This window comes from Henckelia pumila, chromosome 3, assembly GCF_033568475.1.
Source record: "Henckelia pumila isolate YLH828 chromosome 3, ASM3356847v2, whole genome shotgun sequence".
Taxonomy (NCBI): Eukaryota; Viridiplantae; Streptophyta; class Magnoliopsida; order Lamiales; family Gesneriaceae; genus Henckelia; species Henckelia pumila.
Genome location: NC_133122.1, coordinates 42,150,114 through 42,266,093, shown reverse-complemented (window position 1 = coordinate 42,266,093; position 115,980 = coordinate 42,150,114). Strand labels below are relative to the sequence as shown.

General features: G+C 36.2%; 11 protein-coding genes, 1 non-coding gene and 1 pseudogene across 16 annotated transcripts; 4 read left to right on the top strand and 9 right to left on the bottom strand.

The window, feature by feature from the left end:
- Positions 1 to 11,308: 11,308 nt before the first annotated feature.
- Positions 11,309 to 14,211, bottom strand: LOC140892938 (beta-ureidopropionase). The gene is made up of 6 exons (XM_073302002.1): positions 13,953 to 14,211; positions 13,505 to 13,612; positions 12,866 to 13,054; positions 12,558 to 12,785; positions 12,250 to 12,474; positions 11,309 to 11,810 (listed from the first exon to the last, which is right to left on the bottom strand). Exons 1-6 carry the CDS (start codon positions 14,079 to 14,081, stop codon positions 11,445 to 11,447), a joined length of 1,245 nt encoding a protein of 414 aa, XP_073158103.1. The 5' UTR covers positions 14,082 to 14,211; the 3' UTR covers positions 11,309 to 11,444.
- Positions 14,212 to 14,696: 485 nt separating this feature from the next.
- On the bottom strand, positions 14,697 to 16,792 carry LOC140892936 (pentatricopeptide repeat-containing protein At5g04780, mitochondrial). The gene is made up of 2 exons (XM_073301998.1): positions 14,905 to 16,792; positions 14,697 to 14,820 (listed from the first exon to the last, which is right to left on the bottom strand). Exon 1 carries the CDS (start codon positions 16,785 to 16,787, stop codon positions 14,916 to 14,918), a length of 1,872 nt encoding a protein of 623 aa, XP_073158099.1. The 5' UTR covers positions 16,788 to 16,792; the 3' UTR covers positions 14,697 to 14,820; positions 14,905 to 14,915.
- A 1,500-nt stretch (positions 16,793 to 18,292) lies between these two features.
- On the top strand, positions 18,293 to 25,698 carry LOC140892937 (probable protein S-acyltransferase 23). Of its 3 annotated transcripts, none has more exons than XM_073301999.1 (13): positions 18,296 to 18,618; positions 18,881 to 19,021; positions 19,643 to 19,755; positions 20,010 to 20,089; positions 21,188 to 21,351; positions 21,960 to 22,098; positions 22,175 to 22,274; positions 23,029 to 23,104; positions 23,191 to 23,268; positions 23,387 to 23,485; positions 24,133 to 24,211; positions 24,619 to 24,767; positions 25,343 to 25,698. In XM_073301999.1, the coding sequence occupies exons 1-13, from the start codon at positions 18,373 to 18,375 to the stop codon at positions 25,529 to 25,531; spliced, it is 1,653 nt and encodes a 550-aa protein (XP_073158100.1). In that variant the 5' UTR covers positions 18,296 to 18,372; the 3' UTR covers positions 25,532 to 25,698. The 3 variants fall into 3 exon arrangements, 2 of the variants coding, with proteins under 2 accessions (XP_073158100.1, XP_073158101.1); XM_073302000.1 differs by having other exon boundaries at positions 18,299 to 18,618; positions 23,029 to 23,083; XR_012152947.1 differs by lacking the exon at positions 24,133 to 24,211 and having other exon boundaries at positions 18,293 to 18,618; positions 25,343 to 25,478.
- Positions 25,699 to 26,648: 950 nt separating this feature from the next.
- Positions 26,649 to 28,790, bottom strand: LOC140891656 (COP9 signalosome complex subunit 8). Its single transcript, XM_073300254.1, has 5 exons — positions 28,610 to 28,790; positions 28,410 to 28,489; positions 28,114 to 28,295; positions 27,737 to 27,844; positions 26,649 to 27,020 (listed from the first exon to the last, which is right to left on the bottom strand). The coding sequence occupies exons 1-5, from the start codon at positions 28,691 to 28,693 to the stop codon at positions 26,881 to 26,883; spliced, it is 594 nt and encodes a 197-aa protein (XP_073156355.1). The 5' UTR covers positions 28,694 to 28,790; the 3' UTR covers positions 26,649 to 26,880.
- A 761-nt stretch (positions 28,791 to 29,551) lies between these two features.
- LOC140890529 (zinc finger CCCH domain-containing protein 49-like) lies at positions 29,552 to 33,082 on the top strand. The gene is made up of 4 exons (XM_073298380.1): positions 29,552 to 29,762; positions 30,509 to 30,778; positions 31,222 to 31,445; positions 32,124 to 33,082. Exons 1-4 carry the CDS (start codon positions 29,658 to 29,660, stop codon positions 32,950 to 32,952), a joined length of 1,428 nt encoding a protein of 475 aa, XP_073154481.1. The 5' UTR covers positions 29,552 to 29,657; the 3' UTR covers positions 32,953 to 33,082.
- A 949-nt stretch (positions 33,083 to 34,031) lies between these two features.
- Positions 34,032 to 40,079, top strand: LOC140887172 (coatomer subunit delta-2-like). Of its 2 annotated transcripts, none has more exons than XM_073294248.1 (12): positions 34,032 to 34,111; positions 34,470 to 34,540; positions 34,634 to 34,673; positions 35,852 to 36,075; positions 36,336 to 36,578; positions 36,673 to 36,844; positions 37,747 to 38,051; positions 38,185 to 38,377; positions 38,476 to 38,629; positions 39,138 to 39,200; positions 39,292 to 39,385; positions 39,759 to 40,079. In XM_073294248.1, exons 2-12 carry the CDS (start codon positions 34,538 to 34,540, stop codon positions 39,846 to 39,848), a joined length of 1,581 nt encoding a protein of 526 aa, XP_073150349.1. In that variant the 5' UTR covers positions 34,032 to 34,111; positions 34,470 to 34,537; the 3' UTR covers positions 39,849 to 40,079. The 2 variants fall into 2 exon arrangements, with proteins under 2 accessions (XP_073150349.1, XP_073150350.1); XM_073294249.1 differs by having other exon boundaries at positions 34,076 to 34,111; positions 34,465 to 34,540.
- Positions 40,080 to 40,561: 482 nt separating this feature from the next.
- LOC140892956 (probable LRR receptor-like serine/threonine-protein kinase At1g67720) lies at positions 40,562 to 44,047 on the bottom strand. Of its 2 annotated transcripts, none has more exons than XM_073302021.1 (9): positions 43,834 to 44,047; positions 43,165 to 43,711; positions 42,183 to 42,706; positions 41,746 to 41,881; positions 41,456 to 41,527; positions 41,318 to 41,386; positions 41,148 to 41,219; positions 40,984 to 41,058; positions 40,562 to 40,854 (listed from the first exon to the last, which is right to left on the bottom strand). In XM_073302021.1, the coding sequence occupies exons 1-9, from the start codon at positions 43,976 to 43,978 to the stop codon at positions 40,848 to 40,850; spliced, it is 1,647 nt and encodes a 548-aa protein (XP_073158122.1). In that variant the 5' UTR covers positions 43,979 to 44,047; the 3' UTR covers positions 40,562 to 40,847. The 2 variants fall into 2 exon arrangements, with proteins under 2 accessions (XP_073158122.1, XP_073158123.1); XM_073302022.1 differs by having other exon boundaries at positions 42,243 to 42,706; positions 43,834 to 44,043.
- A 1,070-nt stretch (positions 44,048 to 45,117) lies between these two features.
- LOC140887744 (protein CYPRO4-like) lies at positions 45,118 to 48,693 on the bottom strand. Its single transcript, XM_073295187.1, has 2 exons — positions 46,788 to 48,693; positions 45,118 to 45,647 (listed from the first exon to the last, which is right to left on the bottom strand). Exons 1-2 carry the CDS (start codon positions 48,435 to 48,437, stop codon positions 45,366 to 45,368), a joined length of 1,932 nt encoding a protein of 643 aa, XP_073151288.1. The 5' UTR covers positions 48,438 to 48,693; the 3' UTR covers positions 45,118 to 45,365.
- A 9,385-nt stretch (positions 48,694 to 58,078) lies between these two features.
- Positions 58,079 to 59,025, bottom strand: LOC140892342 (ethylene-responsive transcription factor ERF109-like). Its single transcript, XM_073301194.1, has one exon. It carries the CDS (start codon positions 58,954 to 58,956, stop codon positions 58,336 to 58,338), a length of 621 nt encoding a protein of 206 aa, XP_073157295.1. The 5' UTR covers positions 58,957 to 59,025; the 3' UTR covers positions 58,079 to 58,335.
- A 7,006-nt stretch (positions 59,026 to 66,031) lies between these two features.
- Positions 66,032 to 68,491, bottom strand: LOC140888566 (uncharacterized). The gene has a single exon (XM_073296256.1). The coding sequence runs from the start codon at positions 68,489 to 68,491 to the stop codon at positions 66,032 to 66,034; it is 2,460 nt and encodes an 819-aa protein (XP_073152357.1).
- A 1,346-nt stretch (positions 68,492 to 69,837) lies between these two features.
- On the bottom strand, positions 69,838 to 73,784 carry LOC140892488 (cold-regulated protein 27-like). Its single transcript, XM_073301405.1, has 5 exons — positions 73,519 to 73,784; positions 72,258 to 72,437; positions 71,874 to 72,168; positions 70,357 to 70,446; positions 69,838 to 70,258 (listed from the first exon to the last, which is right to left on the bottom strand). Exons 1-5 carry the CDS (start codon positions 73,660 to 73,662, stop codon positions 70,233 to 70,235), a joined length of 735 nt encoding a protein of 244 aa, XP_073157506.1. The 5' UTR covers positions 73,663 to 73,784; the 3' UTR covers positions 69,838 to 70,232.
- A 6,824-nt stretch (positions 73,785 to 80,608) lies between these two features.
- Positions 80,609 to 94,315, bottom strand: LOC140888565 (uncharacterized; annotated as a pseudogene).
- Positions 94,316 to 96,975: 2,660 nt separating this feature from the next.
- On the top strand, positions 96,976 to 97,086 carry LOC140894200 (small nucleolar RNA R71). The gene has a single exon (XR_012153746.1). It is a non-coding gene; the product is annotated as a small nucleolar RNA R71 (small nucleolar RNA).
- The last annotated feature ends 18,894 nt before the right edge of the window (positions 97,087 to 115,980 follow it).

Below are 115,980 nucleotides of genomic sequence, written 5' to 3'. Positions count from 1 at the left end.
CTCGTCCACGACCAAAATCTGGTCTATGACTTTGATTTTGATTTTGATTTTTTATTACGACATTTGCTTCAGGAAATGTCGTTGATCCTGTGGGTCGGGATTGATGATTTTTTATTAACAATTCGTTGTTCTTTTCTGCCACAAGAAGACATGCAATGAATTCAGAATATCTCATAAAACCACGCACTCTATACTGTTGCTGTAGAGTTATATTTGATGCGTGAAAAGTGAAAAATGTTTTTTCAAGCATTTTCATCTTTGTGACTTCAAGTCCACAGAATTTTAATTGCGAGACTATTCGATACATCGCAGAATTATAATCATTGAATTTTTTAAAGTCTTGGAATCTCAACGTTTTCCATTCATCACGAGCGGTCGGGAGTATCACTTCCCTTATATGCTCAAATCTTTCTTTTAACCCTTTCCATAAAATCATTGGATTTTTTTCTGTGAGATACTCACATTTCAACCCTTCATCAAGATGTCGGCGTAAGAAAATCATTGCCTTTGCTTTATCTTGTGAGGTTGATATATTAATTTTTTTTGATGGTATCACTTAGACCCAATGTCTCAAGATGCATCTCAACATCAAGAGTCCATGGCATATAATTTTTTTCAGTGATATCGAGTGCAACGAATTCAAGCTTTGCCAAGTTTGACATGGTGGTACTAGAAAAATAACAATGCATTTTATTAGTTAATTTCCATTAATATGACAATACAAAATAATGAAAAAATAAAAATTACAAGTGCGTATACAAATAGATAAAAAGTATGTGGTGGAAAATCGCTGGTGAGTACAAGACTCGTGAGCATGATGATCATAATCGTTATGAAAAATAGCCTTATAAATGCCATCATCTCCATCTTCGAAAAATCGAGTAAAAATATTTTGAGAGAAAGAGTGAATTTTGGTGTGATTGAAAATAAGTTTGAGTGAACATATTTATAGGCCAAAAACTAGCCGTTTGTGACCGTTGAGGGTAAAGAAAAAATCGAGTATATGTTGAATAAAAATTCGTGATAATGATGCAATGCATATAATGATAATCATAATTAAATAATTATGTATATCATATCACATTATTATAAGGTTAGTGTCGTAGACAGCCTTTTATATAATATTATGAAATTATACCAATATAGTTAGTATAAAGTCAGGTATAGTATATCATATCACATTATTATAAGATCGGTGTCATAGACAACCTTTTATATAATAACATGAAATTATACAAATATGATTATATAGTTTAAGAACCTTAGAGGCTTTTATACTTGTCGTATCCTTTACCGGGAGTGTGGGATGTCGTCATAACATCCTCTCAGGATTTATAACAAGTTTTGAAAAAAACTTATTTTTTTTTCATAACATGATATTATATATTAATATATACACAATAAAAATATATAAACAGTAAAATAAAAATTCTTACTTGTTGAATATTTTTGACTTCTTCTTGTATTTTGGAGCGTCGGAAATTATAGAGAATCTTCGAGTGATCGTGCTGATAACGTGTTGTGAAAAAGTAAAAATTTACGATAAAAAATAAATACTCCAAAACTCAAAATATATCAAACTCTACACTTTATAATATTTTTCTCTCAACTCAATTGTATTTTTCATCACAAATGAAGACCTATTTATAGATCCACATTTGAGATTAGTCCAAAAATAAATACATCATCATCTACATCATCACACACTAATTTTCCATATTTTATAACTCAATATTCAACATTCAATATTCAATATTCAATATTCAACATAATAATAATAATAATAATAATAATAATAATAATAATAATAATAATAATATATTTTTCAACATCCACTGATATGTTTTCTTTTTCAATTTTAATATTTTAACCACACTCCAAACATGACATCAGACATATTAGGAATATCAGGCATTAAGTCAATAATTTTCACCAATACATATCATTTCCCAGTGTCATATATATATATATATATATATATATATATATATATATATATATATATATTACTACTATAAAATTATGAATGGTTGGCAAAGTTTTTGCATTGTGTATTTACCACATTGCCCAAAAACTATGAATTATATGTATTAATTGCATGGGCAGTGTGTGAAAAAAATGGGGTAAAAATTAGGGTCAAATTTGGGATGTTCAATTTGTGAATAATCAATGTGTTGCTTATTCATTAAATTGGTGCATTTATTTTTTGAATCATTCAATACAACATTTTAATTGATTTTATCATATTCTCATAAAATAAGAGAAGAAAATTATTTTAATTGAATACAATATTTTAATTTATTTTAATCATATTCCTAAAGTTATTCAAAACAAAATATACATGGGAAGAAAATTATATATATAAAATATTTCTACCATCTATTTTTTTTATAAATCATTTAAGTTGTGTATTTATTTTTTGACTCATTAAATATTTTAGCATTTTAATTGATTTTAATCATATTTCTAAAGTCATTTTAAAGAAAACACGAGAAGATAGATATAAAATATTTCTTCCATTTATTTTTTTATAAATCATTTACGTTGTGTATTTATTTTTTGACTCATTAAATATTTCAATATTTTAATTGATTTTCATCATATTCCTAAAGTTATTCTTAAGAAAACATGAGAAGAAAATTATAGATATAAAATATTTCTATCATCTATTTTTTATAAATAATTTAATTTGTGTATTTATATTTTTACTCATTAAATATTGCAGCATTTTAATTCATTTTCATCATATTTTTAAAGTCATTCTAAGGAAAACACGAGAAAAAAATTATAGATATAAAATATTTATACACCTAGTATTGAATTTTTAAAATGAATCATTCTTATTTTAATAGTTACTAGGTGATGTGCACATAGAGTTTGCATGTGTGCAAGACAATAAATTAATATCATGTAATAATGTCATTAAATTATAATATAATTAGTTAGTTATCACAATGTCGAATTTTTTATTAGAATATTTATTAGATTTCTAGCTAAAACTAAAAATTAAATTAAATTAAGCATAAAATTTTACCTCTATCATAAAAAATGATGGATTTAAGAAGAGGGTTGCGGTTAAATTAATGGGTTGAAAACTATCTCGTAGTAATGTCTTGAGCACAAAATTTTTCCTCTATCATAAATTAATATCATGTAGCGATGTCTTGAAATTATAGTATAATTGGTTAGTTTTCACAATGTCGGCATATTTCCCATAAAAATATGAATAAAAGGGCAAAATTTTACTGAAAAGACCCGCAACTGCTACTAATTTTTTTTTCCTTGCATGCAAGATCCGTAACATAAAAACTTAAATAATATACTCTCATAAATCCATGCATACGCAAAACTCATGCATACGCAAAATATTTCAAAACCAATAAAATGTGAAAGAGAAAATATTAAAACATGTGCGAAAATAACTTCTTTAAATCTCAAAAACCACTGAACATAAACTGAGCATCGGTCACGGGTGTACTAGCTGCACTGGATACTCATACGCCTTCATTTCCAGTAGGGACCTCCTCCTCCTCCTCCTCATCATACTCATAATCACCTGCACCATCTAAATCTAGTGAGCCTAGAGACTCAGCATGCTTTATCCAGTAATAACAAATATGAAACCACATGCAAGCATATATCGTATAAAATATCGTGAATATATCATATATGTGCATGATCTTAAAATAATGCATCATCAGTCATACATACATCATAACTAATCATACATAGCATAATTGAGCATGTCATAATCATAAAAACTAAGTATGGTTATATTCATGAATGTGACTAATAACTGTGCCGACTGAACAGTCTAAAAGAACCAACGTACATGGCGGTGAATAATCACCTCTATACCGGTAGTAAACTACCTCTGTGCCAGTGGTAAAACCACTTCTATGCCAGTATTAGAACTACCTCTGTGCCGATGGTAAACCACCTCTGTGCCGCCACATCACTTCAATTTTCATAAAAATATTTTTCATGCTCAATTCTCAATCATAAACACATCATAAAAATATTTCATGTATGCATGTACTTAAAATTTATCATTATTTCTTTATTTCATGAAAATTTGCCCGTAAATATATATTTAATTATTTTTCATAAAATTCATACTTATATATATATATATATATCTAAAAAAATACATGCACGAATTAAATATATATTTACGGACCATTTATTTCCATAGACTTGTTCGAGCTGCTGACTCCCTTAACTTAAGCCCATAAATTGCTAGAATGGCCCGTTATCAATTTAGACTGACTTATAAGTTTAAAAATTGATTCATCAACTTAAGCTAGCTCATTAATAACTTAATTTAGCTCATAAATTCTTAATATGGCCCGAATCATAACTTAGCCAAATTATGCATTAAAGCTAACCAAGTACATGATCTAATAATTAGCCACTTAAACAACTAATTAAATTATTCAAACTCAAAAATAAAATAACCCGACCATAAGGACCCTAACTCAGACTCCAACCCAAGGCTCAGCAGTCTTGAAAGAGTACATAGCAGAAATACATCATAACTTGAGTCATATGCATGTTTTAATGAGTTTGTTCTAAACCACATACCATGCACTCCAACTAGGGGTGGGCATAATTCGGTTAAAACCGAAAAAACCGACCGAACCGAAAAATTCGGTTTATTTGGTTCGGTTTTTTCGGTTTTTCGGCCGGTTTCGGTTTTAAAATGTATGAAAACCGATTTTTCGGTTCGGTTTTCGATTTTATGCCCCGAAAAAACCAAAAAAATCGAACCGGCCAAATTTTAATCACTTCTATGTTTTTTTCTTACAAGATGTAAGCCTATTTTAATTAAATATGATTTTTATAAAACTTAATAGTCGCTTTATTGTTTTAATTGAAGTCCATATTGTTAATTCTAATGGAATAATTTATGTTTTATTGTTATTAGTTTTCTATTATGTATTACATGCATCAAGTGAGATATCATTTTAGTTCTTAAATTTTTTTTAGTATTAACCTTTTTATATTTTGGTTTTAATATTAGTTTTAAATCCATAATTATTTTAAACAATTCATAATTTTCTTTGTCCCTAACTAATATATGCAGTCCTGCAAAATAAATTTAATTCATTACTCAAACCGTATAAAACCGACCGAAAAAACCGGACCGTATCACAAAATAAAACGGACCGAACCGTAATAAAATGGTTCGGTTTCGGACCAAAGATTTTGAAAATCGAAACCGAAAAAACCGAACCGTAATAGAGTAAAACCGAACCAAACCGGCCGATGCCCACCCCTGACTCCAACATACCTTTAATGCATAAAACCTTATACATATGATTTAAATGGTGAGCAAGAATGGATAGAACATGCCTTTGCGTTTCTAACGCACGAAAACTTAACCGGTTTCTTAGATCTTGACTCGGGAATCTCATAATTCTGGAAAGCTCAAATCTCTAACTGTTGATTTACGTCTCTTAATATCCTCAACTAGCTTTCAATCTGCGAAAAAATCACATAATGGTCAAAAGTCAACCTTAGTCAACTATGGTCAAAATTTGACCAAAAATTCGCAAACTTTATTGCGTTCTCACCGCTTCACGGCTTTGAATCTCGACTCAAAACTTGGATATTTGGATCTATTACGTCGAGACGATAAAAAAATGGTTAACTTGTCGGAGGTCGCCGGAAAATGAGAAAGACGGCGGCGCCGATCCAAACGTGCTCCAAAAATTATGAAATTTTATAGGATTGTAGAGCTCGACGAGGCGATTCCAACGCATTAGGCCACGACCGGAATTGATCATCGAGGCAGCCGGGATCTGAGAAAAACGTGGCAACTCCAGCGAACTTTAACATCTTCGATTAGCTTGATTTCTTCACCAAAAATACTACAATAAGCTTGGGAAATGTTCTACACATCACCTACTATCATTTAGCAATTCAAAAACTAACAAAAACAAGCTCGAATCGTGAAAATCTCGGCGAAGAAGACGATGAATACTACCTTCGCCAAACTTGTCTGTTCTTCGTCGATTTTCGGGCGATCCAACCGTTGTATTTTCAATTTCTTTATACCAATAGATTCGTATTGATCTTTCCTACAATCTTACCGTTCGGATCTTTGATCGGAGCAACGATGAATGGCCGTAAAAATAAAAAACGTGGACTGCTATAGTGAAACCGAATTCTGTGCATAACCCGTCTGTTCTAACTCAATTTCCTGACGATCCAACCGTCCGATCGTCGATTTATTTACACCAATAGCTTTGTCTTGATGTTTGCTACAAAGTGACCCATCGGATCTTTGATCGGTGCTCTGGTGTACGGTCGGCAATGGAAAACGTGAGACTGCTACAGTGAATCCGAAAATTGGGAAAAATCTATAATCTGTGTTTTCCTTTATGACGTTCCGTGTTTTTTTTTATATTTATATTAATCCAATATTTTCGGGTCTCGGACTAATTTATTTGATACTCAACTGGTAAAATTAGTTTCTAATCTGATGTTTTTCTGATATACACATCCAACATCAATTAAAACCATTTTTGAAATTATTAACTTTGACCACTCAATTGGACTCGTAATTTCTCAAATTAATTATTGAGTCAAACTTAGACTATGACCAGTCAACTTTGTCAAATACTTTTCTAAATTAAATTATCTGGCATAAATAATTATTTTTATTTCAATATCTCAATAATTATTTCCAAATGCCAATATTACAGATATCAAAAAATAGTCAAACTCATTGACTGATTGTCAAGTGTATTTTATGAATACACGCTATAACTCATTTGACAGTAATAATTATTTTATCCACTCAATAATTCTTTTAATTGTCAATTAATTCGTTACTAAATTTTCGTGGCGTTACATTTACAATTGTGAAATAACAATTTTGCCCTTTTTATTCTCCAATTTATGTAAGACCATATAAAATACATAGGGATATTATAAGAGTAAAATTCAAATTTTAGTTAGGGTATAAAAATAAATATATATTTATATTATATATAACATAAATAAATACATTAATGACTTTAATTGAATTGCAATTAGTGGATCTTAATTGCATATTAACTAAATATTTTCACATTGTCTGCACTCGTTTAATTTAAAAACAAACATCTGAATTTGAAGAACCTGAAAATCCATAACAATTTCATCTTTTAAATAGTTTATAAAATTAAAACGGATTTGTCACCTATGTATTTGCACTCAAATTTTATTTATATTATTACTATAATATTTCAAAAAAAATAGCGACGTTAAACCAAAAGACCTAAGTTTTAAAGTTTAGAACTTTTCAAAAATAAAAAAATTATTTCATTTATCTATGAGGACTATTAAATAAATTATAAAAGCTTATTTTAATATATCAATATGATTTTATTTTGAATGAAATAATTGAAAATTGAATTTTATTTGGTTATTTCTTTAGGATTTAAAATAGCGACGGGAAACCAAGAGACGCAATTTTAAAATTTAAACCTTTTCAAAAATAAAAAATATATTATTTCATATACTATGAGAACTTTTAAATAAATGATAAAAATTATTTTAATAGTGTTATAGAATTTTATTTTGAATTAAATAGAATTAGAATTTTATTTGGTTACTTTTTTAGGATTTATTTTTTGATAAATTTATTTTTAAACTTTAACAATTCATTACAAAAAAAATTATTGAAAATAGTTAAAAAAAACAGATGAAATAATAAAAATTAAAATTTAAATAATTTAGTAATTTCATGATTATATTTTTGTATAACATCAATTTTTATTTTATTTGTGAATGAAAGGAAAAAAATTTCTATGGGGAAAATTTTTCAAATTGCGAAATAACAAATTTGTTATTTTTATTCTGTTGTTTTGTTTATTGGATTGAAATTAGTTTGAGATATAATTAAATATAAAAATGAGATATTGGTTGGAACATAAAAGGAAGAAAAAAATCTGGTTTATGCCTTTATGATTTGCTAATAACTATATTGATTAATAACAACGGGCAGCAAGAGACATAATTTTAAAGTTTAGATATTTTTAAAAATAAAATAAAAAAATTATTTCATATATTTATGAGGACTATTAAATAAATGATAAAAAATTTATTTTAATAGTGTTATATAATTTTATTTTGAATTAAATAATTAGAATTAAAATTTGAATTTTATTTGGTTATTTCTTTAAGATTTATTAATTTTTTGAAAATTTTATATTTATACTTTAGCAATTCTTTAAAAAAAATTATTGAAACAGAGTTAAAACACGAATGAACTAATAAAAAATTAGAATGTAAATAATTAAGTAATTTCATGATTACCATCAATTTTTATTGAATTGTGATTGGAAGGTAAAAATTTTCAAATTGTGAAATAAAAAACTTTGTCGTTTTTATTCTATATAATATTTTACTGGATAGAAAATATTTTGGGATATAAATGTAAAAAAAAATATATATTGGTTGGGGCATAAAAATGAAGAAAAAAAATGTGGTTTATACCTTTAAATGATGAATTACTGTTACTGTATATTTTCATTTGAGATTATGCATGATTCCAATATAACAAAAATGAAATTAATCATGGTACAAACATTTATATATTATGATGATTTATGAGACCTATTGTTCAAATTATAAAAAAAAAATTTGAAATCATGTTTAAGTTATATTTCATTATTTTTATCACAAAAAAATTAATAATGATACGTTAATTATGAAAACTTATTAATGATTATTTTATTATTTCAATTGATTTTAGTAATTAATAATTCAAATTTATTATTTAATTATGAGAATTTAAAAATCCCACTAAATATAATTATAAAAAAACAATAAATAAATATATTATATAAATAAAATATCACCACGTGCGTGCTGTTTACTAGTACCTATAAAATTATGGATAGAAAAACATGTTTTCTAATTGTGTATTGACACATTTAACCTCCTAGAAATATTTCTACAATTAGTTTGGCCCACTAAATTATTGACTCACATCTTTCTCAACTAACCAAATTATTTACTTTTATTTTGATCAAATTATTTACTTCTTTCAAATTAATTTTTTTTTTAAAAAATCTTACCTCCTTTATTTTGATTTTATTTCTTTATTATGAAGTGTGACTCATTCAAATTTTATAGTGCTCGAATTCATATATCATTATTAATTATTCATTATTGAACTTATAATGTTTAATGGTTATTTCAATTAAAAATTGACCCAACATCTTACAGCACTCTAATTCATATTTTATTATTGCTATAATCCATGTTTCATTTTTAATTATTTGTTATTGACTGCATTACATTTATTTAAAAAAATTCTTACATCATTTATTCATTATTGAACTTATAATATGTTAATGGTTATTCACTTAAAAATTGACCCTAATTTTATAGTGCTCTAATCCATAGTTCATTATTAATTATTTATTATTGAGTGCATTACATTTTTTTTAAAAAAATTACATCCTTTATTCTGGTTTAATTTATTTAACATCAACCATCTCAATTATTGTTATGAATTCACTATTCGTAAAATATATCAATATAGTTATAATCAAAAAATGAGTTGATATATATTTATTCTATGTGTCACATGTTTATTTCAATCAATGTTACAATTAGCTTTTTATTTTTTGTTGTTGTGTTATACTTATGATTAATAATTAACTATGTGATTTTTGTGTGTTAACATATGAGTTTTTACATTATATTTTTTGTTAATAATTTATTAAGTTAATTCAATGGATGATGAAATAGACCAATAAGTAACATTATTTATTTAATTCATAATTTAAATTGGAGTAAAAGAAAATTATTAAATTAGAGTAGTAGGTTGAGTTATATATATATATATATATATATATATATATATGCATTATATATATTTATATATTATAGTAACGTGCATATATATATATATATATATATATATATATATATAGAGTTTCTTTCAAGTGCCCATCTATCATGCCCACTACCATGCCCACCAATGATGTGTCACTATTCTATTGGACTACATTTTTATCACATCCAATAGAATAATGACACATCATTGGTGGGCATGGTGATGGGCATAACAGGTGGGCACTTGAAAGAATATAGTAACGTGCATATGCTCACTTTTTATTTAAAATTGTTCTAATGGAGAAATAATAACTATTGATAAAATGACAAAATTAATATAATAAAAAAACTCAAAACTAATGAAATATTTTAAATGCTTTATTCTATTTTTGCATTTTATAATTTATTATATCATATTGAGTGATATAATTGTCCTAACTTAATTATATAAAATATATAGTTAATTTAATTTATAATTTATTAAAAAAATTCGTATAATGAAATGTAATTAGAACGAGAGTTCTTTTATGGTGCCCAACACTATATGCCCACTTCATGCCCACCATGTACAACTCAACTCATCTATTGTACCGGTCAACTCATTGCACATGGTGGAAATGAAGTTGACATATAGTGTTGGGCACCATAAAAAAACTCATTAGAAGGATATCATCTAATTATAAACTATAATCATTATCTAAATTTGTATAATTTGGAAATCAAGAAAAAATATCTAATACCTGGTTAAATTTTTTTTTATTAATATTCTAATTTGTTGGCAATAAATCATTTATGATACTCCCTTCGTCTCAATTATAGTGTCCATATTTTTTTTTGTTTGTCACAAATATATAGTCATATACTATATTTAGTAATGTTTTTTTACACTTCTTTAGTAATATACCCCTATTAACTACACCTTGAAAATTGTGCAATTATTTTTTAATACATTAAATAGGGATAAAATAAGAAGTTTATATAAAATTTACTTTCCCAATAAATTTTTTTTAATTCGTGTGAAAACTAAAACAAGACAATATATATGGGACGGATGGAATAATATATTAAAAATTAAATTAATAAAAAAAGATAATCTAATATCTAATAGTTTCTATCTAAATAACATTAAGAATCAATAATAATGAACAATTAAAAATAAATTATTTCTCTTACATATAAATGTACCAACAAAATTAACAAGATCGTAAATAATTAACTTAATGCTATATATTCAACTTTTTTGATAGACATATTTTATTAGTACTTAGTTATGAACATAATAGTTTGATACATATTAATGTTCACATTAGTCGTAATTAATTCAGATTGCCGCAGGCTCACATTCAACAAGCTTCGGACAAGGGGAAACCACTGTGTCCACCGATGGACCATGTCCATTTGTGATGGTTGAGTTGTTATATATGTTGTTGAAGAAACTAGATAAGATTATTAGATTAATAATCCATAACTTCAAACGACCCTTATATGTTAAAAATCAAGATAAAAACAGCATTCATGTTCAACCTCAAAGATAATAATTACAACCACACAGGAAATTGATCCCGTAAAGATGAGGATTCGGCATTTGCAGCTCGCGTCCTTCTACTCTATGAAATTTTCTTATTTAACAGAGGATCAGGAATGATCTGAGGTTCGAAGTCAGGCTTCATATATCGATCGAGCAGATCTGCATATAGTTCATATCGAGCAGTCATACGGAATCCCCACTTGTCTTTGAGTTGCCTGCAAAGGTTAAGATCCACCTCTGATATCAGTAACCCATCTCTGTGACGGGATAGAGATGGGGTGCACGAGGCATCGGGTGCTGAAACGTAGCTGGAGCCATAGAAATGGCCAAAATCTGAATGTTGTGGCTTTCCATCTCCTGAAGTGAATGGATTTGGAAAGACCTCGGTCCCAACACGGTTGATTGAACAAACGAAGTAGCTATTCGCTATAGCTGCATTACGAGCCTGAAAATTCAAGTTAGTAACTCGTGATGAAAACAAGCTTGATCATACCACAGGTGCTGCATGGATCATTTTGTCTCCAGCAGAACTTGTTCGAAGAGGATATTTACAAAACAAGGAGGTTCAGAGAGACATTAGCAAAGATATCATTCATATAACAATATGTTTGGTTGATGATTACATACAACCATACAAATTTAATTAAAAATAAAATCACGTTGAGAGATGCGAAAATGCAATATAAATATATTTTTGATAATTTGTACTGGAGAATGTATGTATGTATGTCGACTTTATTTTCAGGGATGGAAAACATGGTTTTAAAAACAACCAAGCATAACGTGGATTGTTTTTCATGCAAAACTCGTCAATAGAGGTAAGAAGATAATGATGATTCACTTGAAAAAAAAAAAACAAGACAAGAGACATAATGAAGGGGTACCTCAACAGGCCACATTGGTTCACTCAGTTCGCCAACAGTCGCCGAAGGGTTAAAAACGATCTCAGCACCATTCAAGCCGAAAGCTAGCCAGTTCAGAGGATGATGTCTTCCATAACATATGTTAACTGCAATCTTTCCAAAAGCAGTCTCAAATACAGGATGGCCGGTATTTCCTTCCATATAATATGTGCTTTCATTGAAGTCCCCAACTCTAGGTATGTGATTCTGCAAATGTCATACAATTACACATGGAAACATGGCAAACATCAGACAAAACCCTATGAAAACTCAGTTGACGCTCATGTTACCTTCCTATGCTTTCCAATTATGTTTCCATGATTTCCAATTATTACAGCCGTATTCCATATCGTCTCCCCATGTTTCACATCCCTCTCAAGAATGGGACTTATTATGACCATGTTGTACTTCCGTGCGAATTCCACAAGAAATTGTGTTGAATCTCCATCGACAGGCTCTGCAAATTCACACCATTTCTTCTCACGAGTGCAAAATGCAAATGGCATCATCCAAGCCTCCTGAATATGAACAACATTTAGCTAAAAAGTTTTGATAAAACTCTAACAGCGACAATTTATTCAATAAAAGGGACAACTACCTGTAAACATAATATATTGACCCCTGAAGAGCCAGCAGCTTCGATAATTGGCGTCAATTTTCGAAAGATGGCCTTTTTCTGTTCCAAAAGAGGTGCCGTAGTCGGAAGAGTTACAGAGTTCTGAATGAGACCCACCTTCACATTGCAAGGTTGTCTCAGAGATTCCTTTTCGGCGCGAAACGAGTAGGCCTACACGGAAAAATGACAGAAGTGAAAATCATTCTCCAACATAGACAATAAAGATTAGCAAGCAAATGATTTCCTCAATACTTTCTTAAAGGAACAGGAACTCTAACAAAGGCCAACAATCTAAAGAAGAAACACATATCTTGCATTCTTGTTAGCTCTGCCAAATTTCGATCTAGATATACTACGTAAATTTTAGAATTAGTACATTTCACTTATCAATTGGTGTGCTTCACAATAATCCCTTGAGTAAGATACCGTTTTCACACTACATTGTTTGTTTCATAAATGCTCTCGACATGAAAATCCACGTAAATGCATAAAAATCAGCAGGTCTTATGACCAACAGCAAAACCAGTTCTTGGAGACAGATGTAAATCAAATTTCACTAACAATTTTGAAATAGCAACCAACTCCAATAAGGAAGACTTGGTAACCATCAACTTCATTTACCTGAAGATCAAAATCATGTTTTAAAGAAAGAGACTTGGCTGGTTCGGCAATAGCAATAGTATCAAGGGCTCTTCCACAGTTGAGCCCAAGTAATAAGCGGCTGACTTCCTGATACTCACCGAAGATGACAATAGTGAGGTTTACGGCCAATAATCAGTATAAAATATCAGTCCCGCAAACACAAAAATTTCAAATAAAAATTTAAATCTGAAGATGAGCCCATTTATTGATGTTCATTGTAAGTACAAACAAAAAATGGCATAAGTCGAATTCCCTATAATTTCTAGGCCTTTAATTAAACATCGTCGGTCTCAGTTCTAAGTTCTAACATCATGTGCATGATCAGGTACAAGAAACTGAACCACCATTAAAGATTACAAATTTATGGATTAACGATCGAAGAACCTAAAAATAGGCGCTTTAAACGACAAGCGGGCTAGAGCTTAACCTGGAAAAGTTGGGGAGAGAGGGAAGATTGGAGTAGTTGGTGAAGGGAATCGAACCCACAAATGGAACCATCCTTGGGGATCTCAGAGTTTCCATTTCCTGCAACAATTTCTTCTTCCTTCCTCTCCATGTTTCAGTTCAAACAGAATGGATGTGAAGGGGAAATTTTGGTGTGAGTCAGTGAAGAAACAGATTTTGCTAACAAATACAATTAAACAGAATGGATTTGTTACACCCCCAATAACCGAGGATTCGGTGGAACGAATACTTTATTATTTTTTTAGATGCATCCATGCGTAGATAATTATTTATTTATACATATTGAAATAAATAGTATTATTTTGTTTTGAGATAATAAAATATTATTTAGTTTGAGACAAGGGTAAATTGCTAATAAACAAATCCCAGAACTATAAGACACTGTTTTTTGCACGGTAGTATAATATAAAGACGTTCTATATTATCTATGCAATGCTCGGTTAGTTCGATGATATCCTGGGCAGGTAGTGCCCTGAGAGTAGCGTGGCGAATCATGATTGGTCAAAATTAATGGGTTCCACATGAGATCCATTGATTTTGACCAATCATGGGGTTACACATCACCCGCAGGATACTACCCTACGAGTGGCATGAACAAAACCGTAATGCTCAGCATCACTGATGATTGGAAAAGATGTTCAGGAAAATACTAGAAGTGAATTATTCTACATATGCCATTTCAGACCTTGATATTTATTAATTATTAAAGAACTGAAACAATTAAAAAAAATGATTTTGCCCCCTCTTTGCTTCAATTGGGGTGCAAAACTTGAGAAGTCTCCTTCGTTGATCATACAAAGAGATAGCCTTCAGTGCTTCAATATTCCATGCTGCCATAATCGAGTCAACGAAACATAAACCTAACACTCGTGCGAAGAAGCATGAGAAAGAAATGCGTGACAAGATTTTTATACCAAATGTGCTGCTACCAAAAATCTCCACATGAGCAATATCCATCTCTACAATGATGAAACCTATTGTTGTCCCTGACAATAATCTCCCGATTCGTGATACTGGAGGCAACCTTCATAAACTCGTGACAATCCCCACAGATCCTAAGGTTCTTCATGATTCTTATAGGTGCGTTTGGGGGTAAGCACATTAGCCCAAAAATAAAGGCTAGCTTCTCGCTGTGGTGTTTCAGTAGTTCCCGTTTGCAGTCATCTTGGACGTCATGCAGTTCATGTTCGACGCGACCTTTGAAACCCCGTTTCTCCACATCTTCAAGAAAACTATCCAGCCTAGAATGAATCTCCGAAATTCTTGGATGGGTTCTCTCCCCTGCCATGAATGAGTGAACTTTGTCCTTGATTTCAATCCAACTCTTACCTCTCTCCTTCTTAGCTTCACTACTATTCAGAAGCTTCCTTGCAGATGCAACGTCCTGCCATTTCCCATTTGCAGCATATATGTTGGAGAGAATTACATGATTCCCTGCGTTATTTGGTTCTATCTGAAACAATTTCTTTGCAGCAATCTCCGCAATCTCAACAGCCCGGTAAACCCGACAAGACGCTAAAAGAGAGCCCCACATAGAGGCCGTTGCCTCATGCGGCATCTTTTCGATTAAATCCTTAGCTTCTTGAAGATGTCCCGTCCTACCTAGGATATCAACCATACACGAGAAGTGAAACACATTAGGTGTCAAGTTATGCTCTTTTTTCAGCATGTCAAAATATTTACGCCCCTTGTCATCCAAACCCACATGCGCACAGGCAGATAACATAGAGACATATGTTACATCATTCGGGCACAAAAGCATCTGCTGCATTTTCTCAAATAATATCATAGCCTCTAAAGATCTAGCATGTCGAGCAAAACCCGAAATCATTGTATTCCATAGCACAACATTTTTCTCCTCTGTGTTAACAAACACAAGGTGAGACTCTTTAATGCTTCCACATTTAGCATATACATCTACAAGAGCAGATGAAATATATACATTTGTGCAAAAACCGGATTTACAAGCTACCGTGTGTACTTGCCTCCCTTCTATTAATGCAGTCAAGGCAGCACAAGCACTGAGAACCGATGAAATGATGAACACATTGAGTTCTACGTCGGACCTTTGCGCACTTTGAAACAAACTAAAAGCCTCTTCATAAAGCTCGTTGTGCACAAACCCAGCCATCATTGAACTCCATGTCACATCATTTTTTTCAGGCATCGATTCAAATAACTGAAAAGCATCACCAACTAATTGGCACTTGGCATAAACATCTAGCAAAGCAGTGCTCACAAATGTGTTCGATAACATGGACAACTTCACTGAAAGGGCATGCAATTCTTTACTTTCAAACACTAAAAAGTTGGCCGCACAGGCACACAGAACACTTGACAAAGCAAACTCACTGAACTCATTACTTTCTCTCAACATCCTCAAGAAAAGTTTCAGAGCCTCTTCTCCATTCCCATTTTGAGTATACGACCCGATAATAGTGTTCCAAGAAACCACACTTTTGTTACGCATTTCATCGAACACTTTCCGTGAGTAATCCACATCGCCGCACTTTGAGTACATATTAACGAGCATGTTCGAGGTCCAGGTGTCTGCTTGCAAGCCAAATTGAACAACCTGAGCATGGCAAGCTTTGCCTTGAAGAATTGTTCTCCGTTTTGCACATCTTTGAATAAAGTTTTGCTGAATATCCACGAAGTCGGATTTTGTGCATATCCCAACATGGCACTCGTCTTGGAGTGAAGGACCAAGTTTCGAAGAGGCGAAAGATGATATGTATACGTGAAATTTAAGATTAAATCTTGAGCAAGGTTTGTTGATCAAACATAAGGCGTTCATAAGAAAGATACAACTCACATGAAATAACGAACAAATAAGATCAATGATTGAATCTTTGAACCTTTATAAATTATTGTGCGATCTAATTAAATCATTTTATTTATATTTTCAATTATATATAAATATATATTTTTTGACGTGGGAATGAGCAAGCGCTATTTTCAGTGCGCACTGGGTAAACCTCAACTAACGCAATAGCCTGCAAACTACGTTAGTCAGGTAAACCACATTAGACAAGTCATGTGTGACAGACTAGTTCAAAAAAGTATTGCTAAGGGGAATCGAACTCCTGAACTTTGGCTACGAGTTCATCTACTCCACCAACTTAAATACCTTTTATGGACAATTATATTTATTTTCTTTCTCGATTTGATCTATATTTATTATAATAACACTAATATTTGAGAGTTGGAGATTTATATTACAAAAGTATTCAATGATATATATTATCTATGAGTTTTTATGATTTTAAATGTATATATTTTCAATATATATATATATATATATATATATATATTACTAGAAATATAATTATTTTACTACCATCCTCTCCACTAAAACAAATAACAGCCTCTACATTTTATTGATTAATCAAATGTGAATGTAGATTTCTTGAAACACCTCCCTTTCAAATTATATTATATTATTTTCCTACAATAATAATAAAATTTTATCATAATTAAATAACATACGTTTTCAAAAGTTTTTCATTTTTTTAAATACAACTTTAAATGTATCTCATGTCGAGCAAATATAATAAAATTATTGATTAAACAGGGCATAAATGAATCGAGTCTTTTCGCGAGTTTTTTTGGGATGACTCGAAAAATATTTTATTCGTATTTGAATTTATCATTTCGAGCCAAATTTAAACATGTACAAACTTTTTCGAACTCCAATTATATTGTTTGATAGTTCGCGAGCCGGCCGCGGGTCTTGATATTTTATTAATCTAATATAAATATATTAAATAAATATATTTTGAGTTTTTCAACTATTTATTTTCAAGCAAATCATTTGTATAGTCGCAAACATGTTTGAATATTTTTTGTCGAACTCAAACCTCGATTCTGATTCGAACGAAAAGTTTTAAAATTTTCGAGCTTCGAATTAAGTTCAATATCAAATATATTTAGTCCGAACCTTAAATTTTTTTACCATAGTGTATTGGATTCGTTTCCATATATACCTTCAAAGATACGAAATTTGTGCTAAACTCTTAGTACATACATGAGGCGCAATCGTTCAAACGACACGAACTAAATTGAGTCAAAATACTATACCACTCGAGCTCGGTTTAAATTAAAATTAATATACTCGAGTTCAATTGAGTAATCTATTTTAAACTCGAACTCGACTCGTAATATATATAGTTTCACGAGCTCGAAATACTCGAAAATTTGAATTCTAGCGTATAAAATAATGAGATAAAGATCCGACTCGAACTCGGATTCGGAATGCATGGACAAAAACATCCATGATTTTTTTTAAATATATTTCTAAGTAGTAATATACAATATATTTTTAGCAGTCCCGTAGCTCGATCGCTCTATATGATGCAACCTATGTTTTCTACTTATTGCTGATGGCTACATCGGAAATCGAAGTCGTAGCCGTCGGCGACGAACAAAAACCCTCCGACGGAAACCCTAACCAAGAAGTCATCATCATCGACGTTTTCTCAGCTTCAGCTTACGGAGACTTCATCAAGCTCCGGAAATTCGTCGAGAACGACGGACTTTCGGTCTCCCAACCCGACGGGAACGGCTACTATCCCCTGCAGTGGGCTGCTCTCAACAATTTTGCGGATACTGTTCAGTACATAATCGAGGTAATATGTTTATATTTTCAGCTATTCTTGTTTGATTATCCCTGATTTGCTCTTATCTGTCTGTGGTCGTTTATAAAAAGTATTCATAGATGTTATGAGTCCGATGTTATAGAGCTTAAGTTTTCATATTATAATCGAATGCGTGGAAAAGTAATAACTGATTTGACGGGCATCGGGCCTGTTGGAAGGCAACGGCATTATTTGCAAAGTTATTATTGGGATGGTCCTTAGCCCCTAATTTTCGTTAGTTCATTTATTTTAGCATGGTGGAAATGTGAACGCCAAGGATAACACTGAGCAGACAGCATTGCATTGGGCCGCTGCTCGCGGTTCGATTGCTGCAGCTGATGTGTTGATGCAGAATGGGGCACGTGTCGAGGCTGCCGATATTAATGGTTACCGGGTAATTTCTCTATGGTACCTTGTTGAAGTTTTCATCTCTCTCTCTCTCTCTCTCTCTCTCTCTCAGAAGGATTGATATTTATATGCCAATTTCTTTTACTTATTCCTGTATTAATGTTACTGAAAAAAACATGGACAAGCTGCCGACGATTGTGTGGAGAATCGGATTATTTTTGTTTCCTGTTTTTATATTACCTATTGTGTATTAACGATTCATGGTTGTGAGCTGTTTCATTACATTAAGTGAATTAGAAGAGATGAAACTAATAATACAAACTCGTGTATCTTGCCGATTATGTCACCTAGCAAGGAAAGTTTGTAGCAACAATTTAATGATTAGGAAATGTTATTGGCTTGAGCATTATGATGGAACCGTGCATTTATATGGTGTATTGTTTATGGTGTGGTTGTCATCTCACAGCAAGCAGGGTTTTAATCCCGCATCCAAGTGTTGTCATGCGTGCTTCGGAGCTTTTTGGTTTTATAACGGTCTATCTTGACTAGAATTATAAAATATTGTGGTTACACATTAAAAAATTCCACGATATAGATTATTGATGTTATTATCATTGTTAATGCTGAACAGAATTTGGTAATATACTTAAAAAGATTTTGATTGCAGGCAGTGCATGTTGCTGCTCAATATGGGCAGACAACATTCCTAAATCACATTGTTGCCAAGTATCATGCTGATTTTGATGTTCCTGATAATGATGGAAGAAGCCCTCTTCACTGGTATGGTAAATAGACTGGCAGTAAATACACTTAACCATACTCGTTCTTGAGTTTATGCTGACTCCTTTTAATTTCTTACGTTTGTAAAATTTGACAATGTATCTTGGAAGGCACATCTCATACTTAAAATTTGATATTAATTCACTCGTGGTATTCCTTTGCATAAATGCTGTTGATTATATGTTGTGAAACGTTGATTGTACTTCTCTTGACTGCAGTTTGACTTTTTTTTTTTTTTCTCTTCTTCTGACTAGGGCTGCATACAAGGGATATGCTGATACTATTAGATTGCTTCTATTTAGAGATGCTTTCCAAGGAAAACAAGATAAAGAAGGTACAAAGTATATGATATTTTGTAGCTATATAAAAGAGAAAGTGACAAGCCAAAAAGTGCGAATTTGAAAACACGTGAAATTTGTGATATGTTAAATATTATATGCTTGGTTAATGTTGGTCAACAAAAATCTTGGGCAGAATATTTGGTACTTATATGAGAGAGCCTCGCATGCCCCTTAGGTGTGGCCCTTTCAAAAAGCACATGTCTTTTGTGTTGCGTAAATTTGATGAAAATAAGATAATAAGGGAGTATATGGTGCACAAATTTGCTAGATGTATGAAGAGTGTAAATATTTTACTTTATTCTGTGAAATATGATAACTTTGAGCCACTAATTGAAGCTATCCTTGGTTGAAGCTCCCCATTTATCTCAAAGATAACTTACTTGAACAGGAGTTGGCACATGCATAAATCTTTTGAAAGACGAAAAGGTAGTGCGTTTATTGAATATTTTGTTGGGTCGAGTTATTCTCCCATCCTAGGTGACTGAAGTTTTCTTTTTCTTTAATCATGCCATTTTTTACTAATGAATATTGATTTATATTAGTACTCAATATATTGTAAATACATATTTGGTGCTATTTGATATTGTAATAAATCTAGTTCATATATGCATATCATAAAAAATCATGTCTGTTGAGCCTTATTTTAGTAAGGTGTGACTTGTGAGTCTCCCCTTTCACTTTGTGCCCAAGGCTCCACTCCATGTGCCTTTGATAACTATGAACCTGAGATAGATGTTATGGGTGATTGTGTATGTATTAAAACTGTTTGCATTTGGAACCTTAATCTCACCTCTGAGGACATTTCTTGTGCTTAAAACTTGTTCTTTTATGTGGATATGAATATTAAGGAAATCGAGGATAAATGAACCTTAAAAGTGAGTTTGGAACTATGCGTTTATTTTGGCATTATAATTTCCTTTTTTTGTTTTAATCATATGCATCTATGAAATCATAGTAGCACAATATCTTGCATATGTGGATGGATGTACACAGGTTTTGAAGGTAATATGGGGAGTCCTTCCTATCCAAAAAAATTCATTCTGATCTGGTTTTCAATTTTGTTAATGTCAATATTGTTTTATATTTACTAGGATGTACACCTCTGCACTGGGCAGCATTGAGAGGAAATGTTGAGGCATGCACTGTGCTTGTACATGCTGGCACTAAGGAGGAATTAATGGTGAAAGACAAAGCAGGAAACACCCCCCTGGAGCTTGCCTCTGACAAAAATCATCGGCAAATCGCAATTTTCCTTGTATGTAACTTCAATGGTAATTATTATTGATTTTTTTTTTGTATTGCATAAACATACCCCCAAAAGATAATACCTATGACTTGGGCTTTCCAAGAATCTGAATTCTCAACACCTTTTATATTTTTTTGTTGCGCAAACCATTTAATTATGTGTTATTGATGATAGATTAACTAACGCTATCGTTGCAACAAATAATTTTTTGGCTTATTCACTCCTGAGGGAAATTCATATTTGTGGTGCGTGGTATGACGAGAGGTAGCAGCTGTACCTTGGCATTTAGCTGAAAAATAGATTCTACTATCAAGATTTGTGGGTCTCGCTTTTTGAAAACTTTGTTGGTTCCACTTTGTGCATCTGCACCTAGACAATTTTCAGGTTCTATCATCGTTATAGGGCACATATGAGTGCTGCTTGGTGAACTTCTGCTTAAAATTAGGCTAAATACGTTGGTAATTTGATGGATTTTAACTACTAAGACCGTGTATACATGGAAAGATCCACGTTACCAATGGGAGTAAAAATATGATGTCACTTTTCATTATCCTTCTCTGGATATTTTCTCATGAGGTACCATTGTTTTGAGCTTAACATAAAACTTTCTGATGCAGTCAAATGTACGGAGTGCACTGAACAAGAATTGGAAAGACAGACTTTGTTCAGGAAAAGGAGGGGAAGTTGGTTACGCACCTGTTCTCTTTTCTGCAATAGTTGTTAATGTGATTCTATTTCTTACCTCAGTCCTTTTTGGTGAGTATCTGTAACTTAATTTCATTTTACTGTGTGGTTTAATTCTTTTGCTGACTTTTAAGTTCTCTTATGCTAGCGCCTAATCTTACAAAGGTTACTGCATTTGTTGCACTTTGGGGCTGGAGCGGGGTTTCTCTAGCAGTTGGTTCTTTATTTATGTTTGTCCGCTGCAGTAGGTAGAGCTTTTCCATAATTTTGAAGGATATATGTCTAAATTAACTGAACTTCTTGTCTTTTATTTGTCTTAGCCACATTTAGTGAGGTATGTGAATGAATTGATTTGTTAACTTTATAAATAATTATTGAAGTCTTTTTTTTTTGTAATTATTTGACGGTTAAAACAAACATTAGTAAATTGTAAATCATAAATCATAAATTTGGTACGTGCATTGTACGATTATAATTTAATGTTGCATCTTCTTAATAATTGCTGGATCAATTTGAAGATCTTAATATTATCAATCTTGTCCCAATTCATGTTTTTGGCATCTTGTGTCTGGCTTGATGATGTGGGTGATTGGGTGTTTCCCATTTGTAATTTTTCAACTATTGTACTGCAAGTGAAGGCCATAATTTTATGAATTTCATTTTATTTCAGCGCTGTTTAATTTTTATTATCATTATTGTTTTTATGTATTTCATCGTCAGTTTGTAGCTTGTTATTTTCTGATTGTCTTTTTCGAAGAAAGATGGCATTGCATGTATGGACAGATGTATCCTTGAGACTTTGAAAGGGAATAAAATTTTAATTTGACACTTGACACCAAATATTAGCAACACCCAATGGAATGTTAGACGGCGGCAAAAAATATTGAGAGGTTTTTCAAATTTACATCTTGTGCTTTCATTCATGATTGTCTGAGAAGGAGACTTGCCTTGGTCCTTTTGAATAAGTTAGCTTGTTGACGATTTTCTCTAATTTGTCTGCAGTAAAGATCCAGGTTATGTAAAAACAGGCAAGGCAACCCAGTCTAATGCATCAGAAGTACTTATCTCTTTTGTTGAAGTTGGTTTCGGTCTATTGTTTGCATTGGATTTCCCAACACTTGTAGCTTTTCAATCTGTTTGGAACTAATGAATTATCTCATGCAGGATCCTTTGATGAATATTGATCTGAATGACAGCTCTATTTGGGCAGGGAACTGGTCTCAGCTTTGCCCTACTTGCAAGGTTCATCCATGATGTTGCTTTGTCTGTTAATACCGATAGTTCAAAAGTAGTTGACATCTCTCTGATGCATTAAGTGTTGATGAATTCATTAATCCATGGTTTTTTCCTTTGCTTTTAGATAATAAGACCTGTTCGCTCAAAACATTGTCCTACGTGTAAGCGCTGCGTGGAGCAATTTGACCATCACTGTCCCTGGATCTCAAATTGTGTGGGGAAGGTACATATTGTTCCATGCATGGAAAGATGAATTTATTTTTTTGGCCTATAAAATGCACTGATATGTGAATATAATTTATTTTCCTGAACCACATTTTTGTTTTACACTGATATGAAGAGCAACTCTGAATCCCTGTCTTTGATACCAAATTCTTTATAACGTCTGAAAGTTCTGGACTTAAGCCAACAGTGATTCCCCAAAGTATGTGGTTATAAGGGACTCCATTGGACTGAAAGCCATGATCCTGAAGCCCAAGTATTAACTAATGGTTGGAAGGTATAGTAAAGTCCACTGACAACAGCTCAAGTAAACAACATTGTACAATAATAATGTCTTGCACTCCTGCGAACACTACAGAATGTTCATGGTTAGTGTGATACATCAAAAGGCTCTATCCTACTTGAAAGTATCCCTTTCTTATCCTATTTAATATTTGGTGAACTGACAATCAATCTCTCTGTCGAGACCTATTGCCAACATTGAGCATAGTCATATTGTGACAAATGGATAATAGCTGTGGACCGAAGCTAATATTACTCGTAATAATGTTGGACATGTGCAACTCTCTTAGTTTCCTATATCCCCCACCACCAAGGGGAGTTTGACTGATTTCTCATTTTCATCGAATTTCATTCTTGTCTTTGCAGAGGAATAAGCGGGACTTCTTCGTGTTTCTCTGCATGGGGTTTATGACATCATTGATTGGTGGAATGGTTGCTTTACAAAGTATGCTGGATGATTAACTTCGAGTTGCTTTAAGTTCTAAAGTAGTAAAATCTACAGTTGATAACAAAGTCCCTAGGGATTCAATTAAGTCTCATTTCAGTCTCCGGAGTTACATTTTTAAAATATGTTGTCACAGATTTTTGCCACACTTTAGTTATTTTATTAGATTAACTTAAAGGTATCGATCAACCCAAAAAGACTAGCAGGCACCTTGCTCACGGGCATTTTGCATGCCCACTATTGATTATTTGGAACAAATCAAGACTTGGCATAAAAGTAGGGATTGATGCTATACAATAAGATTATGCTAGAATAATAGGTCTCAAAAGTGGGGTTTTTTCAAGTGATTTACAATGGTCAAACTCTTGACATTTTCAGAAATGTGTATATCTGATTTCGAACTACAGGAATTTGGACATCAGTGCCACTCTTGCAAACTGGGGAAACGTGGATCAGGCCCGTGCTTTTAAATAATCCTGGCATGATTGCTTTCTTGGTCATGGATGCGATTATCTTAATTGCTGCTGCAACTTTACTGTCTTTTCAATCGATACAGGTGAAATTTGTCTTCTCATTGATTATTCCTTTTGATGTTCTTAAATTTGTGGATTTTATTCGTGTTGAATTTCACTTGGCGGTGGTTAAGTTGTTCGTGCCAGCTTCTAATTGTCGACTTTCCTATCGTCGTTGCATATAGTCTGGGAGATCGTAACAGCGAATATTGCTTTTACTGTTATACTATTACTTCTATATATTTTCTCTACAGTCGGTAAATTACCTTTGCAAGTGCTCCATATCGTTATAAATTTTAAATACCGTAATGCACAAATTGGTAGTAGGTCCTGCTTCCGTCGTTTGCGACATATTGCATTTTGCTGGCTGAAATTGGTTTGATGTTTGGGTGTTAAGACATAACATTTGAACCTTAGTAATCACCTGGTGGAAGCCAAAGATATCACATTGTTGCAAAATAGAAATGGAACATTAAAAGTTTTTGAAGTTTGTCTTTTCACAGTAGCCAGATCTTATATTTGTGTCTCCATGGTTCATTGGGTCCTAAAAGAAGGTGACTCCAACTAAGGCTTGGGTGAAAAGAAAGATGATATACCGCATTGATGTTTGATTTTACAGATTGCTCGGAATATCACCACCAATGAATTAGCCAACGCTATACGCTATGGTTATCTGCGTGGCCCAGATGGGCGGTTTCGCAACCCGTATAATCATGGTTGTTGGAAGAATTGCTCAGATTTTCTCATACATGGCTACACAAACGACGATGAGGTTGCTTGGCCTTCCCTACAGCGGGTTACTAGGTAATAATAGTACACATACTTCTTAATGATGTAGAAACCCTTGGTTTTGGGATATTAGAAGGTACGCAAAATACTTTTATGTACGATGACACAAGAGCTCAGACAAAACGTATTGTGTATTTAGTACAGCCACATTCACATAAATACCAGAATGCCGATACTCGTTAGATTTCTCGCTCTTACACTGTCCAAACGAAATAACTATTAAAATGATAATCGATTGAAACTTTAGAGAATGAAGATCAAAACATATGTAGGTTAAATGAGTAATTTTCACATTTTAATATTTTGAATACAAATTAAATGTTGATAAAGAAAATTTCAAAATCCAAATAAATAGATATGCAAAAGTAAAGGAGGTATTGCTCGGTGGAGGAAAAATAAAATACTTCATACATTTGGTTAAAACAAAAACGAAGCTACTTTTTCCTCATAAATAGGCATATCTGGTGGAGGAAAGGATTAAAAAAAAAAAAAATAGGGTGCACATCCCTCAATTTAATCCCGCATGAACCAATGGACTTTTGACTCATGTGGGATGAAGTTCTCTTCGAGGTCAACTCTTTTAAATAAAAGGCAAAGGACTGGGAATCTGGGATAAACATTGGAGTACTGCTACGGGTACAACAAAACTTGTATAACAATTTTTACATTATATACAAAAAATTTATTTATCAAATCTCATCATACATTAAATACAAAATATCACGATACAATACCAAAATATGATAATATAATTACTGTAAATATTGTTGTAAGATATATATTAGTTGTATCTTTAGCATTGTTCTAAAATATTTCTTTAAATTCTCTTTGCCAATAAGGATTACGGGTACAACAAAACTTGTATAACAATTTTTACATTATATACAAAAATTTTATTTATCAAATCTCATCATACATTAAATACAAAATATCACGATACAATACCAAAATATGATAATATAATTACCGTAAATATTGTCGTACGATATATATTGGTTGTATCTTTAGCATTATTCTAAAAATTCTCTTAAATTCTCTTTGCCAATAAGGATCCAAATCTAACATTTAAACTGCTGCACAATTTAGCATTTGAATTATACCATTAATGTGAGATATATGACTTTCCATAAAAGAGCAAACGCTCAATCCCACGATATGTCATACCGATTTTATAAATTACAGCCGATCTGTTTTTTGATGCAACTTTTTCCAAATTCTGTGACTACAAAAAACTCTAGACGTCGACAAACAACTCAAAGCCTGTCACCCCAACTTCTACGAATCATGTACTTTACCAGTTACAGCATGTAACCAAGAAGATTCAGAGAGCACACCGAATGTATTATGTTTGAATCAGATTATGCAAGATCAATGCTCAAGGTGGAATACATATTCCGTCAACTGCTGCAGTTTACTTGGATGCACTTTCTGCTCTGCTGCTACCACCTGCTTCTTCACGGTGAGCATTCTTGAGGTGGGATCCAGGGTCCAGCCTTGCTGAAGCGCGTCTGTAAGATTTTTATTAAGAAGTATTCCCAAAAATTAGAAGAAAAATGGTTTCCCCATATTAAGGGGGCATTGCTCGGAGTAACTGCAGCTGCTTAACATACCCGTAATGATGGTCATCATTGCTAGGAGTAGACAAGATGAAATATATTTGACAGGCAAAATGAGAAGTTGAGAAACAGCACAAAAAATGAGTATTGATTGGTAGACCACGTAAATGTCATCAAATTAATTCTTCTTTCAGGATGTAGATAAATTAGCCCACGGGGAAAGAAATATGAATCTGGGGATCAGTTCGTGGAGATAAACATTAACTTCTAACCCACACCCCAAAAGTTTATCGTTCATTGTCAGAGGTACGACAGTAAACTCGAATAAATTGGTAGCAAATCGGCTTTTTAATGAAAAAGCAAAGAGACCTCTTTCACAATGAACGGAGTGTTTCACAATTTAAAGATGGAAAACTAGAATTGTAATCTGTTGCAGAAGCCACCAGAGTGATAGAATTTCCAAATTGAACAATCACCCTTCAGGTAATTTAAAAGATATGTTTTAGAATCACTAATGCAAGAAGATACAACTTCAACAGAGTGACATCAATATTATCTGAAAACGATTCACAGTTCATGCAAACAGCAAAGTATGTCATAGCACAACCTATTAACCACAAATAAAATAAAAAAAAACCTATTAACCACATGAACATTCGGGAGCTTACAGTTAGTAGCATCATCTTCATTCATTCCAAGGATAAGAGCAGTGTCTTCGATGCTAATGGTTGAGTACCCAGAAAGCAGCAATTCGAACATCCTTTTGGTGTAAAGTTCTGCAGTTGATTCAAAATTCATGAAAATTCATACTTAAACCCGAGGAATAATAACCAATAATAACATGGAGATGACTTTTGAGAAAAAAAACATGCAAAATATATAAAGAAAGTGTTAGTTTTCATAAAACAAGCATGAAAAACAACAGACCTAGTAACCTCTGAATTCTGCAGAGGTCATAGAACAAGAAGCCACAAAACATAATTTGTTACACTTCACAAATAATTTACAATTGCAAATACATCAATCTACGGGCAATATAACTTGCCTGAGAAAGCTGCCACAATGCTCTGAGTGTCAGGACTCCAATTAAACTCCCGAATCGCTTCATGAACACCGACGAGATCCCTTGACCACAGCCTCTGCCCAATTTTCCAAACAGCCGAAACCTCTGGCTGGCTATCCCTTACTGCCAACGGTATCATCTTCCACAAAAATCTAGCACTGTTACTGCATCGAAGCCAGTAATACTGCAGTTAAGCACAGCTCAAACTCTAACCCTAGCACCCTAAACAGTTCAAAAACCGAAACGACAAATTAAGGCATGCCAGTGATTGAAATTACATGTCATCGACGTAAATGTGGCCCAGAAGATGAATGGCATAAGGCCAATCGTCCTCAAACGCAACGCCTTCGGAAGAAACCTGAACAAGTGAAGAATACCGGAGACGAAAAGAGAAATATTGTCAGGAAAATATCTTGATGAGAAGAGTGAATAGAAATTTTGGGCTGGTAAGGGGTAGAATCGGAGAGGCATAGTTAACCTGGAGCATGAGGGTGTCGCATATATCCGCGATCTGGTCGTAGGATTTGGAGGCCAAGGCACCTGACAGAGCCGTGAAAGCCATCGAATGCGGCGGCCTTGCGGCGGAGTCGATAATAGTCTTCCTCTTCCTCTTCGGCTCGGCTTCTTGGGAGACGGGACTTGTTTGTCGATTGGGCTGATGGGCCACCACTTTCTTGGGCTTTGAAGATTGGCCTTCATTTTCCTCTCAAAATAAATAATTGGCCTTCATTTTTTTAAAAAAAAAAATTGGTTAATTTCTGATTTATACCAAACAAAAACCAATAAACAAATACCAATATCGTTTACAGTTTGTTTGGATGACTAAAAAATAAAATTTGGAATTGGATTTGGATTTGAATTTGAAATTGAAATTCTATTTTGGTGTTTGAAAAAAAAGTTAAAATATATTTTGGAATTTGATAGTATAAAATTTGGATAAATGATATTTTATAAAAAAAATTATAAAAAAAAACTTAAAACTTATAAGTAAAGTATATAAATTTATTATTAAAATTAATTTTATTGTTTTATAAACTCAAATCGCGTCAAATCTGATCACTTTTGTCAAGATTTCATTTAACTAAGTTAAATCCTATGAAATCCCATCAAATATGAATGTTATTTTAAAATATCGTATTACCAAATACTAAAACGCTATTTTCAATTCTAAATTCCACCGAATCTCGTCTAATTCCACTCATCCAAATATAGTGTTAAATCACATTATACGGAACAATCAAAATGATATTTATAATTAAAGATCTCAACAAATTTCATAAAGTAGTTTCATATGATTTTAAGAAAGTTGACTCAAACATAGGGAAACAGTTCAAAAAAAAAATTTATATAAAAAATATAATTATATTAATTATATATTGTATAAACATATTCCAATTATTCAGTGCAGCATTACCGAATAATAGACATCTGTTGCACCCTACGCATCTCGTGTTGTACCACAATAGCTAGGGCTTTGTACGCGTTCTTATCTTCCATTGTTCCAATCATCACCAGAGTGGGGAAGAATGGCGCATAGACTGCTCAGAGACGCGGAAGCCGATGGATGGGAGCGGACTGATTTCCCTATTGTGTGTGAATCATGCCTCGGAGACAATCCATACGTTCGAATGGTATGTGTATTTGAGCTCTAGATTTTCTATTTTCCCTATTGTTTTTGGAAATCAAGTGATTTTCTACTCGTGGAAGAAAGTTCAGAAAAATTTACTTTGAATTAGTTCATTGGCTCAGTCTTTACGGGAATCGAATAGATTCGTTAGATATCTGAGAACTTAAAATGTTAGGGTTACGGATTTGGATCCCCCAACCCCTCTTGTTACTTAAATATTTGCTAAAAGAAGCTACCTTCATTGGCTCAGTTTTTACTGGAATACCATGGATATCGATCTGTATGCAAAGACAGATTTTACCATGCATAGTTACAGGTTAAATTTGGTCTTCAGTGGTGTTTAGGATCGGGCTTTGTCTCACTTGTTTTGGTGTATCCTGTTCTTTTTTTTCTGTATTGTTTCTTTCAACATTGTTCCTTAATTATAGATCTTCAGGAGATAAGTCACACAGGTGAATGAAAGGACTGCAAACAACATAGTCATGTTAAAGTATGATTTTTTTGTAAAATTGATACCGGTATTGGATTCTTGTTAATCTTCATTATATTTTGACAATATATGTAGTGTTGAGTGTTCCTTAAACTTCTGGAGTTATCTCGGCCTTTGTGCTGGTTCTTATGCCTTTCCTAATAGCTGGTCAATAAATTCTAGACAGGTTTAGACAAGATCAGACTATGGAAAATGTTTTTTTAATATAAATAAATAAAATGGGGCGCTTCTTAACTAACATTTTCTGTTAACATGGATAGACAAAAGCTGATTATGACAAGGAGTGCAAGATATGTTCTCGGCCATTCACAGTTTTTAGATGGAGGCCCGGTCGCGACGCAAGATACAAAAAGACGGAGATTTGCCAAACTTGCTGCAAGCTGAAAAATGTTTGCCAAGTATGCCTTCTAGATCTTGAATATGGGCTGCCAGTTCAAGTTAGAGATACTGCCCTCAGTATCGATTCAAATGATGCCATTCCAAAGAGCGACGTTAATAGGGAATATTTTGCAGAGGAGCATGACCGCAAGGTATGTTCCATTTGTCTGAGAACAGTCTTCGTGCCTTTTACTTGGAGTTGCTTCGAACGCCTAACTGCCAAAACTTTAAAGTTTAAACTAACAAGATAATTCATTTGCTATTGGATTGTGTGTTAGACCATTTGATTTCAATATAGATTCATCATATTATCGATAAATAAAAGTGTACTGCGAATATGGGAAGACTGCTGAATCAGAATATGTATTCTCAATACAAATAAGTTTCACCGTGGTGTATTCAAGCTAATGTAGGTTGCCAACTTATAAATAATAACTTTGGTGTTTGTTTATGAATTATGAACCATAGATCTGTAATCTATTTTGAGTTGAAGCCTACTTTTGAAGCACCCTGGTTGAGTCACCACTTGGTGTATCTTTCTTGCTCTTTTTTGAATGTTTCTCCTGCTCTGTGGACTAATATTTGCTATATGCAGGCAAGAGCTGGGATCGATTATGAATCTTCGTATGGGAAGGTGCGCGCTAGCGATACCATCTTGAAACTTCAGAGAACCACTCCATATTACAAGAGAAACAGAGCTCATGTTTGCAGTTTCTTTATTCGAGGTCAATGCACTAGAGGTCCTGAATGCCCTTATAGGCATGAGATGCCCGAAACTGGGGAGTTGTCACAACAAAACATCAAAGACCGTTACTATGGGTATGTAACACGGTTCCGGAATCAACTACTGTTCTGGAATCAATTATTCACTTGATTTTGCGTGTACAGTTGATAAGTGTGCATTTTATTTGAATGCTTAGAATGTATGACGATTCGCTTCGATCATGTTCTTTGAAGTTTTGTTTGTTTTTCTGCTTTTAATGTATGATTTAGATAATATACTATTACTTTTACAAAGTATCATGTATGCTGTGCATGGGTGCTTCTGAGAAAGTCAGATGCTTTGTAATCGATGAGTCAGCTTGCCACAAAATAGGGTCTCGTATTTTGTTTAGCTTATGGTTATTAGCTTCTCCCTCTCTCACAATGGGGGCAGATGTTTTTTGTTGTAACGTGGATTCATACACGTCTCCACTATCAGGAGATGTTTATGGCATTACACCACAAGGGTGTTGCACGTTTACAGCTCGTTAGTTCATCTTTTCCATTTTTTGGGCAGCTCCTCTTTCTCATTCTGGTGCAGTCATTAGTTCCAGCACATTATTCGCTTGCTGAATGAGAAGCATGTTCATTTTTTCTTCTCATCATGCGCTTGAATTTCTTGTTTTGTTCTGCAGACGTCTCTATTTTTTCTTAATTTCAATTCTTACTATCCTTTGCATTTATTCCATTCTTTTGCTATTCGCTTATTTTCCTTTCCATTGTATGCATGTGCAGAATTAACGATCCAGTGGCATTGAAGTTGCTTAGCAAGGCTGGAGAAATGCCTTCTCTGGAGCCTCCTGAAGATGAAAGCATCAGAACCCTGTATGTTGGTGGGCTTGATGCAAGAATTACCGAGCAGGATTTAAGAGACAATTTCTATGCCCATGGAGAAATTGAATCCATAAAGATGGTTATCCAACGTGCTTGTGCTTTTGTGACTTACACAACAAGAGAAGGTACAGAGAGGGCGGCTGAAGAACTTGCCAACAAGCTAGTTATTAAAGGCTTGAGGATGAAGCTGCTCTGGGGTAAACCACAAGCCCCAAAGCCTGAATCTGAAGGCTCTGACCAAGCAAGCCAGCAGGCAGCAGTAGCGCACAGTGGATTGTTGCCTAGGGCAGTGATATCACAGCAGCAAACTGTTCAGCCTACTGACATACAAAACCCGCCTCCAATGCCGTACTTCAACATTCCTCCGCTGCCTGAACAAGATCGAGCATATTATCCTTCAATGGATCCCCAGAGAATGGGTGCCCTCATTCCATCTCATGAGGGATCTTCAAGTGCGTCTGGCCCTGGTGGATCATACGAGAGTAAAAGTGGTTCGGATCAGATGCAGCATCAAGGTCAGCAATTTGGTTACTCGAGTGTGCGTCCCCCACATATGCAATTCTACCCACCATATCATCCACAATATGGGTATATGCCGCCTCCCGTGCTTCCACCTTGGCAGCAATACCCTCAGCCATATCCACCACCGCGGCCTCCTTTACCTCATCCCGATGGTGACCAAGTATCTTTTAATCCGAAAGCTCCGACTGGGGCTCCCCAACAATCATAAATCTGGCCAAATCGTTCATCTAAAAATGCTTTTGTATTTTGGTCGATTGTTCTGCTTTAATGTTTGGGATTGATTGCGAGTAATGAATTCAAATTTGCATTTTTGGTTGATGCTTTAACTTATTTTTCTATATCTTTGATTGTTACTCTTCACATGCATCAAGTTAGCTTTAATCTTAACTCCTGCACGGGCTCTCTCGCATTTCAATATCAAGGTACTCTATCCAAGGGTTCTGTTTGGATTCCAAAATTATGCAGTCATAAAGTTTTGCAGACTGGATTTTGTATCAAATAAATAATGTGAGGATTTATCAGTGCTTGTTAAGTATCCAAACGTTTAGTTGTAATATCGAATTTGTCATTGACCGACACATCTTGGAATACTTCAATTGAGGGGTGTGAATTTTATGATTTATCGAAGGCAATGTTAGAATTGGTCAATGCTCGTATACGCTGTGTACTTGTATTGCGCTTGGACGAAAGTATTTGATTTTGTACTTGTATTGCGCTTGGACGAAAGTATTTGATTTTGTACGATGTATTTCAAACTACCATTATTTTGAGTGTAATTGAAATGCATTAAAGTTATTATTGAAATTATAGAATTTGTATTTGATTTTGAATGTTGTATTTCAAATGAACATAATCTTGAATGTACCTAAAATATACCAAAATTATTATTCAAATTGCATAATTTTGATATTAAGTGTATTTAAAATTAACTTGAATTTTTTTCATTCAAACAAGTTGAAATCAATGAAGTTTATTTTGTGAAATCTATCCATTCAAAAACAAGTAAACAACCTTGCATTTGATGGAATTTATTTTAAAAATATTTTTTTTGATATTACGAAAATATCTACAAATTATGAGAGTAATAATGAAAGTGATGAATTTACGAACTATGATGTTTAATTTAAATGATATTTCTTACATATTTATTTATACCCAAAAAAAATGCACAAATAATTTAGTGTTTGGATTTATACAAAATTTGCGACCAACGATTATAATTAGATCGAATTATGGCCGTTGGATCTGTATCAGAAATAGCTCAACATTCCCAAATTATATAAGCCCGATCAATTCTCAACTTGATAGCTCCAAAGTTCTTCTGTAACCATTTCTCCGTTGCCTCGCTTGATCCGGTGATTTCACAGGTACAATAATAATTTCTTCTCAGTATATTTTAGAAGGGTGCTGCATGATTCGAATTCTGATCTGTTCTGAATAAGATTTTACCTGTATGGGCCTGTTTCTCGCTCAATTCGGGGATCCACGACCTTTGGTGGTGCTGAATTATCTAGAAGTATGTGATTTTTGCAGCATGAATTCACACTCGAACTAAATCTATCGATCTGCGGAAATAATGATTCTACATTACCGATTCAGATCTGGGTCTTTGGATGCAGTCACGTATCGTAGTGGGCATTAGTGTGTGAAGAAATTTATGGGAATGATATGTTTTGTTGAGATTGTTGTGAAATTGATTTTTTCCTTTCTTTTTTCCAAGTGTAGTTAGGTGACCCGCTTCTTCATTTTCTTTTTTCTACCTGGAGACTGTTGGTGGAAGTTGAAGGAACAAAATGGTAAATGTTCTCATCATTTTTTATTCATTTTTTGTTAGTTTTATTATCTTGGTTTTGTTTTATTTATGATTATCTTCGTTATATGTGATGCAGGTTGTGCTTGCCGCTAGCATTATTAGTAAATCTGGCAAAGGTAACCTTCTAAGCCTCGTGATCTCAAAGTTCAGTTCTTGGTTCTTTTATCAGTAACTTGGATGTGTATGGTGCTACTTTGATCATCGTACCTTCTGGTTTTAGAGGTTATTGTCTATTTTCTTAAAGCTTCATTTGGCCGTGTTTGACTTTGATATGATTGAAAATTGGTTGAACTCTCTGTCAAATTGGGTTAAATTTTCATCTAGAATTGGCAGGTCTTTGGAATCCTAAAGTTTATGTCGGTGTGTGAAGCTTTAAGTGGTGACTTCTTCATCTCAACTTCCTGATATTTTTTCGATGAGAAAAGTGTGGTCGTCTTCTTATTAAAGAGTTTCAATTAGTTATTTTTAATACGAACAAGCCATCTAGTGAGAAACTCTTCATAGGATGTGGCCTTTTTGATAAATCCCTAAAATATAACCTAGTTTTGCATTATACATCGTAATTGCAGACATTGCATGCATATGCATAGATGTACTGGGAACTTGTTTGTAATTGGACTATTTGAATAGATCATGATGGGATGACTCATGACTTCTCATTTTGGACCTTGCATCTATTCTTCATGTTACCAATCAATGTGAAGGTTTCTGGATTAGTGAAGACCTGTTATAAGATAAAAATTGGTCTCATGACTATATCAGAGTCAAAGGCTTGAAGCTGTAGTTATTTTAGACTCAAAGTTGACTGTGTCATTGGTTTCCAATCATTGAAATAGATGTTTGTCAAAAAGCTATTATTTATTGATTGAATTCAATTATATTTCTTACAATTTATGGCTTTGCTTATTGGTCCGTTTTTCTTTGGCCTCGTTGATATTTTATGCTCTTCGATGGAAATTTGACTTGGGTAAGTTTGTAACAAATTTGAAACTACTTTGAATTTGAGCTAAGTTATCCATTTCCCGTGTTGTTTGCTTAATGAAACTCTTTTTCTGTGGTAACCTTTTTTTGTCTGGGTTTTTCTTTGTGTTGAATTGTTCCCCTCTATTTCCTTCCCTTTTCACTCCTTAATTTTGAACTTTGGACCCGCTGTCCTTTTTACCCTTACCATTATAGATTAAGTATTTTTTTGGTGATTTTTTACGTTCAAATTCAGTTTTGTTCGCTAGTACAGTTTTTTGTATCTCTGCTACTGATGACCATTTTAAACTATTTGACTTTATGTCTCCCACAGCCCTTGTTTCAAGGCAGTTTGTTGATATGTCTCGGATACGAATTGAGGGATACCTTGCCGCCTTCCCCAAATTGGTTGGAACAGGAAAACAGCACACATACGTCGAGACTGAAAATGTCCGTTATGTTTACCAGCCGATAGAGTCCCTGTACTTGCTTCTTGTCACAAATAAGCAGAGCAACATTCTTGAAGATTTGGAGACATTGAGGCTACTTTCAAAGCTTGTATCCTTTTTAACAGCAAATGGGTAGTGTTAATCTAAAACTGTTATTGTTACCTTGCAACTGTTGTATTTTGCGCTCTCAGGCTAGGCATCCTTATTTCTTTCCATCAGAATGAAGCAGTAAAAATATTCTCTGTTCTTGTCCATGCATGCAGCTGAAATTGTTTTAGTTTTCCTTGTAGTCATCGTTAGTATTTTCCATGGAACAAGTTTCACTTGGTGCATTTAATATTGTGATATTATTTCCTTAATCACGTTTAGGTTCCTGAATATTCTTATACACTAGATGAAGAGGGCATTGGCAATACCGCTTTTGAGATTCTTTTTGCATTTGACGAGGTTATCTCTCTTGGGCACAGAGAAAATGTTACAGTTGCACAGGTCAAACAGTACTGTGAGATGGAAAGTCATGAAGAGAAATTGCACAAGCTGGTATTACAAAGCAAGATCAATGAGACTAAGGATGTCATGAAGCGCAAAGCTAGTGAAATTGACAAAAGCAAGGTAATTTGGTTGAGGCACAACTCATGATTCTTATCATCTATCAATAATATTGTGAATCACCTGTATACTGATGTACTGTGTTAACTTTGTTTAGATTGAGAAGAATAGGGGTGAGAAAGGAGGATTCATGTCTTCAGTGGGTTCTGGAAGGATTGACACTGGCTTTGGCAGCGACGCCAGCATATCTAGTACTAATGGTGGTTTTGGAAGTGGCTCTGTTTTTGGATTAAGCACAGACGTGGAACCCCAATCCTCTACTTCTAAAGGTTTATTTCTGCTCTACCTCGTGAAATTTTAAAAAACTGCGAAATAGTCTATCGTACTCTGTGAACATAAAAATTATGGTGATATATTCTTGTTGCTGAGGCATCTATTATAAATTATAATTTTACATTGCCTTCATTTTAGTTTGTTGAAATATACAATCAAACTCATAAATTAAACCACTTGTCCATTTTATCGTGTGGAGTTATTTTGTTTTCTGTGTGTTCCCCTGGGAATTGAAAAATGAAAGTGTAGAACAATGCAAGTTCGACTTCTGATGTTGCAGAAACTAAAAATGGGTGTCTGAGGTATGCAGTTGGTCATCTTCTGATATAGGAGACACAGAGGTATGAAGCAAGAGGATATGTTGTAGACAAGAATTTTTATCATCTTTGTGATCAACTCGGATATTTGAATTTGTGGGTGGCTTTTGTTGGGCGGTGCACTATAATTATTTATTTCCCCTTCATTTCAAATTTAATGCACGGATAATTGAAGTAAACCACCATGGTGAAGAATCACAAATGTTATCACGAATGTATGGGTTGATCATGTGGGTTATGATGGTTGCTATAGCAGTACAATAAGGCACCATGATAGCTATAGTTGCCTTTGAAAGTTACCTTTAACAGTTGGCATTTAATAAATCCGTCTACGACTAGTAAATTTTTGCTGGAGCAAAGCTAGATGCATAGTTTTAATGAGAACCATTATCATGAGTCTATGACTGAATGACTGATAATTGTTGGCTCTGTCGACAATTATTTGATATGATTACAAGTTGTTCTTGGTGTTCTATTTTTGTATGCTTAACCTGTTGTTGGTTGTGAGGTGATTTTTTGGTGATAGGTTTATTTGAGTAATAGCTGACTGAGATTGTTGGTTTTTTAACTATTATCATTAGGTCGTCCACAAGCATCTGCATCAGCTCCACCAAAAAGTCTTGGTATGAAGCTTGGGAAAACACAAAGGACCAACCAATTTTTGGAATCTCTCAAAGCTGAAGGTGAAGTGATTGTGGAAGATGTGAGACCAAGTGTTGGTCAAACCAAACCAGCTGCATTACCACCTAGTGATCCTGTTACATTAACTGTTGAAGAAAAGCTTAATGTAACTTTAAAGAAGGATGGTGGTATTGGAAGTTTTGATTTACAGGGTACCCTGTTACTCCAAATACTTAACCAAGAGGATGGACTCATCCAAGTTCAGGTTTCTAGTTTTGTCACTCCATTATTGCTCCTTATGCACGCAAGATGTTCTTGCTATTTTGTTTAGAAGGATTCTCAGTTTTGTGGTCATGTATCAAGTGTTTCATAAATATTTTTATTTCAAAAAATTTCAGATTGAAACTGGTGGCAATCCAGGAATTCATTTTAAAACACACCCCAATGTCAACAAAGAACTATTTTCGGGTGAAAATATACTAGGTCTCAAGGATCCAAACAGGCCATTTCCTGCTGGTCAAGGTGGTGATGGTGTTGGTCTGTTGAAGTGGAGAATGCAGAATGCAGATGAGTCTTTTGTGCCAGTATCAAGTGAGCTTTGCTGCTAACATACACCTGTTCTCAACACAACACACAAGATGTTTTTTTGTCATGCAATTTAGTTGTTCACTTTCAGACTTTCTTTGCAGTTAACTGCTGGCCCTCTCTTTCTGGAAATGATACCTATGTAAACTTGGAGTACGAAGTTCCTCCAATGTTTGACCTACAAAATGTTGTCATTTCAATTCCTCTGCCTGCTCTTCGAGAACCACCAAGAGTACAACAGGTTGATGGGGAGTGGAGGTGAGGATTTACTTTTATTCTTTTATTAAAATTATGACAAATATTGTCATCAAAGTGGATATTTGCAGGATTGGTTCGTTTCATTTGTTGAATTGTGTATAGTCTTTTTTGATTGGTGGTGGGAGGACATGGAAATATTACATCGAGTTCCAAGCATCTCCTATACTACTTCTGATGCTTTAATTTAGCATGTGCACTATGGTTTTGGGTCAATTTTTCAAAGTAAGATGCTCTCCAATTGCTGGCACTTCTACATCTTTCGTTGGAGGGAAAATGGGCATAAATTATAATGGGACGTGGTTCTAGTAATTTTTTAATGAGAGGTGAAAAGCAATTGGCTGGGCCTAGTGGGTGGGGTATTTGTGGAAATTTGTTGAGATGCATGAAAGTGAAATTATTGGGAATTGTGTAGTTAATAAAGAAAATAATTGTGTATCATACTTGTTTTCATAACCGTAATTCAAATTAATTAGTCGTTACAGCAGTGTCATGTTGATGCCCATTGCAGGTATGATTCCAGAAAGTCTATTTTAGAGTGGGCTATCGTGCTCATTGATAACTCGAATCGCAGGTTGGTTTACTGTCAAAATTGCTTTTCAGTTTCATGTGTACAACAATCTCGTAGCGTGCTTATTTGGTTTGATTGGTGGGCTTACTTGCAGTGGATCCATGGAATTTGTAATTCCTGCAGCAGGCACTGAGTTTTTCCCAATTTCCGTGCGTTTTACTTCTACAAGCACTTTCAGTGATCTCAAGGTTTCTTTCTACCCCATTTTTTATTATATCTTCTTGTTGTCGTTACAAAATTGGCAAATCTGTAACTGATGAAATTTTGAACAATCCATCATCTTACATTTTTATGTAATATTTCATCTGGGCTTGGGACTGATATTGTAAAATGAACTCCTTTCAGATGGAGTTCTCTTCATTTCTTGTATTTCGACTTATGTCGGTTTTAGCTATGATTTGGGAAACATATAGGTTTTTATGCATTTTGATTTTCACAGAGGGCTTTGAGCACAAATTAAATCTCTGAGTTTAAAATGATAGGAACTTCATTCAAATTGCACTTGGCACTTTTCTTGTCTCCATATTAATTCGAGATTTTAACTCTTTTCAATTTTGGCAGGTTGTCAACATTTTACCACTGAAGGGAGGGAATCCGCCAAAGTTTTCCCAGAGAACACTGCTTTCTACAGAAAATTACCAAATAGTCTGATCAATTTTCCTGGTAACAACTACAATAATTTTATGACTTCCATTTTTCTTCTCGGAAATCATTTTCCTTAATACTCAAGAGTAAACTTTACCCTACAGTGGCTTTGGATTGTACTGCAGCTTGGCATCTCATGCCATGTTATTTATTACTTTGTAAATTTCATGACTTGATGAGATAATATTGAAAATGTCGGTTCATGAGACCATATATTTAAGATTATAGTTTTTCTTCGATCCTTTTTTTTTTTTTTTAAATTCAATTTAACTTTGCTATAAAATCAAAGAATTTTGTTACAATGGTCACCACAGCCTCTACCGATGGAGTTACAACTCCAAACATGAAGTATGCCACATCAAAATCAATATGTACACCTTGGAGCATCAGATCTTTCTCTAACTCAAAACCATCGAATCCCAATATTACCCAATGGACGAACATGGTGGATAACTTGAAGCCGAGATTTGGAAGAATAAATATTTTTTTCAACTATATATAGGTTTATGACATAGTGACATAATTTTTTATTTAACTGAAGACAAATTGTTCAAATTTTTTATTAAATTTTATCTTTCAACATTATTCAAGATTTCAAGAGCTTTTCAAAAACTAAATTCAATTCAAAGAAATTACTTCTATTCAATTCAAAATTTAAAGAAATTTTAAATACTTTTCTAAATCAATACTTTCTGCTGCGTTCTAGTTCTAGTTCTGGTTTGCTGTGAAATGCCATTTAAAAAAAAAAAAGTTATATTTTCATCAGATGTAATTTCACCCAATCAAACTGGGGAAAAACCAAACAAAATAAAAGTATACAAAAGGTTGCAGTTTCTCTAAAAGAAACCATCAAATCTGATTTCCGAACTCGAGTCAAATTTAATCTCGGTATAATTGGCTGCAGTTCACAAATTTCTGATATTCTGTTTCCATGTTTGTTCATTTCTTTCTTCTTATGTTATGCATCATTCTTCTTGCACAGAAATATCAAGGCAGAAACATAGATCACCACCTGTTTATAAGAACAAGTCTCACATTTCCCACCTCAGAATTGGGTTAAAACTTCTTTTAAAGTAATCTTTCATTTACTTTTCCAGCAGCCAGTGTCTGCAAATTTGAGATCAACAATTTCTTGACTTACTGAATATTAATGGATCCATCTTTGTTATTCAGTCGCTCGGCGACGCTACCATTGAACCTGTTGTTCTGTAAGAATCTGTTGAAACAGAGCTAAATGAGAAATCTGATGAGCACATCTTAAACACACAAAATCACAGCAGAATATTTATAGGCATTAGCATTTACGCTTCACGAAGATTCGGTAATTCAGCCAATGAGTTTGGGGGTGACCCTTCAAACTGGTTGTTCTCCAAATGCCTTCTCAAAGATCAAAGCATAGATATTTGATTAATTTTTAAGAATTATAATGGATATGAATCATGATATATTATAAGGAAAAAAGTTTTGGAGCATACAGAATTTCCAAAGACTGCAGGCCTCTCAAATCAGGTAATGAACCTGAAAGGCTGTTGTCTCCAAGCAAACTGAAATTCGAACGATAAAAATCATGTCAACTCGAGTAACTGATGTACTAAGAATTCAAAATCACTTACAGAAGCCTGAGTGCTGTCAAATTGGATATACTTGCTGGCAGTGATCCAGACAATCCTAAGCCTGTCAGGTTCCTACATTCATATTCGAACCAGTGTTGAAAAACTTGCAGATTTGGGAACTATAAAGCCAGTGATAGATCCTAAACACGCGATAAACTTTGAACGATCTTAACAATCATACTGGGATACAATATAACATTGAATTTCAAAGATGTCAAATTTAGTCATATTGGAGGTTAAGATTTTGAATATGTTTTCAATGACTTGTGTATTTAGTAAAGAATACATACAAAGAGATAACTCGGATAATATCTCCTTCTGAGCATGAAACTCCAGTCCATGAATTTACTCTAGGCAAGCATGGATCCCCGGCCCAATCTTCTGGAGGATTTTTCAGAGCAACTCTCAAGTCTTCCATTGCCACCACTGTCAAAAAGAACATATTAAGGCAAGAAAAAAACATTCAAGAAGTAAGAAAATTTTGTCTTTGCCTCAAAAGATTTAATCTAGGGAGTGTATTCAAATCCCACCATAAAGTAAGGATTCGACATCCTTTGTTACGAGGGTAAAAACAATAAAACTAGTAGCTATAGAATTTCAAGTCTGTGTGTTGAAAATTATCCCCACAAGTTTAGTAGATTCCCATTGACTATTTCAAATTCCCGACTACCCAAATGCAACCTGAGGCTGCATTTGATTAGGACATCTAAAATAAAATATTTCCTACCTTTGATTTCGATTGTGTTCCAGTTGATTGGATGCTTAATTATTGAATGAAATAAATTACCATCTCTTGTCACAGTTTTTCCTCCAAGTGGGAAAATCTGAAGAACTTCACCAGCATTGATCAATGGCCCAACAGGAGTGCCATCTTTGGGAACAAGAGATATCTCAGTTTGCCCATTAAGCGGCCATTCAGTCCCAAAAACGTTCTCACCATTGTCTGTCACATTCAAATCTTGGAAGAATATTTGTCCATTCACATGAATATCAAAAACCCTCCAGCTAAACGGGCTCGGGGATCGGTTATCTTGGAAATAAAGTGCAATGTAGTAGTGTCCATTGGAGAGCGAATATGGTGGCCATCTCAATGTTAGAGTCTTGCCTCTACTGGTTGTTAGTGCTGACAAAAAGGCCTTCTGTGGTGGATTATTCCAAAATTTCGAAGGGTCTACGCTGGCTTGACTTGAGACATATGGATTGTCGTCGGTGAAAGGTTGCCAGTACCGGTTGAAACTGTCATCTGGATAACTGATTCGACGAGTGTATTGTTCAAAGATCAGTTTCAGATGCTAATATATATTCACTTCATACATCACTTTGGACAAGAACATTGGCCACAAAATGCAACAAAGTTAGAGATGTACTTTTATCCATTTTAGATAGTGTGGCAATGATTTGTTTTTGGATTTCAAATGTAAACAAGAGATTGACTATCTTCTTTCGTCCCATCAATAGCAACACGAATACGCAATTAGTACTATACTTCTAACACTCGTGAGTCAAAAACCAAAACAGAAACAAAATACACACTTCTACCTTAAAAGTTTAAAAATAGGTACTTGTTTTAGATTAATAGTGAGAACCTCCACAGGTGTTGATGAACTCAGGATTAAACTACACTAGAAACTTAAAAACTAGTGATGCGTTAAGGTCCGACAAAGATGATAGTCGAAGAATAGGAGCAACATGAAACAGAGTTTGCATACCTAAGTGTATCTCCTGTAGAGCCAAAAGAGCTTCTTGAAACAGTGGCTAACGCGTATTTCTCGTAGTTGGTCGAATTATAAACAGAATCATCAAGATTATATACTTCAAGAGATGAAATAAAAGGGCTGGAACCAACAGCAGTGTGCTCGTTTCTTGCAAGACAAACACTGAGAAACTTGTTCTGAGCCATGAAAATGGCCTCATAGAACGAGGTTCCCCCCACCGCGTAATCTTCTGTAGTATTCACAGTGCTCCACTTTGTACCATCAATGATCTGATCGAACACAGGTGGCTCGTCCCCTCCATCGAATCCTCCGTAGTAATATACAGTTTTCACAAGAAATTTTCCACCCTTGATCACAGGGAAGGTGTAGCAGTATTTTCTTGCTTTTGCATTGGGAAAATACCTGAGAGTTTGTAATCTTGGCAAAATTTCTGGTCTATCTAAGGTTGTTTTGTTTCCAACTGATATATATTCATCATCCGGGACGTATTCGATCTGTCCTTCTTCTACACCATGATTTGAGCCACAATTTAGGAGGTAACCTGCATGAATAATTTTTTTTTCAAAGAAAGAAGAAACAATATTACTTAAAAAACGAAAAGCAATGGAAAAAATATTAACTATATGTAATATTTGCATGATATGAGTCTATTGCCTTTGATACCTTTAGGTTGTGGCATGGCATGGATTGTGAGGGGGATGCTCACCAGCCATAGGAGAAAGATGGAGGTGGACATGGCGGAGTGGTGGCGGCGCAATGGGAGGATTGCGGAAGTTTCCGGTGAGAGTTTAAACGGAAGACGATGCATGGAAAATGGGATTTTGGCCTGAATATTGGTGAGAGAGTACCCATAAATTTAAGGGCTGTGCATGAACATAGATTGCTCTACCATTTGACTGAACCTCGTTGCTTTAAGTTCTTTTTTGGCCCTTCGATTTATAAAATTTATTCATAAAACATATTTGATTCACGAGTCTACTAACGAGCATAATTAAAAGTTTCATCCACATTCTATATATAGAATATCATAAAAATAAAAATTATTGGTAACCATTTTATTTTGGTTCTGTATTTAATGTGTTTTGGCCATTTAGATTTCAATTTTAGTTCTCATCTTATAATTGTTCTACAATGATAAACACTCATGCATGCTCGATGATCATTTGATGGATTTGAGATAATGCATATCAAACTCACTCTTTTTATCATGTTTATGTAATTTTAATAGCAATTGTAATGGATTTCAGATACACCTAAAATGATATTATTTTGCATGTCTTTCCAATAAATAGCTAGATATTTTAGATGTGTTAATCATAAATGCTTAATGATTATGATGTATACTATCTGATGAGGTTGGAATTAGGAAGGTTAAAGTAACGACGTCGGGCATGACTGACTCCCGTAGTGTGACGGGCAATGTGTACAAAGCCAGAGAATGAATTCATTCCCATATGGCTGACCAGTGAAATTCCGGTTTTATGTAGGCGAGTTGCAGCCTACAATCGGAACTGAGGATTGGTTTTTGGGATTAGCTCACCCTTGCGGGATCACGACTCTTACCACTCAAATGATAACGAAGTATTTCGTAGCGTTTTATAGCTCAAAAATGTCAAATCTCATGAAAATTGAACATTTCGTAGCGTTTCATGGTTCAAAAATGTCAAACGTAGCTTTTCGTCGTTCAAAAATGTCAAATCTAATCGACGTGAGTTCTTTGATTTGGATAAGATATTTATTAAAAAATTGACTCGTTCGACCATCTCATATGAGTTCTTATGACCAAAATGATGGTAATAACAAGAGTGCATATTATCGTTTCATGTTTACCACGAAAAAAAATCCGCCGCTATTCATTGAGAAATTATGAACAATATGTTTGAAACTCCGTTCTTTATTCATTTAAATTTGAAAGATTAAGGTCAGCAAAAAATAAAAAATGTAATATAACATAAGCAAAGTTCGTTTTTTTGAGTAGTGCTATGTCATTTATATCATACATATCAGTGCAACGGGCTCCTTGCAACTAAATGTACGAAAGACTGGACCTAAAGACGCTGAAACAAAACAAACACTTCACAACCACGCAGAAACCAAACTGAACTTATCAAGAAAAGAAGAAGAAAGAAACCAATTTCAATTTACAAACGAATGATATGGGCATTGCTAAATTAATGTAGTCATTTGGTATGGATTCATCGCTTGCCAGACAAGCTGAAGGACGTAATTTTCTGGGGCGTCGCAACTACCAGCGGAGCTTCCGGGGAGTTGCTGAATGAGAACTTATCGTGCATGAACCGACTTTCGATGATGGACTCATCCTTGGGCACAATTTTGTAGCAATAGCAGCTCTTTAGCCCTTGCTGATTCTGGTAGCAATGGTGTGCACTGTTCTTCACCTGCTGAAAGTTCCATATTACACTGAATTTCCCCACTGTTGCAACCAAATGTTTTTCTTGTTTCCCGCTTTCAGTAACCTGACAACATTAGAACGAGGTATTGAAGCAAAATGAGGGGACATTGGTGCATAATAAATTGATCTCAAAAAATCTGGAAAATCACAATTATCAAAACCAAAAATGAAAATTTAGTTTGAAAAAATAAACAGAAACCAAGAGAACCGAAAATTTCGGCCTGTTTCAAACAGGAACTGAAAATTTCAATTCAGTTTGCGGTTTGGAGCCTGGAGGTCCATCAGACCTCATATCTCCTTTCGATTTGAACAGAGGAACCTGAACAAAAACCGGAACTTTTCATTTCTAAAAAGTAACAGCACATTTTGGTTTGATTTATGAAAAGACTTCAAATTTCATTAATAAGATTCAATTTTTTTCTCAAAATAAAGAAAAATAGAAAAAATATAAAAGAAAAATAGGGGAAAAAGAAACTGTTGGTCTAAAAAGCAGCTTAAAACAAAATCAACGGCATATTTTGGTTTGATTTATGAATGAGTTTTAGTCCAGTTTCAGTTCGGAAATTTTTGAGCTCTAGACTGGTGGATTGTTTTTTTCAAAACCAAAAACAAGGAACACCCTTAGCAATCATCCACTCAAATAAAAAATCAAATTTCTATTTGCCTTCATCGCTCCAAAAAAAAAAAAAAAAGAAGCCTTCAAGATCCACAGCTAGACACATTCACAATCACATCCAAACCAGAGATCCATTCTGGAATTGATTGTGCATAACAATTTCTTGAAAAAAATGGATTTTCCAAGGCTTTTAAACTATCCCACAATGTGAGTTTGTGGTATTGCACTATGAGGCCTATTGGTGCAAAAGAGATTACTTACAACCTTAAAAAAAACAGAAGCCATGTCCAAACTCTAAATACAGCAAATAAATTATTCATAAAGATCAATGGCATGTGAGTGTATACGTTCCAACAAGAAATGTGCACATATAAGACAAACATTTTCAGTCAGAGGTCAAGTAGTATTGACATTGGATTTCGATACAAGACATTGAGTCATGGCGTGCATGGACAACATACACAAAATATTAATGCAATCTCATTCTCATGACATGTAACACAATTAGATAGATAAGCAAGTATTTATCCAATACTAAAAATTTCACCAAGTGTATCAATATAATTCTAGGAAGTATAAATAACTTACCCAAGAGAAATGTCCAGCATGGAACTTACTACCAGATCCAGCCAAATGGGCATCCACAGGGGTCAGCTTCAGCAACCTTGGAGCTGGAATTTTGTTCCCCATTCGGCCACTAAAACCAGTCTTAGTTTGACCGTCCTTGTCAGTGAATAAAGTGCATATCAAGATCAAATAAGTGTCAGTGGTTCCCAACACCCATTTACCATCATAAGTAACATCAACTGAAGTAATAGCAGAACCAAGCCCCGGAAAAGCAGTCTTTGCCTGCCTCATTGAAGTCCTTGAGTATAGTCTTATTTTCCCATCAAGCGAACCAACAACTATCGACCCATCCCCAGCAGTTGCGAAACATTGAAAATTTGTGCCTCTTGAAAACTGATGCCCTTGATTCCAATGCAATACAGGAGATTTCGAGTTTACGATATTTTGAACTATCCCCTTCTTGTCACGCATATCCCACTGACACAATCTATTATCATCCAGACCCAAGAAAGTTGACTCCGATGGGTCCAACTGAGACCCCTTTGCGTCACTTGTTATATCACTTATCGTAATATCAGTGCCATCCTTCTCAAACTTCCAATTCGTGACAATCTTTCCAGTCTCGATATCCAATTGGTGGAGCCCTGAGGAGTAAGATTTTCCTTCCTTCAGAGGACTCATTAGCATCATATTTGTTTCTCCCCTCATCAAGAGGGCCTTTTTAGGAGTCGTTCCAGAGTTCCCACCACCAGACCCTAACTTTTGGTCATCAAACTTCACATAGACCCCCTTCCCATGAATTCCATGGCTAAAGTTCTTCACAACTTGAACCCCTGAATCACCAACCAAGAAACTATTATCCAAGGCCCCTAAAGCCAAGCTCTGAATTCCTCCACCCGTGGCCGCTTCCTCGAACTCCTGTAACAAGTCATTGCCATCTCTCACCGAAAATTCCATTGGCCTCTTCTCCGGAGTCCTCCAGTCCCCATCATCTGCATCCTCCCACATAGAATCATCCGACTCCTCTGGCTTTAACCATCCAATGAAATCTTTCCCGTAAGTTTTCACTTTGTTTTCGTCTGTCGACCTCAAACCATAAACATTCTCAAACAAACAATCCTGAAATTTAGTCACGAAATTTCTGTAGTCCACATCCGTAAAAAACTTCAAGGCCCAAACTCCACCATCCACAAAATCAACCCGCCTCTGCTCCCCAATATATTTCATCTGCATATCAGTAGAAACTTTCACTCCAATTTTCTTTCCTATCTTCAAAACCCAAAATCCCCCACCTCCGCGTAATTCACCTTCATCATCATCCTCATCACTTTCAGCCGCACCCTCCAATTTCTTAACAAACTTAAATTGAGCAAGCTTTTCGGAAACAACCCATTTCGCGGTCGGTGTGTTTCCACCAATATGAAGGTAAAGCTTAACAGCATTTGCGCGATTTACAGGTTTTCTAGGTGAAAGAGATGCTTTTTCCGGATATTTCAGCTTTAAAGCCTGAAGCCTAGAATCAACATCATCTAAGATTTTCGCACTCACCTTTGGACTCCGATCATCCGCATCAACAAATTCTTCCGAATTTTGCTCCTTTTCCTCATCCTCCTCAGAATAGTCAGATGAATCAGAAAGCTCCAGTCCTTCACGACTATGTGAACCTCCCATGGCTCAATTTTTCAGACTTATCAAACAATCGACAATTACAAATCGTGTAGTTTGAACAACGGGGAGAAAAACACACACACAGATCAAAATCAATGATTTCCAAATATGAAAATGCAGCGTTTCCAATGAAGAATCTGATGAATGTTGGAAAAAAAAATTAAAAATTTCACGGAATTCGGAGGCGGTTAGGGCTTTATAGTAGAGAAAATTCTGGGAGTTACCGAAATGGAGTTGGCGTAGATCCAACGGAGACACATGTAAGTCAGCAGCTGCTTGCTTTCGAAGTAAGCAAAATCAATGTTTTTTTTTTTTTTTTTATGAAATCAGCCCAAAACAGTATTGGGCCTCCAAACAAAGGATCCACACAAAACTCAAAAGTATTCTTCCCAATATCGTTATTTTCCATCAAACGGGTCTATTTGAATTATGTATAGAGTAAAAATGAATGTTTTCGTACAAAAATTTCATGCAATATTTTATTTGGTTCATTTATGAAAAATATTATTTTTTATATTGAAGTATTTTTTTATTGTAATTATGAACGGTGTTGACCCATCTTACAAGACTAACTCTATTAATTTTTGCGTAAAAAATCATACTTTTCTTCACCAGTCGAGCCGAATAGGAAATCCGTTTCACCAAATTAACATGTGAGACGGTTTCAGAAGTTTTTTTATTCGCTTTTGAATTTCACATTTCATCTCGAGTCAAAAAATATATAAACTGCACGTTGGCAAATTTTTCATTCCATGGTAATGCTAATTAAGAATCTAAGGTTACGTTTGAATGAAATGATTTCAAATCTATGGATTTCGATTATTTTTCATTGTTAACAAATAATAGATCGGATTCTAAATATATGCACTACTTATTTACTCTATAGTTTTAAAGAGTAGAAATAATTTCAAATGACAGTAATATTGGGTGGAATTAAAATACATCCCAACTAACACGAACATACCATATAAACATGGAAATAGTGGATTTGAATGTTATGGTGTTACTTATCTACACAACAAAAATATATTTAAATATATTTAAAATTATTTCATCCAAACACAACCTAAAATTAAATAATTAAAATTAAAGAATAGCGTATATTTTAGCATATTTTAATCATTCTTCCACTTTCTCCTATGCCAATGAAATTTCTAATGGTAATAGAAATATTTTAACTATTGTGTGTTGTTTAGTTTTTAAAATTATTTTCAACGTATTGATTTAATTCGAATTTTTTTTTATAGAACTAAAAGAGTACGGAACATACATTATTGTTTATAACCCTTTTTTAAAATATAGATTCGGACAAAAAAAATTATTAGGACCGACCCTACATGTTATTAGGAGGCTGTATTTTTCAGTGTGTCCTTCCAAGCTATGATAGTTTAGTTGCTTATTTAATTTCTCAAGGTTTATGCGTACGTGTAAGCACTATGATATTGTTGTTCGAGCTGGCAAATATAAATATAAAACAAAAAACATGATTAAAATTTATGAACACGCCAAAGTCCAAACAACTATGCGCATAACTAATAAAATTTATTGATAGGAGTTCGATTCTTTCCGCCAATACTTTCTTGGACTAATCTGTCACACAGAACTTGCCTAGTATGGTTTACCTGACTAGCGTAGTTTGCAGGTTATTGCGTTAGTTCGAGAGTTTACTAAGAGTCCACCAAAAAGTAGCGGCTGCTGATTACCACGTCACAAAAATAAAAAAATAAAAAAATAAAATTTATTGATTTAAAAAAAAAATATTGTTATGAGATAATTAAAAGCTTAATAAAAATTAATAACATTTTTTACAGTTAAACTCATATTTAACTCGTTTAAACTTGTAAATTTTAAAATTTAGTCTCGACGGTCCATCTTGTTCTAAAAATTTTGAGCATGTAAAATCCCAAAGATAAGGGTCAAATTCGGTTTTTGATTATCCATTAAAAATCACAGGTTTTTTTCCCCAGAAAACGAATATAATTTTTCGTATGAATTTCTGGGATTGATCATTAAACGTTAGAGTTTGATTCAGATAAGAAAAATAATATTCGTTTTTAAGTTTGTTCCTCTTTTGAGCTAATGTTGGTGAATTAATTATTGGGGTCTTAAACCCCACGTTTTTATAAATAATAATCATAATAATGATGATAATGTTGAAAATATATTATATTATATTAGAATTGTTGAAAATTGAGTTGTATTATTTTGAAAATTAGTGTGTGATGATGTAGATGATGATGATTTAATTTTTGGACTAATCTCCCATTGAGATCTATAAATAGGTCTCTCCATTTGTGTAGAAAAATACAATTTGAGAGAATAAATTTAAAGTGTGGAGTTTGAGAATATTTTGAGTTTTTGAGTTTTATAAATTTTACTTTTCACAACACGTTATCAGCACAATCGCTCGAAAGTTCTCTATAATTTTCAACGCTCCAAAATACAAGAAGAAGTCAAAAATATTCAACAAGTAAGAATTTTTATTTTACTGTTTATATATTTTTATTGTGTATATATTAATATATAATATCATGTTATGAAAAAAAATATAAACTTGTTATAAATCCTGGGAGGATGTTCAGACGACATCCCACACTCCCGGTAAGGGATACGACAAGTATAAAAGACTCTAAGGTTCTTAAACAATATAATCATATTTGTATAATTTCATGTTATTATATAAAAGGTTGTCTATGACACCGATCTTATAATAATGTGATATGATATACTATACCTGACTTTATACTAACTATATTGGTATAATTTCATAATATTATATAAAAGGTTGTCTACGACACTGACCTTATAATAATGTGATATGATATACATAATTATTTAATTATGATTATCATTATATGCATTGCATCATTATCACGAATTTTTATTCAACATATACTCGATTTTTTTTTACCCTCAACGGTCACAAACGGCTAGTTTTTGGCCTATAAATATGTTCACTCTAACTTATTTTCAATCACACCAAAATTCACTATTTCTCTCAAAATATTTTTACTCGATTTTTCGAAGATGGAGATGATGACATTTATAAGGCTATTTTTCATAACGATTATGATCATCATGCTCACGAGTCTTGTACTCACCAGCGATTTTCCACCACATACTTTTTATCTATTTGTATATGCACTTGTAATTTTCATTTTCCCATTATTTTGTATTGTCATATTAATGGAAATTAACTAATAAAATGCATTGTAATTTTTCTAGTACCACCATGTCAAACTTGGCAAAGCTTGAATTCGTTGCACTCGATATCACTGGAAAAAATTATATGCCATGGACTCTTGATGTTGAGATGCATCTTGATTCATTGGGTCTAAGTGATACCATCAAAGAAATTAATATATCAACCTCACAAGATAAAGCAAAGACAATGATTTTCTTACGCCGACATCTTGATGAAGGGTTGAAATATGAATATCTCACAGAAAAAGATCCAATGATTTTATGGAAAGGGTTGAAAGAAAGATTTGAGCATATAAGGGAAGTAATACTCCCGACCGCCCGTGATGAATGGAATACGTTGAGATTCCAAGACTTTAAAAAAGTCAGTGATTATAATTCTGCGATGTATCGAATAGTCTCGCAATTAAAATTATGTGGACTTGAAGTCACAGAGATGGAAATGCTTGAGAAAACATTTTCCACTTTTCACGCATCAAATATAACTCTACAACAACAGTATAGAGTGCGTGGTTTTACGAGATATTCTGAACTCATTGCATGTCTTCTTGTGGCGGAAAAGAACAACGAATTGTTAATAAGAAATCATCAATCCCGACCCACTGGATCAACGACATTTCCTGAAGCAAATGTCGTAATGAAAAATGAAAATCAAAATCTGGCATAGACCAGATTTTGGTCGTGGACGAGGTCGAGGACGTGGGCGTGGACGTGGACGTAAAAATGATCGTGGTCGTGGTCGTGGTCGCGGCCGTGGATATGAAAATAATCGAGATAGTTACTTCAATAACTCATCTCAAAAGAACGTCACGAACCACCCACCAAAAAGGCAGCATGAAAATACGAGTGAAAATAAAAATCACTCAAAAAGAACTGAGAGTGTTTGTTATAGATGTGGCACTCCAGGACATTGGTCACATATTTGTCGAACCCCTGAGCACCTATGTAAGCTCTATAAAGAATCGACAAAGGGGAAAGGAAAAGAGACCAATTTTGTTGAAAATAGTGACCATTTAATTGGTTCAACTAGTTTCAATGCTGCAGATTTTTTGAATGATTTCGAAGACATTAATTAAAGATTGGTGGAACTAGATTGTAACAAATTTGTATTTTTCATGCATTTTTGTAGTATAAAGCATGTTATATTTTACATTTGTATTGTACTTAATTTTTCTTTGTTACATTTTTGTGAAGTTTGATATGGAAAATGCTATGAGCAAACATGGAAATAATATCATGAAAATTTGCATACCGGATAGTAGTACAACGCACACTATTCTGCGACATGAAAGATATTTCTTGGAACTAAAACCAACAAAAACAATGGTGAATACAATATCAGGTCCTGTAGACTTGATTGAAGGTTTTGGTAAAGCAAAATTTTTGTTACCTAATGGTACAAATTTTTTGATAAATGATGCTTTATATTCACCACGATCGAAAAGAAATTTGTTGAGTTTTAATAACATATATTCTCATGGGTATGATACTGAGACAATGACTGATGGAAATCAGAAATATATGTGTCTTACCACATATAAGTCAGGAAAGAAATTTGTAGTTGAGAAACTACCAATGCTCCCTACTAGATTGCATTATACACATACAAGTCCAATTGAATCAAATATGGTGATGGATAATTCATCAATATTAACAAATTGGCATGATCGATTGGGACATCCTGGTTCAACAATGATGCGAAGAATTATTGAAAATACACATGGTCATCCACTGAAAGACCAGAAGATCTTTCAGAATAATAAGTTTCAATGTAAAGTATGTTCACTTGGAAAACTTATTATAAGACCATCACCAGCTAAAATCCAAACTGAATCACCCATATTTCTTGAACGTATTCAGGGTGATATTTGTGGGCCAATTCATCCACCATGTGGACCATTTCGATACTTTATGGTATTGATCGATGCCTCTAGCAGATGGTCACATGTATGCTTATTGTCAACTCGAAATGTGGTATTTGCAAGATTGATGGCTCAAATAATAAAATTGTGAAATCAATTTCTCGATTATACAATCAATAAAATAAGACTTGATAATGCTGGAGAATTTACATCCCAGACTTTCAATGATTATTGTATGTCAATGGGAATCACTGTTGAACATCTTGTAGCTCATGTTCATACGCAGAATGGATTAGCTGAATCATTGATTAAACGTCTACAACTGATTGCTAGACCAATGATTATGAAAACAAAACTCCCTATTTCTATATGGGGACATGCAATTTTACATGCTGCGGCATTAATTCGCATCAGACCAAGTGCATATCATAAATTCTCTCCATTGCAACTTGCATTTGGTAAAGAACCAAATATCTCTCATCTAAGAATTTTTGGATGTATGGTGTATGTGCCTATTGCACCACCTCAACGATCAAAAATGGATCCTCAAAGAAAAATCGGTATTTATATCGGTTATGATAATTCATCAATCATTCGATATCTTGAGCCTCAGACAGGCGATGTGTTTACAGCACGCTTTGCTGATTGTCATTTTAATGAAGAAATATTCCCAGTGTTAGGGGGAGAAAAGAAACACATCAAAAAATAAATCACATGGTATGTACCATCATTGTTACATTTGGATCCAAGGACCAAACAATGTGAAAAAGATGTACAGCAAATTGCACATTTGCAAAGAATAGCAAATCAAATGCCAGATGCATTTGCAGACACAAAAGGGGTGACAAAATCATATATACATGCTGTAAATGCCCCAGCTCGAATTGAAATTCCAAAGAAACAGATTGAAGACACTCATGATGTCATTAAACGCCTGAAGCGTGGAGGGCCAGTCGGTTCCAAGGATAAAAATCCTCGGAAAAGAAAAGGCATAGAGAAGCACGATGATCATAAAATAGAAAATGGTGTTCCAGAAGAAACACCTGATGATGAAAATGTTCTGTCAGAACCACAAACTGACGAGAATCGTGAAATCTCTATCAATTATATTAATACTGGAAAAATATGGAACCGAAAAGACATAGAAGATATTGATGAGATATTTTCTTATAATGTGGCTTGTGACATCATAAATGAAAATGAGGATCATGAACCAAAATCTTTTGGTGAATGTAAAACTCGTCATGATTGGGCCATATGGAAAGATGTCATCCAGGTTGAATTGGATTCGCTGAATAAACGTAATGTTTTTGGACCTATAGTCCTCACACCTGAAAGTGTAAAACCTGTTGGATACAAATGAGTTTTTATTCGAAAGCGAAATGAGAAAAATGAAATAGTAAGATATAAAGCTAGACTTGTTGCACAAGGTTTTTCTCAAAGGCCTGAAATTGATTATGAAGAAACGTATTCTCCTGTTATGGATGCAATTACGTTTCGATATTTGATTAGTTTGGCAGTGTCTGAAAATTTGGAAATGTGTCTGATGGATGTTGTTACGGCTTACTTATACGGATCACTTGATAGTGATATATACATGAAGATCCCTGAAGGATTTAAGATGTCTGAGGCACAAAGTTCAAAACCCAGAGAATTTTATTTTGTAAAATTGCAAAGATCATTATATGGGTTGAAGCAATCCGGCCGAATGTGGTATAATCGGCTAAGTGAGCACTTGATGAAAAAAGGATATGTAAATGATCCAATATGCCCTTGTGTTTTCATCAAGAAAACAACATCCGGATGTGTAATTATTGCTGTATATGTTGATGATTTAAACATCATTGGAACGAATAAAGAAATTCAAGAGGTTATGATGTACTTGAAGGAAGAATTTGAAATGAAGGATCTTGAAATAACTAAGTACTGTCTGGGTTTGCAAATCGAACAAAAAGAATTTGGAATTTTTGTTCACCAGGAAAATTATACAGAAAAGATCTTTAAACGTTTTAATATGGATAAATCAAATCCATTAAGTACTCCAATAGTTGTAAGATCATTAAACATAGAAAAGGATCCATTCCGTCCATGTGAGGATGATGAAGTTATTCTTGGTCCAGAAGTACCATATCTAAGTGTCATTGGTGCCCTTATGTATCTTGCAAATTGCACTAGACCTGATATATCTTTTGCTGTAAATTTATTGGCAAGATTCAGTTCATATCCAACAAAGAGGCACTGTAACAGAATTAAACATATATTCCGTTATCTACGAGGAACGACAGATTTGGGACTTTTGTACTCAAAAGACACCAATCAAAGTATCATTGGTTATGCTGATGCTGGATATTTATCTGATCCACATAAGGCACGTTCCCAAACCGGATATGTATTTACTCATGGAGGCGCCGCAATTTCTTGGCGTTCACAGAAACAAACACTCGTAACAACTTCATCAAATCACGCCGAGATTATTGCATTACATGAAGCAAGTCGTGAGTGTGTGTGGTTAAAATCAATGACATAATATATCCAAACTTCTTGTGGATTATCAGTAGACAAGAAGCCTGTGACGTTGTATGAAGACAATGCTGCATGTATTTCTCAAATGAAAGAAGGATACATCAAAAGTGACAGAACCAAACATACCCCCCCAAAGTTCTTTACCTACACTCAAGAGCTTGAGAAGAATAAAGATATTGATATCTGTTACATTCAATCAAGTGAGAACTCATCAGATCTCTTCACAAAGGCACTTCCCATGACGATATTCAGAAATCATATATACAACATTGGGATGCGCAATCTACGGAATATGTGAAGAATCACTCATATTAACATGAGGAGGAGTTTACGTGGCTGCACTCTTTTTTCCTTGCTATGGTTTTTATCCCACTGAGTTTTTTCTAGTAAGGTTTTTAACGAGGCAACATAAAACACGTAATATAAAGACAATCATCATATGACGATCATCATCACAAGGGGGAGTGCTAAAAATATATTATATTATATTAGAATTGTTGAAAATTGAGTTGTATTATTTTGAAAATTAGTGTGTGATGATGTAGATGATGATGATTTAATTTTTGGACTAATCTCCCATTGAGATCTATAAATAGGTCTCTCCATTTGTGTAGAAAAACACAATTTGAGAAAATAAATTTAAAATGTGAAGTTTAAAAATATTTTGAGTTTTTAAGTTTTATAAATTTTACTCTTCACAACATATAATAATTTAAAAGAAAACAAAACAAAAGGGGGTGAGTCAAAAAACCAAGAGCCACATGTTGACTGAGCAGCGCGTGCAGGAATAAATTGGCCACCTCGTGGGAAATATTATCCTCGTACTCGTACGTCCATCCACGTGTAAAATGTGGATCTGAATTCAAAAACTTTCAGTGGCATTTTCCCATTACTTGTCTCTTTGTCACTAACCTCACTCTATGGCGGAAATGAATTACTTCTCAGCTTTCTCACAATTTTTTAGAAGTATTTATGTGTCATATATTGGAGATGTTCCGATGTTATGTTTTCGAATAGTAGGTCTATCGATTTTAACTGAAAAAATAGGTCTTTAATGCTAACGTATACGGGTACGAGTTTCTTAATTTTATTTTAATGCTAACGTATACAGGTACGGGTTTCCTAATTTTATTTGGGATGTGCAGTGTGCTAGACTTCATTCATAATATTTTTTTATCATAAAAATTTTTGTGAGACGATCTCACGGATCAATTTCGTAAGACGGATCCTTAACAGCTTGATTCATCCATGAAAAAAATAGTATTTTTATGTCAAAATTATTATTTTTTATTATAAATATTAATTGGATTGATCTGTGTCACGGACTCACGGATATTCGTCTTATAAGAGACCTACTTTTTTTTATTTGAATTGATCGAATTATGAACTATATCGATATTCTTATATAAAATCTTATAGGACGTTCCGGGCGTCAATCATTATCGGATAATGTAACGTGTCTATGACAACACGTACATATTTATCATTAATTACGCATGCTTTTATTATGTGGGTCGTACAGTTATCATTACTAATAAGGAAAAATGAAATTGTATTTTGTGTTGGAGGAGGACAAATTCGTATTTTTAAGCCTAACAACAAAAAGAAAATTTCTGTAAAGGGATATTGTTTTCTGTAAAGGGATTGTTTCATAGTTACTACCGACTTTTATCACCCAAAATTAAAATATTTGGTCAAAATACATAATATTAAATAGCTCATTTAGTTGAAATTGAGACTTACATTAATTCTCAAATCAACCATGCAAGTCGATAAATAAAAATAATAAATTGGTGATAATACCTCTAGGCTCCGAATCCAAGTACACATGCAACATGCACAATCTTGCTAGCTATCAAAAACAAAAAATCTTGCTAGCTATCATATCGATTATTAATGTATACTTGTTATATGTCTATGTTATATAATATTGTTTGATCATATATATTATTGTAGGACAAAAAAGTTTATGCAAGTATCATATATAATGAATAATAATTGAATATTAGCCCAAAATTGAATCAAAAAATTTCAAATGAGTAGTGCTCCTCCTACATAAAACCATGAAAATACTATATATATAAAGAAAGTTATAAATTGGATTACAAATTACATCTAAAATTATAAAATTATTCCTACACTTAATTTGAAAGAAATATTTTAAAAATATATGTAAAATAGTTTTGTAATTTTAATTAATGGAATTTGAAACCATGTAAGCCTCGTTATACATATAGCATGATCCATAAAACTTTCCCCAGTTGCCCGTTTACCGAGTTCGTTGAAAATTTCATAATTCCCAGAATTCCTTTTGGCTATAAATTATGATTATTACTACTCGTGGGCCAGAACTCCGAAATCCCCTCCATTCCATGCACTCTCGCCGCCGTGAAGTAGGCGGTAGAGGAGGAGGAGGCGGCGGCGTAGTCTGCAAAAGGGAAATTGAGCTTGGCTCTAAGGCCGCGGAACTGGATCGCCTTCCTATCGTAAGCTTTGGCTGCATCCTCCGCCGTATCAAATGTCCCGAGCCAGACACGCTTCGCCTGCACGGGGTCTCTTATCTCCGCCGCCCATTTCCCCCACGGCCGCTGCCTCACCCCTCTGTACCTATTCTTCTTCCTCTTCCTCTTCCCCGCCGGCTTGTCGGAACCGTTACAGCTCTCCGCCTCCATGAAAAGATTGCACCCCAGACACCCATCGATCCTGCAGACCCCACAAGTCTCCCCGTCGTCGGAAACAGACAAAGAAACCCCGGAAGATGTCGTGGCGGCGGCGCCTCCTCCTTCAAAATGCCACGATAAATCAGTGAGCTGATCGTGTTCGGCGGCGCCGCCAACGCCTGCTACGACATTCTTCAAAGCAGTCACCATGATGGAAGCTTCCTCCTCCCTGCTCAACCGCGCCACCACCGCCGTCGTGGGAAGGCCGCCGTTCATTTGACTGCTCACTTCACCTCGAACTCTCGTATGAACAGAGCTGACTATTTTAGTATTGTTTTTAAGGATATTATGTTTACACTCACTCGTATATATAACACAACCTCGTACACTGCGTTTACACGGGGAAAAATAAAAATAAAAAATTGAGCTGCCACGTGGAAACGGCACGTGGCAGTTGGCTGTGAAGTGGCGGGTGTGGTTGATGTCATCTGTGGCGGGCCCGGCCTGTTTGACGCGGGAGCTTTGACGGGCGAGTGGAGTCTAGAAGGAGAGAATATGACGTCATCTGATCCCAGCACAAAATTACCCATTTTGAATGGGCTGCTGGAGCTGGGCTGGAATTCTTCGCCCAATAGAGGGTGGCCCGAAATTGCCATCTCACTTGTTAAGTTGTTAGTTAGGAGTTAGGAACCTGGACCACCGTGGTTTTCTTGATAATGTGACAAATGTTGATGTCCGTACACTTTCAGATTTCCGTATTTTCTGTGCGTGAGAGTATGCGGTCACTCGGAATTAAGACAAAAAACTACAGAAGGTATCAAATGGAATATAACTTCAAAAAACAAAATTATATTAAAACGTAATACGTTTTCATTAGTCGAATTTGTCAAACACAATTGACTCGTCAAACAGTTTAATAGGAATTTTTGTATAGTGTATTATATGCTTATTGATGATGGTTTGTAAAACCAGGGCTCGGGCTATCAGGGTAGTGTTGTGGGCCTGACGTGGTGACCGGGCTAATGGAAGTAATATATGAGTTGCCATTCCTTAATCAAGATGATCTGCACACCAAGGAAGGGAATAAAAAGCACGTTAGTGGGGCGCCGGAGGAGTTTTTGGCGGGGCCACTCCGATGCTTAAGTTAGACTTAGAAATAGAGTGCGCTTTTTAGAGAAATGAGTATAGTGCTTTGGAAGTTTAGGTGAACATACCTCTACAAATATCTGTGACCAGGTATTTAAAGGTCTTGGAGTGAGAGTGTCACTCCGCAATTCCAGGGTAGTGGCCACGATCTGGATCGTGGGTGTGGTAATTGCCCATGTTTGCCTGTCACGTACGATGAACCCGAAAAGCTCGGGTTGATGATAATCGTGGGGATCATGCCCCTAAAACACGGGCTTTATATAAGTCCTGCAGACCTGGTTTTCCGGGCTCCTGAGGCTACTGGACTGCCTTAATACGGCCCTACCACTCCGGGGCATTCGTGGCCCTGCCCTCCTGGCTTACCGGGGCATCACTACTCATCCCAAAAATAGTCGGGCTAGAGTCTTACTCGCTGTCCTGACTTACAGTTCCGCCACCCTTGCTTTAATACAACCCTGTAATCCCTGACTCTTTATGTCCATGCTCCCCGGGGCATACGTGGCTCTGCTCCCCTGTCTTGCCGGGGCATCACTACTCATCCCAAAAATAGTCGGGCTAGAGTCTTACTCGCTGTCCTGACTTACAGTCCTGCCCCTGGCTGTTCAAAGCCTTGCTACCTCGGCCTTCTGGGGGTATCATCCAGTAATGTTCAAAAATTCTAGGGCTGACGTTAACCCTAGAATTTTGAAAAGACGGGCAGGTGTCAGAGGACGTTACCTGTCCTTTCGACTGCCCGCGTCATCATTACGCTGCCCGGTTCAACTTCCCAAGATCACCCTTACCCTTCGATCATCTTTTCATCTACGGCCAGCATTAAAGCTCTTCGCCTATAAAAACAAGGCCCCTTTCTTCACTTTTTCTTTACTTTCCCTATTCACGTATTCCCTCCCTGCTTCTAAGCTTCTCCGGCTCCGGCGACTCCGCGTAGCAAGCTTGCTTTCTTCTGTAAGTTTTCTGTCTATCTTACCTTAAAGTTTCCTTGTCCTTTGAACATGTCAAATTCCACATCTTCAACTTCTGGTGGCCACGTTCGTGGCTCCTCTGATATAGAATCGAGGCCTTACGCCACGATTCTCCCCCTCCTGTCACCTCCCATGTCCAATCCACAGTAGCTCCCTCCTCATCTCGTCCGAAGAAGGCTAAAATTGGGCCTTCTAAGGACAAGGATAAGGCTAAAATATCCGACTCTGGGCCTCTCCTTCCTTTGCCCAAACCAAACCCCGAAGGTCCCTGGTTCTCCCACTTTACCAGTACCCTCCGCCCAGAATCCATAGAGGAACTTAGGCTTATGGGTAACATTCCTCCTGCGTACTCTATTCTCATTCCGGGGCCCCTAGGCCGGGCTGACCAGCCGCCCGAGGGGTTCTATACCTTCTTCAGGGAACAGCTCAGGAATGGGCTTCGTTTCCCTATTCATCCCTTTTATTACAAAATTGCTTCTTTTTACAAGGTTCCCTTGAACCAATTTCATCCCAATTCCTTCCGCATGATGGCTGCCACTTACGTTCTTTTCAAAGCGAACAACTTAGCCATCACCCCTCTCATCTTTCACTACTATTATGCCTGCCGTTTCACGGAGATGGCTTTCTCTTTGAATGCCAGGCAAAATGCCTGGTTTCTAGATGATACCCCGTCCTCGTGGAAGGGATGGAAAGAAAGATTCTTTTATATTCAACTCCCTGGTGCCCGAACCAGACCTACCCAATTCTTGACGGCCCTTTCTCTTCAACCCGAGCTCCCTAAAAATTATAAGTTGGAGGAACCCTACCTCCGAACCCAAGAGCTAGTGGAAAACCAGAAGTTTCCTTCAGCCCCTCTCCTGGAGGAAAAAAGTTTGAATGATTACGGGCTGGGTGCCCGGGTAACTGATCCGGTTGATCGGATTATTGATGAATATGATGAGTCGGCCCCAGTCCCTGGTATGCTTTACTGTTACCATGTATTTGCTTCTCTTACATGCTGTTTCTAATGTACCGATTTTTATCATTTTTGCGCAGCATCCCCAGCCCCGCCTAAGAAGAAAAAATCTCGACTGATGAAGCAGGCCTTTGCTCAGAAACGGGCAGCCGAGAAGGCAGCTGCCCGGGAAAAGGAAGAAGCCAGGGCTGCAGAGGCAGCTAAAAAGACCCGAGCCCTTCAACTAGCGGAGGAACGCAGGGCTCAACAAGCCCTAGGTGAGGAGGCTACCACTGCAGTTGTCACCCCCGAGGTCGCCGCTCCTTCACCTTCTGCCGTACCCCTGCCAGTTCCATCTGTGGAGGCAGGGTGGACGAATGAGCAGGCTCCTTCTGCTGCCGGTCCCTCCTCTCCTTTGACGCGGAAGAGGAAAGCCGTAGAGGAGCCGAAAATGGTCATACTTAGTGACCCAGAAGAGGTGGCTCCTTCCTCTCCCTCTTTCCCTCCGTTAGCCCCCTTTTACCAGGCTGCCCAGGGATCTAGTCCCTTCGGTGCTAGGGAAAATATATTCCAAGCCGGGGCCTCTGGCCGGGGAGTGCGGATGCTGAAGGACCTCTTGACTTCTGCGGAGCAGCTCCACCTCTATAACCTAAACCCAAACGTGAAGTATTTCGAGGGCACCCACCGGGTTATATCCGTAAGTTTACTGCTCCGAGTCTCAAACGTGTTCTATTTTCTATTTCTAATACCTCTGCTTTCAGGGACTGCATATGCTGGTGGACAGCTATGAAGACGCGACCAAATTTGGTCGGATTGAGACTGATCGGGCACACGTAGAGGCTGAGAAGTCTCGGGCTGCCGCGGAGTTGATCAAAAAACTAGAACAAGACTTGATGATGGCACAACAAAGTCATGATCAATTGGCGTCTAGTCTCCGTTCAGCCCTGGAGGCGGCCGAGCAAAGTCTGCACGCTGCTCAGCTAGACTGTGCCCGCTCTAAAGCTGATCTAGGGCAGGCTCGAGATGCTCTAGCCACCACTATGGATGAGTTGAGGGTGGCTGAAAACCGAGCTGCAACGGCTCAAGATGAAGCGGCCAGTGCGAGGGATAAAGCGGAGAAAGCAGTGTCAGCTCTAGAAACTCGCCTGAAGTCAGAGGAAGAGCTCAAATCAACTTTCCTATCTTCTGCTGAGTTTCAAGAGGCAGTGGTGGATAGATCATACACCTTTTTCCAGGTCGGATTTTACAAATGCTGAGATCAATTCGAGGAAGCTGGCCTATGGTCTTCTGACAAGAGAGATTTTCCCGACTTGGATAAGACCATCGACTCCCTCCCCGCCACCCAAGGAGCTGAAAATGCGAAGGCTGCCCCGAGTCAGACAACTGCAGATGCCGGTCCCTCTAATAACCCCGCACTTTGAAATATTATTTGTAATTGGGCCGTAGGAGCCCCTCCTCTCATAATCTGTTGTCAATGTAACTCCTCTGTTCTTGTTATCCATTATTTAATGCCTGAGATATATAAATAAAAGAGTAGGTAATACCAAGGGCTTATATATGCCTTGGGCTTATGATGGGTGCCGGGGCCTGGAACCTCCCGGGCTTATATAATGCCAAGGACTTATATATGCCTTGGGATTATGATGGATGCCGGGGCCTGGAACCTCCCGGGCTTATATAATGCCAAGGGCTTATATATGCCTTGGGCTTATGATGGGTGCCGGGGCCTGGAACCTCCCGGGCATATATAATGCGAAGGGCTTATATATGCCTTGGGCTTATGATGGGTGCCGGGGCCTGGAACCTCCCGGGCTTATATAATGTCAAGGGCTTATATATGCCTTGGGCTTATGATGGGTTCCGGAGCCTGGAACCTCCCGGGCTTATATAATGCCAAGGGCTTATATATGCCTTGGGCTTATGATGGGTGCCGGGGCCTGGAACCTCCCGGGCTTATATAATGCCAAGGGCTTATATATGCCTTGGGCTTATGATGGGTGCCGGGGCCTGGAACCTCCCGGGCTTATATAATGGAAATCCTTCTTTCATGATAAAACTCCTTCATTAATAAAACATTGAATACAAATCATTACACAAAATACTTCTTCAAATGTAAAGCATTCCATGGTCGCTTGAAGGGGCGTCCCTGGCTATCTTGTAGGTACCAAGTATTAGCACCGACTTTTCTGATAAGCTTATATGGTCCCTCCCATCGGGCATCTAGCTTCCCTACTTCCCCTGCTGGATTAACTCTTTTCAACACAAATTCTCCTTCTTGAAATTCCCGAGGCCTGACCTTCTGATTATAGGCTCTCATCACCCGAGCTCTGTAGGCCTCCATTCTACGAGCCGCCTTCTCTCTTCGTTCGTCAATGAGATCCAATTCTTGTGCCCGGGCTCCTTCATCTGTGTCCTCATATGCTTTAATCTGAGCTGAAGGCTGTCTGATCTCTACTGGCAAAATAGCTTCCGACCCATATACCAGGCTAAAAGGTGATTCTTGTGTTGCAGTGTGTGGGGTGGTGCGGTAGGCCCATAATACACTCGGGATCTCTTCAACCCAATCTTTCCCCATTCCATGCAATCGCGCCTGTAAAGATCGAACAATAGTACGATTGGTTACCTCTGTTTGGCCATTACTTTGAGGATAGGCGACCGAGGTGAAAACCTGCTTAATGCCCATCTCGGCACACCAGTCTGCCAATTTTTGCCCCTGAAATTGCCTGCCATTATCCGAGACTAGCTTTCTCGGTAGCCCAAATCGACATACTATGCTTTTACATAAAAACTTCATCACCTCGGCCTCTGTTATTTTCGCAAAAGGCTCTGCCTCCACCCACTTGGAAAAATAATCAACAGCTACCAACAAGAACTTTTTCTGTGCCCGGGCTAGTGGAAAAGGTCCCACTATGTCCAGACCCCATTGATCAAAGGGGCAGGATGCCCATATCGGATTCAAGTTGCTTGCCGAGCTATGCTGTATATTTCCGAACCTCTGACATCCTTCACAAGATCGGGAAATCTTGGATGCGTCTGCCTGCATAGTGGGCCATCAGTATCCTGACAGCAACACCCTTCGGACCAGACTCATAGACCCTTCATGGTTTCCACAACATCCCTCGTGCACTTCCCGCAAGACATATTCGGTTTCTCCTTCCCCCAAACATTTGAGCAAAGGGCCCTGGTAGGAATGCCTATACAGGCTTCCTCCCAAGATAGCAAACCTGTCTGCCTGTCTTCGTATGATCCGGGCTCATCCTTTGTCCTTCGGGAGGTTCCCCTGAGTTAGGTACTTGACAATCGGGGCCTTTCATGTGTTTACTTGGAGGACCGGCTCCCAGGCTTCTATGGCAGCCACCGTTTCCCTTTGCATAAGGGATTCCCTACTATCACCTTCCCCCACGGCCGCTCTTTTAGCCAAGGCGTCTGCTTCCATATTTTCTTCCCGGGGTATCTGCTCTATACTCCAAGTGTTGAAACTGGCCCTGAGCTCTTCAATCATCTTACAATATTTTATCAATTTCTCCTCCCGAGTACAGAAGGTTTTGTTTACTTTTTGAACAACCAACTGAGAGTCAGAATAAATAATGATATGACTTACCCCGACATCCCGGGCTCGTTGCATCCCAGCTATCACAGCCTCGTATTCAGCTTCGTTGTTGGAGGCCTGGAAGTCTAGCTTCACGGCTATCTCAATCTTCTCTTGGGTAGGTGAGATCAGGATGATCCCCACACCACTGCCTCCAACACCACTTGCTCCATCTACAAAAACCCTCCATACTTCCTCTTGGCCAAAAACGGCCACCTCTGTCAAAAAATCAGATAAATCCTGGGCTTTGATGGCCTTACGTGGCTGGTACTAAATATCATATTCTCCTAATTCCACCGACCATTTCACGAGTCTCCCCGAGGCATCTGGATGAGTCATAATGCGCCCCAGGAGGCTATTAGTAAGAACAGTTACCGGGTGAGACAAGAAATAAGGTCTCAATTTCCGGGCCGTTATTACTAGAGGCAAGGCCATCTTCTCAATCTCCGTATATCTAACTTCCGCCCCCTTCAAAGCATGGCTGACGTAGTACATAGGCCTCTGATCTCCCTTTTCCTCTTTTATCAAGACAGTGCTGACCGCCTTTTCTGTAGTGGATAGATATATCCACAATCGTTCCCCTGGTTTCGGCTTAACCAAGATAGGCAAGCTAACCAGATGCTACTTCAACTCCTGAAAGGCCTGCTCGCATTGCTCAGTCCAGCCAAACCTCTGGGATTTACGCAATACTTGGAAAAAATGATAGCTGCGATGAGCTGATCAAGCTATAAACCGAGCCAGGGCTGTAATCCGACCGGTTAATCGCTGTACCTCCTTAATAGATGTTGGTGAAGGCATTTCCCGCAACAGCTTTACTTTTTTAGGGTTGACTTCTATCCCCCGTTCAGTGACCATGAACCCCAGAAACTTGCCACTTTTCACCCCAAACATACACTTGGCCGGGTTCAATTTGATCCCATATTGCCGAACTGTCGCAAAGGTTTCCTCCAAGTCGGGTAAGAAACTATCCCGGGTCCTGGACTTCACCAATATATCATCCACATATACCTCCACATTTCGACCCACCTGTTCCCGGAACACTCTGTCCATCATCCGCTGATACGTAGCTCCTGCATTTTTCAAACCAAATGGCATCACTACGTAGCAGAAAGTACCTCCCGAGGTGACAAAGCTGACTTTGTCTTGATCTTCCAGGGCTAAAGGAATTTTATGATAGCCCTGGTATGCATCCATGAAGCTCAGCAACTCACACCCGGATGTGGAGTCCACCAACTGGTCAATTCGGGGCAAAGGGTAGCAATCTTTGGGACAGGCTTTATTTAAATTCCGGAAATCCACACACATTCTCCACTTCCCCGTAGCCTTTGGTACTAGCACTACGTTGGACAACCAAGTAGGAAATTGTATTTCCTTGATGTGCCCGGCCCGCAGTAGCTCTTGAACCTGCTCCGCTATCACCTTATCCTTCTCGGCCCCAAAATGCCTCTTCTTTTGTAAGACAGGTCGGGAAACCGGGCTGATGTTTAGTTTGTGTTCTGCCACCCGAGATGAAACTCCCACCAAATCACCCTGAGCCCAGGCAAACACATCCTTATTCTGAATGAGGCAGCCTCTCAATGCTTCAATCAACCATGCGTCTAAATCCCGAGCTATTTTAACAGACTTCCCTGTTTGCCCGGGCTCTATCTCTACCTCTTCATACTCACTTTTAGATTCCTCCACAGAACAGACTTCTCTTCCCCCCAAGGCTCCTTCCTTTCCATTCTGTTTTGCCCTTTTGTAGTCTATCTTCACTGTCTCGGTATAGCATTTTCGAGAGGAAGGCTGATCTCCTCGAACTTCTCCGACCTTATCTCCCACTGGGAATTTGATCTTTTGATGGTAAGCTGAGGCTACGGCTTTGAAAGAGTTCATAGCCGGCCTACCCAAGATGACATTATAGAAAGAAGGTGCTTCCACTAATGTGAATCTTGTCATGACCGTCCCCTTCTCATCTCCTGATCCCAAGGTGATAGGCAGCAACATTTCCCCTTGGGGTTGGACAGTGTGCCCGGCAAAACCATACAAGGCGGTTTTTACCGGGCTCAACTCATACCCCTGCAAATCCATCTGCTCGAATGCTTCCTGAAAAAGGACATTCACTGAGCTTCCCGAGTCAACGAACACCCTTCGAACATCATAATTGGCGATCCGAGCTTGTATAAGCAAGGCGTCATTATGGGGTAAGTTTACTCCCTCCAGGTCTTGGGGTCCAAATGTGATGATTGGCCCCGCACCCTGCCTTCCTTCCTCCACTCCTAAACTTTCCCTCCGACTCCAGGCCTTCCTAGCCCGGTTGGAATATCCATCCGTAGATTCTCCCGATATCATGTTAATGATACCTTTGGCTGGCCCGTCCCCAGATGTTTTGTCTTTTTTTGCATGATCCATTTCTTGTTTCCCTTTTTCCCGAGAGCTGGTGGCATCCTGGGGAGGAATCGACGTCTGTGACCCCCGAAACCAAGGCACGCTTCGAGGCTTTTTTGGGACCGGCCTACCATCTCTAACATAAGGCAGTTGGTGTCTTTGCTGCAGAGTTCGGCACTCACTGGTGTCATGAGTGCACTCTTGATGAAGTGCACAGTACTTCCAGAGTTTCTCCTTAGAAACAGGGGCCTGCGTGTCCACCCTTTCTTCACACATATGGACAGCCTTATCTCGGGTCCCTCGATACGGAGCATACCGGGACAATCGCCCCATTGGATCATGGTTCTCTCTACTTCTTCCTTGTTCCCGGCCTCCCTCCCGCCGGGCCACCTCCTTTTTCTGCCTCTGAGCTTCCTCCATGTTAATGTATTTTTCAGCCCGAGCCAGCAAATCTTCGAAGGTCCAGGGTGCTTTTTTCACTAGTGATTTGAAAAATTCCCCTTCCCGAAGACCTTGAGTAAAAGCCGTGATCTTGGTCTCCTGGGCACAAGTCGGGACCTCCAAAGCAATTTTGTTAAACCTTTTGATATAGGTTCGTAAAGACTCCTCTCCTGACTGCTTTGCTTCAAAAAGGCTATAGGCAGTTTTCCTATACCTCTTGCTACTGCCGAAGTGCTGCAAAAATACTTGCTTGAATTCTGCAAATGATTGAACACTCTGGGGCTCCAACTTCTCAAACCATCTTTGGGCAGAATCCACCAAAGTGTTTAGGAAGACTTTGCATTTGATCTTATCTCCATAGCAATGTAACATGGCTACATTTTCAAATCGAGCCAGGTGCTACTCTGGGTCTGTGCTCCCATCGTATTCCCGGATTTTAGCCGACTTGTAATTCAGTGGCAAGGGTTCCTCTATCACCTCCTGTGAAAAAGGGCAACCCGGAATTTTGATAGGGCAAGCCATTTGGGAACCCCCCTCCTCCAACTTCTGTACCTTCCTCCTGAGCTCATGCAACTCATTTGCCATGGACGGCTGTATTGAGTGCATCCAAGAGCTTTCTTCTTCTTCTCCTTCTTGAACCTGGGCAGTAGGGTTTGGATTACCCTGATTCCCTTCTTCCTCCACTGTTATGTCCTTTGATTGCTGCTTTGCAGCTATCAATGACTTCCGTACCACATCTTGGACAAATTATTCTAACTGCTCCAAGGGAATGGTAATATTCCGTCCTGGCTGATGGTCTCCAGGTAATGTTTGATCATGAGAAGCCATATCTACGTCTATAGAACAAGCTTTCCCACAGACAGCGCCAATGATGATGGTTTGTAAAACCAGGGCCCGGGCTATCAGGGTAGTGTTGTGGGCCTGACGTGGTGACCGAGCTAATGGAAGTAATATATGAGTTGCCCTTCCTTAATCAAGATGATCTGCACACCAAGGAAGGGAATAAAAAGCACGTTAGTGGGGCGCCGGAGGAGTTTCCGGCGGGGCCACTCCGATGCTTAAGTTAGACTTAGAAATAGAGTGTGATTTTTAGAGAAATGAGTATAGTGCTTTGGAAGTTTAGGTGAACATACCTCTACAAATATCTGTGACCAGGTATTTAAAGGCCTTGGAGTGAGAGTGTCACTCCGCAATTCCAGGGTAGTGGCCACGATCTGGATCGTGGGTGTGGTAGTTGCCCATGTTTGCCTGTCACGTACGATGAACCCGAAAAGCTCGGGTTGATGATAATCGTGGGGATCATGCCCCTAAAACACGGGCTTTATATAAGTCTTGCAGACCTGGTTTTCCGGGCTCCTGAGGCTACTGGGCTGCCTTAATACGGCCCTACCACTCCGGGGCATTCGTGGCTCTGCCCTCCTGGCTTACCGGGGCATCACTTATGCTGATTTAAGTAAAAGTTATTAGATTTATGAAAAATATTATTTTTTATGTCCAAAATAATTTTCCCTGCAAAAATATCATTTTTGTTAATTGACTTATGAAAAAATAATATGTAATATATGTTGGCTTAAGTGAAAAATATTGTATTCATGAATAGTAAGTTTTCATATCCATCATTTTTTTTTAATTATGTTATGAATAAATAGTGTGCAATATATGCTTATATGCTGATTTGAATTTATATGTACATGTAATATGTACCTAGGCAAATATTCAACCTAATAACTCCACAAAACAACCCGTAAAAAGTGGCCAAAAAAAGCAAGATGGCCTCTTAATTACAAATCATTTACACATCTCAACAATTCAGACTAATACAAACCAAGGATAGGAAACAAATTTCCATTCCCTACATAGATATATATCATCTACACTTCCTCTATACATCAAACGAATGAATTAACGTGGCATCATTATCTTACCATAAGATCGAAAACACGGCCGCAATCTCTTAACATGTAAATTGACATTAAAAACCTTGGAAATGGCTTGAGTTCACGGCGTGACAATTTTTCCCGTTTCAGTTGTCTATCAGAAGCAAAGCCTCAGCCCGTGAGAATCGGATGAGAAAAAGGTGGTCTAAAACAGCCTGAGTCATCTGTTTTATCGTTTATGGAATTTCTTGTGTGTCACAATCTGAAAGAACCAAAAGATGGATCAGAAACATATCTAACAAAAATCAATTGATGAAAGGAAATAATCTCCAGAAATTTTGTGATCATAACTTAAACGACCTGCTACTGCTGTCCTCAATCTCTTCGACTGAGACTTGTTTTTGGGATTGTATGAATTGTCTTGATCCACAAAATTTTGCCCCATACCCTCTGCAGGAAAAAAGGATCATTGGAATAATTTAATGACCAAAATGGTATAGGGACACTTGCCAACTGAAATTTGTTTGCACTTCTATTATTCGCAGACATTAGCGATTCTGAAAAACCAGAAACATGTTACAAAACTAACGGCAAAACTTACCTGCTAGGATAGATTGATTACATATATATGCTTACCTGACTTTCACATGTCAGTGCTCATGAAAAACATTTAAAACACGCAAAGGTCACATAAGAAAATTGCAAAATGATGACATGATAAAAATATTTTTGGTTTAGAAAATCATTTTTGCAACTGAGGAAGACAGAAGAGAAAAAAGACTGTCAATCACCATGAATTTCAGTATTTTCATACGATGAAACGTCATGTAAATTGCAAAGAACCTCGTCTTTTGAATTTGATTCTTCAACTTTCAGGTTTTATATTCTTTTTCTCTACTTTCTGGTAAAACATACTCTGCACACGCAACCATCATCCTTCCTTTTTATCTTGACTTTTATTATTTCGCTTCAGGTTATACAAACTAAAATCCAATCAATTGAACCATTTTCTAAAATAGGATCAAAGCTAATCCTCAAATCCTCTCTAATTAGCTACGCGGACTGGCAAAACAAAATCAATCGAGTCAACTGGTAACCCAGCTTAGTGCAGCTTTATTGAATTAAAAAACCATCTTCCTTCCAATTATGAATTGGCTACACTAACAAACCAAACAAATATTAAATTTTTCTTGCATGTTTATTTCATCACAAGAAACAAGCTGAGAGTATTATATTTACTCTTTCTTGGGAAATGCCTATGGCAATCATAAAGACTTGTAACATGACGATCATACTCATTTCTTCATGTGCATTGCACTAGAAACAATATGAATGTTAAACTTCATACTTGTTCAGACTTAAAGCTCAACTGCATACATCAGAGATGCCAGATATTTTGAACTTAAAATTTGAGAAGTGCAGCAAACTTTCTGAAAAATGTATCATCCATGAGATAGCTATATTATAATTAATAATATATGAAAGTCATTAAGGAGCAATGGAGAAGAAGCTACACTAAAATTTTGGTTAGGATTTGCTGGCATGCATATTTCATGGCATCAACAACTCATAAGCAAGAAAATGGGTGTTCAGTTTCTTTGAATCTGAGTGTATAATGCTATATACTTCCACTTGGCGCAGGAAACGCCATTGGACATTCATACCAAAAGAAAAAAAGAAAAAGAAAAAGAAAAAGAAAAAGAAAAAGAAAAAGAAAAAGAAAAAGAAAAAGAAAAAGAAAAAGAAAAAAAGCCTCAGCACCCTCGTATAAGAAAATTCTAGTACCAGCAATTTGAATCTACAGCTTCCTTACCAAAAATAAGGGAAAAAAAAAAAAACTAGTTATCAGTATCACCAAAAGATTGAGTTGGAATCACCTTTCATTAAGTGAAATGTATCAGCCTTGTCCGATTTACAGGCAGAAAATTGTTTTGAACATGTTGCCAACTGAGGAGAGACCATCACTTTTCCATTTTTGTGTTTCTTCGTACAGTGAAGCTTTAGGAATTGATGCATATCAGCTGATATTGGCTGGCAATACCTTTGGAAGTGTTTGAAATTGTCTACGCAGGGACTCGAGAGAGAATTATGAGTATCAGAAGAAACATGGGAAAAAGACTTGTCTCTTTCATTACTAATCCTTGGACAATAACCATGCCTTGAAACAGTAAACTGGGAAAGGAAAATAAAACAAAAAAGTTAATGTGGTCATGTATGCAGTTTGTTTGAAAACGTAAATTGAGATCTTCAATGTGTTTAACCTGCTCAGCAAAAGTTTGGACATTGGCTGGTCGCTTTTGGCAAATATTTGTGTCTATTTGGCTCTTCTCAGAGTTCTGCACAATCAAATCCATTGAACGATGCAAATGTTTTACAAATGACACTTCCAAATGAGTAAGATATAAACTGTGCTTCTCGTTTGTCCACGGAGTGCAGTCATCCTGTGAAGAATCATGGAGAAAACCAGTAAAAATACTAACTTTAAGATTTTTAGGCTCCATGGAAATAATCCTTTCATTTTAATATGCTAGGAAGTCTGATACATGAAACTAATGTATGACTAAAAGTTAAAACACATACAGCTAATTAACTAGGTTGATGTCCAGGGTTTACTTTCATCTCTTTTACGTCTACCATGGCTTCATGAAAGCCTATGAGCATTAAAACTCCAAAACGAATTTTGAAGCCCCTTTTGCCCGAAACTCTAATCAAATAATTGAGCTACAGCTAGCAAAATAGAGGACAGTATTTTAAACGAGGGGTTGGATGTTATCCAAACCAGATGCAACCTAAAAATTTGCATTATGCCCAGTTAACATTTGCAAAAAAATGTATCAATAGCTAATGTAATACACAATGAAAATGAGACCACGCAACTAAGAAGGGCCAGTATCATCATTTTGACATTCAAGTGAATCTACTTAAATTCTATAAACAATTATCGACCTTCCTCTTTAAAGCTCCTGCTTCGTTTTACATCTGAGCCAATTTTCCTTATAGCAATTTAACCATCTTAAGAACAGGTTACAACTTACATTTGACGAACGCGTGTGTTCAAATGTGACAGTTCCAGTTAAAGGGATCGAAACAAAATTTTTCCCACTCCATAAGGCATAATTTAAGAGACAAAAGGTATTGAAAAAAACTAATAAATCTAAATCAAAACCTCAACATGAAAATTATCCGTTTGAAGAGCTGCTTTTCCTTTCATATAAGGCAACAAAAAATCACTTTTATCTGAAGTCGAGCCAGCCAAAATGAGCGCATGACATCAAAAACCGAAGCCTAATACAACCACATAAAAAAATAAAATAAAAAAGGACCAAGGAAGCAAAAGTGAGAAAAATAAAAATAAAAACCAGTCACAGGAATCTCAAAAGCAATTCCAATCAACCAAGCAAGAAGCGTGCATAAAATTCTTAAAAGATCAGACGAAAACTAGAGTCTAGAGGTCAAAAGGACGAAACAAAAAATATATACACAACAAAGAGTCACAAAACATAAAACTAATAGGAAAATTACCGTCACTGCATTCGCCGTGCGACGTAAAATATCTTTCCCATTCGCAGCAAAAGTGTCCAAGTTCGACCGAGATAACTCATGAACGCAACCAAAATCCCCCGCCGGCGGCGGCGGCGGCATCTTCGGCTGACAATTTCCTTCCATGAAGTCGAAATGGCGATTACAGGAATCAAACCGGATAAATCTGAAGAAAATGTATGGAGCAATTAGGCAAAAAAAACCCTTCGCAGCAGAGATTAAGGAAGGAGACCCCACATTAAGGCGCTTTTCACACGTGTCAGTTAAAGCTAGAATCTGACACGTCAGGCGGCGCTGATGTCAACCAGATATTTTTGTAGCCCGAAGCCCAGCTCGGGCCAAAAAGATAAGCCCGTGGGCCATGATGGCAAGTGTGTGTGTGTGTATCCATTCTGTAGACCTGTACCAAAAATTAAGGTTTTGTATTTTTTTTTACGGTTAAATTAATGTTTTGTATATTATATAATACTATCAACTAATGCGTGCTAAATAATTTATTTTTATAATAAAATTATATTTTAATTAAAATTTTCAATTAAAATAATTATATTATATAATAAATACAAAATTTGAGGTGAAAAGAAAAGAAGTAATTAAATTAAAAAGAAAAAAATAAATCATAATGGAGGGAAAAATTTGAAATAGTGGAGGGAATGGTTTTTTTTTTTTAATTTTTATTTTATTGGTATACTATACCAAGAGACCATAAGGTCTTCTTACTTAATATGTAGGTATGTAGGTATAGATAATATGTAATGATAACAAAAAAATTAAAAATAAATTGAAAATAGTGCGTTTACATATATTCATACGAAATTGATGGAGAACATTAGATTTAAAAATAATTTTATTTGCATGAAAATTATTTTAAAAAATAAAGCCTTTTAGAAGGATATTATTTTAAAAAAAATTCAATTGAATACAGTTTTTTTTTTTTTTTCAGATTAATTGGTCGGTGTTGTTTTTTTTACTAAAATCATAAATGCATTTGTTCAAGTTCAAAATGATATTTGGGGTGAAGAATTTAATGCGATAAAATAATTATATTTTATTGAATATGAAATCAGAGAAATTTCACCTTCTCCTTCAGATAATACTTAAGTTGAATATGTAAATATCTTTATATATCTATTATAAAATTTCACACTTCTTATGACATTGTTTTAAGAGTAAGATCTTATTTTCAATAACAAAAGCACCAGTTGAATATAAGATGGATAATTATCTTTATATCTATTGAAAAAAGTGTGAACTCCGGATTGATAAATATATTTAAATACACTTTTATAACATTGTTTTAAGAGTATGATCTCATTTTCAATGAAATGAATGCTTAAGGGGAAAAAAATTGTGCTTAGATTTTAGTCCCGTAACATTGTTTTTTTTATTAAAAAAATTGATTTTCAATCATAGTTTGTCAAAATACTGAGTTGACGTCGTACAAATAATAAATTTTTTAATATCAATACATAATTTATTTTTAATGTCACATCAATATTTTCTTATACCACATCAATTAGCAGTTTAGTACACATCATTTTGCAGCTCAGTGTGTGATCCACCCAGTTCACAATCCATCATTAGCAATATGATCTTTGAGATCCCCACACTATTCCCATGGCCAATTACATCAGGTGAAAGCCTCTAGCCATATCATGTTGGAGTTTTGCATTACTACGTGTAATTATCTCATTTGTCAATAAATAATATAAAATGAGAAGCTCAAGAATATTGAATTATTGAATTTTTAATTTCAAATCGCAACATATGACTATTTATGTGTAGTTATAGTCTCATAGTCATGGATATAGATATATGTAGTATAGTGTAGTTATAGTCTCATAGTCATGGATATAGATATATGTAGTATATGTCAGATGTGGTTTGATCCCGTGATATCTCATCAATCTCATATTGAGACGATATCTCGAGTTCAAACTAAAGTAAAACAATAATTCATACCTAAACAAACAAAAATACATGTGCTGCGTCTAATTATTATTATTCTGTTTTGAAATAAATGACAAATGATTCGCCATGTTTGGGCCCTCCCTTGTTTGATTTGATTCGTAATTAAAGTATAAGCAAAATATCTAGAGAACGAGATATTTTAGTGACAACTACTAATACAGCTAAGATAACACTATTTTTCCACTTAATTTTATTGTTTCCATGTTTAATTGTGTGTCTATTCATAAGGTCAAATGGATGTGGTATTCTGGATAATTCGACCGGCCCCACGCGTTGAATAATTTCCCAAGTTTATGTTTAATTTATTTTTATATTTTAACGTTTATAATAAACTAGGAAAAATATCTACGAATTTGAATCGATGAAATAAACGATCGTTTGATTTTCTTACGAATATTTTTTTAAGAAGTGTGTGTCACAAGATTTTTATAATGCATATTATTTGACTATTTTGTTTGCAAGCTAGTGTATTAATTGAAAATTTTACTTAATGAACATTGAATATCAAGACGAACAGAAATAATGGTGGGCGGGTTCCTTTTATGAATTTTGTACTTAGTTTCATGCTACACGAAAATATATATATATATATATATATATATATATATATATATATAATATAATAATAAATAATTTAATTACATAAGAATTTACTTACCATTATGTGACAATATGTCATCTATATTAAGCTCTATTTGGATAGATATTGTTGGACTTTTTAGGATAATTGGGCTTTCATTATGTGAATGAAAATTGGTTAAGCTATTGGGCTTTCATTATGTGAATGAAATTTTGGACAAGCAATTGGGCTTGCTATGTGGATGTGTAAGTGGGAAAAAAGTGAGTGTCCCACATTGGAAAAAGAACTTGGCATGGGTGTGCTTATATTGTGTTACACTTTGTAAAGGTGTAATAATTATTGGTCAAAAGGCTCTCTCTCGCGCGCGCTTGCGCAAAAGGGGGGTACAAATCAAGGGCCCAATTTGCATTGAAACAGGCTTGACTTGAGTGTGCAAGCGTACGAGCGCGACCTGGGTATGTCGAATGTCGGACCGATCAAGGCAAAATTTCCTACCAAGTGTTGGCCACCTTTTGCTATTTTATTTTTCGATTTTGACCTTCCACATGCCCTGAGAAGCTTCTGGATGAGACCCTTCAGCTGGATGTCCGTTGGTGCTTCAGCTGTCAGACTATTGGTGCTTCATCTTCCAGCCTTTGGCCTTCCATCTGCCCAGCCCGATGCCTATATATAGAGGCAAACTCTAGTCCTTCAAAAGCAATCTCACAAGCAAACAAATCTCATGAAATCCTCTCAGTTGCACTCTGCTTTCGCTGTTCCTCGGATCAGCTGCGTTCTGCTTTCGCTGTAGCTCTGTTCTTCTTCTTCTGTTTCGTCGTGATACTGTTCAGGTACATTCTCGGTTTGCCATTGTAGTTCCTTTGTGCTAGGTTTCTACAAGGTTTTCCCGTTGTATCCTGGGAGACAGACGTCCGTGTAATCCTCAAAGCACACACAGGAGGGGACGAATCTGTTTTAAGGAAACTGTACTAGTTACAGGCCTCGGTTTGCTTAACTGTTTCCTTACTCATTCTGTTTATACTTTACAGTAATTACATGCTCAATATACTACTGAATTGTTATACGATCTTACTTCGTTCTTAGTATATTGTTTCTGTTATATTCGCGTTTTGAGTTTACATATTTTGGATAACAAACTTAAAACAGATTTTTTGTACTCACTACGTGAATTGTTTCAGTAATAGCTTCTGCTTCAAGTGAGACTACTCTGGTTGCCCCTATTGTCACGGTTCCAAACCGTGTCGTTCCTCCTGTTGCCCCACGTGGTACTGCCGTTCCTGTTCATAACAGTCACGAAGAAAAGCCAGAGAAGTTCACTGGTGCAGACTTCAAGAGGTGGCAGCAGAAAATGCTCTTCTACTTGACGACGCTGAACCTCGCCAGATTCCTCTCGCTAGATGCTCCTAGGCTCAAGGAGGGTGAGGGAGATGTTGAATCCGTCAGTGCTTTGGAGGCATGAAATCATTTTGATTTCCTATGCCGAAATTACGTACTGAACGGATTGGCAGATTCGCTCTACAATGTGTACTGCAAAAAGAAAACGGCCAAAGAGCTATGGGAATCCCTTGACAAAAAGTACAAAACCGAGGATGTTGGGGCCAAGAAGTTTCTTGTAGGCTACTTTCTGGATTTTAAGATGGTGGATTCCAAGCCAGTTATCAGCCAAGTTCAAGAGATCCAAGTGATTCTTCACGAGATTCACTCTGAGGGGATGACGTTGAGCGAATCCTTCCAAGTGGCGGCCATTGTTGAGAATCTACCACCGGCATGGAAGGATTTCAAGAACTACTTGAAACATAAGCGAAAGGAGATGAATGTTGAAGAACTCATTGTTTGACTTCATGTCGAGGAAGACAACAAGAGCTCTAAAAGACGACTGTTTTCTCCGATTATTGCTAAAGAAAATGTTGTCGAGCATGGACAAAGCTCGAAAAAGAAACACTTCAATCCTTCGAACAAAAGGATGAAGATGGGACCAAAAGGAGGCATTACGAAGAAGAAGTTCTCCGAAAAATGCTTCAACTGTGATGGTACTGGTCACAAGGCCTCTGAGTGCAAGAAGCCAAAGAAAAACCGAGAGGTGAATATGGTGGAGAACATATCCCATGAGGTTTCAAACATGAACCTCTGTGCTGTCATTTCTAAAGTAAATATGGTTGGTTCAAACCCAAGGGAGTGGTGGATTGACACTGGTGCCACTCGCCATGTTTGCTCTGACAAAGAGATGTTTGCAAATCTTGAGGAATCCGAGAACGGGGAAATGTTGTTTATGGGAAATTCTGCAACTTCTGAAATCAAGGGACAATGAAAAGTGGTTTTGAAGATGACCTCTGGAAAAGAGCTGACTTTGAACAATGTGTTGTATGTGCCAGACATCCATAAGAACTTGGTATCCGGGTCGCTGCTTAACAAGCATGGTTTTCGCATTGTGTTTGAGTCAGATAAAGTTGTTTTGTCTAAAAGTAGAATGTTTGTAGGAAAAGGCTATGTAAGCAATGGTTTGTTCAAACTCAATGTAATGGCTATTAAGCCCGTGATCAATAAGATGAAATCTTATGCTTACTTGCTTGAGTCTTCCAATTTGTGGCATGGTAGACTAGGACATGTTAATTATGATACGATTCGTAGATTAATTAACTTGAAAAACATTTCTACATTCAAAATTGATACACAACACAAATGCGAAACTTGTGTTGAGGTAAAACTAACAAGATCATCTTTTCAAACAATTGAAAGGAAAAGTGAACCCCTTGATTTAATACACTCTGATCTATGTGATTTAAAAGGAGTACAAACACGTGGTGGAAACAAATACTTCATTACTTTTATAGACGATAGCACAAAATATTGTTATGTTTATCTTCTTAAAAGTAAAGATGAAGCTATTGAAAAGTTTGTCCACTACAAAAGTGAAGTTGAAAACCAACTTAGCAAGAAAATTAAGGTGCTAAGAAGTGATCGTGGAGGAGAGTATGAATCACCATTTGCTGAGTTTTGTGCTCAACATGGTATCAGACACGAAAGAACTGCACCTTACTCTCCTTAGCAAAATGGTGTCGCAGAGCGAAAAAATCGCACTTTGAAAGAAATGATGAATGCACTGTTACTGAGTTCTGGTTTATCACAAAACATGTGGGGGGAAGCTGTTCTAACAGCTAATTACCTTTTAAATAAGATACCCCGAAAGAAGCAAGATAAAAGTCCATATGAATTATGGAAAGGAAGAATACCTTCATACCAATATTTGCGAGTGTGGGGGTGTCTTGCCAAGGTAGTCGTACCTACTCCGAAAAAGGTAAAAATTTGACCAAAAACTGTTGATTGCATTTTCATAGGATATGCACACAACAGTAGCGCTTATAGATTCCTTGTGTATTGACCGCGTTAATCGGTGTGAATAAATTCAACTGACAAGCATACCAGGTCAAGTAATAATATAGTGGACAAAGGTCCAAGTGTCGAACCCACAGGGACTGCATAAAAATTATTGCCAAAATATATTTATTTTTACCTAATCTAGACTAATTAAAAGGATGATTTCAGATTTTTAACTAACAAATAAAATTGCAAATAAAATTAAATAAACTAAAACGGAGCTGAAAAATTTGGATTTAACTCAAATTTGGTAAAACTTCGATCAAGGACTCACGTAGGTACCAGACAATTCATGTAACAAGCAGTCGATCTAAGACATCAGACTTAATCTTAATTCACGAGAATTTTCCTAATTTGTTCGAATGACTATTTCTAGAACAATCAAACCTATTCAAATATTGATGAACTAATCTTTCGTAATTCTAATCAAACTTGAATGCATGAATAACTGGGAAAATTCAGTTTACACCCAAACCGCATAATGAAACCGAATTCTATTTTTAGTCAGTTTTACACTATGTTGACTATCAAAGTGATCGAATTCGAGACCTCCTCTGTCGACTTGGAATCGATTAACAAGCAAACAAATAACTAGCCAAGAAATTTGTAAGACAAATATAAATTCGATAATCAATAAAATCAAATCAAGTCTAAAAATCTCAAATAAACAAACGAGTTTTATACATAAATTATCTGGCCCAATCACGTGGCCTTGATCGAAAGAGAAAACTACTTAATAAATAAATTCATGATCAAACAAGGTTTTTAATCATGAAAAGTAAAAATAAAATAAAAGAAAGAATAAGAAATCTTCTCCCAAGCATGTAGCCTGTAGCCGCCTCTGAAAATCTGGAACTGGAACCCTTATTCTGATACTAAAAAATATATTTATAGGTCCCAAATATTAAAAAGATAAAATCCTTCCCGAGCAAGAATTTTCCAAAAATAAAACTCTGGTCCCGCGGCTCGCTCAAGCGAGCATAGGGTCTCGCTCGAGTGAGCACTCTCCTGCTCCGAAGATTTGAAATCACATCTCGCTCGCTCGAGCGAGCATCAACTCTCGCTCGAGCGGGATATTTTCTGCCCGAGAAAAACTCACGCACAGACTTCATGCGCGATTCCCTTCTTCCTCTTGCGCGTTAGCGCTCATTCATGCGCTAAACTCTCTTTCCTTAGCGCGATAGCGCCTCCACCATTTCTTGTTAGCGCCAAACACAAGGGCAAACGCGCTACACACTCACCATCAGCGCAACTTTCAACCTGCTCCAAGCGACAGTTTTGAAAAATTCATATCTTGATTTCTAGCCGTCGGATCAAGCTAAAATTTGGACATCAGCTTCAAAACATCTTGAACTTCATTCTGATTGGTGGAGATCGGATTTGGACCTTTCTAAAATTAAATATGAATTTTAGATCAAGACTGCTCCATAATTAACTCTTCAAAAATCCATTTTCCTACAAAATCAACCCGAGGAGTGAAATACACACACATGCACTTAAAACACATAAAAATACATAAAAACAATATGAATGCACAAAAAAATAGACATAAAAATATCACAAACTAATGCATACAAAATTCACTTATCAACACTCCCATACTTAAACTTTGCTCGCCCTCGAGCAAAACATGCAAAAATAATATGCAAACAAAAACATAAGTGAGGACGAATCATGAATGTGCACAGCCTCCGAGAAGTTCAAACACAAAACAAAATCACCTACATGCTCTCAACTTTTCATAATACACTTTCGGTTTAACGTGAACGTGTGTGTGTGAAATGTCATTCCAGTTTCATACAACTTAGACCGAATTCGTCTCAAATCTGTTTTGCGATCTATGACAATTTAGTGCAAGTTTCACTCTTCAAGTGTCCACTCCTTCCAACTACCTCTAGACATACCCACCTCTCTTGAGATAATGAATTACACACCTCCGGATTTTGCACCCGGTATTGCTTTAGCCCCAATAATTACCCGCTGACTTTGCTATAACTGGCTAGGATACGAAAAAGCATTCTATTTTTTCTTTCTAATCCCCTCGTCTATAGCCCGGATGGAGCATCAATCCCATTTAATCCGCATACTTAGCCTTAAATTTAATTTTTTATAGGATTTTAATCCTTTCAAGGCCCGGATGGAATTGTATACAAAAATTTTTTTTTCTAGGTGCGCCCAAGATCATAAGTGTAAACTAGAGCCTCATCAAAATTCATAGAACACAATCAAGATCCACAAACCACCTATTGCCGTGCAATGGTCAAACAAACAGAAACTTCATCAAATCTTTCGTTACACTCCACTGGTCTAACACAAGTGCTTATAAATATTCACGATTCAACCTACAGTTTCTCGTGTCAAGTCAAGAGCAAAATTTTTCAAAAATAAATTTTTTTTCAACATAAACTTCATCATCATTGGCTATTATGACTCATCCCACTCATGCAAGACAACACAAACAAACAAAAATAAATAATATGAAAACAAACATGAAACATGACAGATGCAAAACAAACACAGAAATGCAAAACTAGTCTATCCCCCCCCCCCCCCCCCCCCTCATACTTATCCAAAGCATTGCCCTCAATGCTCCAGAACAATGAACGGAATGCAAACAAACACACAATGCAATGAAAAACAAAAACACAAAGAAAACAAAAATAACACTCCACTGGTTTTCGATTCATTCTCTTCCTTCTTGACAGAATCCTTCGGGACGGTATCAGCATTATAGAATATCGGCAGGCACGACCAACGGGCATGGGAAAAAAAAAAAACTCAAATAAAAACAAAACAAAAACAAAATAAAAAACAAAAGCAAAAACACTGGGTTGCCTCCCAGTCAGCGCTAAATTTATAGTCTATAGCCCGACTATACTCCTCTCTTGAGTGGCGAAATTCAAGGTGGTTTATCCACCGTCTGTGAAAAACTCGAATCAGTCCTGCACTTGCATGCTACATCATTAAAAATTTTATGCATTGGACCAATTCCTGCAGACAACTGCACTTGCTGACATGCATCACCAACAACATCAAGCATATCAATCAAACGAATAGTAGAACAAGCTTTCAAAATTGGGCTCTCAGTAGCCGACTTAAGCATGGTAAAAACTACTTGTTCATCATTCAGCCTCAGTACCAACTCTTCTCTCTCAACATCAATTAAAGGGCATCCTAAAATCAACGGAACCTCTAACTCCTCCTCCATGTCAAGGATAACAAAGTCTACAGGATAAATTAAATTATCAATCTTGACTAGGACATTCTCTACAATCCCTCTCGGATATTTAATAGAACCATCAGCAAATTTGAGAGATATAGCAGCAGGTTCAATATTTTCTATTCCTAGTTTTCGAGCAATATAATATGACATTAAATTTATACTCGATCCTAGATCACACATCACATTATCAAAAGACAGACTTCCAATATGACAGGGTATAGAAAAACTCCCTGGATTCTGAAATTTTGGTGGAAGCTTCTTTTTTAGCACCGCCGAACACTCCTCATTCAGTGTGACTTGTGTTACGTCATTCAATTTCTTTTTGTTTTTCAGCAAGTCCTTCAGAAATCTTGCATAATTCGGCATCTCAGCCAAAACATTTGCAAAAGGTATGTTAATATGCAGTTTCTTGAAGATTTCAAGAAACTTTTTAAATTAAGAATCAAATAACAATTGCTTAGCTCTATGGGGGAAAGGTAAAGTAGATAAATCAACATTTTCATTAACTTCAAATTCTGAAATCTTACCTTTCTTACCTGTCGTGGAGGATTTTTCTGCACGCACCTCCTCTTTTTCTTCATCAATTTTCGGCCCTTCCATAGCCTTCTCTTCTTCCGGTTGCTTCTCAGACTGTTCAGATTGTGATCTCGTCACTACCATAATTGCATTCACGCCTTTGGGATTTGGTTCAGTGTTGATCGGTAAAGCTCCAGCAGGCCGGGTTGATAATTGGGTTGCGATCTGACTCATCTGAATTTCCAGCTTCTGCAGCATGCTCTCCTGATTCTGCAAGCGAGCCTCAGTACCCGCCACGTACTTCATCATGATCTCCTCAAAACTCGGCTTCTTCTCCTCTTGCTTAGGCTGCCAGTTTGGATTATAGTTTTTGTAGGAGTTGTACGTCTGCCTTCCTTGATTGCCCATAAAATTCACAGTCTCAAATTCAAATAACTGCTGGTCTTGTTGCATATTCCCTTGTGCTTGATTGACCGATGCTATTTTCATGAGTGCCACTTGGTGTGTCAACGCGTCAATCTTAGCATTCAGGGTCATTAAAGCATCGACCTCTAAAACTCCAGCCTTCATCTCTCTCTTTACATCTGGCCACCCAATGTTACTCTCTGCCATATTGCCAATGATCTCCCAGGCTTTAGCTGGCGTCTTCCTGAACAAACATCCATTAGCCGCAGCATCCAGCATAGATCGAACCGACTGATCGGCTCCATTGTAGAACGTCTGAGTCTGCTGGCTCTGAGTAAGATTATGTTAAGGACATATCCTTAACATATTTTTAAATCGAGTCCACGCCACATATAGAGATTCTCCCTCCTTCTGCTTGAAAGATATAATATCTGAGAACAACTTCGCCATCTTAGTAGGAGGGAAATACTTGTTCAGAAAAGTCTGAACAAGTTGGTTCCATGTAGTGATGGAACCCGCAGGTAAATCATCTAACCACTCAACAGCTTCGCCTTGAAGAGAGAATGGGAATAACCACAGTCGCAATGCATAAGATGTTACCCCATTAACTTTGAACGTGTCACATGTCGACAGAAAATGCTCCAGATGAGCGTAGGGGTCTTCCACAGACGTACCCCAAAATCTAGCTTGTAATTGGATCAGCTGAATTGTAGAGGGCTTCAGTTCAAAATTGTTCTCCTCAACAGCGGGGCGAACGATGCTAGATCCATAACCTTCATGTTAGAACCTAATGGGGGGGGGGGGGGATTTAGGTTCTATTGGCAACTTTAGCAATTTAAAGCAATTATGCAAGTACGCAAGCAGAAGACTTAAGCAATCAAATAATAAGTGCGGTAAATAAATGTGTAATGTAAATAAAGCAGTAAAAGGGATAAAAGATATTTATGGAAGTTCGACGATAAATCGTCTACGTCTCCCCTTCTTGGTTAAGTCGATTAACAAAGGATCCACTAGCACTTCGAACGTCTTGGCCTTGATGGCTCCAAGGATAGCCTTACAACTTGACACGATCACCGCGCCGATACAACTCAACACTCTTGGTCTTAAGGGCTCCAAGGATAGCCTCAACACTCGTAAAATATACTTGACTTCACACACAAGTGTTTACAAAACCGAGCAACCAACTCACAAACAAACAACCCTCGATTTTACAACCCCGTATACAACTCGATATGTGAATATATTTTAAACACTCAAAAGGGGCTACAAATTGCTCAACAAATGGCTTGGATAATGCTTGAGAGGATTGAGAGACTTGAAGATGTTGGGATGTGTTGAATGGCCTCGGAATGTCTCTTTTTATAGCTTAAAATTCGGCATCGATCGGAACTTCCGATCCCTGCATCGGAGCTTCCGAAATTTGAATTCTGAGACACGCGGGTGTACTGGATCGGAACGTCCGATCCACTTCGGAGCTTCCGATCGGCGCAATAAATGTGTTGTCGAGCAAAAGTCTTCCGAACAAGATTATCAGGCGGCCGTTCAAGATCGGAACGTCCGATCACGTTCGGTGATTCCGATCGGCTTCACTTCATTGCCTCCGATCTGCTTTCGAACAATATAATATTCTTAGAAAATGATCGGACCTTCCGATCATAGATCGGAGCTTCCGAACTTGTTCTTCGTAGCTTCCGTTCTTCATTCCGAACAATATAAAACTCCCTGAAATAGATCGAAGCTTCCGAACCTTGATCGGAGCTTCCGATCTACCCTTAGCTTTCGAAGACGCTTTTGATCATGATCGGAGGTTCCGATCTCCAATCGGAGCTTCCGATCCCGTAGCAGTATACTTCTTCGAATTTTGTTTCTGGTCTTGAGTATGAATTTAGTCTTAATTCATCTTGAAAATTTTAACTCTGTAATAAGCTCAATGTAAATATTAGTAGCATTTTAACCTAGTTTTGTTAATCATCAAAACATAGAGAAATAAAACTTGTTAATGCATTAAAAATATTAATCTCATAATTCAAGATTTATATGCGTTTAAGGCGCAACAATCTCCCCCTTTTTGATGATCACAAAACTTGGTTAAAAACAGGAGATAAAATATACGATAATCATAAACAATTTTTATAAGCAACAGAGTTTAACGGATAAACAAATTTTATCTCAATTAATATTTTAACCATTAATTCTCCCCCTTTGTGATAAGCAAAAAGTAATGAAATATAGAATTAAAAAAATACGCAACAATTTCATTACAATAATAATTTTTAATACAAAGCAAGAGAAAAAATACAAATAAAAATAAAATAAAAATCTAAGAGTCATCATCATGCTGCGGAGGAGGATAGCGAGCGGCGAAGTCATCAAATCGAGTCTCCAGAGAGGCAACTATAGCAGTCAACTCGGTAAAATGAGTGTGCATACTCGTCTCAATGCGATGAAGAGTCTCGAAGAGTCGGTCGCTAGGAAATTGGTTTATTGGTGTAGGAGGAACCTCAGGAGCTTGGAAAGGAAGATCACCAATGGTAGATGCAAAGGCCTCAAAACTGGAAGAGGATGGAATATCAGTGTTGGGCGGACCAGTCGGAAAACCTTTGGTTTGGATAGAGTGAGGAAGAGAGGAAAAGTCTCGATGAAAATCAGAAATAGGAGAAAATCTAGAAAAAGCTCGACTAGGATCATCAACCCATCGAGAATACACAGGATTCCAAGATAAATCCATCCTGATAATAGACTGATGGTTGATGATATGACTCGACTGGATTTCAAGAGAAGGGATCCCCTCAAAATCAATATCAAAACGACTCAAAATCCGGTTAATAAACCGGGCAAAAGGAAAGGAAACCTTTTTAGTCGTCGTTGCCGTGTGATGCATAGTCTGCATAACAAGGCGCGAAAGGTTAAAAGATCGAGAGGAGATGATATGAAAAAGGATATACAAATCCAGATATTTGCAAGTGGAGAGGTCTCCACTGCGGGGAACTATGGATGTGGTAATGAGTTTTTGAATGATTTGGAAATCATGACAAAGACTCTTGAGATGGATTCGATCGTCAGCACCAGTGGTTTGTCGACCGAGAATAGTACTAAGAAAGAGATTACGATCAAAATTTGGATCATTTTGTGGCCAAGTTTAGGAAAATTATTCACCGGGTCCATTCCTGGGAAGATCAAACCAGGAGGACAGATCAGCAGAAGAAAAGATGATATGTCTTCCTTGAACGATCGTGGCAATGGTGATATCACCATGCCCTAATTCGAGTTCAAGGTTTGCATAGAACTCGTGAATCAGTGGAGGAAAGATTCGGTCGGGGACAGATGGCTGAAAAAAGGATTCCCAATGTTGAGCATTGATTAAGTTTAACAGTAGGAGATGTGTAGTGACCCTTACCCGGATCACCTACTAAACAGAACTTATGCATGCAATTAACTTAATTAAACAGATATCAGAATAAAACTGCGGAAACCATAAACGTTATACAATCTCAAGTAAAGGAATCTGTAATTAATCCAAATAATATACAACCAAATCGAATAGCTGTATAAACCCAAACAACAGTAATAAATCCTAGACGAAGCTCCAGCTGGTCAACCACTGACTAGCCCCTCCTGGATCCACCCTCCTCATCCAATCGCAAACCTGCCCCATGAAATAGGGTGTCCAGAAACACAGAGTACGAGACGTGAGCATAAAACGCTCAAATACGAGAGTATGAGTATACATGCATGCAAAGTGAACTCCCTATAAACTCGAGGTCAAGGATCAGATAACAGAGATAGACCGGGCCCTGGTATGTAGCACGTTGTGCCGTTGTTTCAGGAGGTGGCTCCCATACCGAGATAACCGTGGATACGCCGGACCCAAATCGATGGAAGTCCATCCACTAACAGGATAGGGTACAACCCTACTAACAGACATCTCGAAAGAGATACAGCAAGATGCAAATGAATGCAGCATAATATCATGACATATAAATCATGCAGTCACATAATACATGCATACTCAGTCAGGATATCTCGAATAGTACTTTCGTACCTCAAATCAGTGCAAGCTCTACCAACTCTAGGTCCACGCCTATAGTCTGCTCTACACTGCCAAATGATACTACTATCATTAAAGTGCTCTAAAAGCCTTAACTAAGCTATTGCATACTCCTAAATATTTATAGGAAGCAAAAGCTATACCTTCGTCCGTCGTTAGCCCTTTGATGTCGATGCCTCCAGAACTTGGGCACAACTCCGCTACGACTACCGAACACCTCGCCGACCGCCGGGTCAAGCCTAGGAAGGCTAAAACAACTCGAATAGACTAGAAAGGAGAGGGAATACTCGGAATTGGCAATTGGAAATGAAGTCTCGGCCCTCTATTTATAGACAACGATCGGAACTTCCGATCCTTGATCGGAACGTCCGAACCTCGATTGGAACGTCCGATCCTGCCATCGGAGCTTCCGAAGATCCTGATCTGCCACGTGTCAAAATATCACTTGTTGATTTCGAATAGGGGTGATCGGAGCTTCCGATCCTGATCGGAGCTTCCGATCCAACCACACGTCATGGATGACGTAATATCATCGGTGCCTCCGATCGCTCATCGGAGCTTCCGATCGTGCCTTCTGCTACAACTTAAATTGTAATTCACCCAAGTGTAGGTTGTCTGTAAGTAATATACTCGTGAGTACGAGATCGATCCACGGAGAGGATGTTGTAAGTTTAATTTTAGTAATGATATATTATAGATGAAAATATTATTATAAAACTTTAAATACACAAATTATAAAATTGTCAAGGTTTCAAAGGTTCATTGTTGGTTTATTTAAGATTTCTTAATAAAAATAAATAAAAAAACTAAAATAAGAATAAACATAAAAGAACAATGAAATATTTAAACAAGTATATCATATAATATAGTTTCCACTATATTAATATCAGATTAAACGATATTTAATACATGGTACCCATAATATATATATAGATGAATAAATATAAACATAAAAAGAACAATTAAATATTTAAACAAGTATATCATATAATATAGTTCTCACTATATTAATATCAGCCGATATTTAATACATGGTACCCATAATATATATATAAATTCATAAATATAAATTGACATAAAAGTAAATGTTAGATCAAATCACAATATTTCATTTAGAACAACCGGCAGAGCCACGCTATCGTCTAAATAAAATATATGACTTTATGTTAGATGCGATAAAGTAAATGTTAGTTGCGGAAAAATAAATGTTATATGCGAGAAAGTAAATGTTAGTTGCGGAAAAGTAAATGTTAGTTGCGATAAAGTAAAAGTTAGATGCGAGAAAGTAAATGTTAGTTCAAATCACAATATATTATTTAGAACAACCGACAGTGTCACGCTATCGTCTAAATAATATATATGACTTTATTATAAATAGATACATATATTTATAGTATATAATTATTGTAGTATTTATTGTATCATATTTGACAACAAATCAAGGTAACCACATTCAAGGTACCAAGCATTTGATGTAAATAGATAACAACAAATCTTCCAAAATTATACATACAAATAAGGATCAATTAGAAAAACAAAATAGAAATAGAAAAAGAGAAGAATATACAAAATATAAACAATCTTACTTGACCAACAATGAAACCTTTTCACCTTGACATAAAAAGATTTAGCTTTCCATGAATATGAAACTCAAGAGTAAGGATAAAATAAATTTCATACTTGAACTTGATAAATATGCACACTCAAACTTATATTCTCACACACACAATATTTATTTTACAAATGAGGACTTCTCTACACTCTTGCACACTACAAAGCTTATACAACACATCTATTTATAGGCCAAATGAGAGCAAGGGTCCAAAACTCATTAAATATGGAATAGTAAAGTTGGTGGGTGCTTGTCTCCTTGAATGTCAATACATTGACCCAACTTTAATTGGCATGTTTGATGCCTTAGACTTCCGATTTTGCTTCTGCACAAAACATATAACACATAGCCCTTTGTCTGTAGATGTGTTTTGACAACTCATTCACCCCTTTTGGATAAAATATGAAATACTTATGATATTTTTACTCCAAGCTGGTCATAGTAAAAGTAAATCTGTCTCCATTTTGATATTTGATTATTTTGATCATCTTAATGAAGTTTTTGGAATTTCTTGTCTTCTACAAAGTTGAAGATGCCTCTTTTGTGATTCTACAGGTTTTGAGATTACTCCATTATGACCTCTGTAGCTTGAGTAATTTTATTTTTACCAAACCTGCGCAAATCGTAAAATACAACATTTTAGTAAAACATTTAAATATAAACACATAACACTAAAATAATACAACTTCATAATTTTAATTAAACTTAAATTTTAAAACACACTTTTTAACATATAAATAATTACAAATTTTAAGTTTCATCACCTTCGAAGCTTCCGATCCTTCCGATACCCAATTCATTTAATTAGCATTAATCTTTTAATTACTCAATTAGGGTACGGGCTACTACATTCTCCCCCACTTAAGATATAATCAACTATTTCTTAATAATCAATAAAAGCTTATAAGTTGTTTTCTCAATTCTCACCTCTCACTCACAAAATTTATGTGAGTAAATATTGCACTTTTACAAATTAATTCCCTCAATTATACATGTTATTATTCATTCAATCAATATCACTTTAATTATATACTCATAAAAGTTTTAGAAAATATGTTATTTGAAAACACACAATTATATATTATTTATAACTTATATCCCATCAATTACATATTTTCTATTAAATTGATAAAAAGAAGAATAAATAAAAATCTATACAAAAAGACTTCATTTTTTTAGTAGTTTGCAAATTAAATATATACGGAATATTAAAATCTAATCTATTGTGATAATATGATAAATAAAAACTAATGCGCGTCAGGAGTTTTTGACTCCTTACTCTGCCATTGAAAAAGAAAAAATATATATTATTATAGAAATATTTTTTTTAAAATTTAAATTTTTTTTTTTAAATAAACCCTCCCCCAAACCTGAATATGACATTTTTTTTAAAGAAAAATAAAGAGTACATGATGAAAGAGATATCACCTGTAATTTATTGAAGATAAGAAACAAACACAAACCATTTCGTGACATGTTGAATCAATGATCCAGTTTTCTTTTCTTACTAGTTGGTTGAGACCAATTGATCTTTGTTATAGCCGAATCAGGTTGATGAACAAAAGCTTGGAGATCATCAATTAATTGGTCTTCATTCGAAGCAGAGATGAGCATCCTTCGTGAATTTTCTGAAATAAAATTTTGTTCCACGGCTACATCAAGAAAAGTCAACAAACCATCATAATAGTTATTGATATTCAACAAGCCAACAGGTTTATTATGGATATTAAGTTGTGCCCAAGAAACAACATGAAAAATTTCTTCTAAAGTACCAAAACCACCAGGTAAGGCAATAAAAGCATCAGAATTTTCTATCATTTTAGTTATTCTCTCGTACATTGATGAAACTTTCAACTCTTCCCCAACCGTAACACCTGTAATATTTCCTTCAGCTAAAGCTGTAGGAATAATACCCAAAACCTGACTACCTCCAAGATGAGCTGCTGTTGAAATAGATCCCATTAACCCAATATTGCCTCCTCCGTAAACCAAGTGAATTTTTCTCTTTGCTAACTTTTTTCCAAGATTAATTGCTGCATCAACAAATATTTCATTCTTTCCAGTATTAAAACCACAAAAGACACAAATATTTTTCAATTTTTGTGAAGAAGATCCTGTCATGTTTTTTTTTTCTTTTCAAAAATATAGAGAGAGTTGAGTGATTTTATAAGGAAAACAAGGAATAAGACAGAAATAGGAATACAGATGTGAACAAAATGATGAAAATAGTAAAAAAAACAATAATATATAATAATAACATGCATGCGTATAAACAGTGATGTGATTGTGGCTCACAGTGTTCCTTCAATATTTATGAGTCGAGGGTTGACTTACCATCCAATTTTCTTATAAATTGGCAAATAGGATCTTTTTTAGTCAGATTTCCAAGACCATTACCATGACGCTGCGCTTGGAATAGTTTCCATAAACGGAGAAGTTGACCTTGAACATCTCCACTAGAATGCGTCTCAAGAGTCAATGAGATATCATCTAATGACTCTTTACTCAGCCCATTCTTAATGAAATCAATTTTATCTTCTCTATTTATGGAAACATATCCCAAAGATCTGCATTGTCTATTACAAGTCCATCTGGCACAATTATGACAAACATCTAACCTTTTAGCCCTTCTTTTCTTCGCATAGGTACTTTTACCTAGTCCAGACATATTTCGAACAAGTAAGAATTTTGGAACTTCACCACCTAATCGAACCTTGGCTTCAATTATAAGACGAATATCCTCCGGGATTCCTTTTTGCATAAGCATTCTCAATCTTTCACATCTGCCTTCATAAATCATTCTCAGAACTTTTTTAGAAACAGATGGAAAATATTTACCAAGTTTTTTGATAGCTTCATCCATAATATATATTTATATATATATATTCAATTATTTTGGGAAATTGAAATAAAACCGACTGAAAGTAGTCACGGAGTACCGTTATCCGCCACTTAACCGGGAAGTGAACTCAATTCTGCAAAAATAAAATAAAAATATAAGTAACAATTAAGTTGGATCATATAAAGGCATAAACTCTTCATTAAGAACTTCATTTTCTATAAACGGTTTAAGTCTTTGCCCATTAACTTTAAATACATTATTATTTTTAGGATTTTCAACATCAACAGCACCATGAGGATAGACAAATTTAACAATAAATGGTCCAGACCATCGCGATCTAAGTTTTCCTGGAAACAAATGCAAGCGAGAATTATAAAGTAAAACTTTTTGTCCGATTTCAAAAGATTTTCTCATAATATTTTTATCATAAAATGCTTTTGTTTTATATTTATAAATCTTTGCATTTTCATATGCATCATTTCTTAATTCTTCTAGTTCATTTAATTGCAATTTTCTTAATTTAGATGCATCATCTAAATTAGTATTAAACGCTTTAATTGCCCAATAAGCTTTATGTTCAATTTCAACAGGTAGATGACAATGCTTTCCAAAAACTAATCTATATGGTGACATCCCCAATGATGTTTTAAATGCAGTTCTATATGCCCATAATGCATCACTTAATCTTAAAGACCAATCTTTTCGATTTGGATTGACTGTTTTTTCCAAAATTTGTTTTATTTCTTTATTTGCAAGTTCAACCTGACCATTCGTTTGAGGGTAGGGTGATATGGAGTAGAAACTTTATGTGTAATACCATATTTTCTTAACAACGAAGAAAATGATTTATTTATAAAATGACTTCCCCCATCACTTATTATAGCTCTAGGTATTCCAAATCGACTAAAAATGTTTTCTTTCAAAAATTTTATCACAACTTTATGATCATTAGTTCTACATGCAATTGCTTCAATCCATTTTGAAACATAATCGACAGCCACTAAAATATAAGTGAATCCAAAAGATAATGGAAATGGACCCATAAAATCTATTCCCCAACTGTCAAATATTTCAATAATCATGATTGAATTTAAAGGCATCATGTTTCGTTTTGAAATTGAACCCATTTTCTGACAATTTTCACTAGATTTGCAAAATGAATGTGTATCTTTGAATAAAGAAGGCCAATAAAATCCATATTGAAAGATTTTTGCAGCTGTTTTCTTTGACAAAAAATGACCTCCACATGCCTCAGAATGACAAAATTTAATGACACTACTTACCTCATTGTCGGGTATGCATCGTCGAAAAATTTGATCAGGACAATACTTAAACAAATAAGGATCATCCCAATAAAATTTTTTGACCTCTTTCAAGAATTTATTTTTATCTTGTGAACTCCAATGAGAAGACATTTTATTTGTCACAAGAAAATTTACAATATTAGCAAACCAAGGCATAGTAGTAGCATAAAATAGTTGATCATCCGGAAAATTTTCATTTATTGGTATTTCATTTTGAGATGATTCAGAAATTATTCTTGATAAATGATCGGCTACTACATTTTCTTTTCCTTTTTTATCTTTTATTACAAGATCAAATTCTTGTAACAACAAAATCCATCTTATTAATCTCGGCTTAGCATCTTGTTTATTTGATAAATATTTTATGGCAGCATGATCAGTGTAAACAATAGTAGTAGAACCAATTAAATAGGATCGAAATTTATCTAATGCAAACACTACTGAAAGTAATTCTTTTTCAGTTGTTGAATAATTGATTTGAGCACTATTTAAGGTTCTACTTGCATAATAGATCACATAAGGTTTACCTTCTTTTCTTTGTCCTAACATGGCTCCTACAGCATAATCACTTGCATCACACATTAATTCAAATGGTAAAGACCAATCAGGAGGTTGTAAAATAGGTGATGTAGTTAAAAGATTAATTATCTTTTTAAAAGCAGTTTCACATTCTTGAGTCCATTCAAATTGTGCATCTTTTGTTAAAAGATTTGAAATTGGTTTCGATATTATGCTAAAATTTTTTATAAATCTTCTATAAAATCCCGCATGACCCAAAAATGATCGAATTTCTTTGATCGTGTTTGGTGATGGTAAATTAGCAATAACATCAACCTTAGCTTTATCAACTTCAATTCCTTTTTCAGATATGACATGCCCTAACACAATTCCGGATTTAACCATGTAGTGACATTTTTCCCAATTTAAAACAAGATTTTTTTCTTCACATCTTTTTAAAACTTCTTCCAAGTTTTTAAGACAGTTTTCAAATGAGTTTTCAAAAACAGTTATATCATCCATAAAAACTTCCACAAATTCTTCAATCATGTCACTAAAAATACTTAGCATGCATCTTTGAAAAGTAGCCGGGGCATTACATAAACCAAATGACATTCTTTTAAAAGCAAAAGTTCCGAACGGACAAGTGAAAGTAGTTTTTTTTTTATCTTCTAATGATATTGGTATTTGATAATACCCCGAATACCCATCAAGAAAACAATAATAAGGATTACCTGCCACTTTCTCTAAAATTTGATCTAAAAATGGTAACGGAAAGTGATCTTTTCTAGTTGCATCATTTAATTTTCTATAATCAATGCACATACGCCAACTAGATGGAATCCTAGCTTGTAATAATTCTCCCTTTTCATTTTTTATAACAGTGATGCCTGATTTTTTTGGTACTACTTGTGTTGGACTTACCCATTTACTATCCGAGATTGGATAAATAATTCCGGCATCTAATAGTTTTAAAACTTCATTTTTAACAACTTCTTTCATGTGTGGATTTAATCTTCTTTGTGGTTGTTGATATGTTTTAGCATTTTCTTCCAAGTGAATTCTATGTGTGCAGATTAAAGGATTTATACCTTTTATATCTTGCAAAGTCCATCCAATTGCATTTTTGTGTTTTTTAAGTAGTGTTATTAAATCTTCTTCTTGTTTTGGTAAGAGGGTAGAAGATATTACAATAGGATATGTTTGATTTTCACCAAGGAAAGCATATTTTAGTTCTATTGGTAAGGGTTTTAATTCAAGTTTTGGATGATTATTTTCTTTTACTTCTTCAAGTTCATTAATTTCTTCAAATAACTTTGATTTAAAAACATTTTTTGAATCAAAACTTTCCACTAAACAAACTTCAGATTGTTGATTTAAGTTTTCTTGGTGTATATTTTCTTCCACAATTGTTTCTATTGCATTATCATCTTCATCTTCATTAATACTTGGTTGTTTACATAAATTGAACACATTAAGTTCTAAAGTCATATTTCCAAAAGACAATTTCATTATTCCATTTCGACAATTAATTAAAGCATTTGAAGTTGCTAGAAATGGACGTTCCAATATTACTGGAATTTCGTTATGTACTTCTATTGGTTGTGTATCCAAGACAATAAAATCCACGGGATATATGAATTTATCAACTTGAACTAATACATCTTCTACAATACCTCTAGGTATTTTGATTGACCTATCGGCTAGTAAAAGAGTAACAGATGTAGGTTTTAAATCTCCCAACTTAAGCTTTTCATAAACTGAATAAGGAATTAAATTCACACTTGCTCCCAAATCTAACAAAGCTTTTTTAATTTTATTTTTTCCAATAATACATGAAATTGTTGGACAACCGGGATCTTTATATTTCAAGGTAGAATTATTTTGAATAATAGAGCTTACTTGCTCCGTTAAGAATGCTTTCTTCTTTACATGCAATTGTCTTTTCACAGTACATAAATCTTTTAAAAACTTTGCATAAGAAGGCACTTGTTTAATAGCATCTAATAATGGAATATTTATTTTTACTTGTTTAAAAACTTCATAAATATCTGAATCATTTTTTTTGTTTTTTATTATTTACTAATGCATGAGGAAAAGGAACATGTTTATTTATTTTATCATCAATTTTCTTATTTTTAGGACTCAAAGCATCATCTTTCTCGAAAGTATCAAGATTTTCATCTTTACTCTTTGAGTTTGACTGATCTTTGTTTTCATCACTATATGGATCATTAACTATTTTACCACTTCTAAGAGTAATAACAGATTTTATTTGATCAATTTTTTCTTGATTTTGATTTTTAGGATTAGGTTGTGGTTGAGATGAAAATTTTCCTTTTTCATGAATATTAAGTGCAGATGCAAATTTTGCAAGAGTTTCTTTCAAATCATTCATAGATTGAATGTTTTGAATATTGATAGACTCTTGCTTTTGAATGTATGCATGAATTTCATCTTCAAAATGTTTTCTTGGAGGTGGGATATAAGGAGCATAACCTTGATGACTTTGGTTATTGTGAAAAGGTTTTTGTGAAGGTTGTGCATTATTATCGTTCCTCCAACTAAAATTAGGATGATTTCTCCAACAAGGATTATATGTTTGTGAAAAAGGATCTAATGTTGGTTTTTTAAAATTGTTAACATAATTGGCTTGTTCATGGAGACATTCTTTAAATGAGGGCAAAGTAGGACAATTTTTTGTAAGGTGATCATGTGTGTCACATATATGACAAACAATTTCTTGAACACTTTTTAATTGATCACTCTTTTTCATTTCTAATGACTCGATTTTTCTTGCTAAAGATGCAAGTTTAGCTTGAACATCTACATCATCTTTAAGATGATAAATACCACCCCCATTTGTTGAATTATTGGTTTTACTTGGTGGTTCAATTGAGCCTATATTATCCCAATTTTGAGCATTTTCTGCTAATGACTCCAAATATTCTATAGCTTCATTTGGGTTTTTATCTTCAAAAGTTCCATTACACATGAATTCTATCATTTGCCTATCTTTAAGTATTAATCCTTCATAAAAGTGAGAAACTATCCTCCATATTTCAAAACCATGATGTGAGCATGTATTAAGTAACTCTTTATATCTATCCCAACATTGATAAAATGTTTCCCCTTGTTTTTGAGAAAAAGTTGTAATTTGTCTTTTAAAAGAGTTTGTTCTATGGGAAGGAAAAAACTTTTTTAGAAATTGTTGTTGCATTTCTTCCCATGATCTTATTAAACTTGATCTCAAATTTTGCAACCATGTTTTAGCTTTATCTTTTAAGGAAAAAGGGAAAAGCTTTAATCGAACAGTATCCATGCTACAATTTTGATCATTATAAGTGTTGCAAACATCCTCAAATTCTCTTAAAAGCAAATATGGATTTTCAGAATCTAAGCCATGAAAATTTGGTAAAAGTTGAATGACTTGTGGCTTAAAATTGAAATTAGATGCATCAGGAGAAAAAACTAAACAAGATGGTGTACTAGTTCTTATTGGATTCATATGGTGCCTAAGTGTTCTTGGTTGTTCATGTTCTTGATGATGATTATTATTATTATTATTATCTTGATTATTAGAATTATCGTCCATGTTTAAAATATTTTCAGTTACTCGAACAAGTCTACCACTTTGTTTACGACTCCAAACAATCATACAATTAAAAACAACATACTATTTACATAATAACAAAATTAAACTTAATTTATACCTCCCCGGCAACGGCACCAAAAACTTGCTACAACTTAAATTGTAATTCACCCAAGTGTAGGTTGTCAGCAAGTAATATACTCGTGAGTACGAGATCGATCCACGGAGAGGATGTTGTAAGTTTAATTTTAGCAATGATATATTATAGATGAAAATATTATTATAAAACTTTAAATACACAAATTATAAAATTGTCAAGGTTTCAAAGGTTCATTGTTGGTTTATTTAAGATTGCTTAATAAAAATAAATAAAAGAAACTAAAATAAGAATAAACATAAAAGAACAATGAAATATTTAAACAAGTATATCATATAATATAGTTCCCACTATATTAATATCAGATTAAACGATATTTAATACATGGCACCCATAATATATATATAGATGAATAAATATAAACATAAAAAGAACAATTAAATATTTAAACAAGTATATCATATAATATAGTTCCCACTATATTAATATCAGCCGATATTTAATACATGGTACCCATAATATATATATAAATGCATAAATATAAATTGACATAAAAGTAAATGTTAGATCAAATCACAATATTTCATTTAGAACAACCGGCAGAGCCACGCTATCGTCTAAATAAAATATATGACTTTATGTTAGATGCGATAAAGTAAATGTTAGTTGCGGAAAAATAAATGTTATATGCGAGAAAGTAAATGTTAGTTGCGGAAAAGTAAATGTTAGTTGCGATAAAGTAAAAGTTAGATGCGAGAAAGTAAATGTTAGTTCAAATCACAATATATTATTTAGAACAACCGACAGTGTCACGCTATCGTCTAAATAATATATATGACTTTATTATAAATAGATACATATATTTATAGTATATAATTATTGTAGTATTTATTGTATCATATTTGACAACAAATCAAGGTAACCACATTCAAGGTACCAAGCATTTGATGTAAATAGATAACAACAAATCTTCCAAAATTATACATACAAATAAGGATCAATTAGAAAAACAAAATAGAAATAGAAAAAGAGAAGAATATACAAAATATAAACAATCTTACTTGACCAACAATGAAACCTTTTCACCTTGACATAAAAAGATTTAGCTTTCCATGAATATGAAACTCAAGAGTAAGGATAAAATAAATTTCATACTTGAACTTGAGAAATATGCACACTCAAACTTATATTCTCACACAAACAATATTTATTTTACAAATGAGGACTTCTCTACACTCTTGCACACTACAAAGCTTATACAACACATCTATTTATAGGCCAAATGAGAGCAAGGGTCCAAAACTCATTAAATATGGAATAGTAAAGTTGGTGGGTGCTTGTCTCCTTGAATGTCAATACATTGACCCAACTTTAATTGGCATGTTTGATGCCTTAGACTTCCGATTTTGCTTCTGCACAAAACATATAACACGTAGCCCTTTGTCTGTAGATGTGTTTTGATAACTCATTCACCCCTTTTGGATAAAATATGAAATACTTATGATATTTTTACTCCAAGCTGGTCATAGTAAAAGTAAATCTGTCTCCATTTTGATATTTGATTATTTTGATCATCTTAATGAAGTTTTTGGAATTTCTTGTCTTCTACAAAGTTGAAGATGCCTCTTTTGTGATTCTACAGGTTTTGAGATTACTCCATTATGACCTCTGTAGCTTGAGTAATTTTATTTTTACCAAACCTGCGCAAACCATAAAATACAACATTTTAGTAAAACATTTAAATATAAACACATAACACTAAAATAATACAACTTCATAATTTTAATTAAACTTAAATTTTAAAACACACTTTTTAACATATAAATAATTACAAATTTTAAGTTTCATCACCTTCGAAGCTTCCGATCCTTCCGATACCCAATTCATTTAATTAGCATTAATCTTTTAATTACTCAATTAGGGTACGGGCTACTACATTCTCCCCCACTTAAGATATTTCGTCCTCGAAATCAGATCTTAAGTACTGAATGTAATACAGAAATCAGAAACATTCTTTATTTAAATCAAACGTTTACAGAGTTTGCAACTGAATACAACTTAAGAATGAAATCAAAACAACTCAGGATGGTCTTCACGCATCCTGTCCTCAAGCTCCCAAGTAGCTTCCTCAGTGCCTCGGCGCTTCCACTGAACTAAAACCAGAGGAATGACTTTGTTCCGCAAAACCTTATCCTTAAAATCCAGGATACGAATAGGTTTCTCAACATAAGTCAAATCCTTGTTCACCTGAACCTCAGACCGCTGCAGAATATGAGATTCATCCGCCACATACCGTCGCAACAGAGATACATGGAACACGTCGTGAATACTGGATAGATGCGGTGGCAAAGCTAGTCGATAAGCCAAATCGCTGACAATGCTCACAGGCACTCCATGAAGTCGAACGATCTCCTGAATGTACATCCGTGCCATGCGATCCACAGAGTACTCTCGGCCATAGGCAATGAAATGCGCTGACTTGGTGAGTCGGTCCACCACAACCCAGATAGCATCACAGTTCCTCGGAGATAACGGCAAATGGATCACAAAGTCCATTGTGATAAACTCCCATTTCCATTCAGGAATAGGCAGACTGTGAAGCAATCCTCCAGGTCGTCGGTGCTCTGCCTTGACCTGTTGACACACCAAACATCTCGAAACAAACTGATAAACACAGCGTTTCATTCCCTTCCACCAGAAACGAGTACGTAGATCCTTGTACATCTTGTTGCTCCCAGGATGAATAAGGATGAATACTCAACTTAGTGCGATGCGCCTGAGACAAAATCTCCTCTCGCAACTCTTCATCCTGAGGAATCACAAGCCTACCAGACAAACACAGAAAGCCATCTGACTGATAATGAAATCCAGACGAGCTACCCTCGTTAGCTAGACGAGCTAAACGCTGGGTCTTCGAATCAGACATCTGAGCATCTCGGATCCGCGAATACAAGGCTGGCTCAGATAATATCGCAAACATCTGGATACTCTGCATGCCTTTCTTATGCTTGAAGGTATAACCTGAAGTACAACAGTCACTGATCGCACTAGACATCGAACAAGTCTGAAGTGCGGATAGTCGCACCTTGCGACTCAAGGCATCAGCGGTGAGATTAGCAGCTCTCGGATGGTACTTAATCTTGCAATCATAGTCCTTAAGCAAGTCCATCCAACGTCTCTGCCTCATGTTCAACTCCGCCTGAGTGAACAAATACTTGAGACTCTTATGGTCGGTGAAGATCTCAAATTTCTCGTCATACAGATAATGACGCCAGATCTTCAAAGCGAACACAATGGCTGCCAATTCCAAATCATGGACTGGGTAGTTGTCCTCGTGAAGCTTCAGCTGTCTAGAAGCGTATGCGATCACATGCCCATTCTGAGTCAGGACACAACCTAACCCCTGAAGAGAAGCATCTGTGTAAACTACATACCCTTCAGATCCTGACGGTAATGCCAACACCGGCGCAGAAGTCAACCGCCGTCGAAGCTCACAGAAATTCTCCTCGCACTCGGAGGACCACTCGAAATCCACACCCTTGCGGGTAAGTTGCGTCAAAGGTCGAGCTAGTTGAGAGAAGTTCAGAATGAAGCGACGATAATACCCTACTAGACCCAGAAAACTACGGATCTCAGCAACTATCGTCGGACGCGACCAATTAAGTACCGCTTCAATCTTGCTTGGATCAACAGAAATCCCCTCCCTGGATATGATATGGCCAAGAAAGACCACCCTATCCATCCAGAACTCACACTTGCTCAGCTTGGCGTACAACTGCTCATCCCGAAGAGTCTGCAGTACCAACCGCAAGTGAGAAACATGCTCTTCCGTATTACGCGAATACACCAAGATATCGTCAATGAAGACCACAACAAACTTGTCCAAATACTCCCTGAAGACACGGTTCATCAGATCCATGAATATAGCTGGCGCATTAGTCAAAACAAATGGCATCACTAGGAACTCGTAATGCCCATAACGAGTACGGAATGCAGTCTTGGCTATGTCCTGATCACGAACTCTCAACTGATGATACCCAGATCTCAAGTCAATCTTGGAGTAAACTGACGTGCCCTGCAGCTGATCAAACAAGTCATCAATACGAGGCAACGGATACTTGTTCTTCACAGTGACTCGATTCAGCTGCCGATAGTCAATGTACAGCCGCATCGACCCATCCTTCTTCTTCACGAAGAGAACAGGAGCTCCCCAAGGAGATACACTAGGACGAATGTACCCCTTGTCCAAAAGATCTTGTAGTTGATTCTTCAACTCACGCATCTCTGATGGAGCCAGACGATACGGTGCTCTAGAAATAGGTGAAGTACCCGGCATCAACTCTATGCCAAACTCGACTTCCCTAGCAGGAGGAAAACCCGGAATCTCATCAGGAAATACATCTGGAAATTCATCCACAACAGGAATGCTCTCTATCCCAATGCTCTCAGCGGACAAATCAACTGCATAGATAAGGTAGCCTTCCCCGCCAGACTCTAGAGCTCGACAGACTCTCAAAGCTGATACCAAAGACATCGGGGTCGCGCTCCCTCACCATAGAAAAACCAGCTCTCACTCCCCTCCGGATGAAAGCGTACTAATCTCTGATAGCAGTCCACTGAAGCTCGATAGGTAGTCAACATATCTATTCCCAGAATGCAATCAAAGTCGTCCATCGCCAGGACCATGAGATTCGCAATCAAAATGTTACCCTCAAACTCTAAAGGGCAACCCATCACTAGACGCTTAGCCAAAGCAGATTGGCCCGTCGAAGTAGAAACAGACATCACTACGTCTAGTGCAATGCATGGTAACTTATGCCTCTTAACAAAACATGCAGAAATGAAGGAATGAGATGCACCAGTGTCAATAAGTACAAGAGTAGGTATACCATAAAGCAGAAATGTACCTACGATGACTTTCTCATTCTCCTCCACTGCCTGATCATGTCTCAGGGCAAACACCTGGCCAGAAGCTCGTGGCCTCAAATAAGAACTCCCAGCAGGTTGTCCCTGCGACCTGAGAACCAGATCCTGAACCAGATCCAGAACCGCCTCCCCCAGATAGTGGACAATCTCTTCGGATATGACCAGTCTCTCCACAACGGAAACAAGCTCCAGAAGCTCTATGGCACTTGTCGGATGGATGGTTCTTCCCACAGTGATCACACTTGTCCTTCTTACCGAAACGGACAACACCAGCAGAGCCAGAGGAAGAAGAAGTAGATCCAAACTTCTTGAAAGTTTGGGCACGGGGACCCAAAGAACTAGCAGGCCTCGATTGAGGGAAAGACCTGTTTTGCCGAATGCTGTCCTCCGCCTGGTGACAACGGCTTACCAAACCCTCGTAGGACATGTTGTCGCCAACCGCCACACGGTCATGGATCTCAGGGTTAAGGCCCTGAAGGAACAGATTATACTTCATCTCTGAGCTATCAGCAACCTCGGGGCAATAGGATAGCAGATCAAAGAACCTCTGCTGATACTCATCAATAGACATGGCTCCCTGTCGCAGACTCAGTAGCTCGCCTGCCTTCGATTGTCGGAGTGCAGGAGGAAAATACCGCTTTTGGAAAGCTGTGCGAAACTCGGCCCAGGTGGCCACTCCTCTCGCCGCAACAAAAGGTGCAGAAGTAAACCTCCACCATCTGCGCGCACGTCCATCCAGAAGATAGCCTAGGGTCTCCATCTTCTGCTCCTCGGTGCAATGAAAAGTCTGAAAAGTCGTCTCCATGCGGTCTAACCAGTTCTCCGCATCCTCCGAAGACTCACCTCCAACTAAGGGCTTAGGACCCATAGCTAAGAATCGACGCACAGTGAAACGCTCGTCGTCATGATGACGATGACGCCGTTCTCGACGATGCTCTCGGTCGGCATCACCCCCAACGCCCCACCAATACTGCCATGAGAACTCTGGTCATCACGATTTGCCATCTACAAAAATACCTCATGATGAGACTAAATCTCAAGAATTCTTTGCATGCTCTGTTACCATAAATGTAGTGACCCTTACCCGGATCACCTTCTAAACAGAACTTATGCATGCAATTAACTTAATTAAACAGATATCAGAATAAAACTGCGGAAACCATAAACGTTATACAATCCCAAGTAAAGGAATCTGTAATTAATCCAAATAATATACAACCAAATCGAATAGCTGTATAAACCCAAACAACAGTAATAAAGCCTAGACGAAGCTCCAGCTGGTCAACCACTGACTAGCCCCTCCTGGATCCACCCTCCTCGTCCAATCGCAAACCTGTCCCATGGAATAGGGTGTCCAGAAACACAGAGTACGAGACGTGAGCATAAAACGCTCAAATACGAGAGTATGAGTATACATGCATGCAAAGTGAACTCCCTATAAACTCGAGGTCAAGGATCAGATAACAGAGATAGACCGGGCCCTGGTATGTAGCACGTTGTGCCGTTGTTTCAGGAGGTGGCTCCCATACCGAGATAACCGTGGATACGCCGGACCCAAATCGATGGAAGTCCATCCACTAACAGGATAGGGTACAACCCTACTAACAGACATCTCGAAATAGATACAGGAAGATGCAAATGAATGCAGCATAATATCATGGCATATAAATCATGCAGTCACATAATACATGCATACTCAGTCAGGATATCTCGAACAGTACTTTCGTACCTCAAATCAGTGCAAGCTCTACCAACTCTAGGTCCATGCCTATAGTCTGCTCTACACTGTCAAATGATACTACTATCATTAAAGTGCTCTAAAAGCCTTAACTAAGCTATTGCATACTCCTAAATATTTATAGGAAGCAAAAGCTATACCTTCGTCCGTCGTTAGCCCTTTGATATCGATGCCTCCAGAACTTGGGCACAACTCCGCTACGACTACCGAACGCCTCACCGACCGCCGGGTCAAGCCTAGGAAGGCTAGAACAACTCGAATAGACTAGAAAGGAGAGGGAATACTCGGAATTGGCAATTGGAAATGAAGCCTCGGCCCTCTATTTATAGACAACGATCGGAACGTTCGAACCTCGATCGGAACGTCCGATCCTGCCATCGGAGCTTCCGAAGATCCTGATCTGCCACGTGTCAAAATATCACTTGTTGATTCCGGATAGGGGTGATCGGAGCTTCCGATCCTGATCGGAGCTTCCGATCCAACCACACGTCATGGATGACGTAATATCATCGGTGCCTCCGATCGCTCATCGGAGCTTCCGATCCTGTTCGGAGCTTCCGATCGTGCCTTCGGAGCTTCCGATCCTTTCGATACCCAATTCATTTAATTAGAATTAATCCTTTAATTACTCAATTAGGGTACGGGCTACTACAAAATGGGATTGGGCCAAGTAGGTAGTATCTAAGATACGACCCGGATGAATAGGACGATGCAAATAATCATCAGGAATGGGCCTAGAAACAGCTGGTTGGGTAGGATCACGGATAATAATAGGGTGACTAGAACTCGCTTGATCGCGACGGCGTTTGATAGGCATTTTTATAAGTTGGAATCGGATGAATTAGAGAAAAGAGAAGAAATTTAGGTGCAAGAAATCGGACTGAGTGATCTGATATTTATAGGGGTTGGAACGATCGGAAGCTCCGATCCTGATCGGTCGTTCCGATCGTGCGGTCCACTGAGGTAAGGCCATGTGTCGATCGGAAGCTCCGAACAGGTTTCGGACGTTCCGATCCTGAGGCGGTAATTAAAGATAAGGCGGTGAAAAGTAATTTGAAAAGATGGATCAGATGGGGATCGGACTTTCCGATTGTGATCGGTGGTTCCAATCCTCATCTTGGAGGGAAAATTTATCGCGCAAGTTGAAAAGTGGCGGGATACAGATCGGAAGTTCCGATCTGGATCGGTGGTTCCGATCTGCCTTAGGAAGAAAGCATGATTTCGACTCTTTAAAATTTATTTTATTTAACATTTAAGCAAATAATTCACATAAAAATGTGAGCTTCTTAATTTTGAATAAATACAATTGATTTGTATTATCCAAAATTAATTTGCTCGAATTTAATATTAAGCTCTCCCTTAATATGACATTAAATTTAATTTATGTCTACAAGTGATTACAACTCAATCATGCCAAGTTCACCACGCAAACGAATAAAAGTATTTTCATCTAGTGGTTTTGTAAAAATATCGGCAATTTGATTTGACGTGTCAACGTATTGAAGTTCAACTTCATTTCGTTCGATGTGGTCACGAATAAAATGATGACGAATGTCAATATGTTTGGTGTGCGAATGTAGAATCGGATTCTTTGTTAGACATATGACGCTAGTGTTGTCACAGAAAATAGGGATTTTTGAAAAAGATACACCATAGTCGAGCAATTGATGCTTCATCCAAAGAATTTGCGCACAACAACTACCGACAGCCATATATTCGGCTTCGGTCGTTGATAACGCAACACAGTTTTGCTTTTTGGAAAACCAAGAAACTAAACAGTTTCCTAAAAAAAAACAAGTTCCACTAGTGCTTTTTCGGTCCACCAAAGTCGGCATCGCAATAAGCTTTTAAATCAAAGAAAGAATTTTTCGAATACCACAAGCCGAGATTTGGAGTATTTGAAAGATATTTGAAAATGCGTTTTAAGGCGAACAAATGTGATTCCTTTGGACATGATTGAAATCGTGCACACAAGCAAACACTAAACATAATGTCCGGCCTACTGGAAGTAGCATATAATAAGGAGCCAATCATACTACGAAAGGAAGATTGATCTACAGTTTTACCATTTTCATCTTTGTCGAGTCTGATTACTGTGCTCATCGGTGTGGATGATGATTTTGTGTTCTCCATCCCAAACTTCTTTAGAATCTCCTTAATGTATTTGCTTTGGTTCACAAAGAACCCATCTTTACACTGTTTGATTTGCAATCCGAGAAAATAGTTAAGTTCCCCCATCATGCTCATCTCAAAGTGTTTCTGCATAAGTTTGGAGAAATCTTGACAAAGAGTTTCGTCAGTAGAACCAAAAATTATATCATCAACATAAATTTGCACAATCAAAAGATCATTTTTGACATTCTTGGTAAATAAGGTAATGTCGATCTTTCCTCTTGAAAAACCATTTGAAAGCAAGAAAGTAGACAGTTTATCATACCAAGCTCGAGGAGCTTGTTTCAAACCATACAATGCTTTGTTTAGTCTAAACACATGATCAGGCAAAGAAAGATCAACAAAGCCATCAGGTTGCTCAATATAAACCTCTTCTTTCAATTCACCATTAAGAAAGACACTTTTGACATCCATTTGAAATAACTTAAAATTTCTAGAGCAAGCAAAAGCAAGTAGCATGCGAATAGATTCTAGTCTAGCAACAGGCGCATAAGTTTCATCATAATCTATGTCTTCTTCTTGACTATATCCTTTAGCTACAAGCCTAGCTTTATTTCTAGTGATAGTACCATGCTCATCAAGTTTATTCCTAAACACCCATTTAGTACCAATGATAGATCTATCATGCAGCCTAGGAACAAAAAACCGAACATCATTGCGTTTAAACTCATTCAACTCATCTTGCATTGCAATTATCCATGCATCATCTAATAAAGCATCATCTATGCATTTAGGTTCAACATGCGAAACAAAAGCAAGATGATTACAAATATTATTAAGAGAGGATCGAGTAGTTACTCCCTTCGAAGGACTTCCAATGATAAGATTCATAGGATGATCTTTGTGAAGCGTCCAATCCTTCGAAAGTGATGTTTCCTCAACAGAAACATTTAGATCATTTAGACTTGAGGAGGCCAACTCTTCTTCGAGTAATTCTACATCATCAATGTTAGTGCGAACAATAGTAGACATAGATTCATCAAAAATCACATACATAGATTCTTCAACAAGTAAAGTACGTTTATTAAAAACTCTAAAAGCCTTACTTGTGGTAGAATATCCGAGAAAGATACCTTTGTCGGATTTGGCATCAAATTTGCCAAGGTTGTCCTTACCATTATTGTGTATGTAGCATTTTGATCCGAACGCTCGAAAGTAAGAAATGTTAGGCTTTCTCCCTCTCCATAATTCATATGGAGTTTTCTTGAGAATTGGCCTTATTGATACATGATTAACGATGTAACAAGCAGTGTTCATTGCTTCAGCCCAAAAATATTTTGGTAGAGAATGCTCACATATCATGGTCCTCGCAATCTCCAAAAGTGTCCTATTTTTCCTATCAACGACCCCGTTTTGTTGAGGAGTCCTAGGACAAAAAAAATTGTGACCGATGCCTTTCTCTTCACAAAAGTTTGAAAAGCTCTCATTTTGAAATTCAGATCCGTGGTCACTACGGATCTGCTTTATTGAAAGATTTTTCTCATTCTCAACACGTTTCACAAAAGTTTTAAAATAATCAAAAGCATCATTTTGTGGGCTAAAAACAATGTCCATGTGAATCGTGGGAAATCATCCACAATGACAAATGCATAAAGCTTCCCTCCTAGGCTAGCGTTCCTCGAGGGACCACATAGATCTAGGTGAAGAAGTTCAAGGGGCATAGAAGTTGATATAAAATTTTTGCTTTTAAAAGATTTTCTTGTATGTTTGCCAAGTTGACATGAATCACAAACAGAATCTAATTTTAAATTGAGTTTTGGCATACCAACAACTAAATCAAGTTTAAAAAGTTTTTCTATGGTACTAGGACCAACATGACCTAGTCGTCTATGCCAAAGAATGTTGTCATCAAAATTTAAGGATACAAGGCTTTTAATATTTGATAAAGATAAATTGTTTAAAGAAACCTTGTAAACATTTTCACTTTTATATCCTTTGAAATTTATGGATTTGTCAGTCGTGAGGATATAGTGCAGTGTTGGGGAGTGAATTTGACTTCATAACCTCTATCGCACAATTGACTTATGCTTAGTAGATTATGCTTAAGCCCTTTCACTAGGAGTACATCATCAATCAAGCAAGATTCAGATATATCTATTGAGCCGATTCCTTCAATGATTCCTTTGCTGTTTTCTCCAAATGTTACAGTTCCCTTCTCCTTTGGTTTGACTGATTGAAGTAGCTCATTGTTCCCCGTCATATGTCTAGAACATCCACTGTCTAGATACCATATGCTAGGGAGAACGATTTTCCTATTTCCCTACAAGAAGAGATTTTGGTACCCTTTAGTTCTTTTGGGTCCACAGTGTTAGAAAAGAAAAATACAAAACAGATTTCCAAGAGTTCAGTCTCTCATAGCGACATCATCGCCACTTTCTAAGAGTGCTCCCAGTAGTAGGTAGGGCTATGCCTCTTTAAAAACCTATTTTCTTGGACAGAGCAGCGTTCATCAGGAAGACCAGTCTCATCAAGGCAATTTAAACCGGTCTATGATGAACTCCCTTAGATCATGATCTCATAATGCCAACTGATGAGTTGTTAAGTACTCTTAGGCCTCCATTTCATATAGCTCTTTTTATCATATTGATATTTTAAAGATCTATACTTATGTCTAGCATGTCCTATTTTACAACAGTAAGAACATGCAGGGGGTGATCTCATTTTTTCTTTAGCAATTAGACTAGTGAAATCTATAGATTTCTTATCGTACCCTATTCCACCCTTATCAAAACTACATTTTTGCATGCTTAGTAAATTATTCAAGTTATTACTACTTACATTGAATTTATCAAAATATTTCTCTAAGTGAGCTATGTCATCCTTTAATCTTAGGTTTTCATGCTCCTTAGTTTCTAATTCATGTTTGAGCTTTCTATTTTCTTTTCTAAGAGATTTAGCCATATCAAACATGTTTTTATATGCATGTAGTAGTTCGTCATAGGAAGGTACCTCATCATCATCGTCGGAGACGATGTCATCACTTTTAGCCATGAGGCAGATGTTGGCTTCCTCCTCGTCATCGTCGCTATCGCTCCAAGTGGCTAGAAGTGCTTTCTTCTTTCCCTTGTCAAATTTTTTCTTGAGAGGACACTCATTTGCATAGTGGCCTTGTTGTTGACAGTTGTAGCAAGTAACTTCCTTATCCGGCTTCTTTTGGAATTTGTTTCCTCGCATGAATCGTTTGAACTTTCTTGCGAAGAGTGCCATATCATCATCATCATCTTCTTTGGATTGGCTAGATAGAGCAATCCCCTTTGCCTTGGTATCTTCTTTCTTTAATTCCTTCCTTGTTGATAATTCCAGCTTATGGGTTTTTAGAGTCCCATGTAGTTGATCAAGATCGTAGGATGCGGTGTCGCTTTTGTTTGACTCGATGATGGCCGTCCTCTTGGCATCCCACTCCTTGGGTAAGGCGCGTAGAGCTCTCCTCCACACTTGTTTGGTTGGATATTGTTCTTCGAGTTGGGCTAGCTCATTGATAATTTGAGTAAGCCTTCGGAACATAGTATCTACATCTTCGTTTGATTCCATCTCGAATGTTTCATATTTGAGTTGGAGTAGATCGATCTTCGTCTCTTTGACTTGATTAGTCCCTTCATGGCATATCTCCAACTTGTCCCATATCTCTTTAGCGGATGAGCACATTGAGATCCGGTTGTACTCATTCATATCTAAGGAACAATGAAGAATATTCATGACTTTAGCATTTTGAGAAATTAATCGCATGTCCTCCTTGGAAAAGTCGTCCATTCCCTTGGGAATTTTGACACTCTCAACCTCTTTAGTAGGTATGTAGGGACCTTTCACAGTAACTTTCCAAAGATCATAATCTACGGATTGGATATATAGGGATATTCGGTTTTTCCAATATCCGTAGTTTATGCCATTGAAAAGAGGATGACGATTTGTTGATTGCCCTTGAGCATAGTCGCTCGCTAGATTTGCCATAGAGCATTTTTGAAAATATTTTGTAAAAAGGTGGCTCAGATACCACTTGTTAGAACCTAATGGGGGGGGGATTTAGGTTCTATTGGCAACTTTAGCACTTTAAAGAGATTATTCAAGTACGCAAGCGGAAGACTTAAGCAATCAAATAATAAGTGCGGTAAATAAATGCGTAATATAAATAAAGCAGTAAAAAGGATAAGAGATGTTTATGGAAGTTCGACGATAAATCGTCTACGTCTCCCCTTCTTGGTTAAGTCGATTAACCAAGGATCCACTAGCACTTCGAACGTCTTGGCCTTGATGGCTCCAAGGATAGCCTTACAACTTGACACGATCACCGCGCCGATACAACTCAACACTCTTGGCCTTAAGGGCTCCAAGGATAGCCTCAACACTCGTAAAATACACTTGGCTTCACACACAAGTGTTTACAAAACCGAGCAACCAACTCACAAACAAACAACCCTCGATTTTACAACCCCGTATACAACTCGATATGTGAATATATTTTGAACACTCAAAAAGGGCTACAAATTGCTCAACAAATGGCTTGAATAATGCTTGAGAGGATTGAGAGACTTGAAGATGTTGGGATGTGTTGAATGGCCTCGGAATGTCTCTTTTTATAGCTGAAAATTCGGCATCGATCGGAACTTCCGATCCCTGCATCGGAGCTTCCGAAATTTGAATTCTGAGACACGCGGGTGTACTGAATCGGAACGTCCGATCCACTTCGGAGATTTCGATCGGCGCAATAAATGTGTTGTCGAGCAAAAGTCTTCCGGACAAGATTATCAGGCGGCCGTTCAAGATCGGAACATCCGATCACGTTCGGTGATTCCGATCGGCTTCACTTCGTTGCCTCCGATCTGCTTCCTAACAATATAATATTCTTAGAAAATGATCGAACCTTCCGATCATAGATCGGAGCTTCCGAACTTGTTCTTCGTAGCTTCCGTTCTTCATTCCGAACAATATAAAACTCCCTGAAATAGATCAGAGCTTCCGAACCCTGATCGGAGCTTCCGAACCCTGATTGGAGCTTCCGATCTACCCTTAGCTTCCGAAGACGCTTCTGATCATGATCGGAGGTTCCGATCTCCAATCGAAGCTTCCGATCCGGTAGCAGTATACTTCTTCGAATTTTGTTTCTGATCTTGAGTATGAATTTAGTCTTAATTCATCTTGAAAATTTTAACTCTGTAATAAGCTCAATGTAAATATTAGTAACATTTTAACCTAGTTTTGTTAATCATCAAAACATAGAGAAATAAAACTTGTTAATGCATTAAAAACATTAATCTCATAATTCGAGATTTATATGCGTTTAAGGCGTAACACTTCAAATGGCGGCCTAATAATATCCCAAACAGTATGATTGTCCGCCATCTATCCTAGCACCTGAAAGTTACAAAGAAAAGAGAGGAATTCAGAATTTAATAAAAAAATTAAAATAAAGTCTAATCTCAATAGAAACAAAAATTCAGATATCAAAACAGTCCCCGGCAACGGCGCCAAAAACTTGACCGCGTTAATCGGTGTGAATAAATTCAACTGGAAAGCGTACCAGGTCAAGTAATAATATAGTGGACAAAGGTCCAAGTGTCGAACCCACAGGGACTGCATAAAAATGATTGCCAAAATATATTTATTTCTACCTAATCTAGACTAATTAAAAGGATGATTTCAGATTTTTAACTAACAAATAAAATTGCAAATAAAATTAAATAAACTAAAACGGAGCTGGAAAATTTGGATTTAACTCAAATTTGGTAAAAGTTCGATCAAGGACTCACGTAGGTACCAGACAATTCATGTAACAAGCAGTCGATCTAAGACATCAGACTTAATCTTAATTCACGGGAATTTTCCTAATTTGTTCGAAGGACTATTTCTAGAACAATCAAACCTATTCAAATATTGATGAACTAATCTTTCGTAATTCTAATCAAACTTGAATGCATGAATAACTGTGAAAATTCAGTTTACATCCAAACCGCATAATGAAACCGAATTCTATTTCTAGTCAGTTTTACACTATGTTGACTATCAAAGTGATCGAATTCGAGACCTCCTCTGTCGACTTGGAATCGATTAACAAGCAAACAAATAACTGGCCAAGAAATTTGTAAGATAAATATAAATTCGATAATCAATAAAATCAAATCAAGTCTAAAAATCTCAAATAAACAAACGAGTTTTATACATAAATTGTCTGGCCCAATCACGTGGCCTTGATCGAAAGAGAAAACTACTCAATAAATAAATTCATGATCAAACAAGGTTTTTAATCATGAAAAGTAAAAATAAAATAAAAGAAAGAATAAAAAATCTTCTCCCAAGCGTGTAGCCTGTAGCCGCCTCTGAAAATCTGGAACTGGAACCCATATTCTGATGCTAAAAAATATATTTATAGGTCCCAAATATTAAAAAGATAAAATCCTTCCCGAGCAAGAATTTTCCAAAAATAAAACTCTGGTCCCGCGGCTCACTCGAGCGAGCATAGGGTCTCGCTCAAGCGAGCACTCTTATGCTCCGAAGATTTGAAATCACGTCTCGCTCGCTCGAGCGAGCATCAACTCTCGCTCGAGCGAGACATTTTCTGCCCGAAAAAAACTCACGCACAGACTTCATGCACGATTCTCTTCTTCCTCTTGCGCGTTAGCGCTCATTCATGCGCTAAACTCCCTTTCCTTAGCGCGATAGCGCCTCCACCATTTCTTGTTAGCGCCAAACACAAGGGCAAACGCGCTACACACTCACCATAAGCGCAACTTTCAACCTGCTCCGAGCGACACTTTTGAAAAAGTTATATCTTGATTTCTAGTCGTCGGATCGAGCTAAAATTTGGACATCAGCTTCAAAACATCTTGAACTTTATTCTGATTGGTGGAGATCGGATTTGAATTTTTTTAAAATTAAATATGATTTTTAGATCAAGGCTGCTCCATAATTAACTCTTCAAAAATCTATTTTCCTACAAAATCAACCCGAGGAGTGAAATACACACACATGCTCTTAAAATACATAAAAATACATAAAACCAATATGAATGCACAAAAAAATAGACATAAAAATATCACAAACTAATGCATACAAAATGCACTTATCATGTATGAATCTCAAATTCCTGACATTCATAAGAATACGATAATGGAATCAAGAAATGCTTCGTTCTTTGAACATGTGTTCCCTTGCAAATCTAAGGAATAACCAAGTTCATCCAAAATATTACATGAGACAATGGAAACAGAACAAGAGGTTAACTACGAGGTTGAACCTAGACGTAGCAAAAGAGCTAGAACTGAGAAATCATTTGGTCCGGATTTCATCACTTTCATGATGGAAAGTGAACCTCAAACTTTCAAGGAAGCTGTAAATTCATCTGAAGGACCTCAATGGAAAGAGACTATAAATTTTGAAATAGAATCCATTTTGCAAAATCATACGTGGGAACTAGTGGACCTTCCTCCGGGAAGCAAAACACTAGGATATAAATGGATTTTTAAACGGAAAATGAAATCAGATGGAACAATATATAAGTATAAAGCCAGACTGGTAATCAAGGGTTACCTTCAACGTGAAGGGCTTGATTACTTTGACATTTATTCTCTAGTAACGAGAATAACTTCAATTCGAGTGATACTTGCAATTGCCGCCTTGCGGAATCTTGAAGTACACCAAATGAATGTAAAGACTACTTTTCTAAATTGAGATTTAGAAGAAGAAATTTACATGGAACAACCTGAGGGATTTTCTGCACCTGGACAAGAAAATAAGGTTTGTAAATTGGTGAAGTCTTTGTATGGCTTAAAGCAAGCACCAAAACAATGGCACGAAAAATTTGACAAAGCCATGCTAGAAAGTTGATTTAAAGTCAATGAGTGTGACAAATGTGTATACGTAAAGAACACTGAAAGTGGCTACGTCATTTTGTGTCTTTACATAGATGACATGCTTATCATCGAAAGCAATGATAAGATGATCAAATCCACTAAAAAATTGTTAAACTCAAAATTCGACATGAAAGATTTGGGATTAGCCGATGTCATTCTTGGAATTAAAATACATAAAACATCAGAAGGGATGGTTCTAAGTCAATCACATTATGTGAAAATAATACTTGAGAAATTCAATAAGGATGACTCTGCATTGGCTAGAACCCAGATAGATACGAGTCAACATCTATCGAAGAATCGGGGTGAGAGTATCTCCCAATTAGAATACTCTCGAGTCATTGGTAGTCTGATGTACTTAATGAGTTGTACCCGACCAGACATAGCCTATGCAGTAAGCAAATTGAGCAGATTCACGAGTAATCCAGAAGATGAACACGGGAAAGCAATTATAAGATTGCTAAGGTATTTGAGATACACTCGTGACCATGGGCTGCACTATACCAGATATCCTGCTGTTATTGAAGGATACAGTGATGCGAACTGGATATCTGATATGAAAGACTCAAAATCTACAAGTGGATTTGTATTCACTTTAGGAGGTGCAGCAATTGCTTGGAAATCTTCTAAACAAACTGTAATAGCCAGATCCACGATGGAATCTGATTTTATTGCACTTGATAAGTGTGCTGAAGAAGCTGAATGGTTGCGTCTATTTTTAGAATATGTTCCAGGATGGGTGAAACCTGTACCGGCTATTTGCATTCATTGTGATAGTCAATCTGCGATCGGAAGGGCACAAAGCAAGATGTATAATGGAAAGTCTAGACATATACGTCGTAGACACAACATCGTTAGACAACTACTCTCAACTGGAGTTATCTCTATTGACTATGTAAAGTCAAAGGATAATATAGCGGATCCGTTAACCAAAGGGTTAAATAGAGAGTTAGTTGAAAAATCTTCAAAAGGAATGAGACTGAAGCCAATAGAATAAATCGGTGTGAAGGAAAACCCAACCTATGCTAACTGGAGATCCCAAGAACTAGGTTCAATCGGACAACCTAATCGCACTGATTTGGTATATCACTATGGGGGTTAGTCTATTCCTATTTCAAACAGTGAATGTTGAGGATAAGTATAAAACTTTTAATGATTCTGATGGAATTCAACATAGAATCACATATGTGAGAGAGAAGTGGGGCCGCTTCGAAGGAATTGCAAGGCTTAATTCTAGACCCTCTTACAGAATCAGGCGTGTGTTCATGGCAAAAAACGAACACAATCATGAGAACTGAAATGTATCAGGGAGAGTCCTATGTGAAGTATATCTTAATTTACACAAATGGCTGTATAGTTCAAAGAAATCGCGTCTACTGTCAACCAGTGAATTATTATACTCTCACAAGGGAAGGTTCAAAGGGTAATACCTACCTATCCTATGCAGGATTCAATTGTTGAACTTTATCACGACTATCTTCGTTTATCTTTCAATTTTCATTCATGTGGGGGATTGTTGGACTTTTTAGGATAATTGGGCTTTCATTATGTGAATGAAAATTGGTTAAGCTATTGGGCTTTCATTATGTGAATGAAATTTTGGACAAGCAATTGGGCTTGTTATGTGGATGTGTAAGTGGGAAAAAAATGAGTGTCCCACATTGGAAAAAAAACTTGGCATGGGTGTGCTAATATTGTGTT

Excerpts from the sequence above, each read along its gene's own strand:
- LOC140891656 (XM_073300254.1), bottom strand. The coding sequence starts at position 28,693 with ATGGCTTTCACGGCTCTGTCAGGTGCCTTGGCCTCCAAATCCTACGAC. Across the intron at positions 28,490-28,609 it reads GCGACACCCTCATGCTCCAG|GTTTCTTCCGAAGGCGTTGC; the intron begins GTTAACTATGCC and ends TCACTTGTTCAG. Across the intron at positions 28,296-28,409 it reads CACATTTACGTCGATGACAT|TAACAGTGCTAGATTTTTGT; the intron begins GTAATTTCAATC and ends GCTTCGATGCAG.
- LOC140888566 (XM_073296256.1), bottom strand. The coding sequence starts at position 68,491 with ATGTTACATTGCTATGGAGATAAGATCAAATGCAAAGTCTTCCTAAAC.
- LOC140887172 (XM_073294248.1), top strand. Across the intron at positions 36,579-36,672 it reads GTGAAATTGACAAAAGCAAG|ATTGAGAAGAATAGGGGTGA; the intron begins GTAATTTGGTTG and ends AACTTTGTTTAG. Across the intron at positions 36,845-37,746 it reads CCAATCCTCTACTTCTAAAG|GTCGTCCACAAGCATCTGCA; the intron begins GTTTATTTCTGC and ends TATTATCATTAG.
- LOC140892956 (XM_073302021.1), bottom strand. The coding sequence starts at position 43,978 with ATGCATCGTCTTCCGTTTAAACTCTCACCGGAAACTTCCGCAATCCTC. Across the intron at positions 43,712-43,833 it reads TGCCATGCCACAACCTAAAG|GTTACCTCCTAAATTGTGGC; the intron begins GTATCAAAGGCA and ends TTATTCATGCAG. Across the intron at positions 41,059-41,147 it reads TTACCGAATCTTCGTGAAGC|ATTCTTACAGAACAACAGGT; the intron begins GTAAATGCTAAT and ends CTGTTTCAACAG.
- LOC140890529 (XM_073298380.1), top strand. The coding sequence starts at position 29,658 with ATGGCGCATAGACTGCTCAGAGACGCGGAAGCCGATGGATGGGAGCGG. Across the intron at positions 30,779-31,221 it reads CAGAGGAGCATGACCGCAAG|GCAAGAGCTGGGATCGATTA; the intron begins GTATGTTCCATT and ends TGCTATATGCAG. Across the intron at positions 31,446-32,123 it reads ATCAAAGACCGTTACTATGG|AATTAACGATCCAGTGGCAT; the intron begins GTATGTAACACG and ends ATGCATGTGCAG.
- LOC140892937 (XM_073301999.1), top strand. The coding sequence starts at position 18,373 with ATGGCTACATCGGAAATCGAAGTCGTAGCCGTCGGCGACGAACAAAAA. Across the intron at positions 18,619-18,880 it reads CTGTTCAGTACATAATCGAG|CATGGTGGAAATGTGAACGC; the intron begins GTAATATGTTTA and ends CATTTATTTTAG. Across the intron at positions 20,090-21,187 it reads AGGAAAACAAGATAAAGAAG|GATGTACACCTCTGCACTGG; the intron begins GTACAAAGTATA and ends TATATTTACTAG.
- LOC140887744 (XM_073295187.1), bottom strand. The coding sequence starts at position 48,437 with ATGGGAGGTTCACATAGTCGTGAAGGACTGGAGCTTTCTGATTCATCT. Across the intron at positions 45,648-46,787 it reads ATGCTGGACATTTCTCTTGG|GTTACTGAAAGCGGGAAACA; the intron begins GTAAGTTATTTA and ends TAATGTTGTCAG.
- LOC140892342 (XM_073301194.1), bottom strand. The coding sequence starts at position 58,956 with ATGAACGGCGGCCTTCCCACGACGGCGGTGGTGGCGCGGTTGAGCAGG.
- LOC140892488 (XM_073301405.1), bottom strand. The coding sequence starts at position 73,662 with ATGGAAGGAAATTGTCAGCCGAAGATGCCGCCGCCGCCGCCGGCGGGG. Across the intron at positions 72,438-73,518 it reads GCACGGCGAATGCAGTGACG|GATGACTGCACTCCGTGGAC; the intron begins GTAATTTTCCTA and ends GATTCTTCACAG. Across the intron at positions 72,169-72,257 it reads TCCAAACTTTTGCTGAGCAG|TTTACTGTTTCAAGGCATGG; the intron begins GTTAAACACATT and ends TTCCTTTCCCAG.
- LOC140892938 (XM_073302002.1), bottom strand. The coding sequence starts at position 14,081 with ATGGAGAGGAAGGAAGAAGAAATTGTTGCAGGAAATGGAAACTCTGAG. Across the intron at positions 13,613-13,952 it reads TCTCTCCCCAACTTTTCCAG|GAAGTCAGCCGCTTATTACT; the intron begins GTTAAGCTCTAG and ends GGTGAGTATCAG. Across the intron at positions 12,475-12,557 it reads TAATTGGAAAGCATAGGAAG|AATCACATACCTAGAGTTGG; the intron begins GTAACATGAGCG and ends TGACATTTGCAG.
- LOC140892936 (XM_073301998.1), bottom strand. The coding sequence starts at position 16,787 with ATGAACGCCTTATGTTTGATCAACAAACCTTGCTCAAGATTTAATCTT.